Genomic DNA, 137,690 nt, shown 5'->3' on the forward strand with positions numbered 1-137,690 from the left:
CTTTGCACTGGATATGCAAAAGAGCTGTTCACTAAGCCCAGGTAAATGTTACAGCAGGGCTATTCAACTACACTGTTCTGGGGGACACATTTTCAGAAGCCTAATACTGAGTGAGGAGAAAGAATAAAGAATGCAGACATCACCGGCATGATGACGTCATTTACGTGCATATTAAGTGGCCATGCTGGGGGGAGGAGCCGGTTTGTCTCCGGCAGCAGCCAAGTTTCCAAAGATTAGTAGCAAACTAATAAACAGTTAGACTACAAACTGACAGCTTTCGTTTTAGCTTGTTGGTAAAACATCGCTACTTGCAGAGTAGCATGCTGTAGGCTAGTTGTGTAAAATAGCGCGGTGGACGAGAGCAGCAGACGTTAGTTAGCTACCTTGTGTCGGGTTCGCTCCGTGGAATGGATGAGTAGACTGGATGTTTTCTACAAAGATGATGTAGTAGCATGTTTGCAGCTTAAAATGATCCAAACTTTCTGTCGTTTTCTCTCGCCTGTCTCTTCTCTTAGACCCTCGCTATTTTCATCTTCTTTCATTTGTAATCTGGGCCATCAGTCTTGTGTCCACAGAAGCGTCAACCTGTTGTGCGCTAGTAATAATCCTCCGTGCGGAAACACAGTGAGTCGTACAACCTTAATTACATTGATTTAACGAAGCTTCGAGGCAAAGAATTTTGCTTCGAGGATTTTTTGTAATCTAATTATTCGAAGAATCGTTTCAGCCCTAGTTTTGACCGTACCTACACAACACTACATGGTATGCTAACATTTCATTAATGATTTGTTGTACAGTGCTTTCTAAAGACTACCAATTGAATTAAAGTAAGATGTTTGCTGAACATCTGGAGGAGACGTTCTGTGAGTCTGAAGTTAAAAATGAGACGTTCATCACAAAGCAGAGATGTACAGGCGAGGAAAGGAATTACGAAAAAGATGGTTCAGGAAAGGATGGGTCATTTAAAATATATCCTCTTTACAGCCACTATAATATGCATTTTTAAGCTCAAATGTGTCCATGTGAATAACTGCTTGTTGGATTTTGGAAGTCAGTTAACACAGACTACATATGTGTTTTACATCTGTGTTTATTCTGTGAGATACTTTTAGAATGTGTAGAGCAGTAAAAGGTGTGAAGTGACGGGTATGTTATGAGCAAAAGGGGGGGAAAAGATCAGATAATGGCATGAAAAAAAAAAAAAATTGCCCACACAAAATATATTACAAAACTGTGTTTTCTCTTCTCCCTTTCATTGTGAAACAAACCATCGTGACCATGATCACCTCTTTATATTACTAAATCCGTTCCCACAACCCCCCACATCACTGACCACTGTCCATTATTCTGCATACCAATAAAGAGTGGGTCACTGTCAGCCATTGTCCATTCAGGACACCCTGACCCCGTCCACCCCCTCCTATAGGACAACGGAGGCTGACCACAGGCTATTGTGGACCCATTGTAATGGTCCCCAGAGAGAGACCAGATTTGTGTGGCCACCCCTCTGTGATTGATGCTGGCCTGACCCCAGCCATGGCCTGTCCCAAGGATTCTGGACATGCAGCAGCAATTAGCCTGAATTTGTCCCTTTAAGTGTCCTCGTCTGCCACAAAAGGTATCAACACCATGGAACATATATTCAACGAGGGGCTCCTTCTTCCTTATTCTGTCCCATGTACTTCTTCCCGTCTCTCATCCTTCTTTTTCTTGTCTTTAGTCTTTCTTCCAGTAGAGAAGATAACGTTCCAGGACTATTTTGGCAATATGAAATTTCCTACAATTCCCCAACCTCTTATCCCCTTGCACCCCACCCCACCACCTGAGGAAGTCCTAAAGGAAGAGCTCATATCACTTGCTATCTGCTCCTGTCTCCTGTCATGGAGAGAGCTGTCACCACTCCTCCCCTCAGCCACTAATGCCTCCTCTCTCTGTGTTTAAAGGGGTGATAACACCTCTCCCGGTGCCTGTCGTCGGGGCAGCTCCGCAGGGTGCAGCACAGCTCCCTGAGAGAACTCCATACATGGCTGTAAAGTGATGGAGAAGCCCCGGGACTGTCAACCAGCTTGTAGTTTACTTCTCCCCCATTTCTCTTCTCATTGTTGCCCTCTCTCTCCCATCTCTCTCTCGCACCCTGTCATATGTTCTGGCACCTTCATCAGGGGACACTTCAAAAAATAAACACCAGCTCTTCCTCCTGGCCCCATTCTGTTTCTCAGCAAGGGAGAAACAGACTCTTACTAAAGTCACTGAGGATATAATGGATAAGTTGTTGAGAGGGAAAAGAACAAGTTCTATAAAAAAAAGAATACACTCAACTTTGCTAAATAAAGTGAATCTGCCGGAAAACAGGTACATCTTTTGCCTGAAGCAAAAAGTAGTGTGTCACACTACAAGATTGATCCACTAGCTCTGATTAGTTCTCAAACTAAGATGTGATTAAAAAATGACTAATGAACAAAAAAAATTGATTGGATAATTTTAAGTATTGTTTAGGTTTTTTGGACCACTAGGGGCACTGTAGAGCAATGTTCTGATGTGTCCATCCCTGTATTGTTTGTATCACGTCCTTTCGGCACATGCATGCCACTGCTAGGGGTGATGCGATTCACATTACATCACTGGGTTGACGTGATACCCACGTCTGCCATCTGCACCGGGGGGTAATGCATACTGACGGTCGGTTGTGCCATAAAAAGGTTGCAAAGAAGAAGAAGAAGAATCCTGCAAGCTGATGTAAACAATTTGAAAACATTCATAACAAATGTGTGCTGCAAATTTTTTCTTGATGTTAAAAATGCAATCAGTGAGAAACACTGAAAGTAAACAGAACTGTTTGTTTACACTCTAAACTCCTCAGGGTCCTTTAAGTTTGCAAATTTAAATATTTAATGGAATTGGTTTCTACACAAGTTTTGGCTGGTTGTTGCTGTGATCCAATTTTTTTTTTGTTTTGTTTCTGCTCCTTATGTTCTCCCAATGGATAGAGATCCCTCGTGTTGGGCCTGTATGACATCCATATCCATCATGGATCAAGAAGGACCTCAACTTTGACAGGATAGATTGAACCGCTGACACATGGAGCGTGGACTGTGTGCTCTCGCTTGACCTTATATTGGCTAAACGTCCAAGCAACGCCACTCAGGCAGCTCTCTGAGGGCCAGACAAGATCACCGACGTCACAGATCACACATGGCACGGCAAGCTGAGACCAAATTTTTAGGAACTATAGAGTGTGTGTGTGTGTGTGTGTGTGTGTGTGGGGGGGGGGCAATTAATGATTATTTACGTAACCGTTAAGTCCTTTTAGAAGTGAACGAATGTAGCTAGGGTATAGCTAAGATTTTAAAGTGGACCAGTACAGTCTCTACTTCCATCAGCCTCCTATCTGTATATAATATTAGATCTGTGGTCAGGGTGACAAAAGCCAAATCTGACCTCAGCAGCAGAAGATGGTGATTTATTGAGCAGGTCCTATGGCTTGGTCACATCAACAGCTGGCTTGTTTATTTAAGACTTAGTCACTAGGCAGCTTTGTCACCTTGAGCTTCTCTTCTCATCGTCCCTTTTGCTTCCCTCTCTTCTCCTTTGCTACGTTCTCACATTTATCCCCTCCAATCTCACTGATGTGCTTAAGACACGACTTGTTGAACCTCACCTTGAATATGATTTTCATTAGTGAAGAATGCAAAGATAGCTTTCTTATTTGTAGACAATCTATCAACAAACATAATGCATTTAGCCCTGGCAAAATCTGAATTCAATTAAGAATTAGAGTCTAAATGCTTGATGTTAAACATACATGTTTCTACAGCTTTCTGGCTTTGTGCTATAGGTTGTGTTTTCTATGCAAATGCAGTTGTATATTGATTAGATATTTATCTTCCAAGCTGTTAGGGGTCCTGGCTGGGGTCTGCAAGGGCATGAAGAACAGGGGCCCCACGAGGCAGAAGAGGGCACCCATCCCTCAGGTCACAGATTGAATCTCTGTTATCTGAACAAGCAACGCAACACACACACACACACACACACACACACACACACACGCACACGCACGCCTGTTGATCACCAGGGTGTTGGTTAACACTGATGAGCAAACATATCACGGTCTATAGGTTCCACGCCTCATTTACATGAGACGTAAATTCTACAATATCTGTAATAATATTTGTGCATTTTTGCAACACACTCTCACCAGAGCTTGTTCTAGGTACATGATGCACAACATTAGTGCTGTACTGTACATGTGAGTCCTGGTGTTACGGCTCTGTGAGAAGGTGGGTAGCTCAGCGAACACATGCAGGAAGGAAGGGAAAGAGTCCTTAGATGAAACAACAGGAGGGGCCTTGACTGCGCTATGGAGATGCAAATGACCCAAGAGACAAAAGTACGCTAAAAAGAAGTGTAAATGCAAATAAATATGCAAGCGTTTGCGACCACACACACACACACACACACACACACACACACACACACACACACAAAGATGGACGGGCATCATCTGACCTTTCATGCCTAGCCACAAGGGACCGGCCCGTGGTGTTGTGACACGACCTCAGCATCTTATGGGGATTCCTTTGCTGAGTAAAAACAATCAACTCCCCCACAGATCCCATCTCATATTTGCCCTGAAATTAAGCTTGAAAACAACAAAGGAATAACCGAGTGGGAGAGGCATATGAAGAGGGGCACATGCATCTATGGAGGGTCCCAACTCAGTGTGACATCCTTTCTAATGATCGGCATAGCAGATGGCAAGAGAGACACACATATGTGCCCCGTGCATCTCAGGCTTGTGTCACTGTCACCCGCTGCAACGGCGCTCTGTTGGTTGGCTTCTGAATTTATCCGCAGGATTAAACCCATGTTAGGCCTGCACAAACCCCGTTAGGCCTGCAAAAAAACCAAAAAACACTTCTACTTAGGGATGGACCGAATCCAGATATTTGGGGTTCGGCCGAATACCGAATCCACTGGTTAAGATTCTGCCGAATCCAAAACCGAATACTACTCCCATCCTCAGTCCATTAACACAGTAAACACATTAATGAAGTAAACAATGTCCACAGCCTCTAAAATAGTTAGATGTAACAACTTAATGTTGAATTCACACGCTCTTTTCACATCGTAGGAAAGCACATCGCTATCGCCAGATGAGTGACAATTTTGTTTTGGCAAATTTTCACTAACCAATGTATGATGAAGGCATGTTGGGTGGGTGAAATTAGAAAGCCAACGTTGGCTAACGAGCAGCAGCCGGCCGTTCGGTCGCTCCGCTCCCACTGTAGGGAGCTGTCATTTGCCGAGAGAACAGCCGACAGCCCGGGAGAGACTGTCTGGTTAACACGTTTTTAGCTGTGACTGTCCTTCCTTTGCCGTACCTGGGGTTGCTGCGTTTTGGCTGCTGTCTGTGGATTCCTTCATGCCCGGCTCGTATTCTTTTGGATGTTTCATGCGCAGGTGTTTTGGCAGCGGCAATGTTGTGTGTTGTTTGGGGTCCTTGCCGCCGTGGGACAGGTCGGCATTGCGGGTTGGGCGTGTGGCTCGGTTTGGGTCGCCTTCTTTTGACTAGGGGTGCTGCCGGGCATTTTCACTTTCTCACAGCCTACTGCATTGAACGGTCCACCTACGTAAACACCTTCCCGTAATCGACGGCGGTGTCATTACGTCGCGCGTAGTGCAAGCGTAGGGTTCGGTGGAAACCGAACACCTTAAAAAAGCCCAATATTCGGCCGAATCCGAACCCAAATCCTGGATTCGGTGCAGCCCTACTTCTACTATCATTTCCTATCATATGCTACTATATAGCCTATACTTTGAACTCCACCGGTGAACATCTAGGCAAGAATGACAATTGGCAAAGCTATACACTTCAGGTTATGGGAAATCATGAATCATATTTAGACATTAGCAAAACGTCAATGCACGGAATCAACAACTGAAGCAATTAGCTGATTAAGAGATGAGTCAGTTATTTAATCAACAACATTTTTGACTAATCCTTAGAGTTATCGATTAAACAAAAACGGCAAAGGTTTCCCAAAACATGAGGATTTGCTGCTGTTCTCAGTTTTTTATCATCATACATTTATTACCTTTGTGTTTTGGTCTTTGTTTGGCTCTGGGTATTTGTTATTGGTCATTTTTCACTATTTTCTGACATTTTATAGACTACATGAATAAATGATCAATTGTAAAAACAATTGACAAATTCATTGTTGATGAAAATAGTCATTAGTTTAAGCCCTAGGATCAACATGTTGAAATATTGGCTGACACATATCAAATTACATTTCCTCAAATTCTACGTAATGTGTTTGTTCGTTTGTTGTTAACATCATTCTATCTCTTAGGATGATAGTATATATTAAGTGTAAGGGGTAAAGGTCAACATGTTTTAACGGAGCCCACAACTTGAAGTGTTTGTTCTGAGTGTTTACTCTGGCTCTCAAGATGCACACATCAACACACTCACACTAAAACAGACAGCTAGCATACAGAGCAAGGCACTGATTTGTTTTGGAAACCCGATTCATTTTTCTTTTTCTTTCCCAGGAGAATCCCTGCAGCACATAGAGTGAAGAGCCGGAAAGGAGTGAAAAAAAAGAGATAAATCCTGCTCAAGAGGAGTACATTGTGGGGAGAATGGGAGGAATGTCTTTGAATGGGGAGGGTGAGAAAGATACAGTAGGGACAGTAGATACACCAAACCAGAAGCCAGACCCTGCGTCTGTCCCGTCTGCTGTTCCCATGGTGGCCTAGGGACGCAGGGGCTTGGGGAGCACGGGGGTAAAGCCTGCCAAACGCCCATAAAACCCCAACCCCCTATACCACACACACACACACACACACACACTGAGTGGCAGCGCCGTCTGGGTCAACAGTGCACCCTTTGACATTCCAACAGTGAGAGAGATATGGGGGTGTCAGCTCACCTGGTTTTGGCTGTGTGGCATACAGAGGACAGTAGGGGAGCAGTGCGGCTGTCCACAATATTTGTTTAGCTGTTCATGGTATCAGTGTTGTCTTAATTTACCCTCCTGTTTGCAGAGCTTGCAAGTCAGGCCACGGCCAACACTAAAGCAGTTAAATATAAAAACCTTTTTTTTTGCTCCTCTTTGGCCTGGTGTTTTCAATCACTGGCGCAAAAACGCTCAAAAAAGGTTGATGCATTTGAAAAAAAAATAAGTCGTGCATTTAAACAAAATGCACATCTTGAGTGAACTGCAATAAATGATCGTTATCACTTATTTTTTGATTTATTGATTAATTGTTTCGTCAGTAAAATGTCAGCGTATAGTATGGAAAAAGCCACATACCAAGTACTACATACCAAGAATGAAAAATCCTTTTTTTAAATACAGAAAAGCAGCAAATACTCACATTTGAGAAGCTGGAAGCAGCAAACAATTTTTGCTTGATGGAAGATTTCAACAGGTCTGTTGAGTGATACGTTTCTGAGAATCCCGACTTAGTGGCACAGCTTGTTCTTCGTGATTATGGTGCAGACAAAAGAAAAGCACTTCAGAAATGTTGGAAAGCCTCTTGCTGGGCAGTTGACTCATGCAGCCAGCACAAGATGGAAAATAGATTTAAGTGCTTTTATTTGTTCTGGTATTTGGTGTGGGCAACAATATTTTGGAGAGTTATTTTAAAACAAACAATATGTCAACAGCCTTTTCAATCTTTGTTAGTGTGGACATTACCTACAGCTCTTTTAAATACACATTTGTATGCACATTATGGCTATCCTGCGTTTCTTTGGAGCAATGCTTGTGCACATCTGCAGAAAATAATGCTGCATGTTCACTGGTTCTGCCCTTTTCTGTCGCTTAATATATACATTTTGAAACCTCCAGGTACACAACGAAAGTGTAGGCAAGTATGTGAACAATTAAAAAACAAATTCTTTCTGGAATCACATACATGTTGCATCACTGGAGGCAATTTGCATTCTGACATACAGACACTTAACCCCTTCGCAGTACTTCTTCCCTATGGTCTTTAAATATACTTAGAGCTATAGAGTGCAGATAACTGGATGGTTGTCATGGCATCGCACTGCAATCTTCTCCTCTACAGCACAGGGTTTTTATATTAGAGGCTTCTCCCTGCCGGTCCCCTCCCCCCAATTTATAGGCACAAGCACTCCCAAGTTCCTCATCTTGTCACAGTGAGCTTATAGTCTGAAAGCTGAGCAGACAAGCACTGACATCTTCAAGGAGCCAGAGTTAATACCAAACAATGTGCCCTTATACCCCCTACGAAGGTGCAATCCAGCTTTAAAGCCCCCCGTGCTGACTTTATTTGCTTTTGCATGTATTGATCTATTTATTTATTTACTTTGAGCTTGATTCCTCCTCTCTCCTCCTCCGTTCTCTCTCCTCTCATCTGTGGCTGGTCCAAGCACCCAGGGATCTCTCTCCCGGTTTAATAATTCATGAATGTTCGGGCTGCTGCCGTAATCCTGACTGACACTAAAAGTCTGTCTAGATTTAGCGTCATTAAATTTTCATCCGTAAATGTACAGTCGAGCTCCGTCTTTCGCCTTCCTCTCCTTTCTCTTTTAAGGGCCACTCTGGTACTGCTTTTACTAAAAAACCCTCTCCCACCAAGTTTACATGGTTAGCCTTATTCTCTCACTCACATGCACACTTGTATGAGCATAAACATATACAGGCATGCACAGCGACAGGTAACATGCACGCACGAGGGCCAGACAGAAAGAGAGAGAGTGAGACAGCACACACTGACATTCCACTTTGCTGCATCTTGATGGGGTGATTTACTGTGTCACATTTGGAGTCATTTGTTCATCTCTGCAGCAGCTGAGGAGAAGTGGACCCCATGAGTACAAAGTGACTTACACAACTGTGAGTGGATATTTTAGTGTGGACGTTCCCACAGGAAATCAACATCCTAACTGAGTGTTGGTGTCACATGAGTGCGTGAGCGACACTGAAACACAACCCTATCATGCTTCACTCAAGAATTAGCAGTTATGTCCTTGCGCCTCCCAGCTTGGATGTAATAAAGGACATTTTAACACACCCTGAGATTTTATTATCTGCATTCGGTAACAACCATAATTGCAAGCTAGTTCCTAAATTCTGCATCATATTGGTAGATACATTTCCTGCTTTAACTTGCAGAAATGACCTAAACCTAAATTTAGTACAACCCTACAACTAGACGGAATGTTGATTGATAATTCTGCAATCCCCAGATTATATTCAATTAGGGTTCTGTTTTGCTTTGTTTGTTTGCTTTGGGAGACAATTCAAGTATAGTCAAGGAATGGTGAAGGTTAGGGAAACATGGTTATTTTTTTAAAGCATTAAACTAAATCATGATTTATTTCAACTTGGGTTTTATTTGAGTTATGATATGAGATCTGCTGAGATCTCAAAACGCAGCGATATTATAAAGAATAGGCACAACAGGTTAAACAAAACCCCCCAGGTTAGTTCAACGTAAGACAAACTTAAGCCACTTGTGTCTCCAGTCTTTGGGCTGCATTCATGATGTGTACTTAGCTCACCAAAGTCTGTGCAAACTGTACTTGTTCCTGAAAGCACTTTAAACCTGTGCACACAAATTTGCCGTTAAATGTTTTATTATAAATAAATTAAGTTATATAACTTATAAGCTGAATAACACTTGATAGCATTTGAGGACGCCACTATAGAAATGTCCATCAAACACAATGGGAGCAGGATGCTTTGACTGTTATTTATTGTGCGGTTAGCATTTGGCATGCATCCAATTCTTGGCGAGCTATGCTGCACACTCCTACACACCATTACTCCGTGGCAAAGACAAAATCTGAAAAATACATCTAAGAAAAAGTCTTTTAAGAGACAGCTTGTTGAACAATCCCGTCCTTCTCCGAGTACATTGTCGCACACATTACCCTCAAACCAGCCATTTGTACGAAGCGTGAGACTAAGACTCCACAACACGGTTGCTAGAATTTATGACAGAGCACATACACTGCACGCCCAGAGGTGTTTTTATATTTCACAGCAGAATCAATTCTTCCCTTTTCCATTAAAAATGCACTTGATGGTTTTAGAGAGTAATCAGTTGATAAGACGCCTGGAGCTTAGCCCCCTCGCGGTATCAGTTAATGCTCTCCAGAAGAAAGAAAGAACTGGAGCCCGGGGAGGAGTTGTTAAACTTTCAATGCTCGTCGACGGGCATTCATTGCCAGTTAAGTGCCAACCATTGCCACAGTATTAATAGCCCTCTTATCAGGGAGAGAGAAAAGCCCTTTAATTGGCTGTGGGGGTAATTTCTCTCCATAAAACTTGCCAGTATCAAAAAACAGACCGGCAGAAAAGATGAACAGATAATCCTCTGATTACAGCAATGTTTCTAATTACCACCCACCTCTGCCTCCACCTCCATTTTCCTCTCCATCTACTGCCTCCCAACCCCACTCAAACATGCTTCAAGAGGGATAGGTCAACCTGAAGAGCAGTGTGGAAAAGCACCACTCACGCTAATGGACAGAATATGGTAGCAAGGAGGGAAGGGGTTTGTAGACTCTCTCCTCCAGACTCTCACCCCTAATTTCCTATTCCTCTTTTTGCACTTTATTTAATGTCTTTTTTTTTTTTCTTGGTTTAAAAACACTTCTCGTACTATCTACTTCACTCGGGAAGAAAGAAGTCAGGAGGAACCTCTACCACGTCTTCTCACCACTTGCACCCATGGAAATTGCACTCTCTAGCAGCTGTAAAATATGCATTACAGCATATCTTTGGACATTGGTGACTTTCTTCTTTTCTTTTTTTTGCCCGCAACTCATTTCATGCAGGTTACAGTACCACCCTCTGACACCTATAAAAACAAAAACAAAAAAATCAGCCACACTTTTCCTATCTGTCCTTCCCCTGCTAGAGGACAGTCTAGTGGAAGCAGTTATATCAGCAGTCTGGTCGTTTGCTTTTATTGGGCCTTATTAAAAAAATGACATGGAGCATCATTCGGCAGCAATGAGGTTAGTATGCTCTCCCTGCTGTCCTTCCCAAGTTTGCTGCTTGACTATCACACTTTTTATATCTTGTACACAGATACTATTTTATGCCAATTTTTAGTCTGTATTTACATCATTCCATCTAGTATACATTTTATGCTTTTTCTGTGATCTTAAAACAGCGCATAAAATTTTTAGCATGCTGCTAAAAATGGGACTCACACAGCTACATTTTGCACCACGTGACTGCCTTTCCATTGGGGAAAAGTGAACGCTCCTCTTTGCTGGTTTATTAACATCAGTCACCATAGCACTGTGCCGGGTAAGCATTTGGTGGAAAAGCTGGCGAAATCTGTTCCAATAAAAGGCATAAATCAGATCATTGGGTCTTTTTATTGTAAAGGGAATTGTTTTTTCATTACAAGAAATGTGAGTGTTTATTTGGGTGCAAAAACATGAACAAGCTGCCAACTGCAAAGCACATTAGCTTGAGGATTTAGCAATGACTGACAGCTGGCGTGACTCTAAATCAACGACGAGGATGGTGTATTCTATATTTTTCTTTTTGTTACCAAATCCCATGAAAATAAAGAAAGAAATGCACTTTGGCTAACCTTCCTATACTTGCTAAATCTCCAGAATAACGTACACGCTAACTGACATCACTGACTGTTTCCTTTACGCTACATTTTCCTCGTCTGTTCCTTTTACATTTCCTCAGCTGTCACACTCACATATATGCACGACATGATTCAATTTTCTGATGCAGATACTACCAAAAGCATGATAATCAAATGCATGACCCCCACTTGATTTATCTTTTTGTCTTTGAACAAGTGTGAAGAAGCCAATGCCTTGAAGACAGAAAAAAATGAACGTTTGAACCAGGCTTCAAAAGTGGAGAGGACAAATTTAGTCTGGTGAACTATCAGTGACTCTAATCTTTTAATCAGAATGGCACCTAATGATGCAGAAAAAGGAAGAATTGGCTTTTATCTGTGCAGTTCGCATATAGACTTCTGGAGTCTGCTCAGAAACGCTGCATCCAGTGCCTATGCAGTTATAATGGCAGAGGCGAGCAGTGGAAAGATGTAGAGGGTGGAAAGAAAGAGGAAATAAAATCTACCATGCAATGAAGCGATCGCATGTTTTATATGGCGAGTTACATATGTGTTTGCTGGAGCAAAAAAAATGCATTAATATTCAATACCGGCAGTCACACGGTGGACAAGACGCTAAATACAGGTATGACTTGGTACGGGTGGGAGACTGCTCAATGACTTGAGCTAAAATGTTCATTTCATTCCCGTGTTCATGGTGCGTTCATGGCATGAAGCCAAATATTAGTGTGTGTGACTATGTGTGTTGTTTGCAGAAACAATGACAAACAAACACACACACACTCAGGGTCTCTGGCCCCCATTTTAGAGAGATGATGCTCAGTGGGCAATCTCCGCAGACAGATGTCAGCGCCTTATTAAAGAAGATGCCCGTCAGCCCCTGGGGCTGGGAAAAGGCTATGAATAAATTTATTACACTAATGTACTGACCCTAAAACTGTAAGTGACGTTCAAACGCTGCAGTGATGCAGGCAATTGATGTAACAGTCATTAAGGATAGGGGGAAATGTTTGCAGGAAAGAATTTCCTCAGCCTGTGTTATGTCTCCATTCTTCTCTCATTGACCATCTCACCACATGTGCCTCCGCATTGCCACCGCGTCAGCTTGGTCCACACGTCTCCAGAGGAAAACCCCAAATGGGGCCCGTTTCCATGCCAGGACTGGGAACGCATGGTGGCTAAGGACTTTCCACCACCTCCATCACCAGCAAACCACCTCAAACAGCCCCTCAGCCATCAAGGAACCCTGAGCGGTAGGCCGGGTCTCCCTCATCAGGGCCTGATTAAGGCTGTGAGTGGGCTGTCGGTCATGGACCAGCAGGAGGAAGTGGCAGGGCAATGGTTTCCAGACTAAAAGACTGGTAGCCATTGACTGTGCAGCACTGGAAGCGTTACCATTGAAGTCTGAATGTGACATCACCTAAACAAAGATGAAATGTAGCCCTGTTCTCCCTGAGGCAGAGGCAGTGGTTTACAGTGATGCCAGCGCAGCCGCATGTGGAAACGCTGCTGTGCACACATGTGCCCACGCGTGCACACTCGCTCGCACGCACACACGCACACACACACACACACGTGTGGACATGCCCACATTTTCCTCTTTTCTTTGATGCACAGACGCACGCAACATGCAACCACAGTCAGCATTGTCAAAAAAATAACAAATATCTTGGAATAGAAAAAAACAAAAAACAATCAGCCTCACAAGTCTAGCTTAAAAGATTCTCAGACATTCCTCTGTCTGACTTCTAAAATCTCCTTTCAAATGATTTCCATTTTCTTTGACATTAGATAAACGCATTATTCCTGGTGACAGAATGATAACCATTACATATAAAGACTGCTGAAGCTGAAATTATGTGCTGGAATACAGACTCGTTTTAGATTTTCTTCGCTCTGATCACCATCAAACTGACACCACACTTCCCTAACTCTGCCTCTTTGCCTCCCACTTTCACACACAGCATCATTCTCTCCCACACATTATCATGCCAACAGCTGGCCTAAGACCCCTGCTGACCAACTGTGAGATATTGCCTCATCTGTAAGTGAATGCTTTAACCATTATAAAGACCCACTTTTCCAGCACAAACACCCAAGCTGTCTCATGCAGGGACTTAATGTTAATAATCATGCATTAGATGGGACGATGATACTCACTCATAGACTAGGCCCGACTGCCAGGCTAGTCTGGCAATGGAGGAATCTTTTTTTCCCTACTTTTCCTTTCTCATCTGATAGGAAATTGAAGCCATCCGTCTGTTAGAGACGGGGGGGCTTCCAGCAGGGACAGACCAATTGTCCCTGATGATAACGCGGGTTGGAAGATCTCCCTGCCATGTGCATTATTGATGGCCATCGGTCGGCGTGTGTCTGACCACATTTAAGTGTCTCAGCGGGTGGGGGGGGTGCAGTAATCAAAATACACACAGCGTTGTCTTCAGTTCACTCTCCCCCTCTCATGTAGTCCATCATCAAGTGTGCATTGGCACATTGAAACTGGCACTCACAAGTGATGTGTTCATACAAACAAATACACACAAGGATGCAGGCATGTGCTGTACATAGGGACCTGTTTACCGATACATTTACACTGTATATGAGTTGGCAGAATTGTGTTTTGTGATGTTAAGCTAATTTTTCTTTACTTTGCGTGTCTGCATCTTGAGTCAAGTTATGTTTCCATTTAAATGTTTTCTGCAAATTTTAAGCAACTTTTAGAAGTTGAAAACAATAAAATACTAATGTGAATCAGTGCATGTTCCCATCAGCTACCTTTATGCAAATATATACAAAAAGGATGTGACAAGATAATAATTATTATTATACTACTTATTAATAATAATTAATAAGACTGATGCGCAGTATACTGACTGGTCCCAGTCCAACTATTTCTTCTCCAAAGCAGTTTGAGTTCATTAAGGAACATTCGGTCAAGCTGGTGTTAGCCAACAGGCTAGTAGGGCAGTTTATCATAGCACAGATACACAATTATACAGCATAAATTTGAGATGTGCATTGTATTTAATGAGTAACTCAATTTTTTGGTCATTTATTGCTAATGTATGCATTTTGTTCCCTCCTGCCCACAGGCATACATACACAGGAAACAAATGCATATGTTTGTGTGCTATGTGTCACAGATACATTGTACAACCACATATGTAGATGCAGAGAGATGCAGCATCTGCTGAGGATACAGCATGTGTGCAGCATGTATAAACCTAAACAGCACAACATTAGTTATGGACTAGGGTAGCACACTTGAGCTGACAAAAACAAGGTAGCAGCTATAAAATGCTTTTAAAAAAAGGCAAATAAATCACATGTCAGAAAAGCAATGCTTTGAAATGGACTGCACACTGAAGCTAAACATAAAGAGGGAACCGTAAAATCACTCAAACACAATTAGAAAAACCAGACGCCATAAAAATCACGAGCAGTACTGATCGCTCGTACTGAGGCAGCTCTTGCTGGTGTATTAACACCAGTCCAAACATCTGTCTAACATACAGTTGTTTTATTCATTCTCTTTAATCAGTGGAGCCACCTGCCTTCTCCTCTACCTTTACATTTCCTCATTTTAAAGAACAGCCCCGCTGTTGGCCACCATGAGACAGACAGGTGTGTGAGCCAGCTTGCCACTTCCGGAGTCTGTTGGTAATAGAGACACGTCTATAGAGCCAGCAGGGGCTTCATGTGACCAGAGGGGAGGGTTCACACTTGTGTAGCACACACTATTCCTGTCATCAGATGGAGGAGACATCAAGCAAACATGAATCTGCATTCATAAATAAGAGGATCTGACAGCCTGGGAGATAACGTTGTGAACAGGTTGTCTGTTCTCCTGGGCTTCCAAACATGCAAATCAATCTCTTAATCTTCAATATTTGTATTCATATTTAATGAGAAGTTGTACATATAGCATGACCCTGGAGTTTCCTGGGAGCAAGTATCCAAACTCACCTCGTCTTTCTATATGAAAAGAAGGAAAAAAAAAAAAAAGTGTGGACAAGCCAAAACCTGATCCTGGCTTTGATAAAGGCGGCGGAGGTGAGGTGTAATTGACTGATCTGAGGAAAACAAACCCGATAGGGCAGCTGTATAGGGCCCCACTGCAACACCACCTTTGTTTAACCGGTCATTACCCCCGTGTAAACCAGCACGGGCTTCTCCTCAGGTGCGTTGGCTAATCTCCTTTTATACCTGCGGTGATAAGATAGACTCCCTCTTGATCCCTGTTTCCTCTCGCCGTAACATCTCTGGGGCTGAGCCTGTCGCAACATGTCTGACATCTGTCAGACAGAGGAAACAGTGGAAGGGAAGGAGGGGGGCTGCAGTGAGGGGAGCGAAGCATGATCCAATGAGGCCCCAGATGTAGGGGCTATATTTGGCAGCGGAACTTATACATCCACCTGAAATCAGTTTAGTCAACCGTTTAATTTCTGAAAATGCTAATTCAAAGCAGTCGTCTTTATGATCTAAATACAGTTTTTAAGTTCCGTATCCAGCATAAAACACACCAATTCTTTTGAAAACTGAATTATATATTTCATTGAAGCAGTAGGTCACTTTTTGATCTGTTTTGTAGACTGTGGGGAATTCCACTGAGACAACCCTGCCTTTATAGATGTGATGTGCGCAGGCTTTTCTTTATCTTCCTTTCTCACGTAATTCCATTGACATGTGTATACGGGAGTCTAAATTTACTGTACGTTTCTATTTTTTGCTGAATGTAAAAGAAATTCTTGTGCCAATGTCTCTGACCCAATCTCACATCTACTATAAACGGATGATGTTGATTCAGTTTAAAATGAAAACCTCCAGAGAGGTAGCATACACAATACAGGAATATAACACCAATTTAAAATTGGCAGCATTATAGTAGGTCCAGGTCCAACATCCAGAGTCAGTTCACCAAATGTATGAAAAACATGAACTTGTTTTCTTTTTGAGATATCTGTCATGAATGGAATATTTCCTTTTTGGTGTTTAATAACAATTTACATTACATTTAGCTGACGTTTTCATCCAAAGCGACTTATGTGCTATATATGCTATATGTCAGAGGTCGCACGCCTCTGGAGCAACTATGGGTTAAGTGTCTTGCTTAGGGACACATTGGTTGACGTATCGCAATGGGAATTCAACCCAGATCTCCCACACCAAAGACGTGTCATATCCACTGCGCCAGGGTTTCCTGGAGCACTTTGCAGCTTGGGCGGCCGCCTAAGCTGGGGAACCCTACCGCCTTAACTAGCACTTTTTTTGAAAATAGTTTAATGAGCTTAAAGTTGCACATTGAAACTGTTATTTTGAAAAGCTGATTATTTATTAATTATTTAAATGTAATATTTAGTGTAGTGTGTAGTACAGAGTCTGCACTACAGAGATGTATTAATTATATATTTAAATTTGATATTTAGTGTAGTGTGTACTACACTACACTAAATATCTGACAACACTGATGTACTACCGCCCCCCCACCCCGGTCAGATGGCAAACCTACCACCTTAACTAACACATTTTCTGCGGGAAACCCTGACTGCGCCCAATTTAATAAAAATAAAAAAGTAAAAAGTGTCCCCCGTTATGCTGAATAATCCACAGAACTTGCTGTAACAGTTAAAGGGAATATATTTTTGGTAAAATAGTAGCTCAAATGAAAGTTGCTCATTGCCAAGGTCTATGGAATATCTAAAGCAACCAGAACCAGAGGTGTGGATCAGAACGGGGGATATCTCTCTCTCTCTCTCTCTCTCTCTCTCATATATATAACACTGAGTGAGAAAATGGGTTCTTTCGTAATATGGGTGTGCAGCGTGCAGACTAAACAAGGGGTACAGCACAGGCCAGATTGCGTGTGAAGCCATCACTTCCTTTTTAAAGAGCTGCACCATGTTGCGCTCTCAAAGGAGAGCAGGGTAGACAGTTAAATCTTTAATGCCCCCCCTGCAGCCCCTCTGCCATGTTTCCAGCCATTGTGACAAGGCTGTTTGGATATTGTGCAATTGCTTTGCAGCAGCTTGAAGCTAATATGATCAAACACACCACATAGCAACCTGCTCTGGAGGTTGTGTCAAGGTGGGGGAGAAGGGGGTTTGGATCGGGGAAGGAGGAGGTGATGAATGAGAAGAGTCAATAGGGGGTCCGTGTGTCTAGTGCTGCCAGGTGTCTATTCCCATCCCAAAGCCCAAAGCAGCAGCCGCCTGTACCCATAACAGCCCAGGAGGCACACACGATGACAATAAGACATCATCTGCAAACGCCACAATTACCCCCCTGTCATTCTGCTGAGCTTCTCTGTTAATTACACAAACCATTTTCTGTAAGATGGCTCGCTTGGCTGCCAGCCCGGGAATCTATCATTACTGTATCTGCATCTGTCTGATCCATGAACAGGTTAATCAGGTTAGTCATGAGTTAATACAGGTGGCTTGGATTCAGGGGACAAGCTGGGTGCTCGCCAAGAGAACATGCTCCACTTCAACCTGCCAAGCATGGCTTTTTTTTCCCCCACTCTTTTTATCGTCATTCACACCACATCCTGTTTGTCTTCCCCTCCGGTGTGTCTTTCAATGCTCCAGCTGAGCAATTATCCAGCTCCAGACTTGTAAATATCAACGATGATTTCTGATGAAAAGCAAGTCAGTACCTGCATGTGGACTGGGCTTGAAAACCACATACACATGCTTTACTTCAATGGATACTGATAGCTCTGTTTGCACTGCATCATATTGTGCTGTAATATGGGCCGCTGTTTACTTTGTGCGATACATTTTCCATTGAGGTTAAGTGGCTCTATGGAGGAGCAGTGCAACTAGCGTACACCTCCCCCACAGCAGCATTAGCTGATATTTCCAACTGGCAATGTCTCAGCCACATCTGTGTCCTTGTTTGGACATCGGCATTGTCTGTTGTGGGAGACTTGAGTCTTCTCTCCCTGTGGAAACACAGTTGGCATACATAGGATGTTAATATCCATTTAACCACAGCATGTTTTTTTGCAAAACTGATTTAAACTATGAATATATTTTGGGTTTTATGGAAATATTATAAAGTAAATGCTATGTGGAAATTAGGGCTGCAACTAACGATTATTTTCATAGTCGATTAATCTGTTGATTATTTTCTCGATTATTCGATAAGTTGTTTGGTCTATAAAATGTCAGAAAATGGTGAAAAATGTGGATCAGTGTTTCCCAAAAGCCCAAGATGACGTCTTCAAAATGTCTTGTTTTGTCCACAACTCAAAGATATTCAGTTTACAGTCAGAGGAGAGAAGAAACTAGAAAGTATTCACATTTAACAAGCTGGAATCAAAGAATTTTTACTTTTGTCTTAAAGAATTACCAAAACCAATTATCAAAATAGTTGGCGATTAATGTAAGAGTTGACAACTAATCGATTAATCTTTGCAGCTCTAGTGGAAATACCACTGATAGCTTTTTTTTTTTTTTAACTTTATATTAATGTTTTTATTCCCTTAGGATGTCTGTGACTGACAGGAAGGAAATAGTTTACCCACCTTTTTTATTTGCCACTACATCACAGCATGCACACTGTGGGGATTTCTGCTATGTTCCACTCATTACAGCCCACCTCATCCTTGGGGGTTGGAAAGCATGAACAAGACTATTGGTGGGTTTAGCCACTACAAATTGGGATGGGAAGTTTAATTGCATTATGAAATGTTTTATTCCATCCGAGTCCGCCTCAGTAAAGTGAATTTGGACTTGAAGATACAGTATACTGTTGCATATTGTTTACATTAGCTGTGGTGGAGAGGAGGTCACTGAACAAACTGTTATCCATCACGGATAACCTCGACCACCCTCTCCACCCCACATTGGTCCAACAGAGGAGGCTCCGAAGGCTGAGCGCTACAAGAAATCATTCCTACCACAGGCACTAAAACTTCATAACACTTCATCACCGAGTGTTAGATAAGACTCATAGACATCAGTATACATCATAACTGCACAAACATAGGTTTATTTACATCTTTATTAATACTATTTAAGTAGTTGTACATTTTTATTCCTAGCTTGTATGTATGTATGTATGTATGTATGTATGTATGTATGTATGTATGTATGTATGTATGTATGTATGTATGTATATATATATATATATATATATATATATATATATATATATATATATATATATATATATATATATATATATATATATATATATATTGTACATTCTCCACTTTGTTTTGGTTTTTTTATCTTAATTTCTTATTTTTTATTAATTTGTTCTTGTATTCTATCCTATTTATTATTTCATGTATATTGTATCCTATTATTTCATGTATATTCTGTATGTGTGCTGTGTGTCTGATAATTTGCTACTGCAACACTATAATTTCCCATTTTTTGGGATCAATACCCATCCATCCATCCATCTTTCAACTTATAACTTTTCCTTATTTGAATAAGCTCCATTTGGAGTTGTGTACTGCAGCAAGGGATCTTTTGTTGGTTTTGTATGCGCAACGTAAAAAGGAACACACAAACAAGGAGCAGGATGTGTCAGTCAAATATAGAGCATCTATACCCCCTGAGAACACAAAGAGAAAACAATGATTCAGAGCTAATTATAACTTAAGAAATCTAAACCAGTCCACACTTTACTTGGTTGGATGAAAAATACTGTAAAATATCTTAAATATGGCTCTGCAGGGTGTAAAGAAATGTTAAAATGCAAATACTGACTATTTTCTTTTTAATTAATTTGATTTCCACACTGCAAATGCTTTCTTATTTTATTAACTTGATTTGATCCCTTGCAAAATTCAGTTCACTGGTTTAGTTGCAGGAACATTGTATTAAAAATAAGCAAATTATAAGAAGTTTTGAACAAGTGAATAAGCAATTATATGCCAACATATTCTGAAATATCACAACTGCAGCAAACAAAAAGAAAAACAGCATGTTTCTCAATATTGCACAGCCATGCGTTACAACTTGATTTTAGCTGTGCGCGTGCAATCGAATAGAAAACTGTGGCATAACTGTCAACAGAAAAAAGTCCTCTGCACTGCACCATTTTGTGATTTGTAACTTGGTGTGAAATGTATCTGCTGGGATACATACCAGCATTAGAATTGCCAAAATCCCCATGACCATGAAAACTTCACCCACAATTTGCTGCAGATGTCAACATCCCTGTCAGTCCGTGGACAGGTTTGTAAATACATCACCTCTAATATTGTGAATGGGAGCCCTGTTAAATACACAGAGGTGTTTCAGAGGCTTGTAAATAAACAGCCCTGTGGGTGTATCTCATTATGAGCCATAAGGAAACATAGGCTGCTTTTACAGGGAGTGAGGGTGTGTGTAAAGGGTGGTGGCATTTCCGATAAGCAGGCAGACCCACCACTACCAGCAACCAAACCTCCCACACAGCTATGGGTCACCTAAAACCACACAGACCCCCCACTTCCATAACCACGCTGCCAGGCTGAGCAGGAAACAGAAAAATTAAAAAAATAGCCAGGATGTTTGTTTGTTTTTTTGCAACCACTCCACAGAAAACCAACTCTACACATCACACACACACACTGTCTGCCTACACTGCTTACTCAATCACACCACATGTATTAAACAGGAGGCTAGCTTAAAAAAAAAAAAACCTTGTTTGTGCACGCTGTATAAGAAGTGTAAATATTGAACTGTCAAATGGTTCACAAAGATTCTGTTTTCACATTCACAACATTCTGAAGTGTGAACAGCAAAAAGCAAAGAAACAGACAGACACACTGGATACATGCAACCCTTTTAATTATAACTGTTTTAAAGCAAATAGGAGGTACACAAGTTACTCTAATATATCCGTTTCGGGTTGTGGTTCCTGTTTAATGCCAATTCAATACATCAAGTTTAAATGGCCTACAAAAAAAAAGAACCACAAAATAAAACATCCAACATCAAGATAAGTTTTTTTAAACTTTAGTATCGTGTATCGAGAACACACATCCTCTTTGAAACTTTAGTATTGTGTATCAAGAACACACAAACGTTTTGGGGGTTCCTACCCAATCAGGATTTGACTTTTGAAGGATTATGTGTACAATTCAGTAAGCCAATTTACGTGGTGAATTATTACATGACCACAGACAATGTACCATACAAAGCTGATAAAGCAAGCACACACCAAGCTAAGCACAGCAGAGAATGGGGATGAGGATGATGAACCTTCCTGACTAAACTGCATTAGACACATGACAGCATAAAGATAATTTGATATGGCATAAATGTATTTTCTGCTTTCTTATCCTAGTATAAATTGTTTTTATCCTATGACTCACAGGGTTGGGAATCACTGCAATGTCCTATGCACTGAACTGAGATGGATTAACATTAACCCAGCAATCCACAGCAGCAGTGCAAGATTCATTAGGTGTGCAGCAGTCATTTATGTACATTAAAATTACAAGAACACATTGCTTGTAGCAGACAGATGTAGTGTTGATAATGAAGCAGGAGAGGACCATCGGTATATAAGCTTCAGGTTTGCAATAAGTTTGGAGTGTGGCAGCAGTATAAAGCACAGAACAGAAGGTCAGCAGTTAATTGCATGAAGAATAGTAGCCTACAGCCATCTGACCCAAAAGCCATTTCTTTTGAGGTGAAACATCTCTGTAATGTTGAACTGAACACAAAGCGTGTGGAGAAAATATAGGCCTAAATGTTACCATCTAGCATATGTATGACAAGCCAAGTTGAATTTCCAACCAGAAGTTAATTGTACAAGGAAATAGTTAAGCAAATGGGCTACGTTCAAGACACCTGTCATGTTTAAATCCCTAAAAGCAACATGCAGACACATTACTAGCAACCGGGTTTGCAGGGAGCCAAAAAGGGAAAACCCCAAAACAACAGCAACAACCAAGGGAGTTGTCACAATTAAGCCCACAATACTTTAAACATGATTATTCGTATTTTATCAGCACCTAAATGAGCATGAAAGTCCCATAATATGCCAAACAGCATCCAAAACAGCAGAAATTATCAGCCAGCAGCCAACTTAACGTTAACATGCAAACACTAACTAAACAGAGCCAATACACCAACTCAAAACATGCACGTTAGCACAAGCGGTTAGCACTTAGCTTGCCTTGGTTTAGTGAAGCAGAGGTCCCCCTGGCTTCTCCTTTGGGAAGAAGCTGCAACATCATGGACTTCTGACTTGAAGGGCACCTGTGTGGACCACAGCTGATGTGAATGAAGGTAGAAAAATCTTTCGGGATCCAAGCAGCAGCAACAGAGTGTCAAAACCGCATTATTTACTCCACAAAATCCTCTTGAAGTGACATAATCACATTTGTTGGTGGATAGCTTGCTAATGAAATGCTACATTAGCTAGCAGCAAGCAGCCATGCAGCATGGAGTAGGCGGAGCTTCTAGAGCTTAACAGGTGTGTTCGATATACTCACACGTTCACTAGCAAGAGTCAGGTCATCTCCTTAAGTGGCGTCACTCAATTAAAGGCTCAGTTCACCCAAATGACAAAACACATTTTCTCACTTAAAGGAACACACCGACTTATTGGGACTTTAGCTTATTCACCGTATCCCCCAGAGTTAGATAAGTCCATACTAGTGCTGTCAAATGATTAAAAAAAAAAAAAAAAATGAATCGCGATTAATCGCATTAATGTCATAGTTAATCGCACATTTGTATCTATTCTAAATGTCCCTAGATTTCTTTTTGTCCAATTATTTTTTCTCATTTTAATGCTCTTATCAACATGGAAAAGTGGATTGGCTTGCTTTGTGCTTTTGTTGCCTGGCTTTGACGAGGGGGCGAAGAATTCGCATCAGCTGTGTGCTTGGCCATCAAGTGGTATTTCAGACATGCTGCGATGATAGCTCAGTTCACAACGACAAAACACACAGATCACTTTGGTCTTGTCAATGGAACCATTTGGCAACTTTTTAAAAGTAAACTTTCCATTCAGAATCTTATTGGCATCCATTTCGGCGTCTCGCGCTCGCCATCCACTCAAAACGTAACGGTAGCCTACTACTCTTTGGCCTGCTCGCAAGCCCAAACAAGTGTGTTGCTTTGTTTCCGGTCTAGCTAAATCCGGTGTGGTGTTGTAGTTTTTCTAACGTTACTAGTTGCAACAGCATGTGAAAAAAACTACAAAGTTTGCTATGCCAAAAACAACGTTAATCTCACGATAAAAAAAATTGACGCCGTTAAAGTGGGTTTGCGTTAAAGCGTAACTCTCGCCAAAATGCAACCTAGAGTCTTTTTGTGAATGTACCTGAGTCAAACTTTCGTTTAAAAGCATATTTAGGATGGAATCGCCACTTTTAAGATTTACCGTATTTTCGTTTTTCGGTCAAATGGCCTTTTGAATGGGAGAGCTAGGGGCACTTTTATGCTAGCCTCAAAATAACTATTTTTAAAACACTAAGAAGGCTCGACACAACATGAAACTTTGCTCGAAGTATCACTAGCGGCTCTACACCTTAACGAAAGCATTGACAACATTGTTTGTGTACCCAGAGTTTACTAAAAAGAAAGGTTTTGAACAACTCACCGTAGGTCTTGTTGTTTCCGGCCGCTACCACCTCGGCAGTCAAAACGAGTCGATATCCGAATGCGAATGAACGGACTCCATATGAGGCTCCTTTTTCAACTACGAGGTCAATATTGTTTTCAACTACGAGGTCAATATTGTTTTTCAATAACGACAAAACAAGAAATAATCCGTGCATTTATATGGAACTAAGCTTTAGGAGCTTTCCATCTTTACTCTCTTCCCTGTTATGTTGCATTTGGAAATCGATTGTTTTTGACTGATAAAATGGCTGTGGCCGGAAACAACAAGACCTACGGTGAGTTGTTAAAACCTTTCTTTTTAGTAAACTCTGGGTACACAAACAATGTTCTCAATGCTTTCGTTAAGGTGTAGAGCCCCTGGTGATACTTTGAGCAAAGTTTCATGTTGTGTTGAGCCTTCTTAGTGTTTTAAAAATAGCTATTTTGAGGCTAGCATAAAAGTGCCCCTAGCACTCCCATTCAAAAGGCCATTTGACCGAAAAACTAAAATACAGTAAACCTTAAAAGTGGCGATTCCGTCCTAAATATGCTTTTAAACAAAAGTTTGACTCGCGTACATTCACAAAAAGACCCTAGGTTGCATTTTGGCAAGAGTTACGCTTTAACGCCGTTAATAACACATTTAACTGACAGCACTAGTCCATACATACCCTTCTCATCTCCATGCGTGTCTTAACTCTGTCTGACGCACCCACCGCTAGCCTATCTTAGCACAGATCGTGGAGGTAACCGGCTCCATCTAGCCTACTGCTCCCAATAAGTGACAAAAATAACACCAACATTTTCCTATTTACATTTTTTATTTTATTTAACCTTTATTTATCTAGGTAAGTCGATTGAGAACAGATTCTCATTTGCAACGACGACGTGTCACATTCAAACAGTTACACATTCATACCTGAAAGCTGCCCAGTACAACCACTATTACCAGTCTGATCTGCTGGCCACTGAGCAGCTCCACTGGAGCGGTTGGGGTTAAGGGCCTTGCTCAAGGGCACCTCAGTGGTGGTGATGAGGGAAGGACAAGTGCTGCTCTTTCACTTTCCCCACCCAGATTTTATCCTGTCGGTCTGGGGATTGAATCAGTGACCTCCCGGTCACAAGCTCGCTTCTTTAAGCTCTTGGCCACCACTCCCCTGTTGTGATTTGTATAGTCACAGCGTGTACAAATAACAAGGTCACATGAGACACAGCCATTTTCTAACTGTGTACATACTGGGAACTATTCTCAGAAGACGAAGCAGTGCTACTTGGGCGGCGTGATTATTACTCCAACTCTGAGCAAATGCCAGGCGAACTCTCTGCTCCTCACCATGGGGCTTCTCAGGTGCTGCGAGCAAATCACTCCGCCCAGAGTTACGACACGCACAGAGATGAGACTTATCTAACTCTGGGGGATACAGTGAATAAGCTAAAGTCCCAATAAGTCGGCGTGTTCCTTTAATAGACGATAAAGCAGGGTATGCGACCAAATATGGTCACTGATGGTTTAAAAAAAAAAAACAATATGGCGACAGTAAAACTGCCAAACTCGAGGCTTCATAACAGTAGTCTATACAAACCAATGGGTGACGTCATGGTGGCTACGTCCACTACTTTTATACACTCCATGGGCACCACAAATAAAATCCCATTCTCCTCAAATTATTAGGTGGATGCATTTTTATTTTATTGTTTTGTATTGGCAAACCAACCCTTTAATGTTGAACATCCCCAAGTTGTGTTTTATCTGCACTCATACTTCCTGTAAATGATTCTAAGAAAATGTACACACTTGAGTTGTAGATTTCTCCAAACCCAACAAAAAGTACAGTTAATGCCTGGTTCTGTTAGTACACTTTATGTCACAACTTTTATGGAATATTTCATGACATCTAACCTTAGTCATCATGTCCTTTAAAGGTGGTATTCATTAAATGTAATTTGCCACTTAAATAATAAAACTCTGGGAGAGAATCAATGAAATAAAAGTCAGGCACAAGAGGAGTTGGTAAAATATATACTTTTTTATTTATTTCTTCATACAAAGAAATATTTTGAATGTTCAGTATTTAATCATCTAGAAACATCTGTTCCATTTTGCTTTTGCCTTGTGTAAAATTAATTCCTTTGATGTACATATACCACAAAATACTTGATTTACATGTCCTTTTCATTTTTGTACATACAGATCTGCTAGTCTAAATACATATTATATGTGGGTAAGACAAACATTTTTAACATTTTTAGATTTTAAAACAGGTTGAATAAAACTCAACCATAACCGATGCAGCCACATGGAGTAAACCCATGAGTGCAAGTTGTTGTTGTTTTTTTCAGATATTCCCTCATTTGCATGAAAACAGAATTTAAATGCAGTTCTACATCAATTACAGGGAAAATGTCAGACTTTCCTTCCAGAACGCGACAGCTTGCTGAGAGAGGTCATAATAAATGCTTTTTTTAAATAATCAAACATTGCACTAAGGAGAGAAGGGGAGATGAAGGCTTTCTCTACATGTATTCTCACTAGGAGTATCATCGCTCAGGCAGAGTGAAAGTAAAGGATAGCACTACAAAAAATGCAGTGTAACAAGCCTCCATCTCCCCTGCTACTTACCATTGGTTTGAGGCTAAACCAGGCAGCTGGAAAATAAGAGAAATAGCTGAATTGGGGTCATTATCTGTCAGGAGCAGGCTAACTGTGTTGTATTGAATGGATAAAGAGGCACAACATTTTCTTAACTTCACAAAGAAAATGGGACAATCAAATGTAACTTTTAAATAAAACGGAGCAGACCTTTAAAATTGATCTGAGGGTATTTTAGTGTGAGGATAGGTTGTGTACATTCAGTCTGGGCCCTGCTTAAACACATGAAGCCCTCCTCTGGATGCTAATAATCCCTTCCCATTATCCCTGCATTTTCATAATGGCCACCACATTGAGCATGCATAGCATAGTGTAGCACAGCATAACGCAGCATAGCACGGCCGCCTCCCTGTGCCCTTATAATAGCGTGCCACCCGCTGCAAAGAGATGGGGCAGCACATCAAAGAATGATAACTACGCATTTTCTCCCTCTTGCATATCAAGAATTCAAGTAGAAAGACAAAATCAAAGAAGCGATGCAGGGGGAAAAAGCAGAGATAGCGACTCAAGCTGTGTGAAACGTGATATCAACCCAAAGTTTTTTTTGGCAACAAGTAGAGATTGTGTGAGTGAGTGAGGATGACAAGTGTGAATAAGGCATAAAGTATATAGGCCATGGACGATGGCACATGAGGTTTTCGGACGACACTAGAGAGGTTAGACACTGAAACCCCAACCCCCCCCCCATGCCCGCCTGAGGCAATTCTTTCTGTGCTGAAAGTGCTTCACAAAAACCTTTCCTCTTCCTTTGATCTCCTTAGCCTGGGATATAAGATGGGCCTGGTGGACTTCTGTTTGAAGAAACGCTATTCCAGTGAGGCGAAGCCAAGATGTTGTTTGTCTGTCTGTCATCTTTTTTATCTTTATGCTCTATTTCTGACAGATATGCCTCTGCTACCTCACGCAAATATTTTTCCATCTTACCGTGAAAACAAGGCGCCCACTCCCCCTGCTCTACTCAACAAATCAAATGCCTCTCAAGGACATTTGATTGAGACTTTGTGTGACCTTTGAACTGAGCAGATAGGGCAAAGAGCCTGGCTCTCAGCCAACACTGCTTCTAATGGGGAGTTAGAGAGCGAGAGCTCGATCGATCTGCCAGTTACCTTTACCCAATTAGCATAATGTTAACATGGGCCCTTATGTGGTCCGGGATAGAATTTAACGTTTGATGGATGGGTCATTCATTAGAGCAGGCAGCAGGAGCGCTGAGAATGAAAGGGCAGCTGTATACTTTAAACATGAGTGACACAATGAGGATCAATTAGGCCTATTGATCTAACTGTTGAGTGAAAAGGGACATGAGATCTGCAGTTTAGGCCTATGCCATTGCGGGAAAATTGGATTGTAGAAAACTTAACTGGAAGGTCTGTGTTGCAGTAAAACACGTTACAGAAGAATCACACTCAGAATGACAGGGTTTGAAAAGGATGAGGGTAAAGTTATGATGCATATATAAATGAGGATGCACATGGATAGGTGTTCTCCATTTCTCTGTGAGCACACTGTACCCGTAATATGGTGCTTTGACATTTCCCCCCCTAATTTCTACTTCAGTCATCGCTGATTATCTGCATTACGAAGCACCAGTAAATCCACTGAGTTTACAGGACCACGAGGGAGGAGCGAGAGAATTCAAAATTAAAATGAGGAATGTTAAAAACAACATGTGGGCCAGATGTTATGTACAAATATGGTTAGGCAGCTTAGTGAATTAATTGCTTAGAAATAAAAATAAATTATTATAAAATAGATTTCTGTACATTTTACATATATATAGCAATATCTCCACATCTTGCCATTGAATTACAGATGGAAAAAAATAACGTCTCAACAAATGAAACAAAAACAAAAATGTCTTTTATGATTTTCACATCAATCCCAACCAAAGTTATGTCCTGTCATCTGGTAGAACTTCATGTTGAAGGGCCTGTAGAAGTCCCGTAGCCTCTGCACCACCTCAGGGTCAATGTTGGGATGGGTCCGCCCTTTGGTTTTGCCCAGGCAGTGGGGCTTGCTGCTGCCCTCTGCCTTCTTGAGGCACGGGAAACCCTTGGTCTGGTTGAAGTAAAAGTGTTTGTCTGTGATGATCCTCTTGAGCCCCAGGAAGTCCTGCACGCGGCCCAGCTCTCCGGCCGGGTCGCTGATCAGCCGCTCGCCGCTCACAAACAGGATCTGCTTCATGGGGAAGTACTGCAGCCAGTTGTCCAGGTGCTTGGCGTAGATGCCGATCTGGATGGCGCTCCATGAGGTGTCGATGAGCCCCGTAGTTCTGTTTTTGAAGGTGAGGCTCTCGAAAGAGGGGATGTCAGGCTTCTTGGACAGTGTCTGTGTGAAGTCCGAGATAGCCCTGGTGACGGGGTCCCTCACCACCACGATCAGCTTGGTGTCCCGGGACATGGCGGATATTCTGGCTGGAGCCTCTCTGGTCACAAAGTAGCTGGGGGTTTTCTCCATGGTGATCTGGCCTTCCAGGGTCTTGGGCATCAGCTCCCTGCAGAAAAAAAGATACAAAAAGGAGGTTAGAAAAAGGGTAAGGTGGAGCAATGTCTTGCATAATGTAATCAAGTTGACGGAGTGACTGTGTTCTGTAATCAATGATTCACTGAGCCTGTTTAGCCTTATTATAGGGCTCAAAAACCTATTAGTGCAGGCAGCTATCCAACATCAACATGCTCACTCACTCACTCATAAGATATCTCACTTCTGACAGAAAACAGAGAACCCTTATTTACTATATAATCAAACACAGGGAAACATTTACAGGAATTTCTAAACATTACCGACCCTGAATTTTACCATATTAGGGATTAGGAGCTGGCGTTTCCCACCTCTGTGCAGACTACTCAATCCTCCCCCTATCTTTTGGCAACTAACATTCTGGGTTGTTCTTAATAATGGTCATTGTGATTAGCCTTACAATGCATTTTTTTTTATAAATTAGCTCACAACATGTGTGAATCCCATTATCTGATGTGTCCTCACTGAGCTTGTCTTTCCTCAAACCTCCCTGCTGGATGTAATGTTCCAGACTCAGACTTAATCAAAATTCACCCTCCCCTCTTTATACCATTGGAGCAACAAACAAACAAAAAACACTTGATCTGCCTTGCTAACTCAGGCATAGCTCTACCACAGTGCCCCACCCTCCATCCGACCAGCAACAAAAACTCTAAAGCGCTACAGTGCTGAAAGATGATGAGGCTTGTAAGAAAAAAGGGAAAGGGAATCTGTTTTTTGAAAAGAGTGGGTTTGGTTTTTGGGAGCTGGCTGATGGGCTTTACACAGATATGTTACATGCAGACATATAATCAAGAGGCACTTGAGAACAACTGGTTTTGAAGGAAAAGTGAACGCATTCTGCTCTCTCAGTATTAGGTTTCACAATTGGTGGCCAACCGCAGAGTCTCGATTATGGTGGAGGCGATAAGAGCGGTTTGACTGACATTGGGATGTGGATCACCTTTCCCTCTTTGGGACCCGCACCAGGAAGAAAACTATGTGTAATGTACATGGGATCCAATGTGTTTCTGGTGCTAAGACAACTGCAGAAGTAAAGAACTAAGACAGACAGACAGACAGATAGACAACCAAAAACAGTGAATAAGCAGTGTAAAGCACTTGAAGGAGGAAAAAACAAAGGAAGGACAAGATAACAGAGGGCACTTATCAGGGTGAACACGCTCTTGCAGATAAGACTCCTGTTATGCCTGTTGTACCCTGAGCCTCACCTTTGTTGTTAAGGCTAGGGCACTGATACGCCATTGTGTAGACAGTACTATTGTAGTCCATCCCATTCAAATTCTGTGTAATCCTACACAGCGTTTTTTCACACTGAGAAAGGTAAAAGACGTCGAAACTACAATGTTGGACACTTAGAAGTCTGTAATACTCGACTCCTCCCCAGAGCTTCAGCTGTTCCTCAGAAATATTCTCTAAAAGCTGGAATCTAGTTCACGTCCATCCAGCTCATGGATAATTCATGGAACATCGGCTCTCCATCAATGCACATATTTGTGTGCAAGAAAGAGGGAATGGTAAGGGGAATGAGAAAAATACCCACGGTAACGTCAGGTTACCAATAAAATGCCTCATGGAAATGGTGTTGGCAGATTTGTGTATCGTAATGCAGTGCCAGTGATCTAATTCTGATCATATCTTCTTGATTGCTGACACATCAGAGGGATGAATGGAGGGGATGAGGGTAAAGCAAAGCTGTTTCCAAAAGCTCATTCAGGGCCAGACTGGATAATAAATAAACAAGCCGGGAATCTAACGTCAGCCCAGCCCTTTTGGTTTTATTTCGACACACAAAAATGCTTAAAAAAACATCCAAAATAGTTAAAAAAAAACCAAAATGTGTCTTATGTGCGTGCAACCAATCACATGTGATGACAGGCAGAGATCATACCATCAGGTTAAAAGCAGGCGGGGGGCTGACTGTCTACAGTTCTGAGTTACTGTAGCTGGCCAGTGTTGTTTTCACTTTGATTTACCCATTCCATTTAGCATTTTTAATACTCTGGGCCAATCATCTGGCCAGGCCACCGGGAATTCTCCAGGTGCTCTTGATGGCCAGTCCCGGCCCAAGCTCATTAATAGCCTATTTAAATCTAAACAGACACAACATGTGGGTTTGTGCAAAAGCATGACAGATCTTTCCGCCAGCAAACCAGTCCTGGAGGTATAAATGCAAACAACACATTATGAGCACACACAGTAATTATCTGCCACAACTTAAAGGTGTTTATACAGCGCCCACTTGAATGTCTTCAAGGAATATAAACCAAACATGCTCGACTTAAACTGCACGCTATTTGTCATTCTGTTGATGTACAATGGTGATACTGCCTGCAAGCTTTTTGTCATTCCCTGTGCTAACATACAAAAAGAGTCCAGAGCCGACACAGAAAGAGGCAAATGGTTTCCCATCTAATCCGATTTCAACATGACAATGCGGCATGGAGATAGGGAGGAGGCCTGAGTTGTGCATAGTGATAGATTATGCTGATCCAAGCTCAGGGATTTCAACAAAAAAAAATAATAATAAAATCAAGCGTTGGGGGTTGGAGAAACATAACAAGTAGTTGGTTGCCCACTCTCTCTGCCAAAGAGGTAAAAAGAAAAAAAAGGCAGAAAGAGAGAAAAGAGAAGAGAGGAGGGGTATTTTAGTGGGACAAGTAGCTCTTGGAGAAACAATGCCTATTATGCTCCTTTTTGATTTATGAGGTGCTGCTTTTAAAGATTCCGTCAGCAAACAGGCAATTCTGTGACACCGGGCTCCTCTTTTTCCCTGCTTTTCTTTGAAAGTGAGCCATTGTCCATGAGCGGAGGGGTGAGCAGGGCAGTGGTCAGGGCAGGGGGGGCGGGGATGGGGGCAGGGTAGAGAGGAGGCAGATAGGAGGAGAAGGAGGGAGGGAGGGGTGCTTATCGACGACTGAGTGGAGCACTTCTCCGTCCTTCTCAACCTCGAGTGAGAGAAGCCTTTTGGAGAGCTGTTAAGTGGAACGTGTGCCAAATTTGCCCCGCAAACATCACCCTGCCCCCCTTAGATACCAAGGACTCCACTGACTTCTAATATGGATAACAGTAATTGTAAAAAGTGTAAATAACTAACTTGACCATAAACGTCATTAGGCAAAACTTTTTCCTTTGCCTTGCTTGTACTTCTACATGATATATATCTGTTTTCTCTCCTTGTCTCTCTGCACCTTTGTCCATTGAGAATATTTCCAAGTTAAAAGACATGCCAAAAACAGCGATAAGACACAAAGCAGAAGCCCTTGTCACACGACAGCATCAAACAGGGGCCGGCGGAGTGGCCCTTTGGCCTGTGTTTTAAAGAGCCCTCATCCCAGTGGAGATAAACGGCAGGCAGGAAAAGGGTTATTTCTGTCTGATGCTTCTGCCTCCCTCCTGTCATGTTTGATTTGATGATAACGGGCTGCCACTGAGCCGTCTGTGAACCAGCATCCCTGACAAAATGACTAGTTTGCCCATAGACAAAAGGGATAAAAGCTATTTGGCGTGTGTCTGTCCGATTTTTCTGTTCGATACAAAAGGTTTTCAATTGTCTCACATGTCTGGATGTTGAAAGCATTTGAATCTCAAATTAGGGTTTGTTTATTTGAATACAGACAAATCGGAGGGCACTTTGTATCCACCAGCAAAAGGGAGGGTGTGGCTTAACTCTTATGGGCATTTAGAGCTAAAGATGTCTGGTTTCCATGGCTTGAAGACCCTGGAGCGAGTGTTATCTCCTCATGGGAGGTAACACCACACTAAACAACAGCGTACACTGAACAGTGCTCTAAGTAGAGGCTGAATTAATCGAAACAACAAATCTAAAAAATGGGCTACTTTTGGTAAATCACACCGACATTCATCATCAACAATTCACTTCTTTGTGCTGAAGTCCTGAGTTTTCTTTACATTAAAACCCTCCACAGTCTCCACTCTTCACCCCGCTCTCTTTTCCATTGATCCCAGAGGTTCCCCCGACCCCTGACAATCAGGCCTTGAGGTCCGATAGCAAAGTGACACTTCACAAGTAGGAAGATGGAGAGGGAGGAAATGAGGGAAGAAGTACTGAAAGGCTCCCTTTCTTTCCCAAGGGCCTCTTACTCCAGCCCTTCACATGAACCAATGCCGTGGACGCACAAGCGTTTTCTGGAAATACAAAGAAACATCTTTATTCCTCATTGGATGATAATGATCCTGAGCGCCACTTCTTCGTTCAGAGTTGAACATGTTACAAATTTGATGTTTTTAATTCCGGAGACAACAAGCGTTTGAGTGTAACGTGCAAATTTGAACAAAACGTCTTTCATAAGACAATGCGTGAAATCTGATACTGTAAAAATCTCTTTCCTGGTGTTAGAAACACAATTGAAAGGATGATAGATGCATGCAGCTATGCATAAATTCATGGATGAGTCACTGATAAATAAAAGCAGTGTTCATTACCAGCGCTCCCTTTTGAAGCTCTCAGCTCACAGTAGAAGAAGCCTATATGCTATGAAACGGAACTGAAATGAGCAACATGTTTATGTAACATGTAACACACATGCCGACGCACATACACAGTATGGGTACTACAGAGGGAGGCAGGCATGCATTTCTTGCTGGCTCACTGAATTTTGTCCAAGTAGCATTTAAGCACATACAGAAGCCAGAGATTTTGAAATACACTCCACTGTGCCTGGAGTCTGACATTATATTTAACCACAAAGCATGGCTTTGGCTGTAAATTAAAAGAATAGAGAAGATGGTTTATGGCGCTGTCGTCCCGGGACACTCGGGCGAGGAGCTCTGGCTGCAGTTACAGAAGCTTCATCTGGTCTCTCTTTCAAGCACTTGGAGTGGAGTCCAGGTGTTAGTATGTGGCCACTTAGAGCTTTTTGACAGTTCATTTCCTGGCTGAGAAGAGCCAGAGCTCTCTGCTTAAAACTGAGACCTTGCAGGAGTGCATGCTGAAGGGGGTCTGTGTGTATCTGTGTCTTATATACAGTACGTCTCTGGCTTTGTGTTTGGATACCAAAAAGTATGCATACCTTTGCACTTGCTGATGAGGACGTCTCCATATCTGTCTTTGACACCTGCTTGTAACTTAATAACTGCGTGATGAACCCTAAGTGATGCTGCAGCTTCATCAACCTGATCAGAGTCAACTGTCAGTGCTCCTCCCGAGCCTGAGGTTTCAAATTAACAGGCTTCACTGAATAATGGTGTCACTGGAAACCCAGGAAGGTGGCTGAGTGGAAGCCCCTCTGAATCATCTGTCTGCTAAAAGGATTAATAATGCAGGCTGGCCTCGTATCACACACTCAGACCTGGATAACGGGGCCCTGCATGGGATGGGCGGTTATAAGGAGGAGAACAGTTTAAAAGCAACATTTTTCCTCCAGATTTCTGCTGCAAGTATCCTTTGGAAGGAGTGTTAGGTGCCAATGCTAGTATTTCCTTCCTTGGGTTGAATATTTCTTCATGTGGTGCCGCCATTATATTTTATGACACCATTAGAGGTGCATGAGCACAGAGAGAGAAACTTATTTTTGACAAATTTTAAAAAGAATTTGGTGTGGATCGGTGAGTGTGGATCAATGTAGCCACATCTATAGCTTGTATTGGTTTTCTGATATGTATGAGATTATGTTGACACCCCTACTGCTAATACATACAACTGGGGGTGGAGAGGGACCTTATTGTTGGAGATCCTACTATTCTAAATTATTAATAAATCAAAATATAGCCAGAGATCTTAGGCTAACAGGCTATCATTTACAAGGAGATGTTACAGAAGGTTAGAACTTTTCTACTAACACGTGGGAAAGAAAGGAGTCTAAGGGACGGCACAACACGATCTACGGTCAAAGTATAATGAAGACCATTTTAAGCTTTTCCAGAACAACATAAACTGAGTGCAATGACCAAACTGGTAGGAGCCTTCATCTTGTTTCTTGCTCAGTGACACTTTGACACCCAAACTCTGTGCTGGTGTCCTGATCTGGTTGATAAATGCAGCTCCCAGACCCCTTTACTCCATCAAGAAGTTGCACTATGTCAGAGAAGCCTGGGAATCGACTGACCCTCCATGTAAACAAAGCAGTTAACCCGCCCAACGCAACCCGTCTATCCATCATTTTTCACTGGAATCAGGGAGTCATGCTTTGCCAGAGAGGAGCATTTTTTATTGTCGTGTCTCTCACAGCCGGAGTGTGTGTGTACAAGAGTGTGTAGGCGAGGGAGAGTGAATGACAGAGAGAATGTGAGTCAAAAAGGGAGAGATTAGGGGAGTCAGGCCTTGCGGTCACAGACCATCCAGGCTGGTTTTAGGCTCAAACCCAGCTTGGTTTTGGAGGCAACATCAGATACTAGTAAAGTAAAATAAATAAATAGAGAACTAACCACCAAATATAATGTCATGGACTACATGGGGTCAGACACCCCAACAGCATATTACCCCGAGCCGCAGCCTCAGATATCGCCTCTGTTAGGTCCTGAAAATACTTAAGTGATGCTGAGAAATTCTACTCTTATGTGGTTGCCTTGTGATGGGCAGCATCGCAGAGTCGTGACAAGCACAAATTGTTCAATTCAATAAGTAACTATCATTTTCCCCACTCAGAAAATCTGTTTTTAAGTATATTTGTTGCTATTTGGCACCTTTGGAAAACAACACAGGAATGCGTGGAGCCATAAGGGTTTTTCAGGCCTGGAACCACATCGGCCTGTGGTCATAGACGGCTGCATGGAATTACCGAGTGTTAATAACCCTGCAGTGATGTGAAGGAGTCCACCATGTGGTATAAATAAAACAGAGGAGTTGGTGAAAGGGGATGGTGGAGGGTAGTAAGCAGAAATACCTCCTCCCTTGCTCTCATGAATGTGCAACAGCATTCTTATAGATGTGTTTTTTTCTTCAAGTTTAAGATGTTCAAAAAAGCTTCCTTCTTCTGGCTTATGAGAGGTGAAAGATCCCATCGTTTTGGTAACACTTAACACAACATCTCACCGCTTTGTTTGACATGCGATACACGTTGCGTCACCGGACACTGCCGCAGCGATCTGGCTACTCATGGTCTGTGCTTCAACAACACCAAACATACCGCAAACTCTTGCCAGCAGACACACTCACACACACTCTTTGAAATCCACCACTTGGCGATATTATCCAGAATTTGTTTAGCGCTAGTAATCCTCACTAATCAGTGTGTTTGCTCTGGGTGTTTGCTGAAGGTGTTAGCCTGGAGCTAGCCACACATACCACCGCTCCATCAGGATCAGGGCGCGACTGGTTGACAGCTCGGACGAAATAAACCGATGAACCGTGAAAGGATAAAAAACAACAGGGAAAACAACAATGTAGGGCTGCAGGTGTGCATTTCTGGGTGTTTTTTTGTGAGGGTGTGCAGGCAGAATCAGCCATTCTGACTGATTCCTGACACTTGACATGCACCAAGAAGCACATGACTCCTTGATCTAGCTACAGCAAAGATGAATAAAAGATGAAACAGACTCGAGAAGAACATACATGCCACCACCCCCACTCCCTAGATGCACGCACAGTCACACACACACACACACACACACACACACACACACACACACACACACACACACACACAAACTGGGAGCGAGCAAGCTACTTTGCATCCTGTTTGAATTGGCTGTCATCCGTAACTGCCTGCACACCTTGTAGAAGAAATCTGGGTAACACTTTATAATACCTACACACTATGACGCATTAGTTAAGTATCAGTCAATACTTAATTCATCATTTATAAAGCATTGTTCCGACGTTATTAAACATAACTATGTAATTCATAAACACAGTTATACATGTTTTATTCTTGATTAATAACCTCATCTATAATGTGTTTAATTAATGTACTTTCATACTTTATTAATGATGGATTCACCATTTCTAAATTAAGTATTACATCAATTACAAACCTGTCTAGAGCTGCAACGATTAATCGATTAGTTGTCAACTTTTAAATTAATCGCCAACTATGTTATATAATCGATTAGTCGGTTTGAAAAAATTTTTAAGACAAAAGTAAAAATTCTTTGATTCCAGCTTGTTAAATGTGAATACTTTCTAGTTTCTTCTCTCCTCTGTGACTGTAAACTGAATATATTTGAGTTGTGGACAAAACAAGACATTTGAAGACGTCATCTTGGGCTTTTGGGACAAAACTGATCCATATTTTTCACCATTTTCTGACATTTTATAGACCAAACAACTAATTGATTAATCGAGAAAATAATCAACAGATTAATCGACTATGAAAATAATCGTTAGTTGCAGCCCTAAATCTGTCATTTAAAAGCTGTAAATGGTTCACAAGATTATTTAGAAAGTGCCTTTCAATCTCATTTATAAATGCTTTGTAAGGCATAGATAGTTCTCACTTGATGAGATGAGTTCACACAAAATACTTAACTAACAACAAGTAACTACCTGATTTAATCATAAATTGCAGTGTTGAAGTGTTTTTTAAACATATAGTAACACACTAACTGACCATTAGTGCATGTCTAAATCATTATATGTGTATATACATGCATAAATGTGCATCTAAATAGTTTGGTAACCATTTACTTTTACACGTTCTTAATGATCTTGTGAACCATTGACAACTCCTAAATAACTGATTTGTAATTTATGTTAAGCCTAATTTAGAAATGGTGAATCCATCATTTGTAAAGTATGGTAATACAATCATTTAACACAGTATAGATGAGCTTATTAATCAGGAATAAAACATGTATAACTGTGTTTATGAACACCGTACTAATGTGTGATAATGTAGGAACAATGCTTGAGTATTTACTGATACTTGACTAATGTGTCATAGTGTGTTGTTATGATAAAGTGTTACCGGAAAGGGTAACTACAAAGTGTTTGTACGAGAAAGAGGGGATTTCCTCTCTACTGTATGTCACTCAGTGAGCAGAAAACCATCTTCCTGTGTGTTTGGGTTATTATTTTTTGCTTCCTCACACTGCAGCTGTTGTTGCAGGTTAATGGTTTACAAATTCCTGACCTGAAGACAGCCTGCCTCCCAAGCTAACGTATAATTAGCTAAATTGAGTAACAATAGCACCAGGCGCGACCATTAACCTGCTCCTTTAGCAGATGGAAAGAGAAGCAGCAGAACTCCTCAGGCAATCCTACAGTTTTCTTTGGATTTGAGCCTAGATGTTGTCTCCTACAATATCTCTGAGCACCTCCAAGACAGGATAATTACTGTTAAGAAAATCAGGCATCGTTTTAACCATTTCTGCTACAAAGTGCTGCCAAAAGCCGTTATTTCTTTCAGGAGACAGTTGTGGAGCAAATGTTTTCACCCCTCCGCTGTATCTCTATCAGTAAGCCTCTTGGTTAGAGGTGAAACAGGATCTGCTCTAACTCTGTGCCAGGAAGCTGTTTTGTGAAGGGAGTAAAGACAAAAAAATGGGAAGAGATATTTGAGAAATGTTAGCTTAATACTATATGTCAGCCCTTGACTGGAGAACTTCGGATGATGTTTGTTTTCAACAGCTAAATAAAGTTTTTTTTCTTCCTTTTCACTAGATATCCACTTTGCTTTTTCCAGAATTAGAGAGTACTTGCATACTTTTGCCAAAAAATGCACAATCCTCGAAGTTTCCTAATTTGAAAAATAGAAAATCTTAATATTTTTTTATTCGGATTTGGATCAAATTAAACGCGCAGAGACACAAATCATAGGGTATATCTGCCAGAATTTTTTTCCATTCAAGTGAGTACAGTAGTTTATAAGAAAACCGCATACAGTATGCTCAAAAGGCCCTATACTTTGCAATGCCTGCTAAAAGATAAAAGAAAAGAAAAGCATTTTAAAAAGGAAAAATAATCCACACAGACACCCCTTGTTCCTTAACCACACAACTAAACTTTTGACCAAATTTGTTCAAATTTGTTGCCAAGATTTGGGATATCCTGCTCCTTTTGTTGTTTTTGTAAAATGAAAAGTCAGAGCAGAAATGTAGCGGTTTAATAGCGGTGTCGCAGTTTTGCTGCATCCAAAAGATACAGCATGCAGTTTCAAGGACCGCCTTCTGATTCCGATCAGTTAAACAAGGGTGAGAAAAACTACTTGTGGCGGAAAATAATTGGAAGTGAGTTGAGTTTGGCCAGGTTGTCTTGGAGTTGAGTTGTAGTGTTCGTACAGCTCTTATGAGAGAGCCCAACAGCTCTGGGAGTTCATCTAAATGGAGAGAGAGGGACTAGTGTCGAGCAGCCATGGTGCAGAGAGACAACTCAGGGCTTCTAATGAGCGCTGCTCTTTTACTGCCAGGCTAATGGAAACCTCAGGAGACCTCAGCCGCTCTCTCTCTCTTTCTGTGTGTGTGTGTGTGTGTGTGTGTGTGTGTGTGTGTGTCCTCTCTTCCCAGAGGCAGGCACACTCTCCAGCACCCTAATGGCTACCTCTGGGACTTAATACCTGGGACAAGTGAAGCTTTACAGGTTTACTGGCATCACTTTCTCCTCCTCTTCCTTCACCTTCTCCTCAACTACATTTTCTTTTCTTTGGAAAGCAGTGAGGAGTTCCCTGATTAACTTATCTTTAACAGCGAATGATTACCAACAACCAGATTAGTTTGTGTTTCCCAGACTCCAGGGGAAGTTTTGAATGTGCTAAAGAGTTTATTGTTTATTTAGCAGTGATGAATGACCATTAACTCTGGAGGGAGGATGTCTGGTTCTGTTCTGACATGTGCAACAACATCCAAATTATCACCTCGTTAAAATGGGCCTAACTCACACGTAACACAGAGGGAGGGTTTGTATGCCGCTTTCTCCATCCTACCCTTCCTTTTATTCGTCCAGTGCTACTTTATTACACTTCTTTATGAGTATGTTTCATTGTTTTTGACTTTGAATTGCATAGAAAATAAAAGGCATTCTCTAGCAGCAATCGTATGAGTCTTCTGCCAGAGTGAATGAGCACAATTAGTCCACACTTTTTAAAATGAGCGTGTGTGCCTGTGTTTTACTGTGTGAGTTCAGGAGTGTGTGAATGTTTAACAGTAAGTTCCTGTCAGGCTCTGTGGCTTTTATCCTCAGCTCCAGCAGGAGGTTCCTGTCTGTGACGGCCATATTGTCTTCACTGGGGTGGGTAGTGCTCACTGGACACTATCAGGAGGCTGGGGCAGGCCACCACAGTGCAGCACTGCCACTCCCCTCTCCACAGGTCTCTCCTTTCACAATTAACCGCTTGTAATTTGGGGATGAAAGCTGCCTTTTCTCTGTTTCTCCACCCCCCCGGTCACTCTCCATTCTCGGATGAGCCATGCCAGCTTAGGCAGTGAGGAGAGAGGGCCTCCGTCCCTCAAAACTGACTTCTTTCAGAGACGGCCACTCGTGGTCAGCGAGGCCTGTAGCGAGCCCCGCCCAGGATTGGACGAACCGAGCATGACATGTGACACTATTCTTACACGCCAGCAGAGCAAGTGCACAGCTGGAGAACGGAGAAAAGCAGTTCATAAGGGAGGGATTTGGGGATGATGTTTGGGGGAGGAACTGGGAGGTACTGAGGGGGAAACAGGGTACCATTAACAAATAATCCACACATTTGGGAACACAAGGTGGAAGTTAAGCCAACACGGAGGCACAGTTTCAAACCGCTTGTTTTTACGTTGGCCGCTGCGGCTGAGGATTTGAGCGCAGGATGTGAAGCTGCTGTCAGCTGTACGGTTGGCTGGCCGGGCGCTCGGTCCCCGAGGAGTCCATGGAGTTCCAGGAATCAGGAAACAATCAGAGCGCCAAAGTATCTAATCATCTGAAATCATCTTTGTCCTGTCTAGAACTATAACAGATAATATAAGAGCCACTTCGAGTTTTAGTGCTCACTGATTCTGCCAAATGCAGAGTTTTAAAACTAAACAAAAATCATGCTCATTTACATAACTCAGGAGGCTTAAAAAAACTGTTCTGCCGTGCTATTGTTTTCTGCAAGGAGCGGCTATAAAATTCCCAGTGGGGCTTGTAGGTTCCAGCAGCTTTCTGTTGCACTGCAGATGGTCAACACACAGACCCTGTCAGCAGGCAAACGTGGGTCTGACCCCAGCCAAAGGCCCTTCACCCATCCCTACACATTACCTCCAATCAGGCCTGACCAATCAATACTGGCTATCCCAGAGGAGCCAGGCACGCTGTCTGAGTGTTTCCTTCTTTTGTGACTGGGGATGAAAATTATTTGTGGCTTCACCGCCGACCCTGTCACAACCATACATACAACCCTTTTCTATACCTTTTGGCTTTCTACATCACATCCCATGTATGCAAACATCAGCACAAGATGTTTTGCAAACAGTGATGATTTGATGCCCTTCACTGGGGCTCTATGTAAACCAGGTGGCCTCTTTTGGCCATTGAGAGGAAAGGAAGGAGGGTGAGGTCAGCGGCAACAGAGAGTGGATGGGTCACCTACATCGAAATAGGAGCACCCCTGTGGTGAGCAGATAAAAGGACGTGCACCCATCCAGAACTGTCCCTGACTTGGCCAGAAGCTGCAGTCTGACTCGGGCTCTACCAGTGGGGGTGACCCGGCCTTTAGATAACGGCTTTCAAACGGCGCAGACTTCCGCAAGCATCCAAAGTCTGATAGCGGAACCTGTTTTTTCTTTTCTTTTTAGGGAGCCTCCTTTTCAACAATGCACCACTTGTCTTTTTGTGTGTGTGTGTGTGTGTGTGTGTGTGTGTAGCTTTTAGTGACGCTGCTTTGTCAGTCTGTTTACCTCCACAGTGTTTTATCACAGAGATACAAAGGTTGACCAGAGAGACATCCTGCACGGGGATGGCGCCGGTTCAATCCCGCCACGCTCTCGACAGCGACTGAAGCCTAACCTTTGATCACAAACCACATCACACAAGGACTGAAGATTATATAGTTCAGTGTGTGGGCTCCAAGTTATATATTGCATTATTATGACTGAACAGTTGACAACTAGAATTCACAAACATTTAACCATAAAAGATTTCCTCAACAAAAGACAATTTCTGATACGTTCAAGAAACTGCAAAGTTAAACTAATCTTCCCAAAACTACAAACACAACACCACAATCCTCATAGCACCCCATATGGCCATACACTGCATGACTACGCTCTCTCCAACATGTTCTGAACTCCTTGTTTAATGCTAAAGTCACTGCGAGGGAGGAGCGTCAGCGTCAACACTGCCGGGCCCCGACAGAGAGCTAAGACCAGAGCCCGCGACACGACAGCAAAACCACAGTACAGTAATTATATATCAAAGCCCCTTCATAGCCAATAGGCCTAAATGGAATATGAAAAGAGCGACATGCACCACAGACTGACAGGGTGAGATGAAGGCCGCAGTCAACAAGAGTTAGCAGTAAATAAAATACCTCTTATTTATGAGAACTGCAGCAGCGTGGAAAGAGTAAACTTTGAACTGTCTGAGTCACAAGTGACATAACCCTTCAAACAAACTGTGAATATAGAAATGAATATATAATAAGTCTGACAATCTTACATACAACTGCTAAACTAAAACGAAAAGTGAGTGTGCTTTTGTTGTTGTTGCTCCTCAACTTTGGTACAACCTCCCAGAAAGTCTCAAAGAAGTAAAATTACTGCAAACTTTTTTTTAGTTTTTTTTTTAATCCTGCATTTCTTCTTTGGCTTTTTAAAAATGTTATAACTTTATATATTTTTCTGGTTTGTGCATGTTGTCTCCTTGTTTTTAACAATTGTCTTCTCTGCCGGTTATCACCTATTTATCTTTGATTTCTCTTGTTTTGAAAAGTGCAAAAAATGTGCTTGCAACATAACCTTTAATGCCACAACTTACGCAGTAGCATATTAAAAAAAAAAACATACGATAAGATAACTTGCTCACACTGCTGACCCTGAGCTTTATTACACATGGATTCTTAATCTTTTCAGCAATCAACTCATTGAATTTGCCCTTAATGTACGTGCCGAAGATAAGTCAAATGTTTAACTTATCGCTATCAGATAACACCAGTCCACTTTCAGCGAACAGGTGCAAATAGAAAATGAGAAATAATGAACCAACGTTCCTGTTCACACTCAGTCACACTGGCCTGTTGAGCCCTGACTCTCTCTTTCTATGTGTGTGTGTGTGTGTGTGTGTGTGTGTGTGTGTGTGTGTGTGTGTGCGCGTGTGTGTGTGTGTGTGTGTGTGTGTGTGTGTGTGTGTGGCCAGTTCATGCATGACCTCACTGTGAAAATGTGTACCTCCTGATACAAGGACCCCTCGGTCAAAAGCATGAATCATGTGTTTGTCTTTGGCACAAATAAAAACTGTCAAAGTACATCAGAAACCCACAATAAGACTTGTTATCACCACCTCCATTAATTTTGTAAACTTCCCCTGAGTCTTTTCTGCTCCCTCTAAGGCTGCATATACTTGGTGGAATTCCAGCTCCAAATGTGTGTCCGTTGGGGGAGGCAAAGATGGTGCAAGCTCGATACGACAGTAGATGGCAGAGAGATTGTGCAAATGAACAAACAGGGAGAGGTGAATTGCTCAACTGGCACACACAACCGTCCATAACCGCCTCCATAAATGACTCTCACCGTGATCAGATCATATTCCCACAGCATATATATTGCAATGCCATGCAGTTTTGCCTCTGTCTGGAACATTCCAGAAGTCATCTCCAGTATCTGGTCCTAATGGGAAACTGTGGAGGCTCAGCAATGAATGAAGTATGATTTCCTTTCTCAGTGCATCCTCGCTCGAGAAATAGAATCACTAAAAACTTTTTTTTTTCTCCACTACAGGGACTGCTTACACCAGCTGTTTCACTGAAGCATACATTTTTCACTGCAGTTCTAGAAGTGCAGTACTTCAAAAATATGTCAAGTCAGATTTCACTGTTCAAAACCCAATCTACGAGCACTTCCTACAAGTTAATGGATTTCTGTGGCAAAAGCATCCACTGTTTGGATATCCTGTTGCAGCATGAAATCCCTCAGAATACTAAAAATGATCTGAAGTGTTCTCAAATAAGTTTTCAATGCCGAATGAAAACTCAACAATTCATCTCTCTGTATTTCTGTGAGTAAGACTGAGCATATGAGGTTACTTTTTTTGGCACCAACAGAAAAGAAAATGGACTAAAATGAAATGTAGCTTCAGACAATATGCTTCCATTCCACATCAGCAGAAAACCTTGAGTCATGTATTAGATTGCATGGCTCAACAAAAAAAAAAACTATAGCACACAGCACTTTTCCACAATTCCCAAAAAGTTAGAAATACTTTATGTGGAAGTTAAATAACAGCCTCCCTACAAACTCAAACCAAAGCAAGCACATGAAGCTTCGCACAAATCAAGGAGCTGTGTCTTTATTTTGAATGCTGACAACACTTGCTCCCCCCATTCGGCTCTTCTTTTTTCATAATGTCCAACATTGCTGGACTCCCCTTCCAGGTCTTTGATATTTAACGTGTAGGCCTACAACAAGAGCACGGAGTAAATCCGTTCATTCAAGTCACGAAATCCCAAATTTTTTTTTTTTTTTTTTTTTTTTTTTAATTTGTCAGATGATCTTTCCCTTTGTTTTTACTTCAGATACAACTTTGATAAAACACTGGAGGGAAAAGACTTGACATTTCACTGCGTATCCAATATGAAGGTCCGCAAATGGCAGAAAGTAATTAGTGGAAGACTAAAAGCCAATCAATGCATTGATTTGGCCATCGGCGATTTATTAGCCATATAACATAACCCTGTTTATTTGAACAAACATAAATGTATCAGTCTGATTCAAACTTTACAATATTCAAATAAAAAGTATTTTATAAAAAACAAACTGGTGGAAGATTAGAAAAACTCCAGTAGCTGATTTGGTTGTATTTAGGGTGTTACTGTGCCCCCCCCCCCCATACAGTCGTTGAGCTCGACAGACTCTCAGCTCGTTATATTAACACTTTGTGATGTAAATGAAAAAGGATAATGTTAGTTTGTGGACCTCTGAAGATGTTAAGCGGTTTTGTTGCGGGTTTTGTTGTAAGAAGGAGCCCCACTTTGTCTTGCAGATTTCTTTTTCTTGCAACGTGGGCCGTTAGGCCTGTAGAGCCCATCAACAGCAGAATGGTCAGGACAATATAAACGCTTTCAGGTCTGCGAACACTATTAGGTTAAATATTCTACAAGACAAAAACACTGTAGCTAGGTAATATAGACCTACTCATTTTTTTTTTTACTCTCAAAAATAGTTTAACAGAATCTTATCACACTGCGATCAGTCAGATTTGTGCAAATTGTACCATTTACGTGAATCTGTATATCACCATTCACTGAAAAGTAGCCTATAAAATGTCTGTTGGGTCAGATGTTGTCATACAGGCGCTCACACAGACAACACTGACAATACAGGGAACACATCAGCACAACTTGAATTCAATGCCAAAGCCTGATCCAAATAAATCGGATCTAATTTATAAAGACGTTTCATAGTCGTAACGAAATGTAAAAACCAACAAATATCGTATTTGAACTCGACGGAGAAGCCTTGAGGACGCGTCACCGTGAAGGTGCAGTGTTGCGCTGTGTCCAATAGAGATCACTGCGCATCGCAGAAACAGGCCAGCCTGACTGGGGTCTCCGAGCATGCCTCATAATGTGACACAAGTCAATACTGATTTTAAATGACATACACGATCTAATACGTCTGCAATCAAACCTTAAAAATAACTCATGTAATTAATAAGCCATTATAGCCATATGTGCGAGCCAACAGCCTGAGGCGTAATTGGACATTAAACAAAGAGTCCCAAGCAAAGTGTTGCCACCGTGTTAATGTAGCTTAATAGGTTCAGTTTGGAATAAACTAAGGTTGGATACTATAAAATAAAATACAAATAAAATATACATACATTTGGGATGCATTTATGAGGTCCAAATTAGTGACCGTGTAAACCAATTTGGAGTTAATTAGCTTGTCAGGCTGCATCTAACGGTGTTAGTGTTTCTGCGGGAATGAATAATAAAAATAAAAAAAATGTAATTCTCTGTAACAAATACATTTAGAAAAAATACATAGCCTACTGGACCGCATTGGCTGACTGCTCAATAACAGCGTGACTGTTTTGCAGCACTGCCTTGCCAATTCCCCTATAAATAAATGTTATGGAGTAGTAGCCTAAAATAATCTAAAATGAGCCCCCAAGTACATACATTTAGTTTTCTGCACCCATTCAACCATCATGCAAACACAGGAGTGTAGTTTTTACCTGTACCACTCCAGTCCGTTCTCATAGTTGCGGTCGAAGAAGTGCGGCTCCGCTCCCACGGCTCTGATGTCTGGATGAACGCGGAGAAACTCCAGCAGAGCCCGGGTCCCTCCTTTCTTCACCCCGATGATGATCGCCTGCGGCAGCTTCTTGCTCCCGGAGCCGTTGGAGAAGCTGGACATGGCGCTGGGCTCCGGGGCTCTCTGCTGCAGCTGCTCGGCCCGCATCTCGTCCCAGTCGTCGGCTCGGTCCGTCTCCAGCTCGTTATTGAGCAGGTCTCTGGACGCTGCGGTCCTGATGGACGGCTCCTCGTAGTCGCTCTCTATATCCTCCCACGGCTGCGGTTTGGCCAGCAGTCTGGACACCAGGTCCGTCCTGCTGTTCTCTGTCCTCTTGCCCACGGCCGAACCGGTCTCCCTGCCCCGGTAACTGTCCACCACTAAACTTGGCATGGTGGAGCAGTAGCCCACGCAGGAGTACAGCATGTATACCCAGATTAAAAACATGATGCTAAGCAGTATTATTTTCTTCTTCACGGGGCTAGACCAGAGGGCATACAGGCTGTGACACACCAGGCTATATTCCATAAGCCTTTCGGTTAAATATCATATCCCAGCGGCGCATATTGCCTAACTCATTCCCGGTGGCACCTCGACAATCCCTCGCAAAATGACCCACATGCTCACCTTTAAACTACAAATAAATACAACTTGCAAATAAAAAACAATAACACTAATGTAAATGTAATCGAAGAGAATGATAGATCCAGGAATAAAAAGGCAGTGAGGAATTTGTAATCATATTTGTGGCTACACTATGGAAGATTGTTGAGCTGCGACAGGCGCACCGCGGTGCTGCTCCAGGCTCATCTCAGGTTTGTTAAAACTGCTGCTGGAGCACGAGACCTTATAGAGAGACACGCGGGAGAGTGGCAGCAGCAGTAGCCAATAGGTGCGCGGAGGTTAAATACGCAGCCGTGTGTTGATAGGAGCGGACCAATCAGAAAGAGGCGCGGGCGGTCCCAGCCGTGGGAGCCTTCAGTATGGAGATGAAGAATGTGTGCGCGACTCTGCTGAGAGTTTGGAAAACTTTCTTATTAGGGCATAAACGTCAATAAACTCTTTGTTTCTCATTCATACACACATATTGTTCCAAAGAGTTCAGACGGCTTTAAATGTTTCCTGCAGGTTTATTTTTGACATGGTTTTTCACATTGCAACTCTTTTGTGTCAGCTTTTTTTTTTTAATTATAATGCAAAAAAAAATAAAAAAAAATCTAAATTTCCAAATCAATTTCGTCAGCACAAGCTTTCAAAGTAAGGGAGAGAGCGTTTGGAAAAATAACATCAGCAGACCAAAATAATCAGTTTAAATCTTAACGCACACTTTGTGAAATCTGATAGTTTGACTTTACTTCTGACACTGAATGAGAAGTAAATCAGAGGTCATGCTGTCACTTCAACTTATATCTGTACAGTCAAACAGAGACGTCAAACAGATCGTTCATTACAAATGGATATAGTTTCAGTTATATAATTAATTAGATAATTAGTAATAATTCATTTTGTGCACGTGGTACTTGTTATTTTAAACAATTAGGCCTAGCCTGGATAAACTATATATTAATAATACGAATAATACTAATACTACTACTACTACTACTACTACTAATAATAATAATAATAATAATAATAATAATAATAATAACAATAATAACTATAATGATAAGAACAAATACAACTTTATTTATCCCGAGAATTGCAATAATAAATAATAATGTACACATATAATTGAATAACATTTATGGCAAAATAACTATAAACAAGAACTAGCCTATACTTGCAATGCATTTTTTTTTTCAACTTTTTTTTCGCTTCACATCTTAATTACGTCTTCATTAAGTCTAAATTGAATGGGTCTTTCCGCATTATAGAAACTTTCTTTAGTCTCCTGTTTTTACGCAGGGATATTACAGTAGCCTACTAATAGAATGTCAATCAATACACGGCTGAAATAAAGGAGCCTTAAGGTGAAATCACTTATTCAACAGGTTGGACAGCGAATCTCCACTTTTTTTTAACATTATTCCTGGCTTTGTTGTTTTCTTGTTGCCTTATTTGTGACATAAATGCATCCTTCTAAACTTGAGATGTCTATTCAATGGGCAACAAATTAGCAGAAAAAGCCCTTTAATAATCGTTTTTTATTTCTTCTCCAAAATATTGAGTGTTTTTTTACTTGACCTTAATCACTGCAAAGAGAGCCTGCTAAATGAAAAACTCCGCTCTACATATGGTATACAAATATAATTTGTTTTTTTGTTTTTTTTTCTGGACATAATTCAGTCATGTTCCAAAGGCAGGCGACACAGTTTCTACTTTCTATTTCCTAAATATCTGGGAGCACTTGAAGAGCCCAGCTCTGAATAAAAAGCCCAACATTGGGAATATGCAGTTCATTTAGAGAGAGAGAGAGAGAGAGAGAGAGAGAGAGAGAGAAGAATAAGAAGAAGAAGGAAAAAAGAAACTTGCAGCGACTTTTTTCATCTGAGACTAGAGATGAGTCAACAGATTAGTAATGTTAACCCCGGGAACTCCAGCCGCGTTATGAAAGAGACCCACTGACAGTACGCCTGTTTTTTATGTTTTAAAACGAACGAACAGATCCTCTAAATGTGTACAACATCTACTTAAATAGCCTGTGTTTTTATATATATATATATATATATATATATATTGTATTAAGAACATGAAGGGTTTTATTTTGTAGTTTTGGCTGCACTTCACGTAGTCAAAGTCACGCCGAAATAACGGTCTGAGTCATTATAATAACATTTGATGAAGAAAGAGATAATGTGAGCGAAACCGCATGTAAAAATACAAGTATTTTAAAGAGATTCGTCTTTTCATGTCAGTTAATGTCTATTCTCCTCATGAAAAATCCCCAGTAAGAAGATCTGTTGAGTTTGACTGTGTTCATGCGAGTTCATATCTGAAAAGTATTTCTCCAAGTTATAACTCTATTATTCATACAGGGACTTAACGGAATATAGTTATACATTAGTGCTTGTATAGTTTCAGTCTAGTGTTAGTACTGCTGCAGCTCTTTGGATTGTGTTTAGTAACAACCAGCCTTTGAAGGGAGACCAGAGGTCATCCGTCATCCTGATATTTCATTGCTTGCCTTGAAGGATCCTTGTACAGTATTTCCTCCACTCTGATGCGAGACTCAGTGTGGATATTAAAGCTGCAGCTCTGGGGCGGACTGCAGATTGCTGTTTGGGGACTCTTGGGTCCACATTTTGCTCTTCAGTTTTGTTGACTCTGGCAAGAGAGCTCAGACTGCACACAGAACAGCAAATAACATGAATAATTTAAGGACTCATATCAGCAATGGGAAGGAGAGAAACCTCCATGTTTGAATGTATAAAAATAAGTGAAATGAGAGAGAGGAGTATAATATTATTGGCTTATGAAATATAGACTTTTTAGAGTTTGAGTAAATGCACAAATCTCTCAATCCTCTCCAAACACATTTTAAGATATACAGTATATATAGTATATACTATATGCTTTGAATAATGATTAGTGTGTGATGTTTATCCTCATTAAACATTCTACTCCTTCTCCTTCACTGAAAAGCCAATCTATGCATATGCAAATATTTCTCATTTCAAAAATTAAACTACTGCACACAAGCTGTTTCCTACTTCACTGAAAAGTCCATTCTCAGTGTATGTGCACTGGAGGCTTCACGTTTCCACATCACACTTGCTTAAGTTGTACATCGGCTCCCACACTCGCTCTGATCAAAATCATGATCGTACGTACAGGCCGTGAAGTCAGATTTAAGGCGAGGGCAGAAACGTTCCCCCTTCAGAAAACTCATCTGAAAACAGCACATATATATCACTCTGCCCAAGGAAGCTCAAACACCTAAGTGAAGCTACAAACAGCTAAACACAGTTTTCTAGTGCTTGGGGGCCTAAATGATCTTCACTTGTTGGTTTAAGTAAAGTTCATAAAGTTTTTGAACAACTCCCATGTCTACATCGGAGGATAAACTTTCCCTAGACTTTTTTGAATAATGAATAAATTTACCTTTCATCAGAACAGCAGCCCCGAGACATCTCTTGTATAATCTGAGGAGGAATGCCTTTGTAGGTTGTGGATTAATAAATCAAGAGTCAGCAGTTGAAAGCTCAGCTATTGGCCTAATGCTGAATACTAAATATAATTCATCAGCATCAGAAGTAACACCAAAAGCGAATAACTCCAGAAGAGTAAAGAGAGCAGAGGTGTTCTCCTGGCTGATAGGACAAGACAGCGCCGCCACTCCACCTCTATAGGAGCGGGTGTTGTAAACCATGACAGGCCATCACACTGAGCCCTGGAGGCTGGCTACGACATTCAATCTCCACACAGGTTGTGTGTGTGTGTGTGTGTGTGTGTGTTGTTCTCCACTTTTCTCTCAACTGTAACAGCTGGCCAGATCGCTCCCCTTTCACCCTCTGATATGAAACTCTGTATCCGGTCAGACACTTTACGAGGACGTCGAGCCGTTTCAGGTCTCCCGGCCTTGGATAAATTCCACAGCCCCCCTTTTATGGAGGGAGGATGGCAGTGTTTCTCTGAGTGCGGTGATGGAATTGTAACCAAATACCAAAACTAGGGGTAAAGGGCGGAAGGGGAGCACATGTTGACTGACAGGTGCGGAGGTGGCCTGCTAAATAGCGCTTATTGGAGGGATGGTGATTTGTGCCCAAAGCGAACATATCCACTAAGGCTATAATTGAAACTGAAATCCATATATTATGTGGAGTCGGCACCACCTAACGAGGCGTGGTAGGGCTTTGTGTATGAGGTCTTCAGGTACACGGCCATTCATGCACAGTTTATAAATGGAGTTTTAAGTGGAAACAGCAAATGAGTAAATGATGAGACAGAAGACAGAATTACAATCATGACGTGTTTATTGTTAGAGAACATTTGCCCTTGTGTTTCGTTCAGGGGTCAGCTATTCCCTTAGTTTTGGTACAGGTGAACCGTGTTGAATTAAAGCATTATGAAAATGAATAAAGAGCCATCGGTGCGTTTGCTGAGTAGCAAAATACAATGACTTACTGTCAAGTAATGGGGATGAGAGGAAAGTCAAAACACAATGAACAGATATCAAGTCCAGTGTCAGCTGCTTCAAAGAGTTTATATTAGTCCTATTTTCATACATTGACTGAAAATCAAACAGAAATGTTGCGATTACATGATGTCTTCATGTCCATTATATATATATATACTCGTTTTCTATTTTGCATTTGTATAATGCAATAATCTGCAGACAGTGATCCCTGTGCAGATCCATAGGAGCAAGTTACACTGTACAAGATATTTAATAACCGTCATGTACAACATGGAGAGGAACTGGTGTGCTCCTATATAAATAAATATATACAGTACACACACACACACATTGAATTGATTACAACCTCATGTAAATGATTCAGTGTGTTTTCTGTAAATCAAGTTATTTGGATCCAAATCATTTCCAGCTCATTTCCTTGAACTACAGTGAGCGCCACTGGCTTCAATTAAACACCGATAAAATAATGAGTCCATCATCCAGACCCCTCCGAGCACAACGAGTGGTTATGGGAGACACTGAGGGAGTATCTCAGTTAAAGTGAAGGACTCAGAGGTCCCTGAAGTGTTTAAGCCTCTATGAAACTTGTTAGCTTTGCAGTGTGAGGGGTAAAGAAGCTGGAGGTAGAGCTGGATCCTCGGGATCTCTGCGAGGCTTCTTGCAGGTGAGCGCCAGCAGCAGCAGCATGGGCAGGTGCCACAGGCTGCAGAAGAACAGCTTGCGGGCGCTGTTGCGGTCTCCCTTGCGGTAGAAGCGGAAGGCCAGGTAGCTGATGTACACGTTGATGGGTAAGGAGATGACAGGGAAGGTCCAGGTGGTGACGTCCAGCACGGGCGCTAAGGTCGACAGGCCGATCAGGCCCATGCTGTGGCGCAGGGCCACCCGCTTGCACATGCCAGGGTGGGTGACGGACATCATGCGGTAGCCGCCACGGGAGTAGTCTTCCCTCAAGTTCCAGCTGAGGGCGTTGAAGTGGGGGAACTGCCAGCTGTACAGGAAGGCACCCATCAACAAAGCACCTTGGGGGTGAGAAAGAGGGAAGAAAAGAAAAAGAATGAAGAGGGAGAGGATTGACGATGCAGAGTCTGAGGGACTCCAATGTGCTCAGCATGCCAAATATTAAGCCAAGTGCTGAAATAAAAGTTTTATGTTGTGAATCTTTAGAGGAAAAGTATCTATTTTTAACCTTACAAAAGATAATAAAAGACATCACTTGACATAACTGGACACCTTGTTGCAAAACTTTGTTTTATTCTAAAATATAGAACATTTAGAGTGTTTTGGCCTTCCCAAAAACTTCTTTAAGTATATTCAACCAAAAACATCAGGCCCATTTTAACAAAAACTACTGTTTCAACAAAATATTGTGCACTATAATAAAACAAGCAATGCAGCGGTGTTGCATCTGTCTTCATGTAATCTCATATTCAGACTTCTGTGCTCTTTAGATGTCTCAGCTACTGAGTGACTGATGGAGAATAAAAGGTGCTTTATTTCATGACTATTTTTGCAAGACAGGCCACTACTAACTGATAGCAGAATTACAACTGTGGAAGTTTTTCCCATCATATATACAGTTATCTCAATTCTAGTCTCAACCCTAACCAGCACAAAATGTTGCAGATTCTCTTTACTGGTTCCTTTCTTGCCTAGGGACAGCTGTTCTCAAAAAACATTACAGCTGTTTGGTAATCATTAGTGTTACATTTAGTGTAAATGAGTCAAACCAGAAGAACAAGTGCATTGACCGGCACAAACAGACCTGTGGACTGGCGTGTTCTCTGCAAGTATTAATCTGAGTGGGTCAGCATAACAAACAGAATATTCCACAACAGAGCAGCAAATACAGGTTTTCTTTTGTCATGCTTTTAGTAATCAACATGTACAATCCCATATGAAAACAGTGCAAGTCTTTGGTATGATACTGTGCCTGTCTGATAGTATACTCTGCTTTGAGGGGACATTTAGAGAGCATCAGCTATATCTATATCTATATATATATATATCTATATCTATATATATATATATATATATATACTGTAATCATTAGGCTTAATCATTTGATAACAAACAATTGATTTAAAGGGTCATCCACAGTATAGGCTCTATATACATTTTTTTTATTTTTAAAGCTTTCATGAACAGGATGAGTTAACATGGAATCAAGGGTCCTCGAATTGAATAGAACTGCTTTCGTTTTACAAATGAAAAGCCAATAAATTCTTTTAACATTTTGTGAAAGAGCCAACCAAATATTTGAGGCATAAATACAAACTTGCTAGAGCACTTCTCTGGGATACGGAAGCCACATGATAAAACACATTGCATACAGTTGCCTTATCAGAACACTTAATGTGTCCAGCACACAAGCTGAATAATCCCTCCCTCACTCTCTGTCTCTTTACTAACTTAACATCACATTCATTTGGCAGACGCTTTTGTCCAAAGCATTCAAACTCCGCAGGAACGAGGAAGAAGAGCACTAACAGCGCTGCAGGGATTCTGGGCCATATGTAAATAAAGCTTTATGCAGGCCTGGTCAGAGAGGTCCTGATGAACCCAGTGGAGAGTAACAACACAGCCAGCTCACTAAAGAGTAATAGTGCAGGAACACAGCTATGTCATTTAACTAGGGCTGCAACTAACAATTATTTACCAATATCCATTGGTCGTTTAATCTATTAAATTATTTCAAATAGCTTATTTTATCCAATCAACAGTCCAAAACCAAAGATATATAACTTATAATGATATATAACAGAGAGAAGCAGCAAATTCACCTGCTTGAGCAGCTAGATCCAGTGAATGACAAACAACTTCAAGTTGAAGATCCGTTTCAACTGAATAATTTTCTTTCAACCAACTTCTACATATATATACACGTGGGTCCACTAATAACCTGCATCCCAGCTGGTGAGTCGTACCTGGCTCCAGACAACCTGTAGCAGCCGTCCAGCCCATGACAGGAGGTATCGCACCCACCACTGCTCCCACCCAGGTGTTGGTGATGCTGAGCCTCTTGAGCGGTGTGTAGCAACAGGTGTAGAGAAAGATGTTGAGGGCGCCCAGGAAGCCCGTCAAGGGGTTTACTGCCAGTGTGAGCAGAGCGACTCCGGGAATTCCACAGGCCAGAGCAAAGGATACCGCATGGAGGGGACTGATATGAAGAAGGAACAGAAAAGAAAGAGAAACAGAGGATGAGAATGGGCTAGGGGTGTGCAAAAAAATCGATTCAAATTTGAATCGCGATTCAAGCTCTACCGATTCAAAATGGATTCATAGAATTCCAAAAATCGATTCATATATATATATATATATATATATATATATATATATATATATATATATATATATATATATATATATATAAAATATTTTTTTTTTAATTGTATGTCTACTGCAATCACATGGGAAAAGTAACTATATTTACATACTGTGATTAGTTTTTTTTAAATCAAGAATCGTTTTTGAATCGAAAATCGATTTTGAATCGTATCTTGAGCCTAAAAATTGATATCGGATCGTGACATTTTCTGAATCGTGCACCCCTAGAATTGGCTAAATCAGCAAGAGAAAGAAAAGATATATAAAGGGAAGTTAGAAAGATGAATTTCAGATGTGTTTTTTTTAATTTAATAAAAAGGAGTTAAAATACACAGATTCAGGCTCAGAAAAACCACCATGGGAACTATATTATAAAGTTTTGTGGGCTTACGCAGACACGAGATAAGACAACGGTAGCTCTCTCTCTCTCACACACACACACACGCTCTCTCTCACACGCTCTCTCACACACACACACACACACACACACACACGCTCTCTCACTCTCACACACACACACACACACACACACACACACACGCTCTCTCACTCTCACACACACACACACACACACACACACACGCTCTCACACTCTCACACACACACACACACACACACACACACACGGGAGGCTTAGAGGGAGCTCATCTGATAAGAGTTTGTCAGGGATAAAAGTAGCCCTGCAAGATGAAGAGCATGTGCACACGCCAGAGATCAAAACTAGCCGTGAAAACCACTGCGGCTCAGGCTTTTAGCCGGATGAAGACTTCCTCCTCCTCCTCAGCCTCCCCTCATCTTTTATTGAAAGCAGTGCTGGCAAGGTCTGGTTCAAATTCACCAGTAAATGCTCCATAAATTAAAGAGAGGGTAGATTAAAATCTTGACCAAACGCAGGCCTTTTCTTCAAAAAGCAAATGGGGCTTTTATTTTGGTGGTGTGGCCGTGCAGGGTAGATTGGTACATTAATGTGATTAGTGGTGTTATGTCTGTTTTATGTGGGCTGAGGTGGGGCCGTACAGGCTGGCTATGGGCTGTTGACAGTCTGACTGTGGGCTGGCTCAGTGGGGGTCCAGGGAGGGAGTGCGTCACACGGCCTGAGGTGGGTTTACTGTCCTCTGCTTACAGTCTGACACAGCAGCAGTCATAATGTCAGGTGGGTAATGTCAATACAGAAAGCTAAAGATGTGGCCGTCTGGTTAGACCACAATCAAGGCCAGGGATCCAAATGTAATACATGAGGGATTTAGCCATTAGGTTAAAGAAACAGGATGATTCTACTTAAAACTTAGTTACCTGTTAAATATTCAAGTGGTCAGTGAGGTCAAAATAAACTGTGGAAAACTTTCCAAAATGTGTAAGGCTTGCCTACAACACAGTGGCTTCAGGGACTGGTGTAAAACTGTGAACAGATAACAGATAAACGAAACCTACAAAGACAAACACACACAGATATTTTGTGTATTGACAGCCAGAAAGGAGCACATATTAAATGTAAATACTGAGACACCTTGATATGATTATTCCTGCAAGAGAAGTGTTCCTTTACCGAAACAGAAACAGTTTGCTCTGCTTATTCATGCTGCAATGTGTGCAGAAAAGGCAAAGAAACCAAGGAAACATGCTACTTTTGGTGTAGAAGGTAAAGTATGCAGAGAGAGCAGGAGGTAAGTGACATGTATAAGAATGAGGGGAACTTTAGCAGAGATGTGGCTCTGCACTAAGAGCTTTTTTTTCTTTACATTTCTCTGGCTACAGATTCCTGTCATAAAAATTAAACATAATCAAAACAGTTGAGCGTTAAAGTTAGTTCTTGACCTGGTTAACAGTTAATAGCTTGCCGTGTAAAGTAATCTTAATAAAACAAACTCCATTTGCTGATGAAGACTGTGAGATGTGGCTGAAAGCAGCCAAAATCCTAACTAATATTTTGTGTTCCTTCTCTTACTAAGCTGAAAGCTAGTCAGCATCACCACATGTAGAAGGCTGACACTGTAAAATCACTACAAAGGATTGGGGACTGTGATCCACATTTTACAAAAGAACAATAAAAGGTGGGAAAGATGATACACTATTGTTGTCCAGACACAAGATGACACACTATTTCCGATAGTGCAGACAGACTTCCGCAGTAAGACAGATGTAGAGGAGGAACATAATTTGGCTTATACAAAGCGTTGTACTGAAGAAAGCATGGAAAATGTGTAAAATGTTGCCTTCTGATGGCTTGTTTGACAGGACAGTCCAGCTTCTCAGCTGTCTCTGTACAAGATTGTATGTGTGAGAGAGAAGAAGAGAGAGAGATCTTGTGTCTCTGTGCGTCTCAGAGACAGACAGACACACCTCCTCTGGTCAGGGACAGGCTAAAAGCCCGAGAGAAGAGGCTGTGTTTAGATAGTGAGAGAACATCTTCAATCACCAGCTCAAAAGCACGAGAGTACATGTTTAAACAGCATGTCAATGGAGAATTCCTGAAACTGGGATGAGATAGCTGTGGGTCAAGGTCCAGTTATGATACCAACAGGCGGTTTCAGTCATAAAGTGACTACATTGCTGGTATATATAAGCAGGCAACAGAGGTCTTTAGCTTCCACTTTTTAAGCTGCATGTCGATTGGACTGTTGTATATTGTGTTTCATCCGCTTATGTCAACAGGTTGTTTGCTTTTGTTCTTCCTGAAAAAAAAAAAAAAAAACAGGAAAGGAGAGATAGGGCGCTTTTCCTGTAAGAGTGAAATGCAAAGGAGGCAGTTTCCTGGCACTGATAAAGGGCGAAGAGGACATGAGGTTGGTGTGTGTTTTTTTGGTTTATGCATCAGTGAGTATCTGTGTCTGCCTGCTGCTTAAGAGTGGCATTCTCCCAAAGGCAGGTAGAGACGAGCAGATAAAGTCACTGAGTCAGATTTGTAGGAGCGTGGCGATAACTCGCAGTTCACTGAGCACCAATGCAGAGGTTATCTGACATCTAAACAGCGGAGGTAGCAAAGTAAGGGTGGCCAGATACACTACACCCTAACCTCAACCTCGTTCCCTCGCAACCTGGTAACAAGCTCACAGTGCACCTGACAGGTGTACAGCAGAGGGTCATCAGTGCTGGCATGCATTTTTGTTATTGGCAGCTCTGGTCTGTGGCTGCTGCTGCTGCTACTCCACATACTGTACACAGCTACTGGTCTTTTTCAGCACCAATAACTCAATAACTAAAAGTGTAACAGAAGAGAGTAAATCAATATGGGATGTGTGCTCAGTGCTACTGTGTTCTTCATTATAATATTGCCTGAAAATACACATACGCTTTGACATCACAAGCCGTAAGTTCATGTTTCACACCTGCAAAAATGTCCCTGAGCAAGCCTAGATGAGGATAAGGTCAGTGAGCAAGAGAACAGTAGCAGACTTTGACATTCGCCCAGTATGAATTGTACAAAAGGCAGCTTGGGAGGCTTAGTAGCTGTCATGTAGCGTTGACGGGCTGCTACTATACTGAATTGAACTCCAACTCATGCTGAGCTGTTCTCTCTCTCCTCCTGTCCACTCTCGAGTCACTCTTCACAGTCTTTTCAAAGTAATAAAAAGTACAGATGAGGCTGCTATGCCAAATTGTCCATACAGTAGACCATGATCTGATACATAGGCACAAAGACATACAACTGTACCTGATTTGTCCTCTGACGAGTGGACGGTTCTTTGTACGGTTCATGTTGGAGTCGAAGGGCACTTCAAAGTACTGTGGAGACAGAAATACAAGTGTGTTAATGCAGGCCGACGCACACAAACACATCAATCTTCTTCCATGACACAATCTACATCATGAACTAAACTATTTTTGTTTTTTAACGGCATCTATAGTGTTGCCTACATTCTCTAATTCTTTTTTTTTTTTTTTTATGTGTGGTTCTTGCACACCTACACTGCAGCTCAAAAAGGTATGTTGTGGTTTGGTTAATTTTCAGCAAATGTCGAGGTGCAAAGGTTGGGCTGAGATACATTACAGCAGACAAAGAAAGATTTGTAGCACAACTATTCTGCAGATGCAAACAAACAAAGTGAATGGTGTATTTCTGAATGAACACAGGACTTCAACCAGGGCTGCCTCTGCGAGTCCTTCTATGCAACATCTGGAGAGACAATGTTAGGGGAGCCGCATGGTCATAGCAAATCTCTGAACTAAATGCTCACCCTGCACTTCGAGAGTAAATGGACTGGAGGTGGAAGGTGGAGGCAGTGAGCTGTTGGGTGGGAGGTGGTGGTGTGGGGTGTTCTGGGATACAACTATGTGAAAAACTACTTATACTCCTGTTTTATGATCTGCTCTGGAGGAGTATGCTTCAAAGTGCTCCCATGAGATTGGCAATGTGTGACTAAAATGCAAACACATGGGGTGCTTAAACGCAGGAACTGGCTAATCTGTGTGTGTGTGTGTGTGTGTGTGTGTGTGTGTGTGTGTGTGTGTGTGTGTGTGTGTGTGTGTGTGTGTGTGTGTGTGTGTGTGTGTGTATTTGCTTGCCTGCATAAGAGCCTTTGACTAATGAAGAAAACAGATAAGCACTTAGACTACGGAATATCGAGACCCATCTCTTCTGATATATGGTTCACATAAAATATCTAATAAACAGATAATCCACTTTTCTCTTCTTAAACCCCAGTTCCCAGATTTACTGCACTCATGACATCGGAAAGCCACCATATTATTAAAAAAAAAAACTACTGGTGGAAGGCATTGCATTTCATTTCGTATACATTTTTATTTTGAAGAACATTAGGGAGTGGGCTGCACCATTAACGTCTGATGCCCAAGATATCTCGCAATACCCGACTGAGTCTTGGAGTTAAGATCCAAATACAAATCAGCAACGGAAAGAGTAAACATGTTTGAAAACAATCTGGCCTTCTTAGATGTGCTTTTGGGAGAAAGACCAATCCTCTCAGAGCCAGGGGTCAACAATACTCCAAAATGGCCGCCGAAATGACCGGCCGTTAGGTTGTCATTGTATGTTAACCTGGTTTGCATGAGCCAATAGTGAGCCTCCTCGGGATTCCTGGCCAGAAATTGATCACAGCGACTCAGTACAGCTACAGTTTAGTCAAAATGAAGTTATGCTTCTATTTTGTATTATTTTGAAGACAAAATGTAGAATGAGTAAAAAGAGAAACAGAGCCTTTGATGGTCATGTCTACAACAGTTAGAAAAGTTTGGCTCCAGTTACTACTGAAATTGCAGTGGCACTAAAACCCTTCAAGCAACCATGTATAAGCGCTCTCCATATACGCTCCAAAGAAAATCTCCTGCTTCCCTTTTCAGTCTTTGGTTTAGTTGTAGTGGAGCACTAGCTAGCCAGGTCTGACTGGACTTGGCCAGGCTAATGGACAGCTGTGTATGCGCCTGTGGGACCCAAGGCCCAGGCTGAGGTGTTAATTCTATTTCCTGGGTCAGGAAATGCGTCAGGAGGTCAGGGGCCGCATGAGAGAGAAATGCACTTTGTGGCCAGGCCAGAGCAGAGCAGAGCAGTGCTGAACCAGGCTTCGGGCAGGCCCAGGGCCAAGCTCACTGCAACACTGCTCACATAAAAAGGATCCACTTAGTTTCCAATAACATCATCCCACATGTAGTAAAAGAAAATGAAAAAAAGACACTGATACTGTGCATAGCAGTGCTCTGTGCATTGTGCCCCCACAGGCATACTGTATAATGCACCTGTACAGTAAATAAAAGAAATAAAGAACTTTCCAGAGTAAGAACAGTATCTAAAATACAAGATCTACAGTGTTGCAATTGTTTGGATGAACCTGTCGTGTGTGTATGCGGATGATTTTGTGTGAATGTCAAAGCCACTCAGTCCACCCCACTGCGTGCGCTGTTGTCATTTCACAGTTTGTCCAGTTGTGCTCTCGTTCTTCCCTCTCTGCCTTTTAAGTCAGAGTGCCTCATCTGGTTCGCATCAGTGGCCCTCTCAGCCCATGTCATTATTTCCGCCCAACGCTGCCATGTGTTACAGTCAGGGCATTAAAATAATTGGGCCGTTTTTGTGCTTGCACGTGTGTTGCTACAGGTAGGTCTAAATGATTGGTTCAGAGTGCATCCGTTTAAAATGGACAGGTCTTTACCTGCATTGAGTCCAAGAAGAAATTACATTTTTTTCCCACTCTGTTATAGTTTTTACACACATTATACACAGGCCCGAAATACACACACGTGCCCAAGACCTATACGTGCACTAATGGAGAGATGTCAGAGTGAGGGGGCTGCCCATGGACAGGAGCCCTAAGCAGTTGGGGGTTTGGTGCCTTGCTCAGGAGGTGAACTGGCACCTCTCCAGCTACCAGTCCACACTCCGTACGGGGACTTGTCCCTACGGACTGAGCTACTGCCACCGCCCAAAGGACAAAGGGACAACTTGACTGTGTAATTAGCCGGCATAACATTCAGTGGTTATAGCATTTAGCAACAAGCTCAATCTCCAGTAGGGCACTTCTGACTAAATGCTAATAAGCCTTTTATCAATTGTTATAACAAATTAGGCCTACTCCCGAAATACTCACTCAATTAACATAAATTATAGATACAAGTTGAATAGAATATTGTTAATAATGCTGTTATTAAGTAAATAAGTGTTTCTGTTACTATTTAGAGGCCCATATAAATGAATGAATGAATGGTTTATTTTCGGGTCTGGCCGCTTACATGGCCCATCCATTATAGGATTATTCAGACACATTTTAAATAAACACTTTCCTAGTGCTGACACAAAATAAGTACATAAATACAATCTGTAAAGGCCTTCATTTTTATTAATAAATAAAATAAAAAAGTAACAACCTCTCTTAATCAGTGTTTTTTACCTTTATACTACAGATGCCTACACCTATCAAAGGCCTACAATAATAATATAATTATACGTTTTTTTTTTTTTTTTTTTTAAATAATATGCTGTATTGTGTCCTGCAGTAATTTGAATAATATCTGTAAAGAGGATCGTCAGTGGGGCTTGTTGTGGCAGGAAGGTCTGGACAAGATTTCTTCAGCCTCTCTCGAGCTCCAACATGAACAGTTTACTTATGTTCAAATTCAGTTTTTATTGTGATGACATGTGCACAATGCCTCTGGCAACAGACATTTGTTTGATTATTTTGAACCCAATATGCCTCTGCTCTGATCGCTCACTGACACACCTTGACATATCTGATTGCCGGCTACTGTTTATTTTGTGAGCTCTGCAGTTCACTCATGATTCACTTACTGAGCAGTGGAGCATAATAGGACATTTTTGATAGGTGGCGTACGTTTAACAAACAAAGATCCAAAATTGATCAGGCTTCAGATCACAGATGGTTACATCAAAAACTGCCTGGAACAATACCGACGCCAACCCTATAGAACAGCTCGAGACATCTATAAAGAAGCAGCTGGTGAACTGAACCGGAAGTTATGGAGAGTCTGGCTGCTGCTATCAATTATGAACACAAACACATATACACACTAAAAACCCATAACTGTAGGGACAATTATCCGCCAGATGAGAACGGAAAACAGGCGAGACCAAAGTGAGAAGCAAAGAAGAGGGGGTGTACAGTTGCCGGATCCTCCGAGCTATCAAAGACGGAACGTGATCCATTGCTAACCACCAGGGCTCAATTGATAACAGGCTACAGGCAGGCATTTCCTATTCTTGTGTAGAAGCTACGGAAGACAACTTAGCTTTGTATCATGATATGATTGATGCAACACATTAGCAGTAAGAGTTTAAGGGCTGCGTAGTTTTGACAAAGTGTGTAAAATGTTTAATTTCACTCAGTGGATATCGAGAAGTTGGCCTATATAACCACTAACCGTTGGAAAGAATAAACAAAGCTGAAAAATTGACAACCTTATAATTTGATTTTGCAGCAGCCACTCCTTGTGCTCTCCATGAGTTAAGTGTTGCCTTACCAACGCTACACCTCCTATCTGCCTGCTAAAACAATAGGAAGTGCAGTGAAGGTGGGAGAGGAGCGATACAGTAACTACACACCGTGCGTTTACTGTGTTTACTCGAGAGGCAAGAGTATGCCTAAACACAGGCACAAGAATACACACAGCTGAGCAGCTGTATGGCTTTGGCTCACAGGAACATCAGCTGGCCTAAACAGCATGTCTCTCTCGATCTGCCGAGGGAAACCCAGGTGCACGGGCTGAACCCAACAATAAGACCATGTCATCACTTGTCAGAATGTCACCTGTTTGCACACTGGAGTTGAATGGCAGACTCAAACATCCACTGGGGCAAGGGTGAGGGTGGTGCTCCGATGCATGCGAGCCAAGTCTGCTTAAAAAAGCACGAGAGCTCTCAAAGCCCCCTTCAACACCAACTGTGAACTGTCTCTGATCAACCACTTGACAAACAAGCAGCCAAAGATTTACATAGATTAAGCTTTCCTCAGAAGTCAATTCAATGGTTCTGGCAGACATTCACAATGTTTTGAAGTCAAATGAAAGAAAAGAAACCAAACAGACAAGGCATGCAGCCTGACTAGTCACAACACAAAAATGCTGGAATGGCAGTTTAAGGTTATTTCAAGGTGTTTTTTACGTTAGAAGTGGGACTGCTGTTCTGTCACAGATATGCTACTGATGTCTCTTGAGTCAAATGAATAGTCTTGGAGCTATGTGAGCAATGCTGTGATTTTACACTGCTTCCCTGAAGAACCTGTTAAACACTTCCAAAGTACTTATTAAACTGTTAGCAAGAGCCTGCATGCGTGTCTGTGTAGAAAAAAAGTCAGAAAATATAGACGTGATGATGAAAGGGCAATAAGAGAAGACGATGACGAAGCAGAATGATGAACTTAAGGAGGAGGTTAAAAAAATAAAGTATAGAGAAAGAAGGAAGGTTGAACGCAGACACTGAGCAAACAATGTGCATTGTAATTAGGGATGGGTGGTTTATAACTGGTATAGATAGTAAGATAGAAACTGTTAGAGATGTGTGCCATGATCTAGATTCAGCTATACGTGGGCAGGTACAGAATGGATTTTAACTGGCACATTACATAAAATGCACAATGTGCACAAATTACTGCATGTTAACCTGTGCAACTAATAGTGTAGGCTTCCCTTTAATTCTAAAATCAAAAAGATGAAATGATGCAGGCAGGACCAAATGATAACGAAAAAAAGTTTGGTTGTAAAAAGTCTGAATACAAAATACATAAATGGGACTTATACAGAAAAACCACTAGAAACTGGATTTTGGTAATAAAGTGTTTAGGAAAAAAGTGCAGAGGATATCTCCATCACTTCATTTATGTCACTGAGAAAATAGCAATATTTAGTTCACACTATCTGGAGTGGAGGTGAAAGATAAAAACAAGAGATGTGCGTCGGTGTCTGGCATGCTGCATATGGACAGCTGGCAGATGTTTCTGGGGTTGCTCGCCCTCTGCGATCCTTTGATGTGATATCAGCTGGTATGATTAGACATGAAAAGCGAACTGTTTGCACTGTTCAATTCATGAACATCACATAACCTATGAGAAAGACATCCTTTCACAAATGAATAATCTACGTATCCATGTCTGCAGACCCTCATGAGACATTTTGCTTCAGACTTTCAAAACCATGTACCTAGCATAGTTGAAACTACCCGTATTTCTAAATGCCAGAACTGCACTATCCTGCTGCTATATACTAAGTAGACCAAGTTCTCTCAAGGCACCACTGGAGAGACTGCGGTACTCTGTCTGGCCAAAGAGTGGATCAAGTCTCCCTTTCAGCTGAACCCACACCTCTTCTCCCTGTCTTTACAGTGGTCTGTGTAGAGCTGTTGGCAGCACTCCAGCTGGCACAGCCTCTCTCTTGATTGATGGCCTGAGTGTGGGACAGTGAAGTGCTAAACTGTCCTTATGTTAATCAGCCAATTAATGCTGAGCAGAGCCACACTGCCTTTGCCCTAATAATCAGTCCCTTTGCCTGAAGGTATGGGCAGAATCTGGGAAAGCGTATTGCAGGGCAGAGGGATGCTATACTGTCACTGCCTGGGCCACGAAGACAGAACAGAGGATTATTCTTACATGCTGCTTTCACCCAAACTCATCTGGTCAAATTATGCTTTGACAGCTGCTGCTTTGCCTCCATAAACAACATAAAGAAAGGATTTTGGTGTGCAACTTAAGATAAATGAGGGTTGTCTATTTCTGTTGTGCGTAAAGGCCCATCTGAAGCCGCTAACATAGGGGGCCTGGGGGAATATGTTTAGAAGTGATGCCTTGTGTGTCGGACCACATCACCATTTTCATCAATAACGCTGCGTCGCACCTAGGTCACAGTGCCTCCTAGTGTGAGGGAGGACTCGGGTTACAAGCCAAACTCTTGGTGGATGCCAGTGAGGACGGCAGTAAATCTTTAGATCAAGAGACCCTCTCTAATAGAAGGGATTTTTCATTACAGGGTATGTTTGCTTAAAGTCACAGAAAGAGCACCTACCACTTAAGACCCCAGACCTTGAATTCATAAATTTGCCACTGTAGTCAAAATATACATCACACCATAGGAATGTGACATAATATAGAATCTTTGGACTTGGAGCCAAATCCTTTAGTGAAATGGGTTTCAGTATTAATCTTCATTTGTAGAAAGTGGTTTGGTAGCATTTGCCACTGAACTAGTGGGTCATGCTGGCTAGCACATACATTTTCACTCAACTGTAAACATAACTGTGCAAACAAGACAAATTCCTTAGTTGGAGTGCTGGCAAGCCATATCTCTAGTCTGAGCCTGATAAGTTAACATTCTAACTAATGAGGGCCTTTCACTCCAGCTCCTGATTACAGTTAACTTTGCACACACTTGACTGCTTTCTACTCAGTCTCACATACTGTGGGAAAACAGATATAACAGGATATCAGGGAAAGGTCAATACAAAGAACTAGGCTGTGTGGTCACTTGTTTAAAGAGAAATAAACAGTCCTTTCCGCCATCAGTGGGCATTTGCAAAAAACTGAGGGTGTGACTGACATGACATGCAGTTTGAAAGGCTCTCAACAGTTTGGGTGCCGTCGGAAAAGAGGCATGTGCATGACCGTGTGTATGTTTGAGAGAATGTGAGTGTTTAGATTTTTGGTCTGCAGCTGTGTCTGACCACAAGGAGACTGGAATGGGTGTGAATGTGTGTGTGTTGTCTTTAATACTGCTCTGATATCTTGAAGAAAAGCACCCTTTGGAAATTAGAAGTGATAAGGTGTGGACACGTATGAAGGCCCTCACTGTTCTCTCAAACATGACAGCAGCCATCAGCACCTCTGGCAGATTTGTATTTGTGGCAGTGACCTATGGCAAAATCCAACCATTCATCTAGACGGGTTCATTCAACAAGCCTTTCAAATCAAAATGATGAGGATCTCAGAAGAAGACACATAGTGAGGTCTAGTTTTCTGTGTACAGACAGTGTTTTTTTTTCACTAAGCCACAGCATTACCTTTTAAGGATATCACATTTTATTTTTGAATGAACGGTCAACTACCTATTAATAAAAGTCAACTTGGCAGGAAAAGAAACAAACTTTTAATAGGCTACATTGTTAGGAATACCACAAGATGCCAGTCATGCCACGCTCCGTAAAGAGTAGAGTAGCAAAGGGTCAGTTCATTTCCAGAAATTTTCCAAAGGAAGTTAAGCTCGGAAATTTTAGGATTTTTTTTTCACAGTTTCAATATAATTTTTTTTTACCTTTTATTAAGTTTTTTTTTTTTTTTTAAACCTATTTGGAGGGAAAATGTATATCAAAAGCAGTAAAACATAATCCATCTCATTCCACCATAATGAGAAACACATCCTTTCTATTAGTTTGCCATACTGTAAGCAAATCAAAAACAAAACTAATTATTCAGTTTTCGGTTTGTTCTTTTACTGATTTTTTATCTCTGGCTTGTGGCAAGCACTCTAGCACGCTGGGACATGGGTCACAGACCTCGTATTGCCTGCTTTTCCTCACAGGTAATGTTTCTGAAAATATCCTGCAGGTCCAACAAAACAAACACAAAGTGACACAGGCTTTACATTGTTCAATCAGCATCTTTGTTCTCCTTCCCTTTCTCCTCGCCAGCATGCTCTGTAAACTAGACTTCTGATAACACACATGCAGCTCAGGTTGGTGTGCTGCACAACAGTTTGGTTCAGGGACAAGGCCAGGGAAAGACTGGAAAGATATTAGCATTCTCCCTATAATGTAATATGCGAAAGTAGATTTGCTGGCTTTGTCTCTTCAGTCTCTGCAGCGAAGTAAAACTGCTAACAAACTGACTTCACATCCCACCCAGCTTTACAACCACCTCCTTCTTGATCCAAATAGGAAAAGACAAAAAGAGCACATGGCAAACATCAAGGTTCTACTCTGAACTGGTCTCAAGAAGCAGGGGAGTACTCTTTAAACCATCACATTGGGCTGGTGTTAAATAAAAAAATGCCATCCAACTGTTACATCTCTGATTATAAACTACAAAGAGCTGTGGTTTTCAGCCTATAAAGTCAGTTTAACAACCCCCACCCCAGTTACCTCTTCTTTTATAGTTTCACTTTTTTTGAGTGACAGGAAACAGAATAAGAAAAAGATTGAACTATGTTTATATGGAGGTGGAACATTTGCTGATACATTTAACACAAGGGCACAGACAGTAAACAGTGGCAAAAAGCAGCATGAGTAAATAATTTAGCCATGAGTTTCAATCTTGTTTGCTGGAGCAAATGGGAGGAGACTGTGAACACAGTGTAACAAAGTTCCTGTCAGAGTCTATCCTCCTCTACTGCCAGAGCTTTGACTCATCCTACTTTCTGCCATATTCTCTGTACCCTTCACCTCTCTCACCATCCCCTCAAGTGGAAAGGCAACCAGTTAGCTTCTAAAGGGGTTCTAAAAGTGAGCAGTCAACCATCTGTCCTGTGAATATAACAGAAATTCTTCTTGTCAGGATGTGGCGTGACACAGCTTCCAGTGTGTCTGAATGGGCAAGAGTAAGGGTTGGCACAGTGCCTATCGGTGAGTCGCAATGATGGTCACAAACTGGAGAATGACACTGTTTTAGTCTAGATTATTAACGACAACTGGAGCACAATAGTCAAATCTTCCAAATAAATATCTGGAAATGTTATTTTACAGGTTTATTTAGTTTAAAAAAAAGAATCAACCTGGCTATGGGATCATGTCTGAAAGTTTAAGAAAATGCAACTTGTTCAGATCACAGCATTTGTTTCAGGAGACCAACATTTTGTCAGCCTCCTTAAAGCTATAGTTAAAAGATACAGTTCCTTGTCTACTTTACAGCACACTGTATAAAAGAATGTAACAAAGTCCTAAACAAAGTGATATTTCAAAGTGGTAAAGTGCCATTAAAATTTGTGGGCTGGTGAAATTGGAGCCACTCTTCTCCTACCCACCCTGTCTCTTCATAAGCAATTACTGCAAGAGAAGCATACAGATAAAAGGTCCACTGGCAGGAGAAAGAGCAAACGCACCCAGTACCACTAGCAGTGCACAGACAGCGGAAATGTCTTAATCCCCAGGATCTGGCTAACTGAAACAAAGACTTTCAAAGTAATACACACATGTACGGGTAGAACCACTCATGGGCATACACCCCAATGTCTATCATTGTCAAACTGATTACAGTTGTGTGGGTGTAAAATGAATGGGAACACAGCAGTGGTTACTTCCTTCTACTTGAATAAATGACTGTATAGTGGCATTAATGGTGTTCAGAGTAAAACACGTGTTGTGTTTCAAGGCCTTTTTTGTGTTCATGGCTGGTGTGCTGGAGGCATGTGGGCAGGCAGATAATGCCATAGACTCTATGGCATTATCAATTCAACTAAAACTCATGTTGCACTCATCCTCTATTGCATCATGAGTTTTAGTTGAATTGGACCTGAATAATTATACAAGGTCTCCTTTATCACAATAGCAAAATGTGCTCATGAGGAGGAAAAATAAAATGCCGTTTTAGACACAACTTTGGGAATGTATAAAACACAGCTTTAATGGCAGATCCTTCAAAGCAGAGGTTAGTATACAGCCACACTTGCAATAGATATGTCACTTTTGTTTGTAAGGCTGGCAATGCAGCAATGTTTCTAAAAGATGGCTTAAATGTGAGCCTTGGTAATGAGAGAAAACAGTAATTAGGACATACATCATAGAGGGTAAAGTAATGTTATGCTGTAGACATAAACAAAGAAAGAAAAAGTGTAGTTTTACAATCCCTTTGTGATCGTCAGGTGGGGTTAGCCACAAAACAAAAGGCATTGCCTCATTTTAAGAGTAGACAGGGATAGGTACAGTTAGGCATCAGAACCAGTACCTATATTCAAGCAGCACACATCCAGAGACACACACTTTGGTCTTTCATGTAAACAGTAATCAACAGTTACTACATGACAGAGTCTGCCAGACTGCCATGTCATCATATAGCTGAACATCCTTGTAACTATCTGCAGTGTCTGCTGTGACACAGAGACAGACAAGGGTCCACACCCAACACAGCAGGATGACTTCCTCAGGTGAGACACGAATGGCTGGTGGAGAAGAACAGGTGGACCAACATGCTGACAGAACACATAATGCTACACTGAGGCAGAGACACAAAGGCAGACTTCCTAAGCCTGTTGTGCTATGTAGTGCCATCAACAGTAAAGGCAATGATTCTGTGTTACCTTATTTGACAGAAATCTATGTCCTGTTATTTCTGAAAATTTGATAAACAAAAATGTACATTATGCTGAATGAAATAAAACCCATATAAACAAAACTGGTCAAATAAATCACCAGCCTGACTCTGGAAATAAAACTGAGATTAGCTCTCAAGTTTACGCTCCACTTGGTCAACGGTTGTTTGGTAAATTGCTCTTAAACACATTCACAGAAGATTTGAATTGATGTTTTTATTCTCAATTCTTTTCGTTTTAGTGCTGGTGATTTTCCTTTGGGGCTGGCTAAAACCTCTTTGGGGGGTGCCAACAATTCCTCTATGCAGGAAAAACCCTGCAAATTTAACAGAATGTAAAAATGAAAAAAAAAAACTATGTTGGAAAACAGGGTTGAGTAAAATGGGGGTGGGGGGTGTATAATTTCAGATACATTCTATGCTGAGATTAGAGGATACAGTATTTCAATGAAACAGGTATACTGTATTGGTAGTGCAGTTTGCTTTATCTAATCACCTGGTGTGCACCTGTAACATACACAGTGAAACACACCTGTATCCTGTATGCATATGCATTTAAGGGTAGATAACACAAATATCAGGAGCAGATCCTGGATTTACTAAGGTCCACCGCTAAAAAGCATTAGCAGATATGAGCATGTATATTAAGAGAGAGTTGTGAGAGATAACATACGTTTTGTATTGAACGTTACTATTGAAATGGCAATATAGCCCTCACCTCTGCTTGTAAATGTGACTATTATGAGCAAAACCACCCAAAAGCCATGGTCATACAAAACACAACCTTTTTTGTATGCTAAATATCACCTGGGTATGCTGTGTGATTACATAATGAGGGACTGAGGACCTGGGTGGCACTTAAGATTCAGGAAATTCAGTCTGAATAATAGACATTGGAGACCAGACAAGAACCCTTTTTAAATTTCAAGTAATAAGAGCAGAAGCTGAAAGCACAGAAACAATTTCTCAAACTACAGAGGAGAGAGAAAATACAGTGAGTGTAAATCTAGTGTACATGGTAATGGTGCGATGTCTTCATAAAGCTCTGCCGATACAGAGCACTTTACAATAGTGTAGCAAAAGGAGCTCTGATTTTTCTTTAATAAATGAGGGGAAATGTAATGCATACATATTAAATGCGAGAGAGGCTTCCGGACCCATAGTTATGGAGAGAAAAAGAGTATTCATATCAGTCAAAGTTGTAGCAAATAAACAACCAAACTATACCATTCCTTTTATATGTCAATTTGTCAACATTACAGGACCAGAGGGCTATTTCACAAAACCGGAGAGCGGATTAAGCTGGGATTTCCCAGTAATCCTGGCTCAATTTAGCCTCGACTCGGTTTCACAAAAGCAGAGGCACCTAAGTTACCATCCATGGAGATTTATTCTGTGCAGCTGTACAGCCAGGATTTATTAATCCTGGAGCCTTTTCTGTTCACTCAGCACTGGTTTTACCTTATTGTTATCAGCCTGCATTAAAACACAACAGGTGCTGTTCATTTAAGCACTGTTATTATTTAAAGTTGTGACCACTATTTTTTTTTAGAATTATTCATGTGACATTGTGTCATTGTTACTGTTGTATTCTGTATGAAAACTGCTGTTCACATATTGTTGTCAGAAGTCTGATGAATATATTACGGCTGTTGATGGGATAATTAGGAAAGGATAATGAAGTCTGTTACTAAGGGCAATACATAAAATGCTGTATATGTGTGTTGTGGACCAATGTACCTTAAATTATTTTAGTTGATACATTTTTTTTTTAAATTCTTTATCAATAAAGGATCATGTATGTTCCTCTTCCATGTGCATTGTATTTGGCATTCGTAGCACATAATTTGTGTTGTCCAGTAAACTGGGACTATAATTTGGGAGGATTGTACAATTTTAAGCACTTACTGTATCCTAATTGTACAATCCTCCCAAATTATAGACTTAGTTCACTGGACCAGTAACTATCTAGTGTTGTAGGCTACTGTACATTCATGAAACAACAGGGAGAGGACTTGACCTTATATTTAGCTTGGGGGAAATAACTGATGAATATACTCCGTTACATTCATGTTTACCGTGTGCATGGAATTTATCACTTAATTATCTTTATAGTTTCTAGATTTTAGAGTCCAATTTCTTCAGTGTCTTTCTTTTATATGTTCATATATATGAGGCAGCAAAGCATATAATATGTAAAGAAGGAAACTCGGCCTCTGTGTAAAAAAATGAAATAAAAAATTTAAAAAAACTGAGAAAAAGCGTGGCAGATAATAGCGGACCGACTGAATGATATATCTAAAAATATACATTTACGAACTACTGCTCTTAACTGAAACCATTCAATGAGTAGCTTGTCATTTGCAAAAACAAACAGTTGTACACTTTGCATTAAAAGCGAGCAGTGGAAGTTAATATGACTTAGGTAATTTATATTTTAGCCCATGAGAGAGAGGGAGGAACAGAGTGAAAGAGATATTTAGGCTACGCATCATTTTCTAGCGTTGCAGAAAATTGATCTTCATGGTAAATTTCCTGAGTAACATTATCTTCTGCGTACTTTTAAGGCAAAGAGTACAACGATTAATTTGTGCAAATGATTAGTAACCTAATCCTTAAATGGTATGATTATGACGGTTTCAATTCAGAGCAGTGGTCAGTTAATAATAATTAGGCTACTTACGCATTCAGTCGGTTTGTGATCGTCTGCCACACTTTCTCTTGCTGTTTCATTACAGCGGCCGTGTTTCTTTTTTACAAATGAAGTGTTTCACGTTATCATACTTCCACAAGAAGCTGCTCACTCTGTATAAAGTATGAACAATGCGTATTCTCCATTTTAGGATCAGTAAATCTGTGATCAACCTCACGGTCTGTTAAGGAAAGCCGTGAACGCGTATCTATCCAAATTACTTCATCCTGGCTCGACCTAGTCGCTCCTCCTCAGCCTGGCTTGGCCTTGGTGAAACGCACCAAGCCAGGCTGCACAGATTAGACTAGGTCAAGCCTCACTTTATCGGTTATCCTGGATTTATAAATTCTGCTTTTGTGAAACAGCCCTCAACTGACCACATAAATGTTAATCTGGGTTTAACTAATCTCGACAAAAAGCTTTAACTCTTTCAGCAAAAGGCAAAATGGAAAATGAATTTAACCCTCCGTGTGCCATTACTGTACATATACTGTACAGAGCGTAAAGCCATATAAGACAACCTTGTGATTTTGGGCTAAACAAATAAACTTGATTATTAAACCGAGATTTTAAGAACGTGAGAAACAGTCAAGGCTAGGGGGAAGCCTTGGTGTATGTCGGTAACCATTTTGTTTTCCAGCAGCGATGCCCTTGCCCAAAAAGCTTCTCGTGTGAATCAAATTAGCATTCAGTGTTGGCTCACGGGCACGCCATAAACAGGGCTGCTTTTGTTAATTATCCACGGATCTCAGCATTACAAAGAGTGTTCCTACTTGCCTTTGGCTAAGTTACCTTCAGATAGAGAGGGTAAACTCGAGTTTCAAGCTGGAAAAAAACGGTAAACTGTACACAAATACATAAACGTGACGTCTTAACAAAGTAGATGCCTTAAAAACATGTCTTTTCCTGAATCGACTTTCTTAGCCTTGCCAAAACACACCATTCTCTACTTGTTTATTGTTTAGCTACAGTAAAACCAGAAAAAACTTGTTCAGATCTTTTATTCTCAAGCAAATAGTTTTTTTATGTCTGAAAGAGGTCTAAGATCAAAAGCTTATGATGCATCTAAATAAAGAGCAGAGTTTAGGAGCTATCATTGCATCCACATGTACAATTATATCTCCACCAACTAAACAGAAGAAGGCAGGCCAAAAACAGAAAGCTAAATAACTATTATGTTTAAGCAGAAAAGAGCAGGTCATTTAATAACATTTGTTATTCAGCTCTCTGTCACTGATTTTAATGCAACACTGTACCAAACTACAAAACGCAGTATGTATTCATCTGACTAAAATTAGCATCATATAAAATCTGTAAAGTCATTGCTTTTTCGGCCTATAATACTTTTTACTTTCTTCATGTCATAATGGGTAATTTTGAGCTGCTCAACTAAACCAAAAACATTTGGGCTAAGGCTTGGCAATATTCAGTCATATTACATCCACTCAATAGACATGCAATACTCTGGCCACAGTCTGCTAATGTTCAGCAGTGCAAAGGATTTATGGAAAGCAGAGAGGGCCGCTTCTAAAACTAGTGCATCTTCAGCAACCCATTACCACGGTTTACAATATGCTTCAGTGTGACACTACTGCCAGAGGAACTGTTTGTCCTCTAGACATACAGGGGCCTCTACACTGACTGCCTTCACTCACCGATACCTCCACAATGCACAATGAACGATAGAGGTGCTGACATGCCACTATCTGTTTCAGTGGGAAAATAGGTCCAGGATGGGAAAGGAAACTGAAATTGAGACACTCACAGACAGCACCAACACTGTTACAGAGAGCTCAATAAGCTGCTTTCAGTACAGGTAGTTCAGGCAGTTACTCGAAGACAAATTCTGATTCAGAAGTATGGTCCAAACCTTTTGGCCATATATATTCAGCCTCTACTTTTAACATGCAGAAACTACCGCCACAAGCACTAACAAGAAAGAGAGAAAACAAATACATCAGATGGCATGTTGTAGTTGGTGTAGCAACATTTACTCAGCTTGCATGAGGTCAGCCATTGCCAAATGCAGCGTGAGGTGTAGAAAGGTTCATTGGTGCCAGACAGTGCTAAGGTGGGTGGTTTTTCACCCTCTCTGACTCAAGTCTCAATGGTGTCTGCATTTTGCCTTTTTGGTCACTGAAGCCCATAATCACAGTGTTTTGTGAAAAACTAAAGGCTAATCAGGGAGGTGGAGAGGAGGGGCTCCACCTGCCCATCAGTCAGTCATGTTTATCCCCTCGGGTGACGGCAACTCTATTGTGGTGAGGTGCGTTTGCCCAAACAAGCTGCGGCATTGAAAGCTCAGAGAGACACCCTGCGTGCGAGTAGTACTGCGAGTGTAATCTTCACAAAAGATGAGGCCAGGTTGCGGACAACTGCAATGAGAAGCCCCGTTACTCTTCTTTTGAAGTAAGGACACCCTTTATTTGTAAAGACTTGAGTATTCAAAAAGAATATGTAGTTGAAGTAAAAAAAAATAAATAAAAATATGTCATGTACATATTCATATGTATATTGATACAATATGTGTTGTGTGTGTTGTTACTCTCTAAGACACAAAGCCAAAAGTGAAGACAGTACCAATCGATTTGTTTTGTTATACTGCCTATTTTTATCCTTTATATTAGCTAGAGTTAGCTTACGTGTCCATGGAAGGGGAAGTGTAACATTGAGGCTGGGGGTCATAATCATTTCCTTAGAGTAAATATATATTAACAACTAGAATCTCTGATGCCAGGGTCAGTGGAAGACAACCACTGAAGAAGTGTAACTTCAGAATGATACAGCTACCATTTTAAACATGTGAATAGGGTATGTTATTAGCCATCTTAGCCTTAAAAAAGTAACATTTTATGGCATGTATGGCATAATTATTGGAGTCTTTAAACACTGAGCTTTGGCTCATTTTGAATTGAAGAAAAGTGATTAAAAACTGACAGGGAGAAAGATCTTGCTTTGGCCGTTTCCAGTATTATAAATTCACTCTGTTGGACTCATTACATTTGATAAGGCAGGTTTTATTGACTGCATGAGGTGGGCTGGTATTTTAAGGATTCACATCAGTAGGAAAGCTGTGCCGTGTAAAATCAACACCCTGCAAGTACTTTATTAGACTGCTGCTGTTGCCTGCCAACACTCTTTTATAAATGAATTGCCTCTAGCTTCATGTGAATCTACTTTATTAAGTTTATCCTCCACCTTTAAATGTTTTAAACACTCCACTATGATTGAAATGTACAAAATGTATATGGACAATGCCAACAGCTACATAATAGACAGCTGTTTTTTGAAATCTTTAACTGGATTCAACATTAATATCAGAACCAGGACTTGTATCAATGCCACTTTGGCACTGGTTCTTAATACACTGTTTGTGTAAAGCACAGACTTGGCCAAACTTAACACATTAAAGTTATGTAAGATAATGAATAAAGGTGCCGCTCAACTGCAACACTGGTGCAAAATTCTTTTTAAAAGAAATTTATATTAAAAACACACAATAAAATAAACAATAAAAGACACAAGTGGAAACCAGCGTATCAACATCTTTGTATCTATGCCGAGCTAACCCTTCGCCTGGCAACAGTATTTGCTCCCTCAGGCATTATCTTGGGGGTATATAAAAGGTGGATTTACCCTTCATGACTATCAGAGGAAAGCATCTGTCTCCCGTCGGAGCCTGCAAGAGATCCATTTGTACAGTTTGAAATGGATTGGCACCCTGTGGTTGACAAAGACAAAAGCCTTTAAAGAAATTAACTATTAAACAGGGCTGTCTAGTTAAATATTCATTTTAATCCAGCAACTAAAGAGAGACACCCATCGAGTCCATTTCGTGCCATCTTGCTAGGCAATTAAAAAGGAATTTCCATTCCTTCTCCCAGGCTGAACTAACAGCTTGGTGGAGACCATGAAAACAAAAAACTCAAAACTATCAATGTCAAAGTTCAGCTTGCTCTTTTGTTTTTACTAAGCTGTTGGAAAACACGATCTTAAGAGCAGCATCTGTACTAAGTAAGGGATCTTGTTTTTTTGTTAAAATGCCCATTTGGCTAAGCCTCTGATGTGTTTGACCGTTAACTCTAAAAAGCAAAAACATACAGTAATCCTTTGACAGACAAAACCCTTTTGAACAGTCAATTACAGTACATAGCCAGTGGAACTAATATGACACGCAGTGATACTTTTACAACTCCATCTGTCTTAAGATACTTTTAAAGCTTTCCACGCAAGAAAAACAAATAGAGTACTCCGTCAATATAGTGGTTGTTTTGAAGGTATCCACTGCAATTCATCAAATGGACTCTGGTATGAGAATGGTGGGGGGTAATTCACAAGCAGAATAAAATAAATTGCACAAAAAGGATGGAAATGTCATCATGCTAGAGGTATTCCACCCGCGCCCGTTTGAAACCATATCTCCTGTCACTACATCTCAGCAGGGAACAGACACAAATCCAGCAGTGGAAGGGTTTCATTTTCTTTCAAGAGCACAATGGATGGTGGGGTTTTAGCAGCTATGAGGTCTTGTTACAACTAATGATCTTCTCAAGAGGTACCATGTTACGTGAGGTGCCTTAATCTACAATGAGAGGGCCCCATCCTGGAAAATTGTTGTGGCAGCCTTGACTGTTGGGGCACAGCAATTCTGCAGCCAACCCAGCCTGAGGTGGACTACTACCACCTACTGTGCTGCTGATGGACCGCTATCTACATCTGGACTCTGTCTAAAGCAGTCTAAAACCATATTGGTGTAGTCAAGAAGGCAAGCATCATTGTAGTTGCAGCCCCCATCTTAAAAAGTAAATGGAGTACATAAAAAAAGGCTAAATGGCTAATTATTGACTATAACAGTGGCATACTTTTATAATGAATTCCACTACTTTTCTTGGCAAGAAATTTGTTTAGAAATGTAAGTGAGTAAAAGAAATTTATTTATACAGCGCTTTTCACGGATAAAAATCACAAAGTGTTTTACATACACAACATGCAATATGATACATATTAAAACACAGTGCACAAATAAAATCACAAAGTAATACATAAAAAATTTAATTTAAATAAAGTGCGGACAGGTCAACCAAACGCATGTTTCAAAAAGTAGATCTTTAACTGATTTTCTAATGAGTCAACAGAGACAGCAGATCGCATAGGAGGAGGCAGAGCGTTCCAGAGTCTCTGTGCTACTGACTCAAAAGCTTGATCACCACAGGTCCTAAGCTGGGTGCGAGGAACAGGTAACAAATTTGACATATCAGACCTTAGAGGGCGCGCTGTCAAATAAGTTTCCAGTAGGTCGGTCACATGCTCTGTGTCTTAATGTGAGAATCTTAAATTGATTTCTATATTTGACCTTGTAAGTAGCCTTAGGCTCCCCACAAACCCCCCTAACAGAAGTTGTACACCCGGTCAGCACTCAGGAAAGCCACTATAATCACGCAGGATCCCACCCCCTTCACCAATCCTTTCAGTTCCTGCCATCAGGTCGACGCTATAAAGTCAAGGAAAAACATATGAAAAAATCCTTCATCCCCACCACCATCATCATCACACTGAACAGCCATACATGGAGCAACATCAAACAGCCCAATTCTGGCTTCTTCTTGCACTGTTTTTGCATTTTGCACATTTGTATAGTCAATGTTGTTACACTGTTTCTATATGTATTTTTATGTTCTTATATGTATTTTATGTCATTTGAGCTTGCCCTGTCAAAGACACATTTCTGTCACTCGTGACAGACAGTTTTTCTTGTGGCAGCGTTTTGGATGGATTGAAGGCGATCAAGGGCAGAAAACAGTGAGTTGCAGTAGTCAATGCGGGAAGAGATGAATGCATGTATGAGCATCTCAAGTTTAGCAGTTGAAATTACAGATCTCAATTTGCTACTATTTCTCAGATGGAAAAAACAAGATCGGGTTAGCTGCTTTACATGAGAGTCAAACAATATAGATTTATCAAACATCACCCCAAAATTGTGCAGATTTGAGCAGACAGCAGAGGCAAGAGGCCCAATTTTAAGTAATTTAGGCACTAGAATTGGCTAGGCATCCATTCAGTTTCTATCCCCTGACCAATGGTGCCGTGCTGAACAAGAGCACTCGAGGTCAATGCCTAACCTCAACCATCTGCTACGCAGGGCGTGTCTTGCCAGGGAGAGTAGTGGAATTCATTAAAACGCATACACCCTTTGGTAAATGTAATAGCATTGTAGACATTTATTTTTATCTTAATAAGAAACACGCATACAAATAATCTCAACAAAACGGCCTAAAACAGCATATGCCTGAACAATCTTCCCGACATGCTCACTTTGTGATGCTAAGGAGCATGACAGTGCTTTTAAAACTGAAAGCATGAGCGTCCCCTTGATATAGTGTGTGGTATAGATGGCTATCAATTTTAATCAATTTCCATTATTCTGCTGATTAAAAGCTTCTACACGAAGCTGTACATTTAAATAATTGTCAAAATGGTCATTATAGAACTTTTTTTTAACATGGCTTTGTTGTACTACATAAAGGGGTAACTTGGCTGTCACAGTTTACAGTTATAGAACCCAATTTTAAGCGTTTTAAAAAGGTTAGAAAATAATTTGACATTGGCTGAATCCTTAGAAAATGATTTGGGATTTTTTTCTTAAACTCGATAACTACATTTTTTTTTTTAAAGGTTTAAAAAAAGTAAAATTAAACACGTTTTCATAACGCACACTGATAATTGTCTGCATAACTTATCTTCACGTTCAGTCATGTACCTATACACTCTAAGGGCCTGACCAAGACGCACGCAGAAGGAGGCATGCAGGAGGGTAAATAATGCATGCCTGCACAGGACAAGAGAGAAGGGCGTAGCTTGAAGTGGAAGGGCTGGGGGCTTGTGGGGGCTCGCTTATGCGTGCCAGCCTCAGACAGCTCACCACAGGCACAAAAGAAAACTCACTGTCATGGTCACGAAAGCAGAAATGACACCAGGCAGCCAAAAACAAGCCAGCGTGAATTTTCATCAAAACAAACATGCGAGCTGACATGGTGTGACTTACACTATAGCCCCTGTCAAAATAGTCGAGCGGTACTTATTTGACAGTAAAAGGCCATATCAGGTCTTGTTTACACTGCTGGGGACCTCAGACTTCCCTGGGGTCTTTTAGGCTCCAGCCTGAAACTCTCGTCTGACCCAATTATCCAATTAGCAGAAGTAGTGGCCAGACTGGAAGGTGATGACGGCTGGAACACCTGTGGAGGTTGTGCCTGGTGTGGGGCCCACGGGTTCTGAAGACCACACCAACCAGCAGTTTTTCTACCAATGTTGGCCGGGATTCTATCCAGAAGGAACTATGTAAAATTCTGCTGCGACTTCGAGCCAGCTGGGCTATTTCTCTCAGAGTAGGTTCTCTACAGAGTATTACGCTTTTCAGCGCCACACAGGCTTTGATGGCAGTCTAAGCAGCAAGACGGAGCTGTAAGCAAAACACAACACGCTAAGAAAAGTTCATAATTGCTAACCCATGAGAGCTACTTGAACTGGAAGCTCAAATAATTGCATCCCTTTGCTGTTGGAGCGGACTGTCTTTTCTGATTGTAAGACAGACATGACAGCATTAAGTCTTTTGACTGTGGTGAGAAACTCTAGACGGTGAAATGCCATTGTTACGTGACTCCAAGTGCTTACACCCTTCTGTTAGTTTCCTAAATAGAGTAACATTTTAAAAGGAAACCACAACATTTCTGTTTGCCCTACGGGCACTTCCCAATGGGACAAAGAGCAGCCTTGGCTTTTGACAGCTCCACTGAAGGTCCGACTTCCACTTCCAAGAGCCAAAGCATTTTTCTTTCCCTTAAGGCATTTTCCTCCTTTACCTCAAGGTAATTCAACAGTTGTGTGGTCACATTCTTGCACACTCCTCTGCCTCTTTAGATGTCGAGCATTAAGGGATTAGGACAGAGCAGCAGAATCCATAGGAAAAGATCTTCACAAGGGTCTGTCTCTGCTCTGATTTCTTTGTCAAGCTTTTGTTTGATTTTCCATATAAAAAGACCTCCACCTTTGATTGCAACTAACCACGCTAATGGTGAAGCATTGTTTTTTTTTTTAAGATGAAAGAGAGTACAAATAAATTACAAAAAAAAAACCTGGCAGCATCTGAAGGTAGGATGTTTTTCTTAGGATGACCAAAGTGTTGAGATCAATTACACACAGGCGAGGGTGTGTCTTTGACAAAAAGAGCCGACAAAGTGTTAGCCTATTGCAAAGAAGTGCAGAGTAGCACCACAGCGGCAATTATGTGTCACACATGACATCCCCTGTGCCTCTGTGTGTATAATTACAGAGAAAAATGACATTCTTCTCAAAACAAAGCAACACCAACAACTAACGTTACATCGTATGTAGAAAGGCACATACTTTTCATACCAGACAAGCAGAGGGAGACAAGACACAAGCAACTACAAATAAGTTTACTTTCGTACTGATGTTTATCCTTTCAACCACATTTTAAATGAAAAATGTGCCCTTGCACGACTGTCCGATAACCTAGTTCAAAGTCAGCCTCAATACAAGACAGGTGTCTACTTTGTCTGAAACAATAATCCCATCTCCAATTCTTGCCAATTAAGACTATGATGACACGAAAAATGTCCACACAGAGAACAGGGAATAAGGGAGCAGATTTAATCTGACTAGGGCGAAGGCTTGGGCTCACATACCAGCTACTAGCCACAAAAAGGAGTTCTTGGCCTCTAACAGGGTAAGCACTGATGAGTTTCAGGCTAAGACACACACACGGCCATTTGTGCAAACAGAGAGAAATGCTGAAGTAATATTCCACCAGGATCTCTTTACAATTCACTGTATATTTATTTACAGAAACCATGTGAAGCACTCACAGAATGCCACACATTCTATCATAGAGCCCTTTTTTTGTATGAGGCAAAATTTACTCAGAAATATCTTTAGGCAACGGCAACCTTGTCATATAGCTTCCTTCCTATCATTTGTATCCGGAGGGTCAATTTATACAATCAAATATCTAAACTTTTTACTTTTTATGACTTCACACTAACGTTTTATGAATAGTCTAGTCTGGTTTAATGCATAAAGACATTTAAAATACTATGACAGCAAAAATGTATATTATTTTAGAATAGAAACTGAAAAGTGACACAGCAAGAAGTTGGAAACACTTTTGGCCTGCTTAATTTTGTCATATTTTTTATATTTTTATATTATTTAAGTTTTTTAAAGAATGGGAATGCTTTTCAAAAAGAATGTGGCTTAACAAGAGACCTGGAAAAGATTTCTACTTGTCCTAAATTTCTCAAATTGATAGACGCCCTGACTAAGTATTTCCTGCAGGTTTTAACACACACTTATCTAATTTGCAACTACAATTTGAGCTACATCTGCTCTGAAATTCACCTTTGCCCATGCTTTACTGTCACTGTAGGTTTGAAACTAGACCTGACTGGAGGAGGCCGAGAGAGAGGGGCACTAAAAGGCAAATAACATTGTTTCAATGAAATATGAAGCTATGTCGTATCCTAACCTCAGGCTGAGTTAGTGGAGAAAATGAAGACTGACAGGACTGATGTGAGGGTGGGCCCACAGATAAAGGGACACCCAGGGTACGGGCAGTGGCACCGGCCTCTTACATCACTCAACGCTCTGAACGTCTTGGAGCTCGAGTCTGGGCTACTCTCAGCAGCACGAGGAGAGGGGGACAGTTTTCAAATACCTGAAGGATATTTACACAAATGCTCAGTGTGAGGTAGAGGCGCACAGAAGAGTTGGGGCCATTCAGACCTGACCACAAAAACTAAACATCCATATCTATAGATGCAACTCCCTAAGGTGATGCACGGGAGGGGGGGGGGGAGGTGCGGGGCTATATTACAGAATGCAGGTCGACGATAATCAGTGTCAGTATAAACCAAGTTTGTTTGACTTGGTGGGGCACTTCATTATTGTTGTAAAACAATGAAGACAGCAGGAGGAACGTTGCTGTTGAAGGGAAGGAGGTGGACAGGAGGTTGGCCCTAAGGGCAGGAACCTGCAGTGTAATCAAGGTCTTTGCCAAATTACAGGCCAAAGACACTACTAAGCAGAGTTCAATCTAGGGCTGAGGCAGAGGTCACCCATTATACTAATATTCTTGAGTCACGGAGCAAATTCCTATGTACAACGTCAACCCTAGACAGCAGAGGGAGGCCATACTTGTCTAGGCATTCTAAATGCCCAGGCACACTAGTTCACCTTCGTTTATAGCTTTGAAAAAAAAAATTGAGGAGCGAAATAATAATAGCATTAAAGTCAGCTCAATGCATTTTTGAGATACGTAGCAAAAGAGGAATGTAGAGTGGGTCAAAGAGGGGATGTGCTGGCTCCTTCAGCATTTTCGTGAACACAGGCATCACTATGAGGAAAAACGTGGGTGTCTGTCAACAAGCACATTCTTGTTTGTATAACATGTCAATATAAAATGTATTACGCATTATAAGACCAACATATATCCTGCCAGCTCTGATCTCTCAGCACTTTCTTTCCAAAAAGGAAATTGGTACTTAAAAAATAAACAGATTTAAGACCAGAAACATCTGTCCTATTTACTCCAATTCTTGAAACAATTACACAAGCCATGTGTTTAGTATTTTTGCTTCATGGGATCTTTGAAGTATGAGTAGTTTTGTTTTAGTAGATTAACTCGAGTCAAATCATTCATTTTACAGAGTTACCAGTTTATTAGATACACCCGTATAATCCTGCAGTAACTCCTTTCTTTGTGAAGCTTCTTCATGACAATGTGCCGAAGAGGTTTCGATTAAAGGCCACGAACAGTGAAAGGTGCATGATATTAATCACACATTAATGAGTTTTACATTCAGAAGGTTTGTGCTGTGATTAGGTCCACATGTGGTGCGCAAAGAGCCAAAATAAAACCCACACTCTTACATACTGAAATAGATATGCGTGGCCTTGTTTGACCTCTTGCTGCGGATTACTGACCTGGTTGATTGAATTGGCAGTGCAAGAGGCGAGGCCTGTTCCCAGAGAAGACACGAAGAAGATGAGGGGGTCAAAGGGCACTGGAGCCATTGCATAGCCGGCTGCTGCACTTGTAACCACCAGTGCTGGAATCACCAAGCAAGAATAATGAAACAAATTAAAACAGGAGTTTAAAAGTGTCCTTCTTTAATTATTACTTCTTAAAGTAACAGGCAAAGTACACTGTAGAAGCCTAGTCTGGAAATCCAGAGTTCTCACGAGAGCGCAATTTGAATTTGCTCAGCGAGTCACTCTGGCATTGAGTAATGATGCTCATTAACTATGCCCTTGTAGCCGAGCTGCACCAATCACATCGGTGTATCTGATATAGGCGGAGGCCAGAGGCGAGCTAAACAGATGACGACAGTTTAATCTACCAGTTAGCTAAGCGTATGGGGCGCTGGATACGTCACCCCGTGTATTGTTGTGATTGGTCATAGTGTTATCCAATTGCGTGCAGTGAGATTTTCAAATGCATGCTTGGTGCCGCTCCTCGAGTTGGGCCATTTTCATTACTCAATGCCAGACCCTTAATCTTTCGGATTTGGGTCTGGATTTCCAGGCTAGTAGAAGCCTGCTTCAATGTAAACAGGAAGGAGTCGTCAACCAATCAGTGATATGGAGTGGTGAAGTGAGTACAACTCCACACAACAGCACAAACTCAATTCAATAAATGACTAAACTGACCACACAATTTACTTATTGATCTGTATGTTCCCAACACCAGTTTCTCCACAAACATAGCTAAACCCAATACTTATGTGTCACACTACAGGTTCCCTGTAGCTCTGAACGTTCACCGGAAGTATTCATATTTTGCAATTTATTGCAAAAAAAGGTTGTGTGGAACATAGTGAGCAGCATACAGATCAACAGCGGAGAAGCGGATTATGCTTCAGGTCTTGTCTCCTGTGACAATGCCCAAAGCCTAAGAGGTGAATTATACGTTCCCAACCTGGCGCCAAAAAGAGTGGTGCGCGACCTCGGCTCGCACGCTATAAATCCGGGCTTTTTTTTCAGTGCGGGTATAAATAGTTACGCCGATTTCATGACGTCACATATGCGTGCGCCAGCTGGGCTGCGGTTACTGTAAAACACGCTTAAAGTGGCCATATTATGCTCATTTTCAGGTTCATAATTGTATTTTGAGGTTGTACCAGAATAGGTTTACATGGTTTAATTTTCAAAAAACACCATATTTTTGTTCTACTGCACATTGCTGCAGCTCCTCCTTTCACACGCTGTCAGGTTTCTGTTTTAGCTACAGAGTGAGACCTCTTAACTTCTGTAACATCTCTGTTGTCAGTTGCACATGCGCAGTAGCTAACTAAGGATTACATGAGCTAGCTCCAACTTCGGCCTGTACAAGGCAGGATTAGCTGGAAGACTTCTTCTAAACTAGGGCGCACTTCCAACTTTGCGTGGAATACCTGCAGAACAGGGACATGTAAGTAGTTCTATACAATTTATTTTGTAGATTAGGGTGAATTTGTGTGTGTTGTAGCAGTGTTTTGCCATTGAGAATGAGCTAGCATGCTAACGGTTAGCCCCCTAGGCCCCTCGTCTCAGCTAGTGACGTAGAAAGCTGTGCAGATTTTGACCAGCTCGCCCGGAGACTGAAGGCAGGACACATTCAGAAACTGTATCTCACTCAAAACAGCATGGATGGTTTTATTTCAAAGTTTGTATGCGTGTGGAAGTACCAGAGACACAACATAACACCCAAAATCCCAAAAAAAGTGATTTTTTCATAATATGGGCACTTTAAGACAACAAAGGCACACTGATGCCTAGCAACCCAGCAGTAGTGCCGTAGACTCCCACAATGAATGAACAACATGATGGTTCTCGGAAACTATGCTTTGCATTTCTATCAATTTATTTACTGGTTGCACAGTTCTAATTTGCATATGGTAAATAAGCAGGCAAGTTTGTATATACAGTTATAAACATCTCTGCATTTGCTTCCTCCATCTGGCTTATTTACAAAGTTCTGGCTTAGTTTCTGAGATATATCACATTCTGCCTGTATTTCACGTAATACTTTGCATGTATCAACCTCTATATGTGAATAGTTCATACTATATGAGAGAAAAGATGTGTTCTGTACTATACCTGTCAGTTTGATTTTGGCAAGCTTGGCGTAAATATCTGGCAAGTCAGCCACATCGACCTTCATCTCCTTCCATTGTCTGTCTAGACGTGCCTCCCTTGCCTCATCTGTCTCCACATGGACATGGGGAGTCTCGACTGAGGTCACAACCGTACTGGACATAGCATCTTTCTGTACTGCCGCGTCTTCTGTGTTAGGCTTCAAGGTTGATATTCCAGGCTGTGCTTTACTCGTGACATCCTCTGGCTGTGAAACAGTATCTGTGACCACAGGATCGATAGTTGGGATTCTCTGCACCTGTCTTTCAATGCTGTCGTCTCTCTCGTCCACAATGGTCAGGGCAGGAGCCGGTTTCGCGATGGCACGTTGGTGAAGCTCACTGTTGTTCTTTGCTACATACTGAAAGGAAACCAGGTACACAAGATATTTATAGGATAATCTACTTACAGTCATGTGAAAAAATTAGGACACCCATGCTAAAGTTGACTAAAAATAGGAATAAAAAAAATCATCTTTTGGAAATTGATCTTAATGCCTTAATTAAAAAAATGAGGAAAAATCCAACCTTTAAGGACACCAATTTTCTTTGTGAATGAATAATGTATCGTAAATAAATAAATGTTCTTCCTTAAAATACAGGGGGCATAAGTAAGTACACCCCTATGTTAAATTCCCATAGAGACAGGCAGATTTTTATTTTTAAAGGCCAGTTATTTCATGGATCCAGGATACTATGCATCCTGATAAAGTTCCCTTGACCTTTGGAATTAAAATAGCCCCACATCATCACATACCCTTCACCATACCTAGATGATTTTTTTTTTTTCAGTCAACTTTAGCATGGGTGTCCTAATTTTTTCACATGACTGTATATGACAATAAAACTGAATGCAGACAAGATATTTATAGGATAATCTACCTATATGACAATAAAACGGAATGCAGACATGTACTACAAACAAAAATAAGTTCACTTTCAGGTGTGGTAAAGAAAATGCTTTGATAACAAGCAACACAACATTTTTAAAAGTGCAAAGGAAGCTAAATGAAAACAAAGCAATGAGATATTGAGCCCAGTGAAAGATACCTGGCGTTTCAGGAAGTTAAGGTGCTGGTACGTCAGCCAGTTAGATGGATCTCTTCTGTGCAGCTGAATAAGGCTGCGAGCAGTCTGGTTACACTGCGGAACATTTTGAACTAAGATCTGTTTCACGTTTACACCAACCAAACCTAGAAGAAATGTAAAGTTTTTTTAGTCATTCAAATAAATATCGTTGGATGGGTTTATTTATGTTTGTGCCAAAACAATATACAAATAACACATAATGACCAAATCATAGAACATGGACATACAAAGACAAAAACTTTGATGAAATATAATAAAACAAAATACAAAAACAGCATGTAACACAAACAATATGTTGTGCATACTGTACTTGAGTGTTTCCATTTTATTCAACAGTATACTTATACTTATCTAGTATACTAGAGGGAAATATTGTACTTTTTACTCCACTACATTTGTCTGACAGCTTCAGCTACTTTTCAGATTTAAATTGGTCATACCATTCCTGTCAAGTGAAACTATGTATCTCCATAAATCTCAATAAAGTCTTTAAAAAGCCTCTTGGATCAGCTGAAAAATGCATAATAACCAAGCTGAAAACAGGGCTGTTTTTCTGACACCATGAAAAGTTGACTTTTTAGAGATACGTGTTTCTCACAGGACAACACCGCCACAAACATATGATTATCTTATAGAATATCATGCATCGCTGTAGATTAAACTACTCAACAACAGTATATAAAGGAGTTAAAAGTAGCACAACCTTAAACATATACAGCAGTAAAATGCAACATACACATTAGTGCAGCAGTCATATTAATCCAGAAATATCAGATATAAAAGGAAAACACTGACAGGGAACATTTTACTGCCCAGTGACTATTTATACTTTTTATACTTTAAGTAGGCCTACATGTAGCTGATAATACTTACATACTTTTGGTAAGTAAGGTTTTGAATGCAGGACTTTACTGGAGTATTTTCAGTGTATCATTAGTGTAGATAATACATCTCTAACGTTACTCATTCCATTTCCTTACATAGCTATATTTAGAGTAAGTTGGGTTTAGTTCTGATATAATAACATGGGCTAACGTTACCCTGCATGAATGTGTTGTTGACAGTGTTCTTATACAGATTTGCCACGTAAACTGACCGTTTTTAAATCCAACATCAACATTGATCAGTACGCTACCTTTTCACGTTGTTATGACACACAGTTACAATAAAATAACTCAAATGCTGTCGTTATAAAAACCAGTCAGTCATTAGCTAAGTTTGGTCTCTGCAGATGCAGATGCGGTTGACTTCTATTTAAGGTCACAGCTAGCTTCCTGCCAAACATCTTAGGCGCTATCCGGATAGCTACATGCTAACTAGCCTGCTAGCATCCGCCTTAGCTTCAAAGGCTGTTCTCAGCAGTCGCACATTAAAAATGACTTTAAAACGCATCGGCATGTCAAACGAAATATTACATCTCCTCTTGCGTTACCTGCCAGTCTGCTACATGGCGTTTTATACATGTTCCCGTCTCATAAAGCCGGCTCCCGTTTCGACCCCTTCACATGCAGCGAGCCGCCATTATGACCTCGTTGGGTAAAGAGAAACACTTCCGGGACACAATACGTCAGTCTGTGGCTCTGGCTCTGATCTCTGCTGCCGACACTAATCTAAAAAACAACACCAAAAAAACGCAGAAATGCCAAAAAAAATGTATAATATATGAATTGATCAATTAATTACCAGTCTCTGTGGTAATAATATACAATTCATAATAATAATTATATTAATAATAATAATAAAATTTAGCCTAGCACCATTCATGCATAAAATGCAAGAAAAGTTATTAACATAAAAGCAGATAATGATGACATTTATGATAAAATAATACAAATAAGGAAAATTAAATCAAATGTAATCTAATTAAAACAACAGGATAAGAAAATAAAACAACCATCAGGTAAAAACACTGCAACTTCTACTGCTTAATAGAATACAGCAATTGTTAATCTTATTATTGGCACCTGTGCTTTGACATCGCAAAAATATTTGGTGTAAAATGATCTATGAAATTTATTTGTATCCTTGTTTAACCACTTCATTTCATTTCCTTGGCCTTTCCTGGGTTTCCCCCAGGAATTTAAGCAAAGGCGGCAATAAGCCACCCAGACTCTGATGCATCTTGTCTAACTGTCTTATAAGTTAGAGAAGATGACAGACTAAACAATCACACTTGGTAAATATTTGACGTTTGCTGTGTGAAAAAGTGCCTATGCTCTCTTTCACTGACAGTTGACATTTGATTTCATAAAAAGTACATTCATTTCTTGTGATGTTGGTCCTCATTTCAGACAATATGACCCACTTAAACAGTGGAGAAAACCATGTTTCTTCCAATTGCAAACAATTGTGTCTGTAGCAGTATGTTATCGTAATGATTGGGTGCTATAGTTTCAAGAGGCAGCAAATGTATTCCCAGCAAGACTCCTTTAATGAAGAACTTCCATTAATTCAGCTAAATTTAAGTAAAGTGTCACAAAATGTGTTTACTTTTACTTTGTGTTTTATTTTTTCAGAAGTCAGGTTACTAGAAAACCTCTGTCACTGACCAATACATCTGATTTAAAGATGGGATTAATTTAAATTGCCATCTAATTCAATGTCTGGCCGTTTGCCTCCTGTCCTTGTATGTCCTCTGACTAGCCCCGCTGTTTGGCCTGTTATTTATGTGTGTGATCATCTCATTGGCCCTGGCTGCCACGGCCAACAAGATGGAAACCTTCTGATTAATGCCATCTCCACTGCTTTCACTTTGCAGCCTGGCTTTATTCAAACAAAGATAATGAAACAGTATGATTGTCTGTTTCGGCACAGTGTTTCATTTCCCACGAACAATAACATTTTACAGATGCAGGGGGACAATTATCATACTGCTCTAAAAGTAGAGGTCATATTCTATATAAAGAAAAAAACATCTGACAATTACTTCTTGTCCTGTGGTCCTGTGTTAAGGTCCAAGAATTTTGGCATATGCATGATAATGTCAGATTGCAGAGACCCAGCTTCCATTTGGCCTAAGACTATTTGTTCTGGGAGATGGGTCACTCCTAAGGGCTGGGTGCCAAAATCAATACTTTTTAGGCACCGACCGAATTGCCTCTAAAGTATCGAGTATCGAAAAATGCCTCGTCATTCAATACCCAATTTCAATAACTAAGGAGTAAATCTCACCAGCGTCAGTGAGCCAATAAGCATGCAGCATGCTTCTACCAAGATCTAATAATGCATGTGATTGGCAGTCAAACGTTACACGTTAACTCTATGTTACGCATAGAGACAGGGCTAATGTAGTAGGAGCTAAAAAATAAAAAGATTTGTGCCGTAATGTGTAATGTTGTTTTGTAAAATTGGTATTGAAAAAGGTATTGTTTTCTGAACCGGTGTCGAAGTCACGGTGTTGATATGGCTCAATGGTGTTTTAAGCCCCCAACGTCTCCTTCCAGGCAGCGCTGCAACCGTTGACTTCAAGGCACCTAACCCTAACCATAACCATTGCCTAATAGACTTCAAGGCAGCGCTGCGACCGTTGACTTCAAGGCACCTAACCCTAACCTTAACCCTTACCCATACCCTAACCCTAACCCTAACCATTGCCTAATCCTAGTGCCTTCCAGGCAGCGCTGCCTGAAAGGAGACATTGGGGGCTTAAAACACTGATAAAAAACAAACAAAAACAAAATGTTTTGAGCGATACCCAGCCCTACTCCTAAGCAGGATGGATAAGCACATAAGAAGCTTGGACTAGTTTAATGATAGACAGATTCTTCTAAGAGGACGGAGGAATGAAGGGGTGCATTCAATCCAAGAGTGGGCTTGGTAGATGGCTAGGGTGGCAGCATTTGAAAAAAATGTCATATAAACGGTTTGCCAGATTATATGTCTACACTAGAAAATGGGGAAAGTACCTGAACTTTCTGGAGGGCTGCTAAGACGCCATGTACTGTGGAGAGATATACAATGTGCTTATTGTTTTGTCACATATACATATGTTTATCGGTTTACAGCTGTTTATTTTGTTATTATTTTATTGTAATGTATTGAATACTAATGGTTGTTATATGTTAGCTTGTCTTAGTTTGTGATTTAAGTGGTGATGGTGAATGGTGGTGTTCGGGGGGAGGGGATGTGTTCATTTTGTAAATTGTGTGTTTTGTATGCTGGTTAATTTATTAATCATAAAAAAAAAACATATTCCTTGTTGTTTATTTGCTAGTTTAATTTAAGGTAATCTCATTTTGCAATTGACATGTACGGTACAAGTGGGATAGCCTGACAAGCCAGACCCACATCAAGATGTTGACCCTGGCTGCAAACTACTTACTAAAATTACTAAAATTTGCTGCCGCTAGGGTGCGTCTAGATTTCTAGGCTACAAGTGGGACTCATTATTCAGTATTTAATATATGTACACAAAATAATATGGCATTGACATTTGTTTTATGAATGGTCATGGTGCAAATATCCTTTACAAGCACACTTCTTGTCTATGGAATCAAATCCCAGTCCAATCCAAGCTGAGCATCCAATTCTCCTGATTCATCTCATTCATTCCATTCTACTGCCAGCTCCTCCTTCCCTGCTAAGATTACATGGTGTAATCTTCATGCACCATCAAGATGCAGGGGATAGTGAATGCCAACAATACACACAAGGCCATCCAAGATCCAGCACAACAGCCCCTCCTTTATTACAGGAGATAACCATTGTGTGCTGTTCTGCAAGATTTAATTCCGCACTGACCCGTTCAACCTCTTTAGGTTTGGTTTTAATGTGAGTGCTGAAAATAGGGTTTATTGCTTGGTTTTGCACCGTATTATTTATTTCCAGGGTACTGTTGTACAATTTCAATGTTCCATGTTTTTCTTTTCATTTTGCTTCTCCAAGGCTGCAGAAATACTGTCTCTGAGAGTAGGATAGAACCTGCCAAGTTTATGGCTGTGTAGGGCACTGCGTCAAACCATAATCTTTTGTATAGCAATCTGTAGACTACCACTACAGATGACTGACATCCTTAACAGAATGTCAGGGCCTCTCATTAACAAACAGGCTCAACTGTGAATACGCAGCCGCCCCTCCTGCTCTGGATTGAAATGGAATAACATTTGTTTATTGCATCAAGGAATAGTTTAGCCCCTGCCAATGAGTGTGAGTGGGCCTAGCTCAGGGGAATCAATTCCAAGGAATCAGCCCTCTTTATCCCTCTGCCTGACCATTAGTCTGGCAGCTGGGGCAAATGCATTTCGACCGTATAATTTGGTGTTTCATTTGTGTGTTCATTCATTTCAAGGTGAAAATTCAATTTGTTATTGAGGATTTGTGGTAAAGTACCATAAGACACACTGACACCTTTTTACCGAGGATTTGTTGAGTTGTTTTCCTAAAGTCAGAAAGCTCTACTTGTTAAGACAATTGCACGACGCACTCCAGTGAGTACAGACAAAGCCAAACATGCTTTGAAGGCCTTCTGTCCATAAGGTGGACCTAAAGACAGGACCCGAATAACAGATGGACAACATGGAGTGGAATGGCTTAGTAACAATAGGAGGAGTTTGTGAGGTCTGTTCAACCCAAAGGGGTCTTTTAAAGGATCCTTACAGTTATTCTACCTCTGGTGGTGGTCTCAGTGTGAGGGCCTTTTTATCATGCTGCTTTCACTGCATCTTGAAAAAAAGGAAAAGGCTGTAAACATCCTCTCCAGAGAGAAACTAAGACACAAAAGAAGTCAAGGCGTGTGTTGTGTGTGGGTGATGACATATAGTTTATCAGAGTAAAAGCAGGCTGATGTCAGACAGTAAAATATGACTTAGAGGGAAATAAATAGGTGACTTCTAATATGTTCAGACTAAAAAATGAAGACTGTAGTTATACATAGATGTGGGTCTCTTTTTTTTTCTTCACAAAATAACTAATGATTGCTTAAAATCCTTTGTTATCTTAGCTACATTATTTACAAATAACTTATTTTACTTTCGAGGGGAGCAAAGATAAATAATTTTAAAGTGGAAAGCAGATGTCAGTAAGATTGATGGGCTAGCACAGTGTTAAGATCTTTTGCTGGATGGCTGGTTTACTGTGAAGTCGGTGTGGCGAGAGGAAACCGGGTCTCAACAATTTCAAGGGTCCAGGAATTTACTCAGTGCTCTATTTAAAACACAGCTCCTTGGCACTTAGTGGTGAAAAGGTGACATGTTGAATCAATTGAAGGTAGCATGGGCCCCAGGTTGTGTAAGCAAAGTGCTGAAGGGTCATTAATAGACATTAATAAAAAAAGGCCTTGTTAGTTAGCCTGCTGCCCACATATGGCCCTCACAAAATGTCCAAATCATTTTTTAAGCTAGTTTTACATGTCTCACACTGGGGGACGCACTATAATGAGACCCCCCCCCCCTCTCCCAGGAAGCCCCAATAAATGGCGTAGTCAAATAACAGAGGCCTCCCAGACCTGTCATCGCCCCAATTCATCTGCTCTGATTTACAAGCACTGTCCCAGAGGCTTTAGTGCCATCACTAATCCCACAGGATGACCATCTGAATGGCTGTGGAGTCAGAGCTTCTAAAAAAACAGAAAGAGGCAGACAGCGCTGCATAACTCCAAGCAGAAACAGATGCACAGACGCTCTCCTGCTTATAATTGATTTTCAAGGGCAACATCTTGTTGTCATAGTTTGTCTAATGAGCCCCTGGCTGGCGCCCTGTTGCTCGTCAACCACAGGGTTTAAGATGGAGCAGCCACCCACCACCCGACCCCCACTGGAATGGCACCATGCTGGAATACTGACATCACCCATGGAATTTGCCTGTGGGACAGACTCTTGCTCTCTTTTAAAACCCTACCCGACTTCTTTTTAAAGATATTTTAAGTTGGCCAAGCATCCAAAACCTCCAGAGGAGAACTGTTGTCCTCCCCAGCTGCCGGCTGGACTCCTGCGCTCTTTCCATGGACAACAGGTATTATCAGACCCTATGGCCGCCAATGTTTATGTCTGAGATCATGGGTGTTTTTGTGGGCCTCCAAGGCTAAGCCTCTAATTGGCCATGGCTCATCAATCACACAGAGCAACCCCTTTCACCCAAAGTCTCATCCAAACAGCTAAAAGGAATGAGACCCATGGAATGGACTCTATGCCTCCCAAAGGCCTAAAAGTAGGCTTTGGGAGCGGCAAGTGGTTTGTGAGAAAACCACACTTATTCCAAGTTGATGTCAAGCAATGTATGCATCTGTCCTTTGTCTTTGCTGACATGCTTCGATCACTTCCTCCCTAACATTAAACTAAGAAAAAATATCACCCCAGTTTATGATACATTTGAGGAACACGGGGTGCTTTTTTAATATTGATGCTCACACTAGCACACAGTACATGCTAAACTAGATTGAATCTAATTACATCCGTTAAATGTTAGTTCAAGGAAAATAGACAAACATCTGGCTTCACTTTGTTTCTTACAGCATTTGCTGTTTTCACTTGAACTTGACCTCACACTGATTTATTGAGCGGGTGAGAACAAGAGCATTTCGTTCACTTTATTACTGTATCTTGGTTTGGTGGCAATGCCTGGCAAGTGGGCGGAAAGCCATTTCATGTGGCATCGAAACAAGGTGACACTCTGCAGTGTGCCTGGGACCAGAAGCATGCTCCAGACAGGGTCAGAGGAGTCATAACAACTCCTCAGCCATTGTGCAGCCATTATTTGGTTTGGCTGAACTCTCAAAGTTCAGGATTTGGCCCCAGCGTAACGCAGAGCCCACAAATTTGTCAAGAGGAATAAGAAAAAGTCCACAGCACATGCGGTTTATGGGGTCACAGCAAAGTCTCCACATTTCTTCACATCCAAAGACGGCATGTGCAACACTCAGTGTGTTTTTTCCATCAGTCTGGGTGTGTTATTTATTTATTCATTATTTCTGTCCCTTCGTTCAATCATTGATTTGCCACAAGTCAGGTTTCCTGTTAAGTTTGTCCATGGGCAACTTCTGTGATGGAGGTCATGGAGGTTTGACGAAGAACAAGTCAAACTAAACTGGGTTACCATTTTCCATTATCATAAACACAAATACACACACTAAACTTCCCTGAAGCGGGTCCGTGTCCAATTCTCTTCAGTAACCGAGAGTAATCAGCTGTGTCATCCTCGTCATAAATCATCAAGTACGGCAGTGGCTCCTAGCCCAGATGGGAATAGGCCTTGTTCAGTCGCACTTGCCTTTGCATCATAAATCCATGGCCGTCTTCGCAGGATCGGTTTCCTGCTTTGTGTGTATCTCCCAACAGAGGAGTACATGGGGGAGGCGAGGATGTTGCAAGACCACAGTGTCCTGAAGGAGTCAATTTGCAAAATGGTCTCTTCCTCCATGCTGAAATAATGTTGGGTTTTGAGGCATTTTTTTTACCAACAGATGCAGATTTGCAGCATGGTCCCTGAAGTTGTAAGTCTATGAATGAATGGTAGAAAAACATGAGCACCCTAAGTCAACAATACTTACGTTTTTTCAACTAAAATTCTTCCAATGAACAATACAAATTGAACATTTATTGCTGTAAATTTAACGGCAACTGAAGCATTTATGGAGGAAACAAGGAAAACAAAAATGTGTGCTTGTCCATTTTGAGCCCCTCTGGCAAAGCGAAAATGCAGATGGTGAATCTACGGATACAAAAACATACAATCCCATAAAATGTCATTTCTATTGAAGACTTGTCCCTAGTCGGTCTGACATGTATTGGTAAGAGTGGGAAATAATTTCCAATTGACCTAATCATAAACCATAACCTAATCCTGCTCCACAGTTGCATTCAACAAAACAAGAATTAAACTTATTATTATTAAAATCTTAAAATATTTTAGGTATTAAGTAGAATCCAGCTGAAATGTTCCGGGTAAGATCATTTTGAGTGAGCTGTACACTTGATTCTTGTCTTTGTATCCGCCATCAGAATCTTCTTTTCACTTTAGATCGTAAAGTGACATTATAACAGTCTCTCTGCCTTATAAATTGGCTGGAACCTACAGTATATTCAACCTTTTTATATCCCCGTCACACACATTCTATAATGACTATGAACCATCCCTTATTCTCTGAGAAAATGTTCTATTCTCTGTGGAAACCAGTTAGTTTTACCAACCGTGTGATAGCTTTAAGGCCAGAGGAGGACCTTCCTGACTGCAGGTCAGTGTGCATGGCTGCTTGTATGACAGTGTCTTGGCAGCTGTGGTCTAAAGGGTCTTGAAAGGTAGTAAAATATGGAACATTCCTGGATGCCGCTCTTATCTATGGGGACATAGCTGTTCCACACATTACCATGACAGTCTGGGCCGCCTGTACTGTGGTGGTGGTCTGCTCATCATTTCCCCAACCACCCAACCCCCCAAATGGAGATGTAGCACAGGGAGATGGGATACGATTACACTCCCCATTACAGTAATCATAATCCAATATAAAATGATGATAACATTATGTAAATTATAACCATTTTGTAACTAAATTATAACTAACAACTGATTAAATGAATTGGAATGAGCTCTTATGCAAATATTCTGTTAACCCAATTCACCTGTGTTACAAAAAAAGTAAGTCCGAGTTTGAATATTCCAGGAGATTACAGTCCTGATTGCAATGAGAAGCAGGACCTATCATAGTATTTAAGCAATTACATTTTGAAAGTATAGAAAAAATGAATAATGAAGTAAGAATATGACCAAGAAAGTGGTAAGGTTCTCTCAGCAGCCCTCTGCCGCTGAGCCCCCCTCCCTTTTTTGGAAAGTGCCAGAATGACAAAGTGCACAAGGAAAGCACGTTGGCAGAAAACGAGGGAATCCTATCAGTGCATGAATTTAATTACCACTCAGATGGCGCCACATAATGAGGAAAAGGTGGATGTGTGAGAGCCTTGCATAATTCATTTTGCTTTTCTCATTTAAACCATGCCCTCAGCCTCCTCGCCACTCCTCTGTATATCCTGCCTGGTGCCACATTTCTCTGATCTATGATCAATATTTCCTTTTCAACCAAAAACATTTGCATAGAGGGAATTATCTCTGCAGTATGCGCCGCGAGAGAACTTGCACAGCAATTTGGAATACAGGTGGTTGAAATCAACTTCCATGTAATGCTCTCGCTCCTGCTAATATTTCTTCTCCTGGTGTAATAAATGGCGGAGCAGCACCGCAGCCTGCATACCAGAGTCAATAGTGTAGAATACCATTTATACCAGGCGCCTTTACACCAGCCCTTGTGGGCAATAAAAGAGACAATAGTCCATTTTCTAATCAGACAGTGATGTCATACTGGTGAACTGAAAAATATGACCAACAGCAACACATTTATGGAATCAATCAGTTGTAAATTTCATAAAATAAAGCTGATTTTGTTGCAGTAGATCAAACTTAGTAACAACTACAGGTTGAACTTTACTGAGGACTGAATTCATGAAGACCCAGCGATGGTTTCTGTGTCTGCAGCTCAGTGAAGCTTCAAGCTCAGTGTTCCGTATGCTTGAGTCCCAACGGCTCTTAGCAGCATCCCCATGGGAAGCAATTTCCAGTAAACAAACTCACATAAGCTCAGGATGTGCAGGATTTTGAACATTTGCTTTTCTTTTCTGGTTAACCAGCATCAGTGATTCCATTTTCCAGCAGTGTACCATCTCTGCTCAACTGTCCTGAAAACATACCAAAAAGAGACATATTGTATTAAAATATTCAAATCAATGACCAACAAGATCCTGACACTAACAGCAGCTTAAATCAGCTTTTGGAAAAGTTTCCATCCACAGGTATCCTACTGTGTGTAACTCTTTATATGCTATCAGGTGTTAGATTGTGATGCAGAAGCTGTGCAGTGGTCAATATCTCTGAAGCTCTTCATCTTTCAAAAGACCTCTGTGTTCATGTCACCTCCTTTACAGAGCATTAAAGCTTTCATTAGGCTGAATTCCAGAGTTTTTACAGTAAACTACCAATTGCCTGACGTTATGAGGTGCATGTGTCTCCACACTAAACATTTTACACATGCTTTTCAGTGTGTTTTGTGTGAATGTGCATGTTTGTGCATCTAATGCGTGCACATACACTAGAAGAGTGTGTGGGTTTGTAGGATGACGGGACCGGTTGTTTGAAACTTGACCCCCGGGGCCAGTTGGATTCAAGAAGGGCCTCTTTCATGTCCCCTTCCCATCCGGTGTCCGACTTAAATTGTCCTGCCTGAATCAAGTGCTTCCTTATGTCAAATATTTACTTGGCTACTTAAGAATATTAAACAGGTCTTTTTGTGAAGCGGGAGAAAAACACTGACGGTGTGTTGCATGTTACGGTGTCAATCAAACGCTTGCGGCTTTCAACAGAAAATACACACTCTGTCATCTTGTTTTTCTCATTCCTTGCCAAATCTCCCCCACCTGACCAGTCAGAGACGTCCATTCAAAACTCGAGAGGAATCCATATGAAATTGCTTAATACGTGTATATGCAATATCAGCCTCGGCAAAACGAATCGCACTGATTTATTTTTTTCTTCCCTAACTTGATTCTGTTTCTTTTTTAAAACACTTGTGCCAGGTGGAATAGTCATTATCTCGCATTCACAGGACTGTTACTTGAGGCGGGAGAAGACAAGAGAAATAGATGGACATTCCATACTCAGGAATCCTGGGATACTTTATAGGACTTGAGAGTTGTTGTGACGGCCTCCTACGCCGCAAATATAAGTTTAACCGTCAGCATTCCCACAAAAAACAACACTTATATATAGAAATAGATGCAGTCTCGAAGTTGTGCAGTATGTGAGGAAAGGAAAGGATGTCTACAATTCCAGATGGGGAGACAAGAAGAACGTTTTCTGCTTTTCCAAAGTTCACTATGTCAACAAGGCAGAACATTGGACAATGTAGACAACACATCATATTATATGCTCCATTGTGTGTACATGCCTGTTTGTGTGTCCATGTAAATGCCTCAGAAAGACAGCGTGTGCACCTTCAATGAGGACCCTGTGCAGGATAGAAATCTGCAGCATATGTATGCAGCTGTGTGTTGTAGTTTAAAAAAAAATCTGTTGTCCAGATTCAGGTGTGAGCATACTTTGAAGGGTCTATAAATACTGTAGGACTAATTTGATTTAAACTAAAATGGAAAACATGTTTTAACCTCTCAATGAAAAACAGCTGTGCGCTAGATGTGGTAGCCAGGTTGAGAAGCCATCTTTTCAGTGTGTGTGTGTGTGTGTGTGTGTGTGTGTGTGTGTGTGTGTGTGTGTGTGTGCGTGTGTGTGTGTGTGAGTGTGTGTGTGTGTGTATGTGTGCGCGTATGTATTGTACTGCATCTGTAATAGTTGTGTCCCTATACCATTTTTCTTCATGTGGACATAAATAAATGGTTAAAATGTGTGTGTGTGTGTGTGTGTGTGTGTGTGTGTGTGTGTGTGTGTGTGTGTGTGTGTGTGTGTGTGTGTGTGTGCCTTTTTGCACAATACAAGCGTGTTTGATAGTCTGAGGCGTTTGTTACTCTTAGTACTGGACGTCAAAATTATTTTCAGAGAACTGCCAGCAGGTTGAAAACACCTGCGCTCACCCTTGCTTGCTGCTCCCATCTTTAATGAACAAAAATGGTGCTGTGAATTATGATGGATTCCTCTTTTGCATTCCTTTATCTGCATGTGATGTTGTTTCTGTGGTAAATTTGGTATCACTAGGATTTGAGAGAGAATAATGTTGAACATTTGTCTTAATCTTTGCAGGCTTCTCTCTAGTCAAAGATATGACCATGGCCCTGCTTTCGCAGTCTAAAATGTACAGCACACAATGCTACACCTCAATCCTTCCCAAAAGCATGCCAGCGTCATTAAAGCATAAAAACAGTTGCGAATCTCCTAAAATATGCCAAATCAAATTGCCTGTGTGGCTGGTAGCACAGATTTTCTTCTACAAAATCAAATTTGCTGATGCAATTCTGAATCTGCCATGGCCATTTAACCAACCACATTTGATTTGTCCATGTCCAGATCGTCAAGGTGAACGCACGGTGTGCATGCACTCTCTCCTGCGACACACCAACAACATGCCGTGTGGGAAATGTTGCCCTCAGGACCTTTACTGGCCTGTACACAACCCCTCTGGGAATGCAAAAGGAAACCACAGACAATCACTCATATTTTTGTTAAGATGTATTTTGACCTCTTGCTGCTAGGCGAGGAATATCAGTTAGACACATGAAGGATTTTATTCCATCGTGACAAGTGTTTCTAATTTCACCCAGAGCATCACTGCTTTCCAGCAGCAGATGTATGAGAACACAATGATTTGTTTTTCCCATGGGGCGTGTCTTTCTTTTGAGTTGAAACAGACAGTGATGCTTTTATCATCTCGACATTAATATACTTATTAACAACCTTTTTTTTGTTGCTTAGAGGTAGATAATACAGTCTGGCGAATATACTTTCCATACTTTCCTTTTTTTTTTTTCCAGCAGTTCAGTTTTTGCAACATTTCCTGACATGAAGTGGTTCACATTGCTGGATTCTTCCAAGAGGTTTTCCATAAACAAAGTGTTTACTGGCAGCTTTTCATGCTCAAAAAGGAAGAAAAAAAAACCAAGGTTACACCTCTTAGCCTTGAGAACAAAGCAGGAGGATTTTTAGTAGCCTCAAATAATGGCAACAGGATCGCATTTTTGGACATTTTGTACAAACTAGCAGTGTGTTTAGCAGCAATAACGGAGGGAGAAAATGCCGGGGGTTCAACTGAGGGCAAACTTCTTCATGAATGGGTATCATTGGAGCAGCTGAGTCTTTTTAATTAGAAAGTGCACTCTTTGACTGCAGCTGGAATTCCAGCCAGTTCCGTACACACTCCCATCATTAGGTGTTGGAGGAGTCTCTGCCAGTGGTTTGGATCACGTTCAAATGGAAGACTGGAGAGGTTTAGACAAGGAAACAAGGGTTTTGGGAGAGAGTTATGTTTAAGTCAGGAATGAAAATGTGTTGTTCGTCCCCATTGAACCTCCCTCCCACGCTGGTACCTTGCTTGCACAAAGTGTTATTGCCTTTAAGGAGGGAATCTACTTGAAAGCGTAATATTGACGAGACCAGAATGGCTTTTAGTTTTCCTCTCTCATATACAGTACATCATATCTGCTGGTGTCTGAGCTTGGACTCGTTTTCTAATATCAAGGAAGACAAAAATGTTGTGTTTGTTTTTGCAATGAAATAAGTTCTATAGGCCTGAAATAAATAGCCACTAGCTCCAAAATCAATCACAACAAACACGACGATTTGGTTTCATGAAAGTGTTTCCTTTAAAGCTGCACTGAACTCTATTTTCATTGATCACACTACTATGTGTAATGTGAAAGGTGTTGCTCGTAGTGATAAGTACAGAGAATTATCACCCAACTCAGCAGTTTCTCTCAGGTCTATGGAGCTTTTTAGCATCTTTCAGCTCATTGTTTTAGTTTTATGGCCCGCAACTTTGTCACTGCTCTCATCAACTCCGTTCTCACTCACAGCAAGCACAAAAACTCTGATGAACCCACTGTACACTACCTGCCTATCACAAAACTGCAGACAGACAAGGTAAGATGCTACATAACAAACATAATGGAGCATTTAGCAGTCATCAGGTGTTGGCAGAGACCAAAACAGAGCTATCTGTCCCGTGGCCAGAAGCCAGACTAATGTTGCTGTGTGTGTGTGTGTGTGTGTGTGTGTGTGTGTGTGTGTGTGTGTGTGTGTGTTAGAGCTTAGATCGGCCCAAAAAATCAAGCCCGAACCTGCCCGAGCCCGAGCACGTTGTGTCCGAGCCCGGCCCGGCCCGACACATTAACTGTAATTATGAGCCCGAGCCCGATTTAAACCCGACAATTTTTTAATACGTGGGCCGTTATAACTGACGTTCTCAACTACAATTCAGAGTTGTTTGAACTGCAGAAATCTGTTTAGAATAATACAACAAGGAGGAAGCATGTAAACTGCGCTGTTTGTTTAGAATGGAACGGATCGCAAGTGGATCCGAATGAAGAAACGTAAAAAAAAAAAGAAGGGTCCGGCCCAGGCGCGGTCTGGCCCGGGCCCGGCCCGGCCCGAGGATGTGGTGGAAAATAACGGCCCGAGCCCGACCCGAGGTCCGGTCGGGCTCGGGTCGGGCTCAGGCTTGGGTCGAGAATCTAAACTCTAGTGTGTGTGTGTGTGTGTGTGTGTGTGTGTGTGTGTGTGAATATAAGCAACTGTTTGGTTTTCAGCTTGTTCTGCTGCCAGCAAGTGGTAAAAAAAAACAATGAATGCAGCTTTAAATCCATATATCACTGTGCCTGTCAGTCACTAGACACCCACAGTGCAAGTACAGTTGTCCACCTTAAAAAAAAAACACAACACCGATTTCACAACATTTCTCTAGACGTACTCTAAACTAATTTGTGCATGTGCGTTTGAGCTGTGTCAGATATTGATTATGCTCTAAAGACATGACATGCATGCTAAACACTCAGCACATCCTCATGCCAGTGAGTCTCAACCACCACTCCAGCTCATGAATAACTCAGCCACTGTTCTCATGTTTAATTCAGTCTCAGAAAAGCTGTTGACACATGCTTTATGCCAACTGCCCATTGCTTTTATTACACATTTATCACCACTTTGAGAGAAAATGAAGTGTTGCTGCAAGTGTGATCGTTACGAAACAACTTTGTCAGCAATGGGAATTCCTACCTGCTCCTTCTGCTGGCTTATTGGAATCATGCTATATTAGATCTAATTGGTTTGTGTAAAAGTGCTTGTGTGTGTTTCCATGAGCGCAGACACGTGTTCTTGTAAAATCACCTCTCCTCTCGTGTTCCTATCCGCTGTAAATGTGCTGTGGAAGATGGAAAACTGAGCGAAATCAAAAAAAAATTAGTTTAGGCTTCATTTCAAAAGGGAGCATTTTAAGATTAAAACGATAGTCATTTGTCTTCAGTGCATGACTGTGTGTGTCTGTATGTGTCTGTGTGTGTGCGTGTGTGCGAGTGTGTGTGTGTAGCTGCAGTCGTGGAGCCACAGCTAATGTATAGATATTGTTCTGCTTGGGTGGGCTGAAGACCTCAAGGTAATCTCTGTCACACAGCTGCCACCAGTGGCGGATAAACTAGAGCCGGTTAAACGGTGGTTGAACCCCAGCATGGGGGATTTGTCTGTGACACAGGTGTCATATTTAATACCCTCATATATCAATAATTGGCTGGAATATAACAGGAAAAAGCCATATGTGCAGGAAGGGCTCAGAAAGATCCCTAAAGATAATCTTGTGTACATTTAAAAGCCCATTTACCAGTAGTCTGCTGCTACTCTGCACCACATGGAGCCAGTATACTCATGAGGTCAATGAGATTGTTTATTTCTGTTTGACCTTTCACCTAACAGGCAAATAGCGACGATTGGAAATAATGGGCATTATATCGAAGGCAAGATCCCCTTAAATGGATACTACTCTTCTATATCCCTGCTGTGTTTATGGGAATGAAATACCATATTATCCGACATGTGTGGACCCGATTTAGTTACAGATATGGAGAAATAAAAATGAAACTGTGAAATAAATACAAATGGAACTGTAAATCTTCCGCAGCTATTCATCAGTAATGACCTCAAAAAGTCCGCTGATTGAGTGTCGGGATTGACAGCCTAAGGTCGACTATGCAGGAAGAAAACAGCCTCCTCCAGTTGTCTTTTGATCTGATATCACGTGAATTTAACATGTTACATTGGTATCTTCCTGAAATGTATACCGCATTTGCAATATTCCTGGGGAAAGCATGATGGGGGCTGGACACCACTTTGCTATCACTCAGATTCTTATTACACTTTCAATCCTCCCCCCCCTCCCAGTTCCTTTTCCAAACCTCACATCCATCTCCTCTCTCATGGTTAGGTATATGCACAAGTTCACACACACACACACACACACACACACACACACACACACACACACACACACACACAGAGTGTTAAACACATTGTCTTGTTTTCCTTATCTGTCTTCTAAGTTGAGGCCACTGCACCTCCCCAGCCACACGGCAGTCAGATGCCTGGCTTTCTCAGTCGCTGCTGCCATTTCTCTCACTAATTTAAAGCTACTGTATGGATTCCTTCAATGTCCCCGGGCAGATTTCCCTCTTCTCACTATCCCCAATCAATCAATCACACCTAATTGCCCAATTACTCGAGTGAAAAGCTAAGGAAGGAGAGAAGGAGAGGACATTCTGTCTGCTTGGATTGCTTAGTCTCCTTTAGTAAACAGACACTGGCTAGAGTGATAAAGGATGTCCTCCTAGAGGACGTCAGCGGATGAGATTCCCTAATTAATCCAAACATTAGGCAAGCAGGGGCTTTCCAAACGCATCAGACTCTCTCTCACTGTCACACAGACATGCTGTATAATGGACTCACAGAGAGAATACAGCACACTTCTGGAGTGCCATGTTTTTGTAGAAAGAAACTCAGAATGTGAATAGCTTAGCTTAGCATAAAGACTGGAAGCAGGGGGAAACAGTTAGCCTGGCTGTCCAAAGTTCAAAAACACTGCACCAAAACTGACTAATGAAAACATTGTCAGAGGTGGAAAGTAACGAATTACAATTGCTCACGTTACTGTAATTGAATTGTTTTTTTGTGTACTTTTACTTTTTGAAGTAGTTTTTAAAATCTGTAATTTTACTTTTACTTAAGTATGTTTTGTTTCAAGTATTGTACTTTGCTACATTTTAAATATGTTACTAAGTAAAAAAACATAATAAAAAAGGTCTCTAACGTTGTTTAGTATCGGTCACAAACTAAAATCGAAAGCACGATATGGCTTTGTGCCCTTATCAAATCGCAAGACTGCGATTAAGTATAAATAAAATATGAAATAAGTATAAATATTAAAAAAGTATATCACCCCCGCTGTTTAAATGTAATTTAGTAACTTTTACTCTGAGTAAACTTTAAATGAGCTACTTTTTACTTTTACTTGAGTAGATTTTTATACCGTTACTCAAACTTGTACTTAAGTGAAAGTGTTTGCACCTTTGCCATTGTATCATGTTTTTTTTTTAAATCCATACACGAAATAAAGTGTATAAACAACAAATTGGAGACCTGTCATCAACCCCTAAAACCCCAACTTGTCATTTTCACACCTCAGTTTGTCCATGGATGATAGAAACAAGACACACAGTATTAATTAGTCAAATTTAAAAGTCCTGGTTGGTACTTTGCCAAGCTAAGATGACATAAGAGTGGTATGGACCGTAGTTTTGCATGCACACATTTTCCTGTGCAGTGAGGGGTTATTACTGACTGTGTTCTATCTCCAAATAAAGAGATTCATATCATCTGGCAAACCGTTGACTTTTTAACTAATGATCGTCTGACTACTCGTGTTTTCTCTCCATTGGACTTGTTGTAGTGATGTTGCTGTGTGAGTACAATGTTAACATAACTAAAAGAAATGATGGACAGAACTACAAGTTGTAATGAATTAGAACTCTCCTTTAATGTCAATGCTGAACCTCACCAGACGCACGTTGGAATGTCCAAAATCAGCTTTTACTTTGAACTCCTAATTACAAAAAGAACCAGGATCCAACTCCCAAAACTATTTAAAACTAGAATAACATCAATGGGTTCATCTCTTCTCCACTCTTTTTTTTCAAAGTTCTTATAAAGGGAGACGCAGAGCAAAATCTTCTCTCTTTTTCTGGTTATGTTACAAAGTGTCTTCAGGGAGACAAATATTTCGAAACTGAAACGTGGTAGTGCTGCACTTGAAGTTTCATGTTTATTCACTCAAACTGTCTTCGAATACAAATGTTGTCACGGAGAAGATTGCATCGATGGACAGCTGTGAAAGCTAAGCAGCTGGGCCTCTGCCTGAGTGTAGATGTTATTGCGGGCGTTAGCCAGTCGTGTCAGGGCTGAGTCCTCCCGCAGTTTGATGAGCCTGTTAGTTCTTGTGCATGGCTGCTCTCGCTCTGCCGAGCTGGCACGGGGACTAAGTAAAGTCTAATGAGACACTGGCACTTGCTTTTATTAATGGCCACACCCCTCTCGCTCATAAAAGTGACACTTCCAAGATAAGCAACCCCCGTGGCAGCAAGGTCATTCAACTCATCAGTGACACTGGTTGGCTCTGTGTGTGTGTGTGGCTGTGTTAGCCTGTCTTTCTGTTATGTTAAGTGTTATGATGTTCTGTATTGCACTGCATTAAAACATCGCTTTGCTTTGCTTATTTAATTCCTAATTATCATACAACATACGCTCATTTGTCATATTTACTTTTAAATAAGAAAACATGAGCTTTTGCCAATAGAGCTTCCATGATGAGTAAATCTGAAGGGAATGCGCATGTCCTTGTCTGTTGCTCTTATCTAGACAGACCCACACTAATCCATTGGGTGATGTGATTTATCTCTTGTCTGTCCTTCACTCTACAGTAACGGAAAGACACATTGGACTGGATATTTAGCTGCCTTTTCCCTCAAACGCCCTTTTCTCTTAGTCTCTTGGTTTAGCGTCTGTTCTCCAGGGTGAAGCAAAAATAAGGCAAAGGAGATTGGAGAGGCGAGATGATAGAAGAGAGACAGTATGAGGCGTCAAAGGGATTGAACATGTCAAGTGAGAAGAGCGGGATGGGGGGAAATTAGCATTGATTAGCTCATCGGGGTGGAGGCAGACACAAGACACAAGAAAGCTGGACTACAAGCAGAGAATAATTCTTGTCCGTTCAGGAACAAATTAAGCGACTTGGAAGGCATCCAGAAGTCTTCCTGCACTCTGCGATTGCAGCGCTCGCTAATTGATTTCCAGCCAGGCAAGACGTCAAAAAAAAATATTACGCAAGAGGATTAGAGCCGACGAGAGGCCCGGGGGCACTTGCGGTTGTAGGTGGGGAGACCTCCAATTAAATCTCTTCTCGGCAGAGTGGAGTTTGGCAGGTGTTGTTAATAATATTGTCTTTTATTTTTTCAGTTTCGCATGCATCACGAATGCTCGTCGGAGAATACAGCTAGGAAGTTTGTGGGTATAAGAACAAAGTTGCGAGTGGTTTATCAACTTTCTCCGCTTTCTCGTGTATGCTTGTTCAACCACCAAGCTTATTTTGCTACAGGAAAACATGCCAGGCCAAGTTTGCTCCTTTTACTTAGCAGCCATTAACATGTTAGGAAAAAGAGAGGCAAGGAATGGAGGAAGAGAGGAGGGAAATGAAATATAGAAGAGGATGAGCTATGAGGTGTCTTTAGTCTGGCTGCTATCATCATCATCTGTTCGGTGGTCATTACCGCCTTGGGAGTCGGCTGTCTGGACAAAACAACTGATAGAGGGGGCCAATGGAGCAGCTGCAGACGAAGCTCATCCCACCTCTGCAAGCTGTCACTTATCAACAGGAGGAGGAAGAGGAGGACGAGGAAGAACAGTCAGAGTGAAGCCGGACAGAAGAAAAATGGGTAACACTTTACTTGAAGGTATCGACATAATCGTGACATGACACTGTCATAACTATGACATGACACTGTCATGAACGCATAATGTCATCCTGTTTAATGTCAAGTTGTCTTAATAAGGACACTCCAAATGTCAAGTTGTCATGACCAAGACAACTTCTGCTAATGTCACTTTGATTAATGTCAACTTGTCATAATCAAGACAATCCAAACAATGTCAACTTGTCATGACAAAAAACAAATTACACTTAATGACAGAAGTCATAAACGTTTGACTTGTTTATAACGTTTATGACACGTTCATGACAGTGTCATGTCATAGTTATGATAGTGTCATGTCACGATTGTGTCGATACCTTCAAGTAAAGTGTTACCGAAAAATGTGAAAGTGTAAAAGACATTTTGATGTTCTATAATGAAACATCTCACATAACAACACCACTACAGCAATATGACAACCTATACACTTTAAAAAACAACAGCTTATTCACCCACTCACACTCACAAACTCTCACATGCGCATCCACACACACACACACACACACACACACACACACACACACACACACACACACACACACACACACACAACCCAGCCCCCATATCCATATACAAATGATCTATACACAGTAAAACATGGCATAGCAGCTTCATCCCAAGCAGCCCCATTAGTAGGGTTGGGCATCGTTTGGATTTTAACGATTCTGATTCCAATTGCGATTCTTCCTTCCGATTCCGGTACTTATCGATTCTCGATTCCGAGCGTTCTTAAAGGGGTGGAATTGAAACAGGTCACATGCTTATTTCACAAATAAGAGGAAAGTTTTATTTTGATTCAATGGTGGGTTGCAGTTTTACCGGGCTTTTTCAACGTAAAATAAAGCCACACTAGAGCGCTGCTTACAGTGCTCCATGACTGCAACACAACAAGCGCCTGGCCGCTACGGAAACCAAAACTTGTGCATGTTAAATTTGGAACCCATGATCAGATTTGAAACCAAATCCTCCAAACGATTCCAAATGATTCCAATAAAGAAACGATTCCACTGGAATCGTAATTTTTGAAACGATTCCAAGTAGGAATCGGTTCTCGATGCCCAACCCTACCCATTAGCCTTTAACAGTTTATATACATATAGACAAGCCCCCCTCCCCAACAGTACAGGGACGGTGTAAAAGACAATGGTATCGAGAAAACAGGGTTCACTAGATTTGAACTAATCACACCTACAGAAGCTGTCAGCGCTAACGGGAGTGGGAGGACAGGGAGGAGGAAGGTGAAATTAAAGACTCAAAAACAGAGCAGCGAGGGAGGAGAAAATACGGGAGGGGAGGTGAGAACTAGAAGGAGCAAGAAAATTACATTAGGGGATGGCTCCATTGTGTTTGAACTCATCACACCTACGCAAGCTTTTAGTCATCAACAAGAGGAAGAGCTAAATGGTCGGAGTGCGGGAGGAGAGAAGATAAAATGAAAGGAGGAGAAAAGAGGCAGAGGAGGAAAAATGGTCCACGGTGTTTTTCGTGTTCAGTTCAGTATGCCTGGCTTCTATAGACACTTGATCACCATGACTTTTTCTTGTCCGCTGATACTAAGTACAAGATGAAAGAAACTGGAAGATTCAACACCAAAACACTGTGATTAAAATCTTCCCCTTCTCGTCTGAACTGCTGTAGCTTGGCGCAGTGTAACTTAAACTACTGATTTGTCTTCATGAGTATAATGAAAATGTCAGGGTGTCATAATGCTTTTGGGTTGGACTGTCGGTACTAAGTACTAAGAGGAAGTAATTAAGAGATTAACAGTACATGACATTTCGGTCAAGTTAAAGCTATAGTGCGTAGTTTCTGCCGCCCCCCCAACGAAACTGCCGCCATGTCCACATGATACAAGCCTTCCGTGACTGTGCACCGCCACGGGGGACACGGAGGATTAAAAATACATGATGGACTCTTCAGAAGAGGTCATTATCTTCACTTGAGTTTCTGCGCGGGAAAGTCACCGGACGCCACAATCTTCTGAACATAGCCATACTGAGAAATACAGAGAGAGTTGTGTTAAGCTGATAGTCTTAATTAGCTTTGTAGCAACTGATTTGGCAATGGCTTGAATGTAACGGGCATTCATTAATATGAAAAAGTTACGCACTAAAGCTTTAATCACCTCAAAGAACAACAATTTGACAGTGTTGCAAAGTAGCCAATGTGAAAAGCCATGTTGTAGACTGTGTACTGCGCAAGCGGGGTCAGATATCACAGTTTCACAAATCTTCTGGTATCAATTCTCTCAGCTTGGATGTCGTGGCAAAAAGCAAGCGTGATTTCATTTGCTCCTTCTGCTTTCTCCTCTCCTATTAGTGAATTTATGGAACAGACGCAGACAGTTGTTCAAAGTGCAGCGCCGAGTACTCTGCAGGCGCCACAGCAACTCAACAAGTTCACCACTTTAATGTATCTCCAAGACATACAGTTCTGAGTTGTTTCCTCTACACAGGCTAGAGGGAAATCTAAGAAAAAAATAGCTTGGATTCTACAGCAAAATAGAGTGCTGATGTTGGCAGTCTTCCCTTATGGGGTACTCTGTCTCTCTTTCTCTCCCTCTCTGTCTGCTGTTTCCCTTTCTCTACCAATCTTGTTCAGTGCCTAACATGTTCCCTGTCTGCTGGATTAGGTTTCACTGTAAGAGGATCCCTTCGGCCCATTGTTCTTCTGCTCAAACTACTTAGTCAGAGGTGAGTAGCACCATCTCACCTTTGTGGCATCTATTAGGACCATCTTTCCTGTTCTACCTATTTATGTGTTACATGTATATTGCTTTTATTCCAAATGTTTAATTTAAAGCTACCTTGTGGAGTTTGCTTGTACATGCAGTGTCTTATACCAGAATGCATTGTGGGTATCCTGGAGGCCTACCAAAGTTGTTGAATGCATTTCTTTCTTCATAAAACATCTGTAACACCAAGTTGCAGAATATATTTGAACCTGCATTGTTTACATTCTTGTTTGCTAGCTAACAACCTTCATCTTCTGCGCTGTTTAGTGTATTGTCACATTAAAAACTGTCGATCAGGGTTAAATGCCGGTTTCATTTACCATCACACTGGGCACATTGCCGGGCTTAGCTAGCAACTGATAAGATATTTTCAGCAATGTTAATATGTCCTAATAACGTGAGGTGAATCTTCTCTGAATCTGAAAGCCAACCCTGTCTCCAAGGAATTATGTCTGCCAAGTCGCAAAATGTTGACACGTTCAACATTATATATAGATATATTTCATTTGATTTCATGCACACGCTAACTAAAGCATTATTATTATATTTAGGCACTAAAAGCACTTAAAAACAGAAATATTTAAAAAGTAGCATTTCCTGAAAAAAAGATAAACAAAATAAATCCTGGCAGCATCCCAGTTTCCTGATGAAATGTAATTTCCAGCTGACAGGGGGGTAACTTATTTTCTCCTATGTTGTCTTATTGCCTGCATGCACAAAACATTTGCATTTGGGCCCTTTGCACGAGCTAGTATAGAATACAGAATACAAATGAACCAGGGGCAAGACAAGGGTTAAAAAACTTCCCTTCAAAAAAAACTTCAAACTTTACAAACTCAAATAAAACACCAAATGAAATGTGGCAAAGGTAAATTAACATCAGGCAATCACTGTTGTGTCCGTAATGCCTGATGAGGACAACTAACCAATCAGAATTGCAAACAATAATGTATTTCTGAGTGTTAACAAACTGCTGATGTATTCTCCAGTCATATTCCTGGGCTGTGTGTCAAGGAACGAATAATACAGCACTTTCTTGGAAAACCTTGAAATAACATTTTGACACATTCAGCTGAATTGTGTTGCACTTGAGCACCCTTGAGTTGCTAAAACACCACCATGGACAATTCCACGTCAATTTCCGGAGAGTAATGCATTATATTGTATTGGGTTGTGTGGTGCATCGCACAGTTTATTTTTACTTTCACTATGGATTCTGTTTTCCCGGTAAATTAAAGTATTTGTGAGGCAGTGATGCAAGGCGATGCTTTTTCTCAGCAGCTGACACAGCATGCACGCTAAGGCTCTCTGCTTCATGTACTACGTCTTCATAAACAGCAAGGAATATTTTCTGTATGAATCATCACAGAGGTGAATTTTTATGTCGGGACGAGATGTCAGCCACAGAATAGTCCACTTTCAAAACCTTTTATCAGTTATTGTAGTTTCCTGTGCAGTAAAAACCACGTATCTGGTGCTACAAGCTGTTCTAAACAAATGCTAAAAATACACAGTTTGACCCCAGTTTGGAGCCCAGATGGTTTCCTGCTGCACTCGTCTCCCACCAAAATCCAAGCATCCCTTCCTATCTCCGTTCACTAGATGGCATCAGCTGGTGTGTTGCATAAAGCCGTCAGACATGAGCACAATGTTGGTACGACGGTGCGGTCCTCAGGCAAAACAGCGTGGCATTGAGCCTAATAGAGACATCGCAGAGGCCTATTAGCACAGATGGTTGTCATATGTATGCAAATGAGGAGCAAAGTGAATCACGTAGCCCCATCAGCACCACCTGTCTGCCTCACACAGCTACTCCAAAATCCCCCTTCAGCATCCATATACACACACACACACACACACACACACACACACACACACACTTATGTACACACTACCTACCCTCCAACTCCCTTTGGAGGGACTAGTCTGTTCTTTCCAATCTACAGCTGTGTATTAATAAACGTACAGACATTAACATGACATTAATCATCATTTTGTTCTTTTTCAAGAGCAGACATGAGAAGGAGGGACTGGCAGAGAAGAATGACAGATACAAGCAAACTGGCGAGGAAAAGGGGCAGATCAGTTGTTCTTTGTCTTTGTTGAGGATGTGTTGAGGGTGTGCTCACTGGGGTGAGGTGTTAAGTGTGGTATTTGTGGTCAAGGAGCATCACGCTCCAGGGAGTTGGCACATTGCCCATTTCCTCTGTATGTGCTTTAGGAGGGAGTGCATGCAATTATACTTTCCTATGGGTTTGCAAGTGTAAGAAGACCAAAGGAGTTCCTCAATGCCCCCTATGGCTTTAATGCTCATTTTTTTCTACAGCTGCCAGACAATATTTCCTATACAAGAAACCAAAAGTCTGCAACCATGCTAGCAGCTCTGTGAAGCTGTACTAAGGCACAGTTGTGCTTTGAGCTGAATGCTAACATGCTCACAATAACAATGCTTACATGCTGATGTTTAGCAGGTATAATGTTTACCAGGATCACCTTCATAGTTAAGTGTATCAGCATGCTAACATTTACAGTAAAGTTGCAATCCTGAAAATCTCCATTTTGTTTTCTTTGGTGGTGCCTATGGCGGTAAGCGGTAATTGCAGGTGTTTTTTTGCAGAGCAGCAGAGCAGAGACCGGAAAACACAGTAGGGCTATGCCGCTTCACACACAAGTGAAGAGCAAGTCTGTTGCAATAGCTCCGCCTGAACCCTCTCAGTCAGACTAACCACTGCTGGGTGATGGTACACGCGTCACTAACTTACTGCCGCATGTGATTTCTTTGGGGAATGTCGCCATAGACACCCAGTCCATAATACTGCAAATGCAAGGGCTTTCATCAGTGTGCCATTGGCTAAGTCACGTGTTGTTGTGCATTGTGTTACCTCAATCAGTGATAGACAGACATTAATAGACATTTTTAATTAAATAAAAATCCAGATTACTACTTTAACAAATGGCTGCCTTGTGGTGCTAGAGGAAATGTCAGGGGAATCCATCCTCTGGGAACAATGTGTAGCCTGCTGAACTGAGACTCACACAGGACACAATAACTTCTATTGGGTTTGTTTATTTTGGTAATATTGATAATTTGTTGCAATTTGACAGAAGGCCAAACAAAAGAATTAAAATAACAAAATCATCCAAAAGATATGGCAGTGGACTTAGGACACTGACATAGAAAACAAAATAAAACAATATAAATATACATTCACAATAAGGTGACCAGATTTCTGAGTCAAAATCCGGGGACATTTTCAGCTCAGAAGGCTAAATACCTCCAAAACAGGTAATGTTTTTATCTTTGTAAACTTAAAACGGGGACACTGCCCCAGGGGCGTCACTAGACCTAGAGCTGCACTGGGGCACAAGCCCCCCTATGGGGGTCCATGGGCATGCTCCCCTGTAAGAAAATTTTGTCTTTAAATGCCTCAATCTGGTGCACTTTGAAAAGAAATTCAGACAACAAGCAGGAGGTGTTCTATGTGTGGAGTAGTTTTGGAGACATGCCTCTTTGTAATTATGACATATATAAAAAAAAAAATGATGGCAAAAAATATCGCCCAAAATTATGAAGATGCTTATTTTTTGAAAGGTAAGTGCTGTAGTACAACCAGCAGGGGGGCTTCTATGTGTGGAGTAGTTTTGGAGACATGACTCTGTAATTTTGAGATATTACATTTTTTTGGCAAAAAATATTCCCCAAAATTAGGCATATGCCTATTTTTGAAAAGTAAGTGCTGTAGTACAACTAGCAGGACACAAGTTATAATTGAGGTAAGTTTGGAGACACTACCGTATTTAATCATTAAATTAATAAATATTTTTGTTGTAAGCTATCTCTTTTCGGTGTTGTAGTTTGTAGATCGTCCCTAAGCACTCGTCTTACTACTGTCTCACCGCCGGCTGCTCGTAGAGACCAATGTTATTTCTCCAGGTTGGAGGACAGCTCGTTTTGATGAAAATGAGTTTGTAGCTCGTTGTTTACCTTACTATGGTAGGAAAGATGCGTCGTTTGTGATTTAATAACATTTCGCTGCAGAGTAATTGATCCCTGAAGTTCGAATCTATGAATATCTTTCTAACTTTACCGAAGTTGAGCCCTGAGCAGCGCTTGCTCTGGCTGTCTTGAGCCTGCGCGTGTAGGTGCGCGACTATACATTTGGTCAATGTTTTCTTTCTTTCATTCCAATTTCGGGTCTGTCAGTCACAGTTAAAACCGGGGACATTTCTGTGGACAGCTCCAGCCGGGGACAGGTCACCAAAACCGGGGACTGTCCCCGGAAACCGGGGACGTCTGGTCACCCTACTTCACAATAAAGTCAGGCTAATTCTTAAATGTACAGTTTGACTGAAAAAGAAAACACTTACATTCCACAGAACACAGACTCCAAAACGGGCTTCACCATGGAGCGCACAACTTCACACACTTGTCACTCTGATGTCTAAAGGCCCTGACACGGCAAGCTGACGGTCTGCTGTAGGTCCTAGTTAGTCCATAAGACAAAGTACTTGTTTAAGCATTTTTATTTTTATTCCAACATAACATGTCTTTTAAAAAACTAACATTAATAAACTAATATCCTACACCGTGATATTTAATATACTGTAATAGACCTCTCTCTACGCCCTCTGCACCGCTAAACAATTAGCCCCATAGCAAGCAAGCTAACTTACCAGCCAGCCGGCTAGTCGCTAAATCAATAAAACGTAAGAATTTAAAGTTTAATTCACACGCTCTTTTTAAATCTAAGGAAAGCATATCGCCAGATGAGTGACATGTTTTTTGGCTTATTTTACGGTAACCAGTGCATGATGAAGGCATGTTGGATGGAGGAAATTAGCAAGCTAACGTTAGCTAACGGGCCAGTAGCGGGCCATTTGGTTGCTCCCACTGTAGGGAGAACAGATGCCAAGAGCACAGATGACAGCCCGGGAGAGGCACAGTCTGGTTAATGTTAGCCATCTCCCGGTACCGCTGTCTTCCCGGCGGGGAGTGAAGCAGAGGGACCATAGGCTCTGTTCGGTTCTGCCGCTGCTGGCTAGAGCAAACACTGTTTGTTGTGGGTATCACAACAAAGGTATCCGGCTTCCCTTGTGTTGTTGAATGATGAATAGATTACCGCCGCCTGCTGGTATGGGGAGTTATTTCATTGCATGCATGTGCAAAAGGTACATGGTACTTGGCAGTTGGCTGTAGTCTGTGTGGTGTGTTCCAGTGCTAATTTTTGGCCCCGACAAAGGTGACGAGGGCCGACGAGAGGCGACGCCACAGGTGGCCTTCGTCAGCAGTAGTCGGCAGCCGTTGGCTTGGTGTGTCAGGGCCTTTACACGTGGAAACACTGGCGTCAGCAGCTACACATGAATCCATCGACATCCATCCAAAGTCAATCTCATCTACAACATATCATACAGTTACGAGATGGACACAGATAAAACTTTAACCTTTTGTGCATACATGTTTTAACCAGTTATTGCAATATTTACCTATTTATTTCACACAATGTACTCCGGCATTCTTCACCATGCTGCCTGAAAATACTAGTGGTGTAGAACTGACTGTTCAGGTTTGCATGTTGCAGTGCAACAAAACCTGAGGGAAAAGTGTCTTTTTTCCTTTTCTTCCTGTCTGTGGAGGATTAGTAATGACTGGGCATATTCCCATGGGACCTCTGTTTTGATAACACAATTTTGCTGGTATTCCTGATCGAATGCCAATGCAGCATTGCCAGCAAATGCCTTGGCATAATATTTAGACTGTGGTTTCCCATATTCCACAGTAGTAAGTATAATTTAGTTGACGTTTTTATTTTGAAACAGCCAGAGTTATTCTTTTTTTTCTATTTCTTCACATTCCTTCCATTTTTGATGCTGCTTTGCAACTAACTCTGCTGTAAGACTTTGAACAGAGAGAGAATTCCCAGTAGAAAATAATTACAGTAGTTTGTGCTTTCTATAAGTCCTGTTTGCTGTCCACCATGACGTGATATCACAGGAATCATCTTCTGAGAATAAATTGTTGAAGATCAAAAACAGCTCCTTCTTTGAAAGAACCTCGGCCATTTCAGCATTTTTGACAAGAAAATAACTGGACTAATACAGAAAAAGTATAACAAAAAAGAAACATTATATTCCCTCTGCTGTGTGTTTTTTTAACTTATCAAACAATTTATCTGTGAATCTTTTAGAAAGGACAAAAACAGTGTCCACTGTTGTTTATCACTATGAATTATGGCAGAGTAAACTTTGTAATCCCACGGGTTTAGCAGCTTCACACTTACGTTAATCCCATGTTATACTAACAAAGAACGTGTTCTCCTAAACCTCCACAGGCACAAACTAAGCAAGGATTAGAGCAGAGAAAGAGGGGGATTTTAACGCTGTTAATACATGGCTTAGAATTTTTTAAGTTGTGTATTCGATGCTCAACACCCCATTTAGGTGCTAAGTGTAATACACAGTAACTATCTAATAGCACAGCCAATTTCAAAGCAGCTTTATTGACGTTCTGCAACTGGCTTGCCCTTCATCCCAGACGGCATCCGTTCAGTTTGCCCTTTTCTCACTCAGGTCCAAAACATCTCCCGTGGGTCCTCTTCATTTCCTTTCACAAAACACACTTCAACACTCAATTCCCTTTCCAGAGAACCATTGAGCACGAGCATATGGCCCTGAGCAGATTAGTTTAGCCAAATTGGTATCTACTTTGATACCACTTTGATATCTACTTTCTTAAAACACACTTTTTTAGAACTTGCTTACATCTAGCAATTCTGCTTTTTCTCCCACTCTCTCTCTGTGTCATATTAAAAGATGATAAGGGAGCGGGGGAGAAAGTGTGTGTCTGTGAGTGGTTTTGAAACAACATATAGTGAAAGCAGCATGTGTGATGACCCCTGGGAAGCCCCTAATACGCCCCATTGTTCACCACATCAAGCCCCTTACAACCCCCATACAGTAAGTTCTTTTGTTTTGTTTTTACAGCTTCTGTGGACCCACTACCACGTCTGCTTGCCCCAGAGATTTCATTTCACATAGCAATCAGAAGATTTTAGTGCCACCAAAGGCTGCTGAGTTCCTACCCATAATGACGGCAGTGAGAAGGGCCACCCGTTGATGAGTCACCACCTCCATTTACTGCATGGAGGTCCCACCGCCACTGGGCAGGTACAGCTGGAGAGGGCATCAGCGGGGATGTTAGGAGAATGTCGTATAGTCGCCATATGTTTTTTTACTATGACCCAATACAACAGTGCTTTGAGGCATTTATTGCTGTTCATTCTCTCTTATCTTTCAGGTTTTTACTAAATTAAACCCACTAACTCCTCTCCACTACTCCACTACTCCTAACTTGGAAGCCAACTTAATTAGTTTGAATCACAAGGCGTTTATTTGCTGTCCATCCATATTGCTCAGACAGAGATGGGAAGGAAAGCCTTCATATTTTCTGCTCCAGCCAAATGGAATTCTTTGCAGAAAGAGAGTAAATGAGGAAACTGGTAACTCGGGGCCAAATTGGAGACTATTATAAATTGTATGGCAAATGGCTCCATCTGTATATTGTGTCTGTTATTAGCTCTTGTACTTTTTAGTGCTGCATTGTCTATTTGACTGATTTTGTATAGATTTGTTTGAAACTTTTAATGTTGCCATATGTGTCAGGTATTCCATGCAAAAGAGGTCTTACATGGTTAAATTAAGGTCATATAAAAATAATGAGACAAGAGTCAATAGCCATGCTAGCCACTCTATAAGAGTTAATGTAGGGCCAGCTGCTGACGTTAGCCTCAATAATCTTCTTCTTGCATTTATTCTAATCCAATATTAGAAATGTCAAGCTCACATATCTAACAAGTGCCTTACAGTAGACTGTTGAGTTATTCATCAAGGGCACCAGGAAAGGGAAATGTGCAGATAAAAAGCAGCTCAATACAATATTTACAACAGTAACTGTTGTTATCACAATCCGCAACAATGATGCAACCTTTAGAAATCCTCAGTGCAAATGTAAAGTTTCTGGTCATCTTCTGCAAAAAGTCGCGTTTCTACACAGCTGCAATGGAGTTAATCACAGACTGTGAAAACATTCAAAGTCAAGCCTTCATTGTTAATGGCCACGCTCTCACTCTCACAGGTGGGATTCCTCTCCACCTAAAGTTTACTTTGTGGAAATATTCTGGAGGCCACAGCTGAGAAAACACATCAAACGTGAGAAAACCAGTGTCTTACGGGTGTTTGACAGCACTGGATTTGCAAAGCATACAAAATATCCTTTGACTGGCTTATTATATGTATTCAACAGGATAGATTTCTGAAATAAGTCTTCTTTGATGGACATCCATCATTTTATAAAAAAAAAAAAAAGTGACCTTATTTTGACTTCACATTCATATCGGTCTCTTTCAGCGGAGACAAAGCAGCACATTGTTGAGATACCGGTGTAACCATACGGTGCCTCTTGCCTTTTGACCCTGCTTGTATTATCCACTCCACTACCTCTCTGTCTAATCCAAAGTGTGGCCTGAGGAGGACTGTCAGCCCGGGCTAATGTTAAAGAAGGCACTGCAGCTATAGCTGAGAGAAGCATGACATAATGACCATGTAAAACTGACCTTGGCAGGGGATTCCTTTCTTAACACGCATGCCATGTAGCGAGACACATCATTTAGTATTTGAGGTAATTTTCAGCAGGAGTACCAAAACCGTGATGCATGGCAGACCATATGTGCTCATTCTATTTCGCTAATTGCCATTTCCAATTTCTCCCTCTGCTGTTTCGGCCCAAAACAAAGCAATAACATAGATACCGTGGACTTTTCAAGGCTGCGTCCTTTATTTGTCAAAGTGCTGTGGCAGTTGTTTGGCAAAGGGAGTCAAGTCGGAGTCTTGATTAGTCTCATACCTCTTTCTGTAACGCCTCCAACTTTACAGCAGGAGTTCCACAGAGTTAATAAAGGAGCTGGGAGTCTTCATGTAAAGCTGCTCTGTGGATGAACGACGTCTCACCACAGTATAATGGTGCCTTTGTGAGGCGGTGGCAGTAATATGGAACTTCATCGGTCTGACGTGTCTGCCGGGGCCAAATTAACTTTGTCATCCAGTCTTTGTAAGGTGCTTGCTACATCTATCACTTAGCAGCGCGTACGCCAAAATACTGTTTGCATATGGGTGTTTCAGTATGAGCATATTAACATGGCTTTCATTGTGTGTGTGTGTGTGTGTGTGTGTGTGTGTGTGTGTGTGTGTGTGTGTGTGTGTGTGTGTGTGTGTGTGCGTGTGTGTGGGTGTGTGTGTGTGTGTGTGTGTGTGTGTGTGTGTGTGTGTGTGTGTTTTCTTTCAGCAGAAAGAGATTTACTTATGGAATGAGCAGTATCACATTCGTTTATTCAGCTCATCTAAAACCACACTGAGAATTCCCCTGATGGCTTCCCTGTCTGGCTGAGCTTTCCAATCAGACCTCTGTGCAAACAGTTTACAAATGTGTTTAGCAAGTATCTCACTTTGCCAGACGATGTTTAACGATGAGTCAGAAGAGGAGTTAATCAGCAGAAAGAGAGTCTGATTTCTTGCTACTACATTGTATCTAGTTTTCTTTTGAATACATTTTAGTGAATAGTAAATAAGTCTAGAATTCATATCACAGCACGTCACAGCGACTGCAGTCAGTTATTGATAAGTCATTAACACACATTTCTCCAGTAAAGTTGACAGGCTGTCGCAACCTGTTGTCTTTGTAATGAAAAACGACAGTCGCACACATCCCTTTGATTGATTAGCGTATGCAATTACTGTCTGGGCCATAGAGCTGCATGAAAAACAGCTCTGCCACGGCTCCCGTCTGCTACTCTTGTGTGACATTTTAATCTACTGGCAGATTAATGGGACACTGGTAGAGAGGAGAATATTCCAGTATTGATTTTTTTCTGATGAATAAAATGCCTCCGTTTTAGTGACAGGTTTACCATATATCTAGTCAGGTCTGCAAGGTTGTTTGTGTGTGTGTGTGTGTGTGTGTGTGTGTGTTTGTAAGAGAGAGATTTATATAAAGGGAGACAGTAGCTACAGTGCGAATGAATGATTGTATCAGTGAGTTTGTGAGTAAGTGTGTGTGTGTGTGTGTGTGTGTGTGTGTGTGTATTGGCATTCCTCACTAAGACAGGACACCCACTGCGGCGTCTCTGCTCTGTAAACAGACTCATCAGACGTCTCCTGTTCTCTGCCTTATTTCTATTAAAGTGGTTGTGTTCACATATTTCTTGTTGGCTCAAGGGAGTCCTAAACATTGTCAGAGGTGCCCACTGAGAAAAAGAAGAAAAAAAAGAATAAAGAAGTGTTCCTTGGCCCCGCTGATTTACTACTTGACTTTAATTGGGTTGTAAAATCAAATCCAGAGTTGTTTCAGGAATGCCAAAATGTGATTCCCCAGCTTGTTTACAGGAGGAGTCCAGCAGTCAAGGACACAGAGCGATAGTGAGTGAGAGAAAGTAAGATAGTAGGAGAGGAGGAGGCAACGTGATAGTGGGAAAGCGGGGAAGATAAAATGCTTGTTAAAAGAGAGTGAGCAGGCAAAAGAATGGAGACAGATAGAGAAGAAGGGAAAGGAGAGGAGGAAGTTGAACCAAGTTTGGCCCATCATTTATAGCCCTGGTCTGTGCTGCTTCACTCTGATTAAAACCACCTGTGATTTATTTCCAACCGATCTGCCTCACGATGAAACAACCAGCAGCTCTGATGTGTGAGACAGAGAAAGAGAAGGCCCACACACAAACCAGTATAGCCACATGCAGCCACTGTACAAACCCAGCTGCAGGATACATACACATGTAGCAAAGCAGACTCGCAGTCGGCTACAAGATCTGATGTTGAACTTGGAATTAACAGCCTTAACAGAAGAGGGTTTACAACCCAAACGTTGTGGGCCTTTAACACATCCACAAACACAAACAGTGCATATTTTCCTCTTGCGTAGTGAAAATAAATGATCATGGTGAGGCAGAGTTTTCCAGTGGCACTCACTTACTCACAGCACTGCTCGGAGTTGTTGGATGGGCCAATTGAAGCCGAAGGGATTTGAGGATTTTATCGGCGACAAGGGGCTAATTTGCACATGATTAAGAAAACACACTTAGCGACACAAGAGATTCAGAGCGGGGTGAGGGCATTGGAGAGGTTGAAACTGAAAATGAATAGGAGAACGAGAAGTGGGGCTGACATGGAGACAACAAACGTGCACTAAAAGTCTTGAAGTGAAGTACCTTAAAGCAGCTATTGCTTACATTCATTATGGGTGATTATTGTTGGAGACACTCACAGAGGCCCGACAACTCTTAGGAATTTGTGCCTGATTTCTGTTAGCATGGAGAAATAGATTAAGGTAAATATTTATCTTTATCTAATCCACGAATCATTAAAACGTCATTAGACAAGAATACAATATTGAGAATCAATGGGAAAGCCATTGTTCATCTGGAATGGTAGCTGCAGTAAAACAAAACACAGACATTTTTATTTTCTAATGCTCCTGCTGAACTCCTGAACCCTCATTATCCATTTCCACTCCAAGTCCAAAATATCATTATTCCCTCTGATCATTTCCATATACATCAGACTGTCATTATTTCTATTAGGATTATGAGACCCCTGCCTCACATCCGTTCCAAAAAGCACTTAGGGGTAATTAGGTGTAAAGCTTTGCAGAAATAAATGCCTTATAAGGAGTGATACCCATTTGACTTCTCAGTATTACATATGGTTGCATATTACTGTGGTTTTCTCCCCACCCTTTCCCATCACTTTCTGTGTCCGTCTCCATTTCTCCGTCGCGTCTTACCCTTCCCTCGTTATTACTCAGTCATTGAGAAAGAACAATGTATTTCATCGCGTATGCTGATTTAACCTGCCTCCTGTGACTCCTTGGGTTTTAATAGCCCCTTTCCATTGTATACAGGCTCTGAGATATGAGAGGGGAGAAGGAGGAGCAGGAGACAGAATGACTGATTGAGACAGAGACAAAGAAACAGAGGGAAATATCAAGAGAGAGCAAAGACAAATGGTCACTACAAGTTTGAAGATGTTCTCTGAGGGTGAGAAAGACTCTCTGCTGTGTTAAATACAACTGAAAGTCTACGTCACGCCCATCTGAGATGTCTTCTAATCAGCCTTTTTAGCCAGATGGAGGGTAAAATACCCTAATCTACTCTACACCACTAATCCTTACACTATTCAACATGCTAGGAGAATAGCAGTACACAAGCTAAATAAAGTCATAAAGGACAACAACCTCCCTTTGCTGTAAAAGTAAAAGTAGGCCAGCCATAAGTCCTAATGTCTCCATACTTAGAGAGAAGAAAAAAAAACACCAGCGACAGCCTGAGCTGACACTGAGGCTCGATGATGTGCTACAAAATAGTTTACATTAGAAACATGGTGTTTCATTTAGCCAGATAAGCTCGGTTCAGAGGTCTTTGCGTGGGGCTCAGCCTCCCTTTGCTGTCAGTACAAAGCCAAACTCAGAGGAGGAGGAGAGGGGGACAGGAGGGGAAGAAAAAAGGATAAGACAGCCTCTAATTAGCTATGCAAATCCCATGCACTGGCGGATTGAGTTTTGAAATGAAATTGGTCCTTTGGATCTTCTCAGCTTCTTTTTTTTTATCTCTGCCAATGTGACCAGTTTAGCAGGGGTGGCTTGACATGGTGAACAGAGAGGATGGAGAGGTTTCTTATTAGAATCAGTGCTTCCCAGTCCGACTATAAGACCCTTGTGAGCAGTTTAACAAACACTTGCTGAACTCAAACATATACCACCCCCCTCCCACACACACTTTACACAACATGTGCTTAGACACAGGGCTGTCAGGGAATGGAGGTTTCATCAGTTTTCTGTCCATTACAGCTCAGTGTTCCCATGGGGCTCCTAACCAGAGGTCTGAAACTGTTGCTGCTAGCTTCTGCAGAAAAACACAAAGACGTGAAGGTGTGTATGGCACAGTCTGTTGAAACAATCCAAGCAAATACTAGTAGTATATATGTGATAGATGTAACATTTGATATTAAAGTCCATGCTGCATGCTATTAATACAGTGTTTTTTAAATGCTAGACTGCTCATATCGCTAAAAATGCTAAAGTTCAAACCTCAAAATGATTTTCGAGCTGACCGAAGCATAATCTCCATTATTCTACCACACAATGCGTAATTCCATTATGCAGGCTGTATCTAACAACTTCAATTTCACAGTCAAAACTGTTCGCGTTTGCCAAGAAGTCATTAACCTCAAACAGCATGGCTGAAATCCTAGCAGAAGCTGTGGTGAGTTTTTAGGGTCCTCAAGGGCCAGGGGTTAGAATTAAACCATGTAACAAGCCAGAATGTGGCTGTACATTAATAAAAAACTGGCCAACTCAATTTTCTCCCTTTACGTCTAATCCTTAATACTTTAAGGTTCTGTCTAAGAAACAAGCCTCACTTTGTAATAAAAAAAGCTTAAATCCCGGTGGTTTTGAAAGAGCACTTTGTTGCCCTCTCATAAAAGCTTGAATGTAATTGGACCAGTGCGTGTCCTAACCCCAACGGATCAAAGGTTAGCAAAGCAGGTACTCATTTAGCATGACAGGGATTAGTTGGCTCAATGCACCGGTTTGGCACAGAATATGTGTCTGGATCAAAGTTATCTCCTAATACATGACTTGTAATTAGAGAGAGAGGAGATGAGAGGAGAGGAGAGGAGAGGAGAGGAGAGGAGAGGAGTTTCGGGTTGACATTGATGAGTTAGAGCTGTGCATGACACAAGGCAGCCCCAGTGGAAAGCCTTCAGGTCTGTTTAGGGAGAGCTGACATCTCTACAAGTTGCCATATTGCAGCATTTGGAGATGTTCCATCTGTCTGCACCACGGCACACTCATGCAAGTAATAAAGATTGATTTAAGTGTAATATAAACTGTTATATCGTGAGGGCACAATGTAAACACAAGCTAAAAAGAAAATATATCCACAGTGTACACAGTATATCTCAATCATAACACACAAATGTGCACTAAAACACATCCTATGCCTTCACAGTTGTCCATCCCCCCACATGCTTGTTTTATACCATGGGGTGTAAGAAAGGGCCTCCGATTCTATTATATATAACTAATAAACAGTTCTAATGTTGGCAGTTCGTGCGCCACATAGTTATAATGATTTGGTGTGAACTTATAACATTAGTTTTTAAACCAAACATGCTGTGTATGAGAATGTGGAGCATGCAAATCAGATGATAATTGCATTTCATAACAACCTGGGTCTTATTTTCATAGTTTGGGTCATTGTTTCTATTAGTAATAATACAATTTTATTCAACAAGATAATTGCTGAGATCTGACAACACAGCAACATCGCTAAAAAGAAGCCCGGTGGGGCAAGAAACATTAGCAGTTAGAAGATCTGTCTAAACTGTGCTTCCTGACCAAGGAGATTCATTACTTTGATGTGATGTTATCATAACTGATAGAGAATAAGAACCAAATTGTAATAAACTGGAATTATCCTTTAAATTGTTACAGGCCAACACACCCTATCTCCTACCCCCCTTTACATGTATTTATGTTATGCAGAAGTCAGAAAGGTATACTTTTAATTCATTGCATTATAAAGGACTTGGACAAATCTACATTCCACACTATAATGATATCAAGTCTATTTTACCACTGCTTAAACAAGACTAAGTGTCTACAGCCATGCTAGCAGTTTTATGAGGCTGTACTTGAATGCTTACAAGCTCACAACGACAATATTAACTGGATAGTTTGGATATTTTGAAGAAGGGTTGTATGAGCTACTTCTCCATAGTCAGTGTATTACCTACAGTAGATGGCAGTCGGCACGCCCCCAGTTAGGAGAAGCAGACAGGAGTACCGACACAGAAGCTAAGCAATGTACTGAGGATGGATCCATACAGCAAAACATATTTTAGCCACCTAAAAAAAGCATCACCTAAAAAAAAAATATATCTGTTTAAGTGTACGTTATATTTAGAATATTTTCCCTGGTTCTCTTTTCCATCAGACAGCCCTTTACGACGAGGAACTGAAGCTGTTACAGTATATCCATCTGCCCCTCGTTCAAGCCACCAGACTCCTTTGACAAAAACTGTAATTTTAACTCGCAGAACACGGAGTTGCTCTACCGCTGCCTCGATCGGTGAGTTAGTTTGCGTTATTGTGTGACTTTGGAAAATCCGAACTAACCCTTTCAACCACCTTAGTCACACAAATTAACAAAAGGCTAATTTAACAAAAAAATACTCAGCTTTGACCCAACATGTAGTAGGCCATTTAACATTACAAAGACATTCCACAACTTCTGTCTGTGAGGCAGACCATTTTGTGTTGCTGTCTCTGTTGCAACTTGAGTTAATGAGTTGTCAAAACAAGTTATGATCAAAGCTAAACGCATCTCCTTAGTGGCACAATTTCAAACTGCAAAATTCAGTCAGCATGGATTTATCAAAATAATGTGTGCTACAGCGTCTTCAAAAGCAGCGAAGTAAACAGTACAAATGGCACACCCTCAAAGAAGGATACAGCATGAAGGAATAAGTTGTTATAGTGCATCAGCAGCACGGTTCCAAGTTATTTTTACAACCAGAGGTGATACACAACCATCATTCCATCCAAAAAAAAAACCTACCCTGCTCAGTAAGGATATGGGAGCCCACATTTTCAAAGGCAAGACAGTAAATCAGCTGTGAAGACTGAGACAGCTGAGGATGCTGTGTGTGTGTCCCTATGTGCATTTATGTACTGTACACGTATCCTCATGTGCAAAGGTTTATATTTGCTCGTGTGTGATCGTGTATGCGTCTGTGTAAGCGTCCCAGGCTCGGACTGGGTGTGGCGTCTAAAGGCCTGCAGACGAGACAGGGATTCATCCTGTCTGACTGCAGCTTATCACCGGACTGTCTGTCCCCTAATGAGATATCAGCAACCCTGCATTTAAACTGTGGTGAACAGAAAACACATGCATAAACAGAAGAACGAATAACCAATTATTTGTCTAGACGAGTTCAAAGTCTCTCCATAACAATGTTTAAGTGATGACTGTCTTAGAGTTTCCTTGTTGATTTGTAGCCTTTAAAGCTGCACTGAGTAAAAACACCTAAGCAGGCATATTGGCATTTTTATTCTGTGCTTTACGGCCTTAATTGCTTCAGATATTGCATTTTTATTGTCACTACTTGCATCGGGAATAAGCTGAGATCTATCACGTTGGCATTACTCCCAGCTCAGTCATTACAAAGGGAGTCTGCAGGACTACAAATGTTTAGAGTCCAATGAGCCATGTCCTCTCACTGATCTTTCTAATGCCACGAATGCCCAAACCACAGTGACAATGAGCGACAGTCTACATTCAGAGGATCATCCCCATTAGCCCTCATTCTGCCTGTATCCATCTCCACATTCCTCCGTAGGCCGGGTGTCAAGGGGGGACAACGCCAACTGCAGTGAGATCCCAGTTGATACAGAACGGCCCTAAAGAGTGAAGAACCCCAATCGGCGTTGCTTAGAGTGGAAAAATGTGTGTGTGTGTGTGTGTGTGTGTGTGTGTGTGTGTGTGTGTGTGTGTGTGTGTGTGTGTGTGTGTTTGTGACACTGATGTTGTTCCAGCCCATCTGGAGCCGCCATAGTCATGTCTGTTGACCTCTGTTGTGAAACGGGTGGCTGTCTGCAACTGTGATGCAACGACAGCAGACATTACTTTTGATTGACAAGGTGGAGTGGAAGCATTGACATGAAAAAAAAAAAGTTCTCGACTTTGGACCCCACTATCTGGGTCTTTATGTGATGAATAAATACATAAATAGTTCAGTAGATTCTGAATATGACACATTTCAGAAGTAGTTTGAGAGTAATGTCAGTTTTGCTGTGATATAATCAGTTTAGGTAAATGTAGAAATTATATTGTGTCAACCTTTGGTGTTATTAATGAACACAGCTGACAAATCAGACAGCCTTGTTTCCCTCTAAAATCCCTATGCCCACCCATTGCCGCCATTAATCATGGCTAACAAACACTAAGCTGTCCCAAATGCAGCAGGCATGCAAGACGCCTACGAAAATGCCTCATCCAAACAGACTCTGACACAAACTCCAGGATTTCCCAGGTGTGGGGAGGCATGACATCACATGAGGACACAATGAGGACTTTGAGAGGTGCCGGTGAGAACAGCCTGCAAAACAAGCTCAGCACCATACATCAACAAAAAGGCCCCTTCTAAATAATATGGAAAGTGGAGATGAGAGCCAAAGCAGTTCAGAAGCAGCTGAATTCAGTTAACGCCTGGAAAAAATTATAGAAACATTTGAAGGGGGGGGGGGAGACGGTGCGGCGGGAACACACCAATGTCTGACCATTTGAAGGTGTGTGTGTGTGTGTGTGTGTGTGTGTGATGACAGCTGAGGGGGGTACGCATATTCAAAGAAACAACATTCTTTCTCACAGCGTGACTCTGTGTAGACATGGACTCCTAGCTTGTCTATTTTTTGATTCTGGGCCTCTGGAAAACAACTGGGTGTTTGTGTGCGAGTCCTAAGCTGTCAGCTTTCCCTTATTAAAATGTCATTGACTTTTAAACTGCATATTTATGCAGTGTTAACCGGCGCCTGACGGCAGAGCTCGCATATAGTTTCGTTCTGGCTGGCAGGCTGAGTCAGACGGACTGTGTCACCCAGAGATAAGCTTTATTACACAATGTGTGCACAGGGCCTGTTTGATTGATGCTTCTCCATTATTATTATGTTCTGGCAAGGTAATATATTCCAGGCTACCATAAAAGACCAGTTCTAAATTAGTTGTGTCAAATTGTGGCGGCAGAAGTGTTGGTCCTATCTCTCCTATCTGTACATCGAAATGAGGTTGTGCTGACATTGTGGTGGGGAGGGGCAGAGGCGATGTTCAGTGCAGTTGCAGCAGCAGGAAGCTCAGCAACCCTAAATTTCTTTCCCATTAAATGATAGCTTTTTTCAGCCTTTGTGTAATATAGACTTTCACACAGTTCTAGGCTATCAATTAAAAAGAGCAGGGGAAAGTAATCTTGAAAGAGAAATACCTAAGAAATTCTTAATATTCATTTCACTCCTTGGGTGCTACATCTCTAAATCATCCCAATCATAAGCACGTTCTTGCATCTGCATTCCCCATCCTCATTACGTATGAAGGGGAGTTAACGTAACCTTGGCCAGACTTTCATTTTATCACTCGCTGTCATCCTACGAGCGGTAAAAGTGATATGAAAGCTTGCGTTACAACACCATGTTTTATTCTCATTTCCCCCTCCTTTGGCAGCTCATCAGAGTGAGAAGGGATCTCCTCTTTTTTGGTCAGACTTAAAGCTTTGTGGTAAGGTGTGTGTCTGGAATGTGACACTTTGACCTGGGTGAAAATTGGAAGACACCCACACGTACATACGCAACACATTGGTGCTGCGTCTAGCTTGTGTGGGTAGAGAGAGCAATACGTTCGGGGTATAGAGGGGAACACTCCTGGGAAACATCCACATACCTAACGGTTAGCCCAGATGTGGTTCTGTTTCGAGTGTCAGAGCAGTCACATCTGTCTGGGCTCTGCGATCAGTGTGTGTGGGTGTCTCCATGTGTATAACTTTGTATAAATATGTCTGTGTGTGTCAGTTTCCCAGCAAATGTGGCTATGTATGTGTGTGCACATTATTTGTCTGCATCCTCACTGGTGCTGATGGATCTCAGTTAATGTTCTGCAGCACAGGGACTCTCATCCCTTAATAGCTTTAGCAGTTTCACCCAGTGAAGGGTCCACACCTGACTTCAGCAAGGCCCCAGGTAGTTACAATTCTAACTTTTGAGCAACGTTTATGGCTTTGATGACTTTACTTACTCTGCAGTGATTAACTTTCAGTGACTTTGTTGTAAAGATAGACATTTAAGACACAGTTCCACAGTTGAAGGCTGTGCTAGAACAACCTAAAAAGAGGTTCAAATACAGCATGAATTTATAGCTCGAGTTTAAAGTTTGCACATTGGTCACAGGTGTCTTCAAACATTAAGAGCAATAACAATCTGTTTTAAACTGGCTGCTGTCTTTTTTATTGTTTCTTTGTTACAATCAACTTGTTGTTGCATGAAGTATGGCAGCATCTGTTCACTGGCCCTTCCCTTAAATAGGATAAATTGTTGGATTTTAATGGATTTTAAGGAATTTTAACTCCTCACATTTTTTACCTCGAAGTCACAAGCCCTTTCAGTACCTCTCAGCCTGTGAGAAGAGTTGTATCATGTGTTCTGTGGCTCTGGAGGAGCTTTGTCAAGTCTGAAAAAATAATAACTTCAACAGGGATATCTTAGCTTCGGTTTGGAGAGCAAAAATGAATCTGACTTGAGGAGTCTCTGTCTGCATGTCTGTCCTTCAACAACCGTTCATCTGATCCACTTCACGCTTGGTGGGTGTATTGCTGAGGACCCAAGGAAGTGCAGTGTCGAGTGCGAGCTCTTGAGATCCACAGGACATATTTATTAGTAATGCGTTATGTACACACTGTGTAGTGTATTGAGAGGGGATCTCTATTAACTGTTACACCACTGAGCGGTATGCTGGGTACAGGTCGCTCTCCGTCCCTCAGTACAGAACATTCAAGAGCAGATGACAAAAGAGAGACCACAGATGTTACATTGTGGCAAACTCAAACATTTCAAGCCTCAGCGATGTTACTGTATGAATGTGAATACTCTAGCATTGCTACGAGACACAACTATGTCATGGCAGGTGGATTGCTCAGGACCCAGGGAAGCGCAGTGTTGAGTGTGAAGTTGTTTGGATGAGCAGTTCTCGAGAACAGGCACGTTTTGGATGGGCACTGCACTAGTAAAAGAAAACTTGTTACAACCTGGGTTTGTCGGTTTGACAAAGTGTTTTGGAGCTTAACCCATACCTGGGACTAAAAGTCAGGATATCTCGCCTCTGTTGTTTTGATTTTGACTATTCATTTTTAATCTGTCTGTTGTGAGCCTCCCATCTTAATGGAATTGCAATACTATATCCTGGAGTATCCCCCATTAATAAAGATTTAAAAGACTGTCATTATGGTTTACAAAAAACTCTTAAATAAGGGTTTATATGGAAAAGATCATTCATATTAGCACTTGCTTCTGAATGTAGGAGACTTTTTTTTGGTTAAATGATGTGTGGTGGTGTCTTCTTAACACACAATGGATTATGTCTTTTCTCTCTTTGAAGATTTTTTTGGGGTCTGTTTGTGTAAGTATGCAATATATATTTTTGGGGAATTTTGAAATCTGCACACATCTGCAGGAATGTAAATGACAATGTTGCGTTCAGTGACTTCCTGAGTCTCTTGTTCTAACTTGTATGCAACTGAAGTCTGAGCTAGCTAATTAAAATACTGTATCTAACCTTTACCATAAAAACCTGTTTTTAGATGAATCAGTACTCCTGATGCATGGTGAAATTACGTCTTCTTAAAAGGGAGTAATTATAGAGTTTTCATATCCAACATAACTAAAGGTCTGGTATGTAAGGAGCTCCTTTAAGCTGTAATACTTTAATAGTACTACAATATTTTTCAAGCCAAAACAATCATTTTAAGGAAGAGGTTAGAAAAAGACACACAGTGGCAGCCGCATGCAAACACAACCTTGTCACTGCTTTTTGATTATGTGCCCCAGCTAACAAGCTATCACCTACGCTTCATTTCCTATTAACGAGTCATCCAAGGCAGAAATTTAATTAGACTTTCTTCTGACGTGTCTGAAAAATAAGTCTGTAAATGGCAGAGGGCTCAGATTATTTCAGGAGGCACCACCCGGCCAGACACTGACATTAAAAAATAGTCTTCATTACATATTTTCCATTTGACCAGGCAAGATTCTCTCCGATGTAAATATTGTCATGGTGGGGCAAGATGTAAGCGCCTCATCTATGCATGAGGGATGAAAAAAAGTAGCTTCATCGGCAGTAAGAGAAGGTGAGTTTACTGTCCAATTGACAAATAAAAATCACCTTAGAACATAATTTCCTACTCATCAGCCCTGTTCAGTGATAGAATTTAAAATGTAAATACTTACTACTAGTCTCCCTAAACGTATTTAATCATATCTACTGTGGCATTATGATCAAAAAGTTGCCTTCAAGTTATTGTTTTAATCATTAGGATAAAACTAGATATTAGACTTTGTGGCATGTTGCATGCAGTTATCAGGACTGCTAACAAATTGCCCAGTGTATTAGCCGCCCTCGTGCCTCTCAGGATGTCTGCTGATGACATCAGATGTAACATGATCTCTTTAAGCATCACCCCAAACATACTCACTGGCACGCTCTCGTTGCCAGTCATCCCAGTTCTCATGACCTCTTTGACGGGAAAGGATCAATCTCAGGTGTTTGTAGAGTGTGTGGTTTCCAGCCTGGTTGCACCTGAGAACAAAAAAATGTCTTAAATCTGACAGCCATAAAAGGTTAGAGTTAATATCACGGCACACCTCAAAGACAGTCCAGGAAAAGATGGAATGTCTGTGGGGTAAAATGTAAGGTGATCAATCTCTTTCCCGTCACTTCAACCATCCATTTGTCATTAGCTATGGAGCCCTCTCCAGAGGTTAGGCAATATCCGCCATATCCAGCACCACAGTCTTGTCTATCACTGCATCTCTGCTCATATACCCTTTAGGGAGTTCATTAATGGGAAGGAGACTGGGCTAGGATCTCCAAAAACAGCCTCTCTCCATACATCAGGCTACACACCTTCACGTTTCCTGACTCTGACAGCAGCTGCCCCAGTCATCCTCTGCTCCACTTTCACTGAGAATTATTCTAACTATGCACAATAATCACACAAACTAAGGGGCCTTGTTTGTCTTGGATGACTCTCCGACGCTCACATGTCCATCAATGTATAGAAGCCGGGGCTGAGTTGCGCCTCGGTGTGGGCTGAAGACCACACAGAGCTCATTTACAGATGGACGTTTTGAGGTGTCATGCCTGGGATTGATATCGCTTTCAAAGTAAACAGGTGAGAAGGATAACGTGGTATTGCTGGTGCAACGTCACACTGAAAAGTGCCTTGAAACCACAACATCACATATTCAGAGATATAGCTTATATATTTTCCATTTTAGTTATTGGACATGAGACCTGGTCAATTGCCAAAATAAAGACGTTGCTCCTCTGCATGTGCTGCACTGCATCAGGCCGAGGGTATTCAGCAGAACACAAGCACCACAGAAAACGTCATACCGTTATTGCATCCAGGCAGGAAAACACCTGATTCAACAAATGATTGCTTTAATCGATTCTGCTTGGGCTCCATCATCGCATTACGGCAGCAAACAGCGTGAAGATATCCTGGCCAGATTGCAGGGCCTAACCCTCAATCCCACACTATTTCAGGCTCTGTTAGCAACATGGTTAATTTGAACTCACAGTTGGACGATCTATGCTTTGTGATTACCCTGCTCTGTGGTGGCTAAAACAACCCACAGCCTAGCTGTCTTCTTTGGATATATGAGCAGATACTTATCTGCAGGAAATGGCAGATCAGACTTTCACATATTGCTTTTTAATGAACACAGCACGCAGCCGTCCAATGGGGCTCTAATGGGCTCATATGTGACGCATCATCTGCACTGGTCATTTGAACACCAATATCAATCCCATATCAGCCAACACTCTCTCCACAGTTTGGCCTTGTCCCAGGCACAAAGCAGGGTTAAAAGGTCAACATGGTGTGCAATTCTTTCTGGACTTTGTGGCTCTTTGTGTAATGAAGCTATGACTTCTTTCTGCAGCCTGGTTACAGAGAGCTATCCTGAGGGCTATGAAATAGGACAGTATAATAATGTGTTATAGGCCCCCAACTGTGCAATATGTCATTTCCTATTCATCTGTATCATATTCATCTGCATATCTATATTCTTCCCACTTGTATATAAAAGAAGTGTACTTATTGTACTTATTACTGTATTCTTATTTTTCTATTTCCTATTTATATTTAATGTGTATTTTTCTTCTTTTTTTAAGATACTTTTTTGGGCATTTTTAGGCCTTTATTTTGAACAGGACAGCTTCTGTATATGGGCACGCGCTCTACCAGGTGAGCTTTACCCAGGCGCCTAATGTGTATTTTTCTTATTTGTTGTGTTGCATTAAGCTGCTGTGACGAGTGAATAAAGTCTATCTTATCAATCAATCAATCAGACTTTATTTATATAGCACTTTTCATACATGAAAATACACACACACACACACACACACACACAGATATACACATATTACCCCCCCCCCCAAAGATATCATTCAAAACAGTAACAAGCCGAACCAAACTGTTCTTATCTTATCTTAAAAATTAGCCTCACTGACAGTATTGTGTAAATACCCTGAGTTATGGGGTCCTGAACACAATTGTCTGCCAAAGTTAGAACGGGGTGGGGTGTTGTTTGCTTAGTTGCAAGGCCACTGTCTACACAAACTCTCCATAAATCATACCTCAGGAGGATTGTTCTCTGAACTTTAACTTTGATTGTTTCTTATTCAGTCATGAATGTTTAATGTTATTGAGAAACCAACTTTTCAGGGGCTTTCAGTATTGAATATTCATCTCATGTTAAATTAATACAGATTTTTTTGGTAAAATGTCCCATGCCGAGCATTTAAAGGTTGTTTCATACTTTAGCTTGACACTATTTTCCTAGCGCCAGGTGCATTTGAAGATTAATTTGGACACTTGTTTATGATGCAACATAGCCAGCCATATGTGCTATTACCGTTTTTGTACCCACACTAGCTTGTCTTTAAACCTGATTATCGGCCTATAGAGGTTGACAAACAGCTTCCAACTGGAACAGCGCCTCCCTCCCCTCCCCGCCCCGCATGGCTCTCTCGTAATCAGCTGCATCCTGCTGCCTCTTGGAGGAAGGAATGTGACACAAAATGAAACACACCACACACAAGCTGCTGTGAGACTCATTTCAGATACAACAGCACACGCTTTGGCATCACGCATACTGCACAAGGAGGTTGTTTAATCTTGAATTTATCACCTCCATATATGCATAAATTAATTAAGCTTTTGTTTTGACGCATAACCAATGGCTTCAGGTTTTGTAGGATAATTAAAACAAATTATGTTTCAAGGTAATAGCTTTCCTTTGAAAATAGTATAACATGGATATGAACTAAATCATAACGCCCTCCCCATTTAAAATAAGACCAAAAAAAAGTAATTATGTACCATGTCCTCCTCCTCTGCTTGTGGCAAACATCCGCTAACACAAATCTTGAGATAAAGCATTGATGAATGGAGTGTAATTGGTTGTGTGCTTAATTCAAATTGGTTGTATATTGACATTTTGAGACTATTTAGAGAAACAGCCGACTTCAGATGAGCATTAATCTGATTAAGAGCACAATTTATTTGGGTTTCCGTGCTCAATAGAAACCCTTCCTGTTCAGCGCACGGCCTGCCAATGAAGCAGAAGAACCCAACCTCGATGAATGGCCAACAGCTGTGTATATAGAACAAGTACATTTCCTCTCTCGCAGTGAAAAAAACCCAAAGTTTTTCACTAAAACATTGAGTCATGGCTCACACACCATATACATATGTGCAAGTACAGTGTTTTGTAATTTGCGTCTCTAATATCATTAACAGGTCTTTTCTATAACTCTCTCTCTCTATATATATATATTTTCTATAAATTTCTAATCTTTTCTATAACTGTTGCATCAAAATGTATTTTTTTTAAATCTCTTATAGCCATCTTGGTGGTAGGTATTGTACTGTTTATGTTTAGTTTTTTTTTTTTTTTAAGTTCATACTAACATAATTGAGCTCTTAAGTGGGCAATGCCATTTCAATTTTACTAAAAATGTGATGGTTTTAAGAGATGGACTTCTGGAGCCAAGAAGCTGCCCGGCTTGTGTGGAAATTTGTGTCGCTGATCTTAGTTCATGCACGAACACGTCGTAAATTATATTTATACAATTTCCACATGTAAATCTTATTTTTACTAGCTGCATCTGTTTCTAACCATGTTTGCCCTGTGGAGCATATTTCAATATCTAGCATACATTTTAGCAATTAACTTATTAAATGTACAGTATATGCCATTAAAACAGGTTGGTTGTCCAAAGCTAAAGATGAATATTGTACCGAAAAATATTTTATCGCCACAGATTTCAGGTCGAGAAATGTAAAGCCAATATATTGGCAGTAAAGATGTCTCCTCCGAACTGACAGCTCCCAAACCTCTGTTCATAAACCTGTCTCGAGATTATGTGCATGGCTGAGACACAGTCTAACTACTTGGCCAGCTCAGCAATGGAAACAGTTCCTGCATGAGTATATTCTCGCTGTTGATGGTGCATTTGAGAGAGCGAAAGCACAAGTCTAGGTATGGTTTATACATTTCAATGAAACAACAATCAGATACACAAAATTCAGCCGTTCCTATTTTGGTTTCGCCTTGGCGCTTGTTTTCTTTCCCATGGCATGCCCTGAGAATCTATTCAATATGCAAAGTCAATGCAAGATTATATTCAAAAGGATAATAAACAGTTTGTGTTTGTACTCCCTTTAAACTTAAAACCCCACACTCTGCATCCAAGATTCCAAAAAGGCTGCGTCAGTGTAACCATAGTGCTGCAATTTGGATAAACGGCGAAGATGAAAGCCGAATTACGTTTTTACATGCCTTCTAGACTGCTTGCACATTTTTCTAAAAGCACAAATGTCTGGGTGTGTAATTACACACTAAATGCTGTTTTTTTTCTAAGGAAGTATGTGTCGCTGCACAAACATTAAAAATGGCTGAAAATGGGTACGTTGCACAAAGCACGCCCCCAGATTTAGAGTACCTACTCAGACGCCACTGATGACAACAGTGCTATTAGACTAATCAATGGTCTTTAGCAGCGGTCCCTCAGCACAAATGCAATATGTCTATGATTTTCTCTTCTCAGATTATTTCATTTAAATCATTTAAGAGGCCTCAAGGGGTACAATCAGTGGTGGAAAGTAACTAAGTACATTTACTCAAGTACTGTACATAAGTTCACTTTTGAGGTATTTGTACTTTACTCAAGCTTTTTAAATTTTTTGCTACTTCATATTTCCACTCCAATACATTTCAGAGGGAAATATACTTTTTATTCTACTTTGTTATTTCACAACTATAGTTACTTTGCAGATATTTGTAATTTATTTAAAACAGAGGATTATTTTATGAAATATGATACATTGCATACAGATTAAACTAAACAACCAACAGTAGTTAAAGTAATAATACGCCTACTTTTTTTTAAGATTATTTTTTGGGGCATTTTAAGCCTTTAATTGACAGGACAGCTGAAGACATGAAAGGGGAGAAAGAGGGGGGAATGACATGCAGCAAAGAGCCGCAGGTCAGAGTCGAACACGGGCGCGCTGTGTTGAGTAAACCTCTATACATGGGCGCCAGCTCTACCAACTGAGCTATCTGGGCGCCCATCCGACTACTTTTTAAGTACCACTTTAAATGCAGGACTTTTACTTGTCAAAGAGTAGTTTTATACTGCAATATTTATACTTTTACTTAAGGAGGGGATTTAAATATGTCCTCCACCATAATGCATCAATAAAATTATCCAATAATATAAAATGTATAATAATATAACGCTTGAAAGAGGCCATTCTGCATAATGAGAACTTTGATACATATTGTTTTTAATGCAATTTGTAACTGCGTACTTTATACTGTCTTATCACAACTTTTATTTAAGTAAAGGATCCGAGTACTCCACCACTGGTTAACACATTCCACAATTTCACACAAAAAAAGACCAGAGAAGTCAGATTAAAACAAAAGTGTGTGGAAGAATTTGTTTTGCATTCTGCCCTTTCACGTTAATCATGTCTGACCCCTCAGATTTATCTTGTGACCTCTGTAGGGGGTCCAGACCAAGAGAGGTTGGGAACCTCTATGTAGTTACTAAGCTGCCAGATTGTCCCTTTTATAACAGTTTAAACACATAAATAAATAAATGAATAAAGTGTGCTAGCAGAAATTCTAGGAGTATTCAATTTCTCATGAAAAGAAAGAGAACATCATTATTTTACCAGTATTTGTCTATGGTAAGAAGGAGTGTGAAGCCATTTGACCTCTGTGAGGGAATGCTGGGTGTCATCACAGTTGGTTTGAGGGGGTCGAGCATCTCTCCAGTGTCAGCGAGACAGAGAAAAGACACGGGGTGTGATTTGTTAAATGCGGGACACCCCCTTGTATTGTTTCGACAACATGGGGGGACATCTGGCATTGGCAACACAGCCCAGTGTTGAGGTCTCCATCCTCTTTCTTGAGCAGTGAGCTGTGCAGCATTGAAGCACTGCCTGCACATTCTCATGGTAATACCCAAAAGGCAGGAGCAGATGTGAAACATTTGGTTCTGTTCTTGTTCACTTGTAAAGAAATAATGTGCCCCGTTATCATTATTTCACTTGTTTTGTTCTTCTGCGTGTCATAAAAAAGAGTTCATGGTGGAGGGCATCTTCTTTGGTGGCCTGACTTCTGCTGCATTTAGAAAAATGATCCCTCAAGTGATTTGAAGATCGGAGGAATCATTCATTTTGTCATCTCAAAACAAGCTGCTACAGTGGAAAAATCGATGCACTAAACAATCATATCTATAAAATGACCACAGCATATATTTGTGTGTGTGTGTGTGTGTGTGTGTGTGTGTGTGTGTGTGTGTGTGTGTGTGTGTGTGTGTGTGTGTCTGTGT

General features: G+C 41.2%; 2 protein-coding genes and 1 long non-coding RNA gene across 3 annotated transcripts; all 3 read right to left on the reverse strand.

Annotated features, from left to right (window-relative positions):
* Nucleotides 1-26,176: 26,176 nt before the first annotated feature.
* hs3st3b1b (heparan sulfate (glucosamine) 3-O-sulfotransferase 3B1b) lies at nt 26,177-47,453 on the reverse strand. The gene is made up of 2 exons (XM_031314938.2): nt 46,580-47,453; nt 26,177-29,308 (listed from the first exon to the last, which is right to left on the reverse strand). The coding sequence occupies exons 1-2, from the start codon at nt 47,164-47,166 to the stop codon at nt 28,690-28,692; spliced, it is 1,206 nt and encodes a 401-aa protein (XP_031170798.1). The 5' UTR covers nt 47,167-47,453; the 3' UTR covers nt 26,177-28,689.
* Nucleotides 47,454-51,528: 4,075 nt separating this feature from the next.
* On the reverse strand, nt 51,529-88,277 carry LOC116061056 (protoheme IX farnesyltransferase, mitochondrial). Its single transcript, XM_031314936.2, has 7 exons — nt 88,127-88,277; nt 86,656-86,798; nt 85,571-85,967; nt 83,417-83,541; nt 58,692-58,762; nt 54,640-54,872; nt 51,529-52,734 (listed from the first exon to the last, which is right to left on the reverse strand). The coding sequence occupies exons 1-7, from the start codon at nt 88,155-88,157 to the stop codon at nt 52,304-52,306; spliced, it is 1,431 nt and encodes a 476-aa protein (XP_031170796.1). The 5' UTR covers nt 88,158-88,277; the 3' UTR covers nt 51,529-52,303.
* Nucleotides 61,651-78,940, reverse strand: LOC116061058. The gene is made up of 3 exons (XR_004107638.2): nt 78,930-78,940; nt 78,720-78,722; nt 61,651-61,803 (listed from the first exon to the last, which is right to left on the reverse strand). It is a non-coding gene; the product is annotated as an uncharacterized LOC116061058 (long non-coding RNA).
* Nucleotides 88,278-137,690: the final 49,413 nt, after the last annotated feature.

Source organism: Sander lucioperca, chromosome 22 (assembly GCF_008315115.2).
Source record: "Sander lucioperca isolate FBNREF2018 chromosome 22, SLUC_FBN_1.2, whole genome shotgun sequence".
Classification (NCBI taxonomy): Eukaryota; Metazoa; Chordata; class Actinopteri; order Perciformes; family Percidae; genus Sander; species Sander lucioperca.

Coding starts and splice junctions, on each gene's coding strand:
- hs3st3b1b (XM_031314938.2), bottom strand. CDS start 47,166: ATGGAATATAGCCTGGTGTGTCACAGCCTGTATGCCCTCTGGTCTAGC. Junction 29,309..46,579: donor AACGGACTGGAGTGGTACAG/GTAAAAACTACA, acceptor TTTTTTCTGCAG/GGAGCTGATGCCCAAGACCC.
- LOC116061056 (XM_031314936.2), bottom strand. CDS start 88,157: ATGTATAAAACGCCATGTAGCAGACTGGCAG. Junction 86,799..88,126: donor GCCATGTAGCAGACTGGCAG/GTAACGCAAGAG, acceptor CATTTCTTCTAG/GTTTGGTTGGTGTAAACGTG. Junction 54,873..58,691: donor CTCGTCAGAGGACAAATCAG/GTACAGTTGTAT, acceptor TCTTCATATCAG/TCCCCTCCATGCGGTATCCT.